Below are 120,429 nucleotides of genomic sequence, written 5' to 3'. Positions count from 1 at the left end.
TTTGGATCATCAAATGAAGATTCTTGCAAAGAGTTTGGTGAATTGATGTCGAAGGAGTTCGAGATATCAATGATTGGAGAGATTACATTCTTTCTTGGTTTTCAAATCAAACAAATGAGAGAAATGGATTTTTATCTCTCAAGAGAAATATACAAATGATCTTCTGAAGAGATTCAAGATGGATGAATGTAAGCCAATCAAGACACCAATACCAACTAATGGACATCTTGATCTAGATGAGGGAGGTAACACGGTTGATCAAACTCTCTATCGCTCTATGATTGGTAGCTTGCTATATTTAACCGCATCTAGGCCCGACATCATGTTTAGTGTGTGTATGTGTGCTAGATTTTAAGCTAATCCTAAGAAAACTCATTTAATTGCCGTAAAAAGAATCCTTAGGTATCTTAAACACACACCAAGCATTGGCCTTTGGTATCCCAAAGGAGTTATATTTGAGTTAGTTGGCTATTCCAACTCGGATTATGCCGGTTGTAAAGTTGATAGAAAAAGCACATCCGGAGGGTGCCATTTGCTTGGTAGATCACTTGTGTCTTGGTCCTCTAAGAAGCAAAATAGTGTGGCTTTGTCCACCGCCGAAGCAGAATACATTGCCGCGGGTGCTTGTTGTGCACAAATACTTTACATAAAATAAACTTTGCTAGACTATTGTGTAGTTCTAGATAAAGTACCTCTTTTGTGCGACAATAAAAGTGCGGTAAAACTTGCAAATAATCCAGTTCAATACTCTCGCACCAAGCACATAGATATCTGCCATCACTTTCTTAGAGATCATGTTGCTAAAAATGATATATCATTAGAAGGTGTAAGGATCGAGGATCAATTGACGGATATCTTTACTAAACTGCTAGATGATGCAACATTTTGTAGATTGCGGAATGAGCTCAATGTTCTTGATTTTAGCAACTTTACTAAAAGATGAGCTTGTGTTGTCCCTTACATTGCATTGTAATATACAACATGTTTTATTAATGCATATAGGGCTTGTTTAACATGGTTAAGATAACCGCCATAAAGCGTGTGAAGAAGCTTAACCTTGGATCAAACTTGACAAGCAACTAGATTTATCTTCTAAGAATTGCATTGCATATGCATGAATGTTGTTTTATCGTTCATCTTCAATTGCCCTCTTATTGCCTATTTTCATAAAAAGAATAATAGCCTAAGGCAAAATATTTTTGAAAAAACATGAGGGTTTGAGAGAGGTCACTCACATCAGTCCTAATTGGTGTTTATTTAGATCTTATTGGAGTTGGGACTTAATTGGGAACAGGCAACACGAAGGACTTTGAAGATTCGCTGGAAAAGGAGTGACCGGACGCTGCACCGGACTCTGAATGTCCAGCGTCCGGTCAGTTCATAGGTGGTGAACTGCTACTACGAAGGAGTGACCGGATGCTGAAATAGTGTTCTCCCAGCGTCCGATCAGATGGTGGCTCCACGTTCGGTCGATCAAAGATGATGAAGACAGCTTGCACCGGACTCTGGCTGCATCCGGTCGGTGTCCACCGGACGCGTCCGGTCATGATTCTAGGGGTTTTGGACCTTACTGGAATCGACCGAACACTGGGTGGCAGTGTCCAGTCGCTGCCACCAGAGCGTTCGGTCAATAGAAAACGTGCGCGTTCTAGATTCTTTTCCTGTTTCCTTTTCTGACATGGGGGGACCCCCATATAACGCCGTGTGCATCGTTCCTTGATCTAACCCTCATCCTGCATCGCGCCGACATCGCTGAGCTCGCCTCCGCCGCCGCTCGCGCTCACCGCCGACACCGCCGCGCTGTGTCTCTACATGCCGCCGCTCATGCTCGCCATGAGCCATCGCCACTCCGCGTCTCCGTGCCTGCGCGTCGCCGCCCGCACTCGGTCGCGCCCAGGCCACCGCTGCCGCCGCCGCCATCATGCGCCGTTGTCGCCGTGCCCTGCTCCCCATGCCAGCACCATTGTCTTGTAGCCGTGCCCTACTCCCCATGCCAGCGCCGCTGTCTCACCACCGTGCCCTGCTCCCACGCCACTGTCGCCCACGTGCCCGCATCCGAGCAAGCCTATTCATCGTAGTGCATCACCGATCCATGCCACTGCAAACCCTAGCCAACCTGGTGGTTCCCCATGTGTCACTTCTTTTCTCTTTGGATCGCCGGTTCGTCAGGTAGCAAGCCCTTGGTTTCTATTTCGTACCTAATTGCTTGCTTTCTTAGGGTTTCGTATCTCTAGATGAATAATTAAGATTATCTATATATCCTCTATTCTATTGTGCAATGAGTCAGTGCCGTTGAGGTCCTATTTGCAGTTGTTAGTCAACTTGGGGCCAAGCTCACGAGTACGGATCGAGACCAAGCCTCAGAAGTGATAGTTGGCAGTTGTTTCTTGTCAGCGACAGTTGTTCTTTTCAGATCCAACCAATGGTTCACGTTAAGAATGTTGGAGGTGGTCTCAAAGATGAGGATCTGAGGCGTTTGCCTCACTTGCCTATAGATCCAAAAGGCAAGGCGACAAAGAAACTGACAACAAAGAAGCATAAGTATCCAGATGCAGATATAGCTAGAGCAGCCACAGTTGCAAAGGCCACAAAGCGTGCCGAGAGAGGAGGTGCTCACAGTGGAGTTCGAATCATAGATCAGCTCTCACTAGAAGTGAGGGCTACACTTGAGCAGGTTGAGCGCCTTCATGGTGGTCCACCTAGGCTCTCATGATTGGAGGACGACGTGTTGCTATTGATGAGGGTCAGCCTCAGGGGGAGTCACAGCAGGAGCCACAGGCAGCAGAGCAGACTCAGGAGGGACAATAGGCCTAGGAGATAGAGCAGGCACCTCAACCACAGCTTCGCCGCTCTGGTCGTACCCGTGCTTTAGTCACACCGAGCGCAAATACACAGCGGAGGGGTTCTCGTCCACCGCCCAGACCACAGGGTCTGCCTCTAGTGACTCATCTAGATCTGAGGGCCGCCACGGCCAAGCAGGTGCAGCAGCTCAGATTTATGGAGTTTGAGCAGTGGTTTCCATCGAGGTATGATGAGCGTGCATCAAAGGGCTTCTACACACCACTGTAGGAGGATTTCTACAATACATATCTTAACAGTGAAGCTGTTTTCTGATCTCAGAGGGTGTGCAACATAGAGTCTATTGTTGCAGCAGCTGAAGAGCACATTCACCCCTACCTTTCTTACCTGCCAAGGTTGATAGACTTACTTGGACAGACATGATTGTATGTTCCATCTTGGGTCCATCAGTTCTATGCTTCTCTCTGGATTGACCCACAGCACAGATTCATACACTTTGCATTCAGTGGCAGAGATTATAGGCTGATAAGCACTAGGGTCAGAGAGATACACATGCTTTAGGAGCAGCCAGTCTAGCTACATGAGGTTTGTTATGGACATATAGTGCGCCCTAGATGTCCTCATGGTGGGATGGTGCCCCCTACTGATCTAGTCCACCACTGCTTCACAGAGCCATTCAGCGAGGGGTCTAGCAGGACACCTAGTGATCTTACTCCCATTGCTAGAGTGCTTGATGCCATTATGAGGAGGACACTGCTTCCGAGGATGGGGTATCATGAGGGCTTGACTCACATATAGTTATGGCTACTGAACTGTCTGATGCAGCAGATAGTATTTGATATTTGGGATCTCCTTCAATTAGAGATGGAGGACACTATTGCTGAGGGGTTCAGATGTCACCGACAGTTGCCCTATGCCCACTAGATCACATTTCTTATTCATAGGGCAGTTACAGTGAGGCCGCCTAAGATGCTAGCTGAGTACAGTGATGCTACGACAGAGTTCCCTGCATATAACCTGACTTAGATGATCCGTCATAGTACACTGACTGCACCTAGCCAGTCGCGCCATCGTCTAGAGGTGCTAGAGACTGCAACCCAGTAGGATGATACTATTAGGGGCTTAGCAGCTATAGAGGAGGAGCAGTTGGATGCTCAGTAGGAGGGGATGGTCGTGAGTGACCCTAGTGACAGCTCAGATGAGGACTACCGCAAGATACCTTAGATGCCTCCTCGACGACATGACCATGAGGCCGGTAGCTCCAGTTTAGCTCCACCTGCACCACAGACAGACCCCGCTCTACTTGCCATACTTGAGCGGATGAGGCAGGATCAGGTTTGCTAGGCTTAGGAGACCGCCGCCATGTTTGCACAGTTCCAGACTCAACAGGATGAGTTTCAGCGGCAGCAGCAGGCCATACAGCAGCATCAGCAGGCCATGCATCAGTAGCAGCTCCTCATGCAGTAGTAGCTCCTTGGATTTATGTAGCATGTAGTGACAGCTATTGCGGTTCCACCACCACAGCCTTCACCCCAGCTTGGTCAGCCTGCCATCACTTCTATGACTCCAGCGTTACAGCCTAGTGGGCTTTAGAGTTAGGGACATCCACCAGCACAGTTTGCTTCATCTACAGAGTAGGTGTCCTAGTGGTTTGCTTCGCCCGTGTTAGCCCTATAGTTCACACCTCTCCAGACAGGCTTTACATCGGCTCAGACTTTCTCGCTGCTAGTGCTAGAGACTATAGTGTCTAGGAGCCTTGGTGCCTCTTTCAGTGAGTTGACATGGCAGCCTACTCTGCCATATCTGCATGTCCTAGGTCCTTCTATAGTTGCACCTATTATCGGGACTACAGAGACGCTCCCTTCCTCAGTGACATCATTAGAGCCGGCTGCTCCAGTCATACCTACATAGTCTACCGCAGCTCCAATTGTTGATCTGACCCAGACTGCTTCAGCGTCGCTTCTAGCTACAGAGGGTCAGACAGCTCAGAGCTCTGGTTCAGATGATGATGGCACTCAGTTCTAGCTTGCTCCTCGTATCTTAGCGCCCGACTCGTCTGCTGTAGCCCCGTCGACCGACCCTTAGGTTTTGGTGTTTGACGCCAAAGGGGGAGAGGGATCGAGTATGCTAGACTTAGGGGGCACGACTTAGGGGGGGCTTAGTTTACTTAGACTATCTATTATATTTGGTTTTCATGTGTGATACACTATTATGCATTCGTCGTGTGTTTACTTTTATGCATTAAACTATTTATGTGATAGTGATATCTACGTGATCGTGATATATGACATGTGTGCTCTCTACTTTGAATTATTTATATGTCATATCACTTGTGCTATGCTCATTTGCTTTTACTTCCGCATTTTACTCCGATGCAAATGAGCTTTATTACTTGTACTCATGCTTATTTCATATCTTTTGAGTACATCATGATGGCTTGGGTCATATAAGCTTGCCTAACACTTTTGTTCTTATTGCCAAAAGCTTATATGAACCAAGCATATTAAAAACCTCAACTCTTTCACATACTCGAGGTAGTATTGTCATCAATCACCAAAAAAGGGGAGATTAAAAGCATCTAGGCCCCTAGTTGGGTTTCGGTGATTAATGACACTACGTGATTACTATGACTAACGTATGTTTTATAGAGGCAATTAAGTTAGGTCACAGTAGTGGAGATCGATTGGGCAATCATGGTGGTCATGCCCCTACGATGGAAATCGTTTCGGTTTTCAAAGGATGTACGATAAGGTTAAGGATGGACTAGTTCTAAGTGTCGATTAGAGTTGAAGAGACACTTAGAGTAGTTTAGGACTTTGTTTTTCCTTTGGTCGTACTATCAAGGGGGGTATGGACGGGTAGCTTGACCTAGGTGAGTCTAGTGAGTTAGGTGTGGTGCACACTTGCTAAATCTAGCTCTAGGTAGCTCCAAAATAGCCCTTAGATCCAATGGAGCAAACTTCATTCACATATGTTCGAGAGTTGAAAGTGAATGGAGGGTCAAATACTGACCGAATGCTAGCTCCGGTGTGACCAGACGCTGGCTCAGGGTTCGGTCAGTTCATTTGACAGAGGTGTTTTCATCTGGTGCGACCGGATGCTGAGAGGTCAAGTGACCGGACACTGAGGGTCAGCGTCCGGTCGACTCCAGTAAGGTTCCAGAGAGGGAAAATCTCGACCGAACGCGTCCGGTCAGTGCTGACCGGACGCTGGCTAGTGTTCGGTCACATTGTAAACACTGGAGTTTGGGGTGAACTGACCGGCGTGTTCGGTCAACATGACCGGAGCGTTCGGTCAACATGACCGCCTGTAGAGGCACATAACGGTTCGTTTTTCAGCCCATGTTATAAATACTTCCTCCATTTATGTGTGGAGGTATTTTTGCTTGTTCCAACAGCTGAGAAACACCTTTGAGAGTGCCAAGAAGAGCAAGGTCCTAGTGAGGTGATTGAGATTTAAGAATCCCAAAGAGAGCCCTCATTAGTGAGATTAAGAGTAGCAAAATGTGTATCCACCCTTCTCATTAGGCTTGTCGTGGTCAAGTGAGAGTTTGTGCTTGTTACCCTTGGTGATCGCCATCACCTAGATAGCTTGGTGGTGATTGAGAGATTGGTGATCATCCAGCGGTGCTTGTGGATGACCCAACTCAAGTTGTGAGCGGATGTGGGTGATTCACAGCGACGGAGTGTCGAAGAATCAACCCGTAGAGAGCACTTGATCCTTGCGTGGATCAAGGAGGAGCTACACCCTTGCGCGGGTGCTCCAATAAAGACTAGTGGGGAGTGGCGACTCTGCGATACCTCGGCAAAACATCGCTGCGTTACTCCTTCTCTCTTTACTTTAAGCATTTACTTTGATAAATTCAATTCTTGTCATTTACATTACTAGAATTGTCATGCTAGAGTAGGATTGGAACTTAGGGTACTAAACTTTTGTGTGTTAGATCAATAGAAACACTTTATAGGTACAAGGGCTTAATTAGGCTAACCATAAAGTTTAATTATTGCAAAAAAATTTAAAAGTAGCCCAATTCACCCCCTCTCTTGGGCATCTTGATCCTTTCAGAAACGATGATCTAGAAATAGTATGCAATTTAAATGGTATTGCGCTTTGGATCCGGCTAGTGCATCCATCGTGCACACTTCAATACGAATTAGATCTAGGTGAGGAACTTGGACGGATTCTTGGAGCTAATCTGGAGTAGATCTTTAAGCTCGGGCGATGGTGGTGGCAGTCGTGAGGCCGGCGACGGAGACAAGGAAGAAGTCGGGGGGGGGGGGGGCGAGCTCGGCGGCGGTAGGGGCGGGGGGGGGGGCGAGCTCAGTGATGGTGGCGGCGATGGGGGGCGAGCTCGGTGGCGGCGGTGGTGGGAGGACGACGGCGGCGGTGCTTCCTCTTCGTCGCCCTCGCTCGGGTCGGGGAAGAGCCGCCCGGACCCCTGGGTGCGGGACGAGCCGCCCCGTGGAAAGTACGGGGCTCAGGTCGCCCTCTTCCGGGTGATGGGCTTCCAAATGCAAGGGAGCTTCTCCCCGTGGCCGAAATCCGCGCGGGGGGGGGGGGGGGGGGGGGGGGGGGGGGGCTGACCCAGGGAAAAGGCGGGGAAACCCGTGGATTGGGTCTCCCAAAGGAGGCCTAAGAGAGAAATTTGACCGGTGGAGCCGTGCAAAATATTTTATAGTAACCACAATGACTAGAGCCCACAATAGCGCACAAATGTTAGGCACTTAGTTTTGATGGTCTAGTAGAGGAAGTAGTTGCCTATTCAGAACGTTGTCCAGGCCTCTAACTAAACACATGACAAGTTTCTAAAAAAAACACATGACAAACAAAATTGGTTCTGTCCATATAAAATTTTAGGCTGCAACCAAACACGTCCTAATTACGTTGTTGCTTTGAAAACAGAGGGGCTATTGTGTGGGCTTGGTGGACCTTTGCTTGTGTTTCTGTGCGTCATTTGGTCAACGGTGGATCCATGGAAGCCATTCAAATAAAATAATATGGATGATTGTACAGTCAAGTGACCTAGAACTACGCACAATGTTGCATCCCTAGCCATACATGAGCCTGTGACAACACAACTGGTAAACAACAGACACAGATGAATGATGAATGGTTTTTCTCCTTCGCCAAACAATCAAACATGGAAGTTGGGCGGTAGTCATGGTGAGGATAGAGAACACTGCTGAAGGAGGAAGAATAAAAAGAAGAAGGCTATCGGCCTATTCGCTTGTTGGTTTCAGCCAGCCCAAACCAGTCAGCTAATAGTGTTTTTCTCTCACAATAAACCAGCACCAGCCAGCTCAAACCAGCCCAGAAACCAACCAGCGAACAGGCCGTATGTGAGCTTGGTTCAATGGTTCTAACTTCCTACCGCTACATTTTGGTACAATGGTTTTCTTTAAGATGAAGGGACCATTTAAAACACGAAGGGGTTATCAATTTTAGGCTTGTTTGTATGCACGTATATCAACCTCAATCCATATGGTTAGGCTTCGTTTGCGTGCCCTTAAACTCGGTTTGATCCGCTTCTTTTTTCATCCGGAACAGTGTTTTTCTCTCACAAATTACTCGAGAATTCCTCTAAACCATCTAAATTCCTCCAGAACCATACCATCCAAACAGGGCCTAAGAAATTTAGTTTAATTTCACTCCAATCCACTTCAACACATGTAGACTGAGACGAATACATACGCATCCATTTTTCAAATAGATAGAAATGGATGTTCCTAAAACAACAACAAAAAAGAGAGAGAGAAATGGAGATTCATTTTCAATATTTTATTTATGATGACGACGCGATTTAAAACGTCTGAAGCGCATACGGGGGTACTTCCCATGCGCCACGTTTGTAGCGCGGCGCCCCCTTCTTCCTTCTTCCCCGAGCTGCGTCAAAGGAACCAAACCTGCGAGAGCTCCCCTCTCCCCTCCCTCCCACCCTTCCCCCTCCTCTCTCTCCTCGCCGATTCCTCGCACCATCTCCTACGCCGTATCCCCCGCCGCCGCCACCGACGACGAATCGGCGGGGCGCCGCCCCGAATCTGCGCCGTCCGCGCTCAGATCTCCCCCCTCCGCGCTTCCGGATGTCATGAGCCGCCCCCATTTGCCCAAGGACCCGGCCTTCCCGCGCACCAATGGGTCCTTGGACGGTGGGGCCCGCGGCCTCGGCGGCGAGATCGAGGAGGTGGGCGCTGCGGCCACCGTAGCCGTCGAGCAGTCGTCGTCCTCACAGTCCTCGTCCCCGTCGGCGTCGTCGCCGGCGGCGGCGATGTCGTCGTGCGGGCAGTACATTCTACACCGGGTGCGCAAGCTGGACACCCTAGCGGGCGTCGCCATCAAGTACGGCGTCGAGGTAAAATGCGATGGGAGTGATGTGCTGCTGTGTATTATTTAGGGCCTCTGGTTTTAATATTATATTGGAGTATCAGATGGGATATTAAACAGCAGCATTCTTTCTTTAACTTGGTAGCTGTTCTGGGTGGAACCGTGGAACTCCTTTCTATTTTGTATCTTTGGTGAACTGATTTTGGAATCTCGTATTGTGCAGGTAGCCGACATTAAGAGGCTGAACGGCCTCTCAACTGACCTCCAGATGTTTGCACACAAGACACTGCGGATTCCACTCCCAGGGAGGCACCCTCCGTCGCCTTACCAGCAGAATGGTTCATATGAGAGTGACGACAGGTAGCTAGACTGAAATTGTACCGAGCATCAGCATGGCATGCTACATAAACCATGTTACCAGTGTGTCTCATGTTGTGTGTTTCTGATCAAGCATTTGATTTTTTTTTGTATTATAAGTGATAATCAGTTAATCACTAGTTATTTAAAGAGTCGATACAGGTTCACTCAGGAGATGCATGTCAAGATCAAGGTCAGACTAGGGCACTAGTGCAATGTGGTTGAATACATGCCTTCAACTATTGCCACGTGAAACCATTGTGTGTGATACAACTTGAAATAGGAACTGAAAAGGAAGCTTAGCCTTGTAGTCTCATGCAAGATGTTTCTTATCATTTCAAGTTTCAACTGCATGGTTGTTGCCAAAAAAAAAACCTTTCTACAACCAGGGGAAACGTTTTCCCATCACATCAATTATTGAGGTTACTTTGAGATCTGTTATTGGAGAGAGAAGCTAAACTGAAAATAAATTATGAAGTCCTCTCACACCTGCTCTGCTAGTCCCAGAGAGGTTTTGAGTTACGGATGTGGTAGTAATACGTTACCCTAGATGTATAAAATGTTAAAAATGACTTGCCACGTTTGCTGCAATCTAAACATGCAGCTAGAGTTATTAAGCTTTTTGTCGTGTCCTGTTTCCGCGTTCAATGCAAGCAGTGGTTTTCCTTTAGCTATTCCCTTTTATACATTTAATATTTAGTTATTTGAGTTGTTTTGGTCTGCTGTACTATCCAGATGATTTGGCCTGTTAGGTACCTGCCACCCCACGCACTGGAGTTCGATTCGGTTTGTTTTGGAAATTTTGATTTGAACTAAATATGCATGCACAATAACCTTGTGTTGGAGCTGTCAGCAATTTGTACACCCTTTAATTAACCAAAGGAGTCTTGAGTCCTTGAATCTTTCTGTAGCCATTTTTTTCTTTAGTGACATGCAGCTAATCAATTGAGTGGGCATATAACTTGATATTTTGGGTCTGACTGTATGAACATTCATGTGGCATATCTAAGACAGTTTAGCATATTTATGTTGGCAATTTTAAGCTGTCTTCATGTGACTGCAGTGTTAGCTATGGACATAAAGTAGTCGACATGTGAAGAGCACTATAGGAGCTTATGGTTCATGTGAACCACTATGCAAATACATCTTAGTTGTCTTCTGCTTATGTGGCTGTGGTAATCTCCTTCAAGCATTGAAGCATTTATGATCTGTACATGTCTAAAATAATGTCACAAAGTAGATGCACTTCAGACATTTGACATTTGTGAGACGTTTTGGGTGAATACAGTGGCAGTGTTTTCAGAGTTATGCACCCAAATTCTTAGCCTTTCTCTCTAGTTGCTATTGCAGCAAATGCTTCTTGTTTCTCGCTTGTCGAGTCTAAGGCTTTCCACAATAATTATAGTTAATTACATCGTATAAAATCTTCTCCAGGCCATTTTTGCTATTTCTATGATACGCCTTACATGACATAATAATATTGTCGTTTCAGGGAATGCACTCCACGCCGCATTCACGAAGATATCTTGGATTCAATATTGAAAACACCAAAGCCCAAAGTTTCGCCAGCTATGAGTCTTCTGCAGGGATACTATGGCCTTGCACCACCTCCAAAGAGAGATCAAACAAGTGAAGGCACTGAGATGGCAGTTTACAGTAAAGGCAAATCTGCTTTTTTGGATGTTGAGCCGTGGCTGGAGCCACCAAATTCCGACCCATTCCCTCTTCAGAATAGGAAAACCAGAAGCTTGATGATAGGTTCTTCTCTTGATGGTGATACCGATGAGAATGGTGATAGTGAAAGGTTTATAAGGCGGCGTCAGAAAGCTGATGGTGAGCTGTTACCGAGGGAGGAAAATGGTGGTGACTTTCTGGCAAGCGCTGGAAAAGGCTTGGCACTGAGGCCAAAGTCTAGCAATCGACCAGACATGAACAAGAGTCAGCAGAATCTTTTTGTAATGGCAGAGCCTTTGTTTGGCAATGGTGTGCAAACTGTAAGGAAATCATCCAGCACTCCAGAGTTCCAGGAGCCAGAAACCAACACAAGTTCATCCATATGGTCAGCGAGCAAGTGGAGCATAAATACAGATGCTTTTGCTCTTCCTCTCCCCATCCCTCGTTTTGACAACATTCCAAAGCCCATTGCTGCTTGGAGAAACAAGGCGGCTCGCGACTAATAAACTGCTATATCTTGGCTATGTGCATGATTTTTCCTGAACTCCAGGGGGGCCAGAAAGTGTCCATGAAGGAGCTTACATTAGGTTGGCACCAGTCTTCACAGCTTTGGAAGCATAGCAGGATCGTAATTGGCTCCTGCTAGTTAGAACATTCTGAAGACCAGACGCATGTCGTCTATGTTTCCAGACGGTATCTAGATTAGGTTTACATGATTCTCATGTTATATTGGGCATATGTTGCGCCAAGAGTAGCAACGTTAATATTTGGTCATATAAATTATAGATGCTAGATGACATAGAGGAGACTTGATATTTGAGGATATTCTTTTGTACACAATGAGATAATGTAGAGCATCAAAAGGCGGTTATATGCGTGTTGTATGTGTGATCCCATACCCTAATATAATATAGAGGTGGTTGGCTTCGTTTAACTCCAGACTAGTTCTTTTAACCCTTGTGCGTGTCTTTAATCTCTCAATTCCGTTGCAGTCGTTTACCTGTGTTGCTTGTCAGTCCATGTGATCAGTTTTGCTGCTTTGCTTTAGGAACTGTCTGGATCACGTGGACAATAGTTTCGTGGGCCTCTTTTATACGAGAACCAGAAAGCCAAACATGGTCATCATCGGTCCAGGCCAGCTCATCCCCTCCCTAACCCAGTACTCCACGTCTCACCCAGCTACCGGCCTACCACCCGCATCGCAGGCTCGCAGCAGCGACGACCGGCGGGCGACAGCTGAGAGCGCGTCCAGCCGTCAGCTCGTCCACCACCCGCTGGAGGTGAACAGCAAGGACCTAAACCAGACAGTGACCACAACTCCAGTAGCCAAACCTCCGGGCAGCCACGCGTTTCCCTACTCTCCAGACGAACCTTCCCGATGGCGACGCCGACCCTCCCTCCAGCTGCCCCCGCATCCACCGCCACCTCCTCCGTCTCGCGCCTCCGGCCACTGCGCCCTTCCCTTCCCCGTCTCCGCTTCTGGCCAGCACCAGTGGCGGCCGCCGCCGCTGCGCCTTCCCCGATTGCTCTGGGCGCAGCCTGTCGTACCTTGCCCGGAATACGCTGTCGAGCCGCCGCCGGGCCCTCGCCGCCCTCCTCAGAGCCCCCTACTCCGTCTCCGCACGGTTAGCTCGCGGCTTCGTACTCTCTTTGCCTTCCGTTTCTGCAACTTCTGTTCTCCAGTTAGCCATGTTTAGCCTTGCGCGTAATTAGTTGGCTGTGAATCAAGCGTTTAAACTCGGTGCTGGGGGTGGGGATTGCTGTTTGATGTGTATATTTCTGGTCCGTGGGACAGTAACAAATTGCACTGCCCGCTACATGTGTTCGATGTTGAGGGTTAGGGATCGAAATGACAAAGTTGGAGAGTTTCAATATGTCAGATTTGGTTTTTGTTCTTACCTTTAGATAGGCAAACTAAAATAAATTAGGCACATGAATCATGTTAAGTGACAAAGTAGTAGTAGGAGCACTTGATATGTAAAACAAATAAACTGGGCTGCTATGCACTATTAAACTAGGTGGAAGCCTGGAATAGTTATGGTGTCAGGCTCAATCTACAATGTGGTGAAGTTCATGGGGTGAGGGAGGTTACCAGTGACTCAGATAAAGAGAGAAGGGTTACAAGGAATCCATTAAGTAGTCTCATTGCTTGCAAGGAAGATCTAAACAGACGTATTGAACCCTCCTTATTATACAAAAAGGGTCTTTTTTTATGGAAAAAAGGGTCATTTAATCATGCAAGCTTCAGCTGGTTCATCAATTTCTCCTAACATGATGCCACTGTGACCTTGTTTAAGCGGGTGATCTTCCTAGATTTGTTCATCCAGAGTCCAGACACTATATCAAGTTCTTGATCAATAGTATTATCTCTATCTATCAATTATTATTGTCTGAAGTATACGTGTACAAAATTCTACTCCCTCCGTCCCTGAAAAAGTGGTGTTCTGTGATTTAAAATTTGTCCCAGAAAAAATGATGTTATGAGTTTTAGATATGGTGTTGGCCCACAAAAGAATATGTCGACTCATGTATGCCCAACAGATCCTGCGCCAAATTACCAATTGACATGCGCTACTGTTTGTTGCCTCCCGCGGATCTCTGCATGCTTGCATGCCTCGCGTCTTAATTAGGAAGTAAACCATGTGACATCGCTTCTTTTAAGGAAATCATGTGTAACAAACCAAGGGTATTAGAGACATTTCTCTTCTCCACTAATCCATCTGAAAAATCCCAGAACATCACTCTTTTTGGGATGGAGGGAGTAGTATCAAATGGCCAATCAAAGGGATGAATTTGATGTATATCATGAATCAAGACCTGACTGCCTAAATGTAGCTCTTTATCTGAGTTTTTTTCTTCAGAATTTTATCTCTAATTTCAATATCCAATCATGCCCCAAATCTGATCCTGGAAAACAAATTCAGTTTGTCTGCACACATTTAAAAGAATACTTCTAGATTTAGAGTCGCGCTGGTTCTCTAAGGCACAGTCCAAAGTTAGATGCATAACTGAAGGGTGCACTTCCTTTTTGAAATTTTACAAAACAATTGTGGTTTCTCTGAGCGATGGCACATTATCTGGAATGAGCAACCAGAAGAGTTGTACTACCTTTGGGAATGGGGGATCCCTTTTTGTATCGATTTCTCTAGAGGTACCAGATCATTATCATTACAATTTCATTGCCAAAAGAAGCTAAGTTGTAGCCAGATGTATAATGTCTCTTGCCCAGCATATCTTAATCCTACAATTATACTTTATGTCCCACTCCAGACAGTCATCTTGATTGATAGTTCGATACTCTGGTATCATCTGTCGATACAGAGTACTTCTCATTTTTTTTTGTCTTCATAAGATGTGATACGATGATACGATCTATATATCGTTCCATGTGTAGATCAAGTTAAGATAACACTGTAAGTCGTCATAAATGGAGGAACATCGAATGAGGAATTTTGGCCTCAAATTTAGTTTGGAGCAATTTCTTGGCTCTGCGTGTTCCAGATCCAGAGTTCAATCATTTGAATACTTAATGCCACTCGCTACCTACTTTTTTTGATAGGTTCAATCCAGATCCAACTGACACAAATATTATTTTAGATACAAAATTGCTTCATCTGTGCATGGGTGATCTTATTTGGATGGTAGTGCGGCTGCTGTCTGATCTTCTGATGATTGTATGATGATTATAGTCTTGCTGGTGCTTGGTGGAAAATGCTTTCCTGATGCTTGTGTGATTTGTTGGAAAATTATGATATACTGAACTGCATCCTGTGAAGTTTCCATGTGGTCATGTGTGATAAATGATTCATATAACCATGTCAATGAGTAAATTGAACTATGGAGAGGTGAAGCGAGTGCAACCTGTATATACCAGTACCAAGTTCTTGAATCAATTCTGAGAATACAAGCTGTTAGAAACTTGGAATGTCTATAAACTGGAATTCCGTTTCTTAATTATGTGACTTTAAAGTATCAGGTGATGACATTAATTTGTTGGATGTGAAAACCTCAAGTAGCTGTCAGATAAATCTGGAAAGATATGGTTAATTCTTTCACTAAGTGAAGTGGAACAACTGAAGGTTATCATTAGATGGCAAGGTAACTAGATAGCCGGCAATAGAATAGATCTTGTCCTGACAATGTCAATAGTACAACTGAAGATACTGACAATGTCAATAGTACGACTGGAGATACATGGTCAGGTTAAACATTCTGTGATCCATCTTACTTTCAGTTTACTCAAGTAAACTAGAATGCTTAGTCATACAATAACCGAGTATAGGTTGTATGCAGCTGTAGACAAGTATTTTTTTTAAATATAAACAAAGGCTCTATATCCTATAGGCTTAAACTGATATATATGTAGCAGAATGACAAGATCTTGCAGCGCCAAACTGGAAGGTGCCAGTTGACTTTTACTGGCAACGATAGATGGTGTATAGATAGCAGTTACCCAGCATGATAGTAGGAGAATAAAGAAAGGATCGCTATACTTGGCTAGGAGTGTAAAGCGTATCATAGACCATGAGGAGTGTCTGAGAATTTCAGAATGTGATGTTTGAGGAAAAAAACAAAGGAGAGAGAATGTGAACTAGTGAGCTGGTGGATCATGGATGGCAACTTGCCAATCCATCAAATTGAGTGTTAGCCTAGCCATCTAAACTGAAGCATGTTGATCTTATATAGGAAGAGAATGAGGTGTTGAAGTTAGGAAGTGCTTATCACAATCTTCATGGTAGTGCCCATTAGCTGGTTAGTCCTGGACTCCTGGTAGGTAAAATAAATTTTGAAGAATGCGAATCACTACTACCAGTCTACCATATTCATGTAAAACTCTTAACTGCACTTGGAAAGATAGTGTATATCTGCCATCATCGTACTCCCTCTGCTGCAAATGTAGGTCGTTTTAGTTTTATTCTAAGTCAAACTTCTTTAACTTTGACCAAGCTTATAGAAAAATGCACCAACATCTAAAACATCAAATTATTTCATTAGATCCACCATGAAATATGTCTTGATAGCGCATTTGTTTGGTATTGTACATGTTAATATATTTTTGTATAAATTTGATCAAAGTTAGAGAAGTTTGACTAAGGACGAAACTAACATTTTGGAACAGAGGGAGTAATCAGCATACGGAAACTAGATTAGAAATTGTTGTCCCAGAAAACCTGCTGCTATATGTTTTGCATATTTCCCACATACAACATCATAAATTTGGTTGCAGACTCGCAGGAAGCAACTATTGTCGTTCATCCTCAAGGGTCTGTGAATTCTCTCTCACCACTGTAAATGATGAGACTCCCTAGAAACTAGCTCCTCACCCCACCTAGTTGCTCCCTATCTTGCAGTCAATTTTGAACCTTTTTTATGTACAAAGAATGAATTTTAGCTAATTTCTTGTGGTTATGAAAAGGAGTAGGGCCTTATGAGAGAATTACGTCATTTGATCAAAAGTTTGGTAGGCATGGCAAGTCGTGCCAAATGGAAATGTGACATCTGTTAAAAGAGAATATTATATTTCCTGATAGAAAAAGCAGGCCTTGCTGGATTTATTTTCCTTGGTTTTGCTTCTTTATAGGATCAAATGTTCAGCATCAAGAAACACTGCATTTCCCAAAATACTGGCTTGCTTGATGTTATTCATTTATAAAACTAGGTCATGAGCTGCGGCCTCAGTCATGCCTTCCTAGTTTTACGTACTGTTTCTAAAACTTGTGATTGAAACAGAAATTTTGGTAGAAATTGGTTGCTTCAGTTTGTTTGTGATGTTTGTCAGCATATTATTTGTTAGAAGTATTTCTGCATTGTGTCCACGATCAGTTTCTTGTACGTTTTGTCATATGGTTTCCTATACTGGACCCATTATGACACTCAATGAGTGCATGCATACTATTCCATGTGTAAGGGGCCGTGGCGTCTAAGAGGGGGTTGAATTAGACAACTTAAAACTCTAACTCAGAACTATGGTCTATTTTTCTACCTAGTCAAAACCTGTGCAAAATATTAATCTAAATGTGCAACTGCGGTTTTGCTAGTGTGTTGCTATCTCTACCGCAAAAAGGAGTTATGCAATCTAGGTTCCAAACCTATCAACTAGCCTATTACTAAGCTAGGAAAGTAAAGCATAAACCAAGATTGCAATGTAAATGTGCAAGCTAAAGAGTAATGTAGAGATATGCAAACTTTTGTCGACGACTCCACTATATTTATCGAGGTATCGAGAAGCGCGTAAGCTTTCCCCTATTTCTCGTTGGAGCCCCTCGCAAGGGTCAAGCTCCCGATCGGGTAACTCCGTGGACAGCCTCGGGCCTTTCTCACGCGCAAGTGGGTCTCCGGTATGCCTTCTGGCAAGCCTCTCCCGAATCGCTTCCCGTCGTCTTACTATCAAGCTTTCGGTCGAACCGTCACGGGCCTTGTTCCATTCGGTACACGACGACGGTGCATACCACAAACGCGGTTGGTGTGATCTCACAAGACTACAAGCCCTTCGATGTACAACAATGGTGCGCGCAAGCACCGAGTGGTAAGAGATGTGCAAACCTCACTAAAAACCTAGAGCAAGCGCATAAACGGTGTTCTAACTAACCTAAGCACTTCGTAAAGCACGTACGCTAATTATCGAATGTATCACTAAGCACTATGCAAGTAAACTTTTATAGGCATTTTGTGAACTAGCTAACTTTTTTTTTAATTTTTTATTTTTTTTACAAGTTGCTCAGCATTGATTGTGCATGTATTTGTTGTTGCACTAGCCTTAAGTTGCTCAATTTTAGTAGATAGTTCAATATTGAGATTAGTAAATGTCGTATATTATTCAAGCAAGGTTTTATATGTTTCTTGTGAACTATTTAGCTTTTCTTGTAATATTTTTAGCTTCTTTTGTTGGCTAGTGCAAGTCTTAGCGTATTTAAGATTTTCTTGCACAAGTTCATTAAGAGAAGGCATTTCATCATCACTCTCACTCTGACTAGAGGATGAGCTTTCGTTACCTCGTGCCATAAGGCACACACGAGAAGAGCTTGATGATGAGTGCTCGTGGCCTCGTATCTTGTGATGGTCTTCTTCTTCACTTGAAGTATCATCACATGACCTTATTGATGTGAGGGCTTTGTCCTCGCACGTTTTCTTCTTTGTCTTGGGTGTGGGCTTGTTTGGACAAACTTTCACAAAGTGTCCCAACTCGTCGTATCCATAGCATCCTTTCTTTTTTTTGCTTATTTCTTTGATTGGTAAAGATAAAATCTTAGAATTTAGATGGGCACATCCTTAACATTGAGTCTTTGGATCATCTTCTCCATCTTGTTAATAAGTTTGATTGATTCTTCATCAAGGTCGGAGGTGGAGAAGGAAGATTGATCATCATCATCAGCATCATCATCCTCATCTTCTTCATCTTCACTTGAGGAGCTTGAGCTTGAGCTTGTCTCAACTTGCTTGCCTTCATCTTCCTTTTCTCACTACATGCGAGAGCTTTGCCTTTGCTTGATGACGAGGCTTCTTCTTGACCCATCTTCCGTGACATTTCAAATACCACCATCTTGCCAATGACTATGACCGGGGTTATGGTGCTCAAGTCCTTCATGTTGCTCAAGTCCTCCATGTTGTGAAGGATGGTGATGATACTTGCATATTTCTTTTATGGTAGCATAGATATGATCTTCCTCACGATGTCTGTATCATCTAGCTTTGTTAATCATATTGAATGGAGTTCATTGATAATTAGATTCAAACGAAAATACATATCACGAACAAGCTCATCATCATTCACTTTAAAGGAATCATAATTTTGTTTAGCTAGACAATGTTTTTGCTCACGGACATTAGTTGTGTCGTCATAGAGCTCTTAGAGTTTTAATCAAATTTTATGTGCCGTATTTAAAGTGAACACTTGGTTAAACACATCCATGCTAAAATATTCAAATAAGCAATTTTGAGCTCTAACATTGAAATGAATTTCTTTTTCTTCACTCTTTTTGTGGGTTTATTGGGATTCTTAATGGGTTTCATCTCGTCACGAGTGACTCTCCAAACATCCAAATCTACCGTCTCAAGGTGACAAGCCATTCTAGCTTTATAGTAGGGAAAGTTAGTGCTGTCAAAGTGTGGAGGCCCACAGGTATCCATCACAACCACTCTAAATAGTGTCGGCTCAACGGCGGTGAAGCCAAAGGTTTAAATTGAGCAAACCGGCTCCGATACCACTTGTAAGGGACCGTGACGCCTAAGAGGAGAGGGTGAATTAGGCAACTTAAAACTCGAACTTAAACTATGGCCTCTTTTTCTACCTAATCAAAACCTATGCACTATGCAAGTGGTGTATCAACACCCTTGGTATGTTTTTCAGCTCTCCCAATTTCAAATGGTCGGTTGGGGGGTCTATTTATAGCCCCACAAGTGAGAACTAGCCGTTGGACCCAAGACCCAACTTTATGCTAGTGACTGGACGCTGATCACATCCCGATCGGACGCGTCCGGTCCTACCGACCGTTGGAGCGCGCGCGTTGATTCGGACTCTGGGCCGAGTTTGGTCTCACTCGATCGGACGTGTCTGGTCGCGTTGGCGTCGCTCTGGAACCTTTCTGGTCCATAGCTGTTGCGTCCAGTCCTCACTGAGTTGTTGCCGCGACGATGAACAGTGAAGTCCGTGCGTCCGGTCACTGCCTTGCTCAGAGTCCGGTCGCTGCTGCTGACGCCTGCGGTTGCCGAGCAACTGATCGGACGCGTCCGGTCATCTCTGCCGAGCTTGTTTCTTTGCGATCTTACGTCTGGCTTGGTTTCCATCTTCGTGCTTGGGCTTTGCTTGATATCTTGGGTCTTCTTTTGTACTTATAGGGTCTTGCTTATGGTATTGATCGTGGATCATCATGTCGCATTTGTCTAAGTCACGTCTTGCACCCTATTGAACTATAAAATAATTACTTGTAAATTTATTAGTCTAATTTAGTTGCGTTGGTCATCAAACATCAAAATCCAAACTAAATAGGTGTAGGGTCCATTTCCTTACACCGAGTAATTAATTTTGTTTTTCTTTTGACAGGTTGGCAAGAGAGGCTGTCAAGTTTGCAGGATAGAGTACGGGTGTTCTTTGCCGTTCTGTTTTGGATGTCATTGTTTTTCTGGGGAAGTGCTTGGGATGGAAGTAACAACTCTGGAGGCAAGAAGCGCCAACGATTTCGAAAGAAATCAAAGTAAAGATGCTCTAGGATTGACATTTTTTTATAGGCATATATAGCTTTTTATGTTCAAGGACTTGTGAACATACAATGGTGCATAGTGAAGGTGTAGGCATAGAAAGTTGTCGTGTTACATAGTTGTATTTCAGCAGTCGGTACCCTAAAGTAAATTGCCTGGTCCTGCTGTATATATTGCCAATCGTGTATACAGAGACATGGGTGACATCATAATGGACTAAAGGAGACATGTATGTCTGTTCCTTGGTATTAGTAGTATTATTCTGGAAACAGAATTGCATGTCCTACAAATCTTGAAAGCTTGTGGTAACTTTTGGTAGACAAGCGGGCAAGTCAGATTTCCAGCTCCCAATTCTATTTCGAACATGTATACAGTCCTGACCAATTCTGGACTCAGAAGGGCTCGTTTTGCAGAGTTTAAGTGGGGGCTCTGGCTTCACCTACACTAAGCACCGTAGCTTGGAGCTTGAAACGACCCCAATTTCCGTGAAGGGAAATCCACAGCGTCGAAGTGTATTAAGATCGTTGTAGATCATAATACTCAAATTCTAGTCGAATATCACATCCATACAACGATAATATCAGAGTACAAATAGTGCAGAATTACATAATTTATTTCATCGCCGCATTGGCGGAATCAAAAGTAGCATTCATTCAAAACAGCTTGAAGATAAGATCGCCAAACTCGAGCGTAGGCACGAACCCCTCATCCGTCAAACTCCTCGGAGCTATACTCCTCAGCAGAACCTGTGTGCCAAAATTTATCAGTGCGATTTGTACTGGCCACTCCCAACCCTATGAGCATTGCTTTGTGGAAATTTGGATGCAAGTTGGGTATAAGCAAGGTGAACCTATAAGGCTGGGGTTTCCTATGCATTAGCAAATCAGTAGACAATAATATTTTGTCAAGTTTTAACACCATTCCCACACACATTCCACTCCACTCCCTTTTTCGAGCCAGGTTTCAATCCTGGGATCGACATACCACCATCTCCATACCATCACCAAACCACACCATCGCTCAGTCGACAGGCCAACTCCCTTTCGGCACTATCTCAAGGCCCGTAGCCTCTGGCTACGACCGACACTCTCTCACGGGGAAAGAAGAGAAGGACTCATCTCACTATCTAGTTTAAGCGAAACCTAGGAAAGGTCCATAGCCAATAGGTCGGCACATGTATCGATCGATCAACCATACACTCTGCAGAGGTTTTACATAACCACAAGATCCGCCTTCCTCGCTGACCGTCGTCAACTAGGCTGATTTCGGCCGCTTGCTAGCTTAGGATAATGCCACTCTACCATTCAGCCCTGGTTCACCCCAAGTCTAGTCTGGGGTGGCTGAAACTGTGAGTCATGAGCTGGGGCCACAAGGTCTCCATGAAGTCTCGGAAGGGTGTGGGGGGGAATCCTCCGCACCCCGTACCTCCTTACACTGTCCGCTATCAACCTAGCAGTAGTGGCAATATCCTACCAAGTAGTCCAGCCGTCTCACACCATATAGGGCGAGTGGTACGTAAGGCTTCCCGGTGAATCTGAGTACTAGTAAGTCCTTAGGGATGACCAAGCCAGAATATCTCTATCAGGGTTTCCATTTTACCGTGCCACCACAGCACATCCATCTCAGGCTCCACCCGTCACAGGTTCACACCCAGGTCCACCTCATATACCATTTACCCACCACAGGTATCCATTTCCAAGGGTGCCCAGGTAGCATCCCATAGCAAGACTTGCCCCAGGCTCATCGTATACTCCAACTTGGTCGACACAACCCTCACCCTCCACACACCCAAGTCACACACGCAGCACTCTCCCCCTGGTCCAAATAACACCAGTATCCACCACGCACGTAGTATAAGCGTAGTAGAAGTATAAGTAATGAAATGTATAGCAGTAAGCGTGTGTCTAGTCTAATAGCAGGGTATGCAGGGGTAAGGTTGCGCTAAGGTAAAGGCTTTCAAGCAAGCATACTACCATGCAAGTCCTATCATAATATGACTGTAGCAGTAAAGTAAAGCGATAGCAGTTCTATGTTAGCCATGCGTAATAGGTGCTATGAGATTGGGTGGGATGTGGCACCTTCAGTGTAGTCATTTCCGTTCTCCTTATGGTACTCACGGTCCTCGTCTGTCAGGTTCTCCTCCGAGTCTGCAACGTTTGCATTATAGTCGCGTTAGTGACGTCTATAGAGTAGCACAAAGAAGCAATAAAAATTCAAAAGAGTCAAATGCACTCAAATATGAGTTCATTGCATAGAGCTTGATTTTAGATGAATTTTGGTCCTGGTCTCGTATTTTTCCGAGGTCGTATGAATTAGTTATGAGTTCCTGAAGTTTAAATCCTTTCTGAAATTGAATAAAGGCTGAATTAATCCTGGGCTGACACGTGTCATGCTGAGGTTGGTCCATGTGGCATGATGACATCATCATGACGTCATCGCCTCGGTTCCGAGCTGACAGGTGGGGTCCAGCGGACGTCAGCATGACGTCAGCAACATCGTTAGTTCTGACAGGTGGGTCTAGAGTGTCTGTGCTACTGACATGTGGGCCCAGGTCAATGGTCTACATTGACCGGTCAACGATCAATACGTGCCGGGTCTCAAACGGGCCTTGGTGGGCTCGGGTTGGGTCGGTGTGGGCCGGGCTGGGCCGAACACGTGGCGTGCTGTGGCGCAGCCACGTCACGGCCGTGGGCTTTTATTGGGCTTCGTCCACAGCACGGCTCACATCGTGTGGCTCACGGTGGACCAACGCTCCTGGTCCAAGGTCCTAAGGCAGGGTCCATGGTGGACCGAGCCCATCGTCATTTCTCCTCGGCTCAGCTCATGTGCACCGGGTGCAGGGCTGCGCTGCTCACCTTGCCCCTTTCTCCTCTGTTTCTTCCACGGCGCGCTCCCACCGGCGACGTGCTCACCGACGAGCTCCCGCAATGGCTCAGGCATCCAATTGAGGTGGGGAAAAGCCTCCCCGTGCCATGGCGACTGCAATGGTGGAGTCAGGGCGATAGATGGTGCATCCTAAGTCACTGGTCACGGCGAACGGTGGCTCGAGCACAACCGGCGTGTGGGAATGGCGCGGGTGCAGCGCGTGGGTGTCACAGTACTCCAGTGGGCATGTTGGGTAGGTCGAGGGGTCCTCCAGGGCCTCCGGTGGCTTTGGCCACGGTGGACGGCCTTCCGATCATGTCGGCAGCGTCGGTGTGGGGGCTATGGCCTCGGAGGGTGTCACAGTGGGGCGTGTAGGCTCCTACGGATCCATGTGGACGTGGCGAGGGCGTCCAGAGCTCAGGGCAGGACTTCTAGTTTCTAGGTGGCCGGTAGGGTCTTCCCGGCGGCCACGGTGACATGGTGACGACGGCGAGGCACGCGGGTCACTACGGGCTACTGCGGGGTGGTCATGGCGTGCGCGTGAGTTACCCGTGGCTTCAGCGAATGGAACGGGCAAGTCAAGGAGGCGCTAGGCGCTCCCATCGGTACTGGCCACGGCGGTCGGTGCTCGGACCGGTGGTCAGGTGCTCGGACCTGTGGTCTGGTGCTCAGACTGGTGATCGGGTGCTCAGACCAGTGGTCTAGTGCTCGGACCAGTGGTCGGGTGCTCAGACCAGTGGTCTGGTGCTCGGACCGGTGGTCGAGTGCTCGGAGGTGGTGGCTGCGTCATGGCGGCGGCGTTGCGAGCGTAGCATGCGTGCTCGGCTATGGTGTCCGGGGAACCTAGAGAGGCCTACAGCGTCCTAGGGCTCAGGGATGGTCATGGTCAACGTGAGTGTGCTGTGCTGGTGTGCCTAGAGGTCGGGGATGGCCTTGGCCTACACGCTCACGGTATGGAGCGCCATGGCTGGAGTAGCAAGGTCTAGTGGCGAGCAGGGAATGAATCGGGGCTCACCGTAGGTGTTGTGGAAGAGGGGATAGTGGTGCAGTGATGAGTTGCGGCCTGTGTAGCTCCGGAAGCAGTGCTGTGCAGTGCCGACCCACGACCGTGATGACAGACGACGGCGTTGCCTTCGGCTCCGGCGACTTCGGCAGCGTGCGGGGCTCCGATCCTCCTCTCATGATCTCCTTCTCGGCCCTCTACTCTCGGTGTGGTGCGGCTGCTGGGCCACCAAGCGGCGGCGGAGGCTGAGGGAGAAGCTAGGGCGCCGGGCGTGAGCGGCGTGCGGGCTGGCTTTATAGCCGAGCGCCATGCCTCCCAGGGCGGATGGCATCGTGCGGTGGAGGCGTGATGCATCGCATCAGACGGTGGTGCGGGGTTGCGTGGGCGCAGGCGCAAGGGGACAGGGTCATGCCCCGGGCGTGACCCCCTGGCCCGCCCCTACCACAAGCTATCGGGCGCCGGTCGCGTAGGCGGTTGAGGCATGGGTGAGGAAGATGACACTGTAGACGGGGGGGGTGCGGCTGACATGCGGGGTCCAGCGGGCAGTGGCTGCGAGCGAGGCAGACTGGGTGCGCGAGCATGGGCGACGCGCTGGGCCGGCTCAGTGGGCTGCGTACGTGCGCGTCGGTGCAAGGTGGGCGCGGTTGGGCTGGCTGGGCCAGCGAAGCCGAGCAGCCTGGGCTGCGAGGCCTTCTTCCTCGTTTCCTTTTTCTGTTTTTCATTTCATCTCTTTTGTTTGAATTCGAATTTGGTTCTAGAATTTGAATTCCAAATTGGTGCACCTAATTTATTGGAGTTGTTAAGCATATCATAACTCAAATGGAAATCCAAATCACATTTTGAATAATCAATGTATGCATCACTTTATTAGTTAGATTTTAAATAATCACAATTAACTAATGACATGCCATGCTTATGTGTTAACTAGGGTTGGGGTTAGACCTAATGCATCTCTTAGGTTGGGTTACTATACATGACACTCATCATCACATGGTTGTTCTAAGAAAAATTTTGTAGTTGGTATTTTCAGTGTGTGGATTTTTTGGGTTGTTACAGTCCTACCCCCCTTAACAGAATCTCGTCCCTGAGATTAATGCGTAACGTACTCTTCGAAGAGGTAAGGATATCGTATCCGGAGGTCAGACTCTTTCTTCCATGTTGCTTCTCTCTCTCTGTGATTGCTCCATTGGATCTTGCACATAGGGATAGTCTTGCTTCGGGTCTCTTTGGTATCTCTGCCCAGAATTCTAATAGGATGTTCTTTATACTCGAGTGTGTCTTGAATGTCAAGTGTATCAGTTGGAACTACTTCATCGGGCACTCTCAAACACTTGCGTAGCTGTGAGACATGGAATACAGAGTGTACACCCATCAATTCTTTAGGTAGCTCAAGTTTATAGGCGAGCTTTCCAATCCTCTTGCAAATCTTGTATGGGCCAACAAATCTTGGGGCAAGCTTTCCTTTCACATGGAATCTGACAGTTCTACGTAGCGGGGATACCTTGAGATAGACGAAGTCTCCCACATTAAACTCAAGTTCTCTTCTCCTTTTGTCGGCATAGCTCTTGTATCGACTTTGAGCGATTTTCAAATTCTCCTTCACTTGTGCAACTCCTTCTTCTGCATCTTGAATCTTAACGGAGTCAAAGAATGATCTTTCTCCCGGTTGGGACCACATCAAAGGTGTCTTACAAGGTCTGCCATACAGAGCTTCAAATGGCGACATCTTGATACTAGCTTGGTAGCTGTTGTTGTAAGAGAACTCTGCATAAGGTAGGCATTTCTCCCAATCAGAGCCATAATTCAGTACACTAGCACAAAGCATGTCTTCTAAGATCTGATTTACTCGTTCTGTCTGTCCATCTATCTGTGGGTGATAAGCAGTACTGAAATCAAGTTTAGTTCCAATAGACTTGTGTAGAGCTTCCCAGAATCAGGACACAAACTGAGGACCACGATCAGATACAATGCTAGAGGGAGCTCCATGTAGTCTCAGAATGTGCTCTATGTACAGATCTGCTAATTTTTCAGCATTGGTCTTGGTCTTAACCGGTATAAAGTGAGCAATCTTGGTCAAACGATCAACAATCACCCAGATGGAATCATGGCCTTTCTGTGAGCGGGGCAATCCAACTATGAAATCCATGGATATGTTCTCCCATTTCCACTCGGGAACGTCTAGAGGCTTTAGCAATCCTGCAGGCCTTTGATGTTCAGCCTTGACTCTGTTGCAGGTGTCACAACATGCCACATGTCCTGCAATGTCTGTCTTCATGCCTTTCCACCAAAAGTGTTTCTTCAGGTCTTGATACATCTTTGAACCTCTAGGGTGCATACAGTACTTGGAATCATGAGCTTCTGATAGAATTTCCTCTCATAGTGCTGGGTCAGATGGAACATAGATTCTGTTCTTGAACCAGATAGTTCCTTGTTCATCTTCCTGGTGGTTGGTCTTGTAGCCTAGTTTCATTAGACCATGGAGATACTCAATCTCTTCACAACTTTCTGAGCTTGACGGATGCAATCTGTGAGATCATACTGTATGCGGAGCTCATTCAACAAGTCATGCGGTAGTATCTCAAGTTGGAATCATCAATCTCTTCTTTGAGCTCAGGTGGTACGGATTCAGTGATTAAGGCGTGATAGTAACTCTTGCGACTAAGAGCATCCGCGACTACGTTAGCTTTTCCCGGATGGTAGTGAATTTCTAGGTCATAGTCCTTGATCAACTCTAGCCATCGGTGTTGCCTCATATTTAGATCTTCCTAAGTGAAAAAGTACTTCAAGCTCTTGTGTTCTGTATAGACATCACACTTGTTGCCTATCAAGTAGTGTCTCCAGATCTTTAAGGCATGCATAACTGTTGCTAACTCCAGATCATGGGGTTGGGTAATGGTTCTCGTGTTCTTTCAACTGTCGAGACGCATATGCTATCACTTTTCCTTCTTGCATCAGTATACAACCAAGTCCTTGACATGATGCATCACAATAGACCATGAATTTTTTGCTGATATCAGGCAATGATAGCACAGGAGTTGTGGTAAGCTTTAGTTTCAGTTCCTGGAAACTTTGCTCGCATGCGGGCATCCATTCAAACTCCTTAGTCTTCTTTAGAAGGTTGGTCATTGGACGAGCTATCTTGGAGAAGTTCTCAATGAATTGGCAATAATATCCAGCCAATCCCAAGAAACTTTTGATTTCTATCACATTATGGGGTTGATCCCACTCCTTCACGGCTTCAATCTTAGCTGGGTCAACTGCGACACCTTCAGTTGATAGTACATGGCCTAAGAAGGCAACTTCCTGTAGCCAAAACTCACATTTGCTGAACTTTGCGTATAGCTGGTGTTGGGCTAGTTTCTCAAGCGCCGTTCTCAGATGATGTTCATGTTCTTCAGCGGTGGATGAATAGACAAGGATGTCATCAATGAATACCACCACGAACTTATCTAGTTTTTCCATGAAAACCTTATTCATCATGTTCATGAAGTATGCGGGAGCATTCGTGAGTCCAAAGGACACCACGGTGAACTCAAACTGACCATACCTAGTCACAAAAGCTGTCTTCGGGATGTCACTCTCTCGAATCTTCATCTGATGGTAGCCAGATCTGAGGTCAATCTTGGAGAAATACTTAGCACCTCGAAGCTGATCAAGCAGATCATCAATCCTTGGTAGGGGATACTTGTTCTTGATGGTGACTGCGTTCAAGTTCTGGTAGTCAATGCACATTCTCATTGAGCCATCCTTCTTCTTAACAAACAGAACAGGGGATCCCCAGGGTGAAGCACTGGGTCTGATATATCCTTTTGAGATGAGCTCATCAAGCTATTTCTTGAGCTCAGCCAGTTCATCAACTGACATGCGATAGGGTCTCTTGGCAATGTGTCCCGTTCCCGGTAATAGATCAATGATGAACTCTACATCACGGTCTGGTGGCATACCCGGTAATTCTTTAGGGAATACATCGGGATAGTCTCTGACTACTGGCACATCATGAACTGTCTTCTCCTCTTTCTATGATTCTGAACTTGCTTTAAGGGCACATAGGATAGAGGTGGACTTTCCGGACTGGGGTTCACATCTAATGACTTGGCCTGATGGGTGGGTCGCTTGGACATATCTAGGTGAACATGATATGATACCTTGGTGAATGGTTAACCAATCCATACCTAAGATGACATCTAGGTTAATGGAAGGTAGCAGGGTTAGGTCGGCTCTAAAGATAAGACCCTCAATAGTAAGACTCACTCCCTTACAGATGTGGGTGCACTTTAGGTCTCCTAAGGGTGAGCTGGTGATGATAGGCTTTTCATGTGGGGTTACAGGCAAGTCATGTTCTCATGCAAACTTGGATGATATGTATGAACAAGTTGCTCTAGAGTTAAATAGAACTGATGCAGTATTGCCATTAACTAAAAGCATACCGTACACAACGTCAGGGGCAGCTTGTACTTCCTCGGCGTCCAGATGGTTGAGACGTCCACGAGTAGCTGATCCCTTGAACTGAGGCTTCTGAGTAGTGGAGTTCTGAGGGCACTCAGCGGCTTTGTGACCTGGTTGGCCACAAGCAAAACAGGTGAAAGGCGTATCGCCTATAGGGGTTGACACGGGTGCCTTCCAGTTTCCAGTGCTTGGTGCAGAGTGGTTCTGTGCTAGGCGTTCATTCACTGTGTGGGGACGGTTGAAACGGTCCTAACTATTGCGGTCCTAAGCATAACGGTCCCGGGTGTAACGATCCTGAGCAGGGCGGGAGTATTTGGCGGTGTAGCCTCCACTTCCCCTACTCGATCTAGGGTTGTCCTCCCTGTTGTGGCGAGAGCATTCCCTGGATGGTGCATCTCTACGGAACCTCTTGCGATCATGACCACGGAGAGACTCCTCAGGCTTACACTTCCTCTCCCTATACTCTTCTCCAGCTTCAGCACGGTCCTTCTCAATCTAGATGCAGTGATCCACCAGAGCACGCAATGTGTTGCTCTCAATATCACCAAACTTCAACTTGATGTGCGGGTTTAGTCCCTTATGATAATAGTATAGCTTCTCTTTCTCAGAGTTCACAACATAGGAAGGGGCATAGCGAAGAAGGTTGGTGAAATGAGTAGTGTACTCAGTCACCCTGTCCTTTCCCATCTTGATGTTATAGAACTCCTCGGCTTTGGCCTCCATGATACCCTTGGGAATGTGATACTCAGTGAATGCTTCGGCGAACTCATCCCACGAGATGTTGGCAGGGTCTTCATGGGAATCACTGAAACTATCCCACCAGGCGCGTGCTGCACTTGTGAGCTGGTGTGCGGCTGCTCCAACACACTCATCGTCGGTGAAAGTAGTGAGGTCAAGCTTCTTCTCCATCTCCTTGAGCCAGTCATCGGCTACAAGTGGGTCAGGGTCGGTGCCATCATAGGTAGGTGGCCTTAGCTTTAGGAATCCTTCTAGCTTCCTTTAGAAGTCATACTACTAACCTCCCTAGCGACGGTTTGCTCCTTCAACAAGAGCCGCAAGAAGCTAGGTCTGTTGTGCCATCACTTCTGCTAGGTTCGGTGGTGGTGGTGGTGGAATGTTCTCCTCAGGCGGCGGAGTATTCTCCAGGTGGAAGGGTATCCCTCCATGTCCATGGCCATGGCCACGACCACGGTTGTTGCCACCACGTCCCCCATTGGGTTTAACTGGTTCAGGGGTGGGCGCACATCCTCGATTCATTAGGCGATTAGAATGGCGGTTCGGCATCTGCAACACGGATCATAGAGAGTTTAGTGCTTATGCCATAAGTGCTTATAATTCAATATGATTACATGATTTTTGATGATTTTAAAGAGAAACATTTATGCTATCCAACACTCATTACAAAGAAGCAATAAGATTCACAAAGATGCAATAAGATCCAAAACATTCATTACATGGGTTTTATTACATAGCATCATCTCCAGTAGCTGCACTTAAAGACGTGCGAGAATCGTACTACGCATAATGTCTCATAATACATCTCATAAGGGGAACAACTTATGGAAGCTACTGACATGACTCATGACCACGCAGGGTCATTCTACTCTAACTCGTATACCGCGGCTGGGATACAACTGTTCTCGATCTCGATCTCCTTGTTATACTTGTGAAGTCGGGACACATACTTCAAGGCCTTGGTGAGCTCCTCAGTCGGCTTGGCTCTAGGTAGGGTAGGGTAGGCGTCTAGGTTGAGGCGAGTCGGGGCTAACTCAAACTCCTCTATCCTAGGCTTCGTCTTGCTGCAAACCTCCTTGGGTAGCTGATCCCACATACCCTTCATCTCCCTGAGGCGCTTCCTGTCGGACTTCTGCCAAGCCTGCCATGTCCTCTCACACTTGTCCTATAGGTACTCGGTCTACTTGAGTGCCTCGATCAGGTGACCTTGGTTGCGAACGGCCTTCTTCCTGAACTCCTCTAGCTCCTGAGTCAGGGTCTTGTTCTGAGATTGGATCTTTAGCATATCAATCCCCTTGGATCTCTCTCTATCTCCCCTACGGTTGAACTCGGCCTTCTTGTCATCCAACTCACTCTGTATCTCCAAGACCTTGCTGTCAAGGTAGCAGTTCCTGTTGCCTAGGTCAGCTGCTTTGTCCTATAAGTCAGCGACCTTGGCTCTGTGGACTTCCACACGACGGTTGAGCTCATCCTATAGCTTGGCAACTGTCTCCAGTAGACTAGCTCGCTCCTGTGCCCCCTGCGAGTCTCGCTCCTGGTACTCCCACCGAAGGGCCTGGTCCTGACGTCTCCTCTGCTCTAACTGGGTCACGTACCTATCCTGCTCCAGTAGGTGAATAGCTAAGATACGAAGGCATCTATCATCCTCGGCAAGGATAACTCTGCCTGCTACGAAACTCTGCTCACTGGGGGTAAGGCTGAGGTCAAGGGCCTGGGGAAGTAGACGGAACTCTGTCGTCTTTAGGTGCTCGTAGTGGTCCCTCATCACTCTGCGAAGTGCCTTGTGTGAGATAGCTCACAGTCTCTCCTCGACTGTGTCCTCTATGGTCAACTCGGTGGAAGCTGGGATAGAAGGTAAGGTAGTGCTAGCTGGGAACTCGGCTGAGGTGACGACTGGTCCTTCGATTCCTCCTTCCTGAGCTAGCTTCCCGGTGCAGGTGACCTTGACAAGCTCGTCGGGGACACCTAACGTGACGAGAACTTGGCAGAGGGTCTATGCAAAACCCCTGAGCTCACGTAGGTCGAAGGTAAGTTTAGCGTGGTCTAGAGGTAGTGGTCCTAGAGGCGGCCAGTCAACGTTCGTTGCCATCTGCATGTTTAAAGGAACAGGTGTTAGCAGGTCCATAATAGATAAGCCTTGCATAAAGGTAAATACAGGGTCGGTATATAACCGAAAGAAGGGTTGTTCATGTCCTATTCTATCGTCCATTCTAAGGGTTTCGTCCTAAGGTCAAGTATGGCTCTGATACCAACTGAAACGACCCCAATTTCCGCGAAGGGAAATCCACAGCGTTGAAGTGTATTAAGATCATTGTAGATCATAATACCCAAATTTCAGTCGAATATCACATCCATACAACGATAATATCAGAGTACAAATAGTTTAGAATTACATAATTTATTTCATCGCTGCATTGGCGGAATCAAAAGTAGCATTCATTCAGAACAGCTTGAAGATAAGATCGCCAAACTCGAGCGTAGGCACGAACCCCTCATCCGTCAAACTCCTTGGAGCTATACTCCTCAGCAGAACCTGTGTGCCAAAATTTATCAGTACGATTTGTACTGGCCACTCCCAACCCTATGAGCATTGCTTTGTGGAAATTTGGATGCAAGTTGGGTATAAGCAAGGTGAACCTATAAGGCTGGGGTTTCCTATGCATTAGCAAATCAGTAGACAATAATATTTTGTCAAGTTTTAACACCATTCCCACACACATTCCACTCCATTCCCTTTTCTGAGCCAGGTTTCAATCCTGGGATCGACATACCACCATCTCCATACCATCACCAAACCACACCATCGCTCAGTCAACAGGCCAACTCCCTCTCGGCACTGTCTCAAGGCCCGTAGCCCCTAGCTACGACCGACACTCTCTCACGGGGAAAGAAGAGAAGGACTCATCTCACTATCTAGTTTAAGCGAAACCCAGGAAAGGTCCATAGCCGACAGGTCGGCACATGTATCGATCGATCAACCATACACTCTGCAGAGGTTTTACATAACCACAAGATCCGCCTTCCTCGCTGACCGTCGTCAACTAGGCTGATTCCGGTCGCTTGCTAGCCTAGGATAATGCCACTCTACCATTCAGTCCTGGTTCACCCCAAGTCTAGTCTAGGGTGGCTGAAACTGTGAGTCATGAGCCGGGGCCACAAGGTCTCCATGAAGTCTCAGAAGGGTGTGGGGGGAAATCCTCCGCACCCCGTACCTCCTTACACTATCCGCTATCAACCTAGCAGTAGTGGCAATATCCTACCAAGTAGTTCAGCCGTCCCGCACCATATAGGGCGAGTGGTACGTAAGGCTTCCCGGTGAATCTGAGTATTAGTAAGTCCTTAGGGATGACCAAGCCAGAATGTCTCCATCAGGGTTTCCATTTTACCGTGCCACCACAGCACCTCCATCCCGGGCTCCACCCGTCATAGGTTCACACCTAGGTCCACCTCATATACCATTTACCCACCACAAGTATCCATTTCCAGGGGTGCCCAGGTAGCATCCCATAGCAAGACTTGCCCTAGGCTCGTCGTATACTCCAACTTGGTCGACACAACCCTCACCCTCCACACACCCAAGTCACACACGCAGCACTCTCCCCCTGGTCCAAATAACACCAGTATCCACCACGCACGTAGTATAAGCGTAGTAGAAGTATAAGTAATGAAATGCATAGCAGTAAGCATGTGTCTAGTCTAATAGCAGGGTATGCAGGGGTAAGGTTGCGCCAAGGTAAAGGCTTTCAAGCAAGCATACTACCATGCAAGTCCTATCATAATATGACTGTAGCAGTAAAGTAAAGCGATAGCAGTTCTATGTTAGCCATGCGTAATAGGTGCTACGAGATTGGGTGGGATGTGGCACCTTCAGTGTAGTCGTCTCCGTTCTACTCACGGTACTCACGGTCCTCGTCTGTTAGGTTCTCCTCCGAGTCTGCAACGTTTGCATTATAGTCGCGTTAGCGATGTCTATAGAGTAGCACAAAGAAGCAATGAAAATTCAAAAGATTCAAATGCACTCAAACATGAGTTCATTATGTAGAGCTTGATTTTAGATGAATTTTGGTCCTGGTCTCGTATTTTTCCGAGGTCGTATGAATTAGTTATGAGTTCCTGAAGTTTAAATCCTTTCTGAAATTGAATAAAGGCTAAATTAATCCTGGGCTGACACGTGTCATGCTGAGGTTGGTCCATGTGGCATGATGACGTCATCGCCTTGGTTCTGAGCTGACAGGTGGGGTCCAGCAGACGTCAGCAAGACGTCGGCATGACGTCAGCAACATCGTCAGTTCTGTCAGGTGGGTCTAGAGTGTCTGTGCTACTGACATGTGGGGCCAGGTCAATGGTCTACATTGACCGGTCAACGGTCAATACGTGCCGGGTCTCAAACGGGCCTTGGTGGGATTGGGTTGGGCCGGTGTGGGCCGGGCCAGGCCGAACATGTGGCGTGCTGTGGCGCAGCCACGTCATGGCCGTGGGCTCTTATTGGGCTTCGTCCATAGCACGGCTCACACCGTGTGGCTCACGGTGGACCAGTGCTCCTGGTCCATGGTCCTAAGGCAGGGTCCATGGTGGACCGAGCCCATCGTCATTTCTCCTTGGCTCGGCTCATGTGCACCGGGTGCAGGGCTGCGCTGCTCACCTTGCCCCTTTCTCCTCTGTTTCTTCCACGGCGCGCTCTCGCCAGCGACGTGCTCATTGGCGAGCTCCCGCAATGGCTCAGGCATCCAATTGAGGTGGGGAAAAGCCTCCTCGTGCCATGGCGACTGCAATGGTGGAGTCAGGGCGATGGATGGTGCATCCTAAGTCACTGGTCACGGCAAACGGTGGCTCGAGCACAACCGGCGTGCGGGAATGGCGCAGGTGCAGCGCGTGGGTGTCACAGTACTCCAGCGGGCATGTTGGGTAGGTCGAGGGGTCCTCCAGGGCCTCTGGTGGCTTTGGCCACGGCGGACGGCCTTCCGATCATGTCAGCGGTGTCGGTGTGGGGGCTATGGCCTCGGAGGGCGTCACAGTGGGGCGTGTAGGCTCCTACGGATCTGTGTGGACGCGGCGAGGGCATCCAAAGCTCAGGGCAGGACTTCCAGTTTCTAGGTGGCCGGTAGGGTCTTCCCGGCGGCCACGGCGACATGGTGACGACGGCGAGGCGCGCGGGTCACTACGGGCTCCTGCGAGGTGGTCATGGCATGCGCGTGAGTTACCCGTGGCTTCAGCGAACGGAACAGGCGAGTCAAGGAGGCGCCAGGCGCTCCCATCGGTACTGGCCACGGCGGTCGGTGCTCGGATCGGTGGTCAGGTGCTCGGACCTATGGTCTAGTGCTCGGACTGGTGGTCGGGTGCTCGAACCAGTGGTCTAGTGCTCGGACTAGTGGTCAGGTGCTCGGACCAGTGGTCTGGTGCTCGGACCGGTGGTCGAGTGCTCAGAGGTGGTGGCTGCGTCATGGCGGCGGCGTTGCGAGCGCGGCATGCGTGCTCGGCTACGGCGTTCGGGGAACCTAGAGAGGCCTACATCATCCTAGGGCTCGGGGATGGTCACGGTCAACGTGAGTGTGCTGTGCTGGTGTGCCTAGAGGCTGGGGATGGCCTTGGCCTACGCACTCACGGTATGGAGCGCCATGGCTAGAGTAGCAAGGTCCAGTGGCGAGCAGGGAATGAACCGGGGCTCACCGTAGGTGTTGTGGAAGAGGAGATAGTGGTGCAGTGATGAGTTGCGGCCGTGTAGCTCCGGAAGCAGTGTCGTGCAGTGCCGACCCATGACCGTGATGACAACGACGGCGTTGCCTGCGGCTCCGGCGACTTCGGCAGCGTGCGGGGCTCCGATCCTCCTCTCACGATCTCCTTCTCGGCCCTCTACTCTCGGTGTGGTGCGGCTGCTGGGCCACCAAGCGGCGGCGGAGGCTGAGGGAGAAGCTAGGGCGTCGGGCGTGAGCGGCGTGCGGGCTGGCTTTATAGCCGAGCGCCATGCCTCCCAGGGCGGATGGCATCGTGCGGTGGAGACGTGTGCATCGCATCAGACGGTGGTGCGGGGTTGAGTGGGCGCGGCGCAAGGGGACAGGGTCATGTCCCGGGCGTGACCCCCTGGCCCGCCCCTACCACAGCTGTTGGGCGCCGGTCGCGTAGGCGGTTGAGGCGTGGGTGAGGAAGATGACACTGTAGACGGGGGGGGGGGTGCGGCTGACATGCGGGGTCCAGCGGCCAGTGGCTACGAGCGAGGCAGACGGGTGCGCGAGCATGGGCGACGCGCTGGGCCGGCTCGTGGGCTGCGTACGTGCGCGCCGGTGCAAGGTGGGCGCGGTTGGGCTGGCTGGGCCGCGAAGCCGAGCAGCCTGGGCTGCGAGGCCTTCTTCCTCGTTTCCTTTTTCTGTTTTTCATTTCATCTCTTTTGTTTGAATTCGAATTTGGTTCTAGAATTTGAATTCCAAATTGGTGCACCTAATGTATTGGAGTTGTTAAGCATATCATAACTCAAATGGAAATCCAAATCACATTTTGAATAATCAATGTATGCATCACTTTATTAGTTAGATTTTAAATAATCACAATTAACTAATGACATGCCATGCTTATGTGTTAACTAGGGTTAGGGTTAGACCTAATGCATCTCTTAGGTTGGGTTACTATACATGACACTCATCATCACATGGTTGTTCTAAGAAAAATTTTGTAGTTGGTATTTTCAGTGTGTGGATTTTTGGGTCGTTACAGAGCTCTTGTCCCTTATCTTCTCCTGGCAATGGCAATTGCCAAAGGCTACTTTTCTTAGTTCACCCAGAGAAGCAGGGAGACCACATTGGTAAGAGCCCTTCCACATAGAGCTTGATTGAACCTATCTGAAAGTTCCCTGCAAAAGTGTTGATTCAGAAGCTTCAGATCTTACAATAGGTATACGCTAGAACCGTCACACGCCATTGGAAGGTGATCACACAAAACGATACTTAACTTATCTTGACCTATTTGATTAAGTGGATTAACGTGGTATTTGGCTTGTGGAAGCACCTTATTTTAGGTGAGATGATGCATCATGATGTTATTCTATGTTTTTTTTTTTTGTAAAATAATCCTATTACTCATATATTTCTATTAATTAGTAGCTTGTGAGGGATAAGATAAAGATGGATTAATCTATCTCATTTCACAAACCAAACAAACACCCACTAAATTGACAAATGTGATGGCAACACTACAACAATGACCTTTTTTTTTACCGGTCACAACATTTATTGTGACATTTTTTCATATCCAGGGCTTTATTTACACAACAGATGTTTCTTGGACAGCTTTTTCAGGAAAGCATACTAACGTTTCCCACTTCTTTGCTCTAATTGAGCTGAACCCTGAGTTGTTATGGGTCAATGTTAAAGCTATCCTTAATTAAATGGTCCCTAGCAATCATTTCTACTTCCGATACAAAAATGCCAAACGAAATCTTGATTACCACTACAAAACTGTACCTTGAACATTGGATGCACAAAGCCTCTTTGGTTTGCTCCTGTTGGAGTTGCCAGACACAGGCAGCGTCCTGGGCTCAGATTCTGGAGCCAGAGCTGCCTTGCAGGCTCTCAACCAAATATTTGTTTAATTTTTATATTTTAAAATTTAGAATTTAGAATTTGTAAATAACTTTGAACGTTAACTTGATCTATACCAAAGTTGTTCCAAAATTTTAAATTTTGAATTTTGATAAAATAAAACAAGTATTTAGGACTCTAAATGACTCCACATAAAAATCTATCAACCACAAAGTTATAGATCACATTGATAACTGTAGTTTTGTATAGACCATCTGTGGTCGTTCAAAAATTCTAAATTTTGAATTTTAAAATCTAAAAATGTAAAAATAATTTTTGGTACTATAAATAATTTTAAATAGTAAACTTGTCATCTACAAAGTTGTAGGTTTCATTAAGCTCTACAATTTTAATATAAAAAATTTCTTCTTCCTCTGACTTTCATACACAAAAGTTAAGATTTTTTATAACTATTAAGGGTTAGGTAGAATGACCAGGGGCATAATAGCTAATTTTAACTCTTCTCTCCCCTCCACTCCTAAAAACTATTATTTTATATAGTCATAGTGTCTAAGAGCTAATTGTCACAATTAAAATGTATCTTCTAGCAAAAATAATATTAAGTAATGTTTCTCAACAAATACTAACATTGAATGATGAATATCAATAGGGACGGATCCAGAAAAATGTCTAAGTGGGGGCTTCTTCAACCTCTAGACTGCTCCAGCCTCTGCTCAAGGTGTATCCATGGCAAAAATTCCTAGGGGGGCTAAGGAGGGGCTCCATGGGTCTGGCGGCCGTAGGGGGGCTAGAGCCCCACCCGTGGCCGTAGGGGGGCTAGAGCCCCACCCGTCCTACCGCTGGATCCGTCCCTAATTATCAACATTGAACGATGTCCTATAACAAATTTACCCTGAACAATTTGTATCCCTCCCAATGACCCCTGAGTACAGCCTGTTCATATTTAATTATTTGTACATATACTTTTATACAGGTTTACATAGTGCTCAAAGCAGGTACAATGTCGTTTTAGCTAGTACGTAAAATTTTGGTCATATGAGACAATAAAGATTTGCATGAGCTGACGTGCACAGAAAAAAATAAAACATTATCATTTGCATACCTATAGTAAAAACATGAGACCTTGGCTCTGTTTGTCTGAACTTATCAGCTAGAATCTACAGTATTGTTCTCTCATAACAAAACAGCTTCAGCCGGCTTTAATACCAGCCGAATAGGAACATGAATATGATTATATGCAAAAAAAAATGTAAACAACCAAATATAATTTTATATTTGCTTGTACAGAACAACCAAACATAACACTATGTACGTTTATCTTGACTTAGATTTAGATACTTATAAGATCTAATGCAAGCTAAAGCTAATCGAAGCAACCAATCGGATTTCAAGTGAATGGATGCAGAGCAGCCCGTTATTAACAAAAGCATCGGTTCTGTTAAGGAAAACTAAAACACGAGAATGGAGGAGAGGATCATCGCGATGGTAGGCTGACTAGCTGAGGCGAAACCATTTGCCAACAAAGACATTTCGCGTTCATTTCGCAGGCACGTGCCATCTGACATTATGGGTCCACGTGCCAGCCGTCCCATCAGCGGGAAGCCGGGAACCCGTCCGTACCTGGCACCTCCGGGGTCCGCCTCCGCAACGGCAACGGTAGCGGCCGCCTGCTCCCCAGAACCAGAACGCAAAACGCCCCGCCGCCGCCCGGGGCCCCGCCAACGAACGAACACAGGCCACGGCGCCACCCACACCCACCGCCTCACGCACTCTCCCCCCCCCCCCTTCCGCCATGTCTCTCGCTGCCGATTTATATACCCCCACCGCGCCATGCGCTCCCCACCGCCACAGCCACTCCACCCGCACCGAACCAATGGCGGCCGCCGCCACGTCCGAGGACGCCGCCCCCACCTCCTCCGGCGCAGCTCCCGCCTCCTCGCCGCCCGCACAAGCAGCTTCAGCCGCGGGGGTACTGATCGGCGCAACAAGCATTCTTTTAAGTTTACCAATGGCTTACTTTTCCTAGTTTTCTTCAGCTGCGTAAAGGAAAATTATTCCAAGAATTGTTCTTCAATGGTATATTTGGTAGATTATTTCATGGTTCCCGAACGATTGGACTGCAAAGGGAATTTATTTTCAGAAAAGGTCATGAAATACAATGGGGCTCAGACAACATGTACTTACTTTTGCCTTTGAGGAACTCTTCACATATACAGCATGATCTAAACATATACTGGGAAGCCGTTGAGTCATGCTCTGGTGCAGTGGAGCAGTTGAGAAATTTGTATCTAGAAGATGGAAATCTTAACTATGAAAACTTATGTTCGCATAAAAGAAGCAACAAGGGAGAAGACATCATTCATCTGGCCAATAAATCTCTTCATTTTTCCACAGTCAAAGATTCAGTTGTGCTGTCTCTTCATACTGGGAGGATCTATTCTGTCCTTGACTTGATTTTAGATATAACTGCAGACGACTCATTCGATGAGATGTATAATGGGAAAGCTTCACCATTTGCTTCATTCGTGGACTACTACCATCAAAAGTAGGTGCTCATTTTTTATTTTCTCAATTCAAGAATTGATCCACTCTGTTATGCTTGCTCACTAATTTCTCTGTTCTCACCTATACGCAGGTATGGTATTGTTATTCAATATACATGGCAACCTTTGTTGCTGTTAAAGCAAAGTCACAATGCACACAATTTACTTTTTTCAAAAATGAAATACCAAGGTACTTTAACCTCGATGTAGTAGCATTCTTTGCCTTCTCTGTTGTATAATTTGAGATAGTAATTGTGTTACTTTGGCTCTGCTTTTACATGACATTCCATCCAATTTATGGCAGATGGTTCAACTGGCAATCCTCTGCTCGTGGAAAAAGAGCAAATTCATGCCCGAGTCCCACCTGAACTACTCATCCACATTGATGTCACAATTGATATTCTCAAATCATTTTACTTGCTCCCTTCTGTAATGCATCGGGTTCAGTCTTTAATGTTAGCCAGCCAGCTTCGCAGAGACATTAGTTACACTCAACGCATACCAAGTTCTCTGGTTTGTTCTCTCTCATGATATTACGTATTGTTTTATTTGTTAAGGATAGTAATGCATATATCAGAAATCTGACTTCTCTTCATGCTAGATTTTGGAAGCTATAACAACTTTAAGGTGCTGCGAGACCTTTTCTCTGGAGCGGTTGGAGTTATTAGGAGACTCAGTACTGAAATATGTAATAGGATGTGACCTGTTCCTAAGATATCCAATGAAACATGAAGGCCATCTCTCTGATATGAGATCCAAGGCGGTATGCAATGCGACACTGCATAAACATGGAATATGCCGATCCCTGCAGGTAGATGGTTTCAAGCCTAAGTCTATTTGTGTGATGTCATTTTGCTGAAGTTCATAATTGGATCTGTCAATATTCTTTACATCATAATTCAACCAGTTTTGTGTGAGTGACACCAATAATTCCTTGTCATCATTTGACAAAAGTTGACATTTTCCAGAAGATTTAGTCCAGAAGGAATAAGATGCATTCCATTCATGCTAGAATGGATAGACGAATCCAGTTACACTTTTTCCTGTTCTGTGCTACCCATCCGTAGTTTCATATCATAGGCCTAATCACTGGTGTCATCTTTTCTTTGAAGTCTTTCCTTTTTATTAGGTTTGTTTTTTATTTAATGTATATCTATTAGTGCTTTCAGGGTTATATACGTGATACTGCGTTCGACCCTTTGGGTTGCTCCTGGACAGATATCATTGCGCCCTTTTCCTTGTAACTGTGGAATCGAAACTGCATTTGTTCCTTTTAGTGGAGAATATATCAGTGATGATCCATCTTTTGTTGTGGGAAAACCATGTGACAGAGGCCACAGATGGATGTGCTCAAAAAACAGTATCTGATTGTGTTGAAGCACTAGTTGGAGCATATTATGTTGGCAGTGGCATCGCTGCTGCAATTTGGGTTATGAGGTGGTTTGGTATTGATGTCAGGTGTGATATGGAACTAGTGCAGAAAGCAAAATCTAATTCTAATGCATCTCGATTGTGCTATTTATCAAAATTAAAAGATATTGAGGAACTGGAAGCAAAACTGAAGTACAACTTCTTGGTCAAAGGCCTTCTACTTGAAGCCATATCACATCCATCTCTACAGGAATTAGGAGTTAACTATTGTTACCAGGTCAGTGAAACAGAGTTTTAGTACATTAGATTATTGCATTTAAGGCACGTTGATATACATGTCTTAATTTCTGATTTGTAACAGCGGCTGGAATTTCTTGGTGATTCTGTGCTGGATCTATTAATCACACAACATCTCTATGCTACCCACACTGATGTTGATCCTGGAGAATTAACAGACTTGCGTTCAGCTTTGGTTAGTAATGAGAATTTTGCACAAGCAGTTGTAAGAAACAATATTCATAATCATCTACAGCATGGATCTGGAATACTTTTGGAGCAAGTAACAGAATATGTCAGGTCCAATTTGGAGTACCATGGTAAAGAGAATGAATTCCTTCAACAAGCTACATGCAAAGCACCTAAGGTTAGAAAACTTAGTTCTACTTCTGTTTGTGGCTTAACAGCTTATTTTACTTTATTGTCTTTTTATATCTTTGAGGGAATAACATGGAGCTCTCCTTCATATTCCCGATTAAAATTTATGCTTTCATTGTTTGTGCAATGTTTATCTCTTTTACTCAGCAACGTAGAACTTTCCAAGTCCAACAGTATAGAAAGCTAATTTTAATTTCCTTGTACAGGTTCTTGGAGACATTATGGAAAGTATTACTAGTGCAATATTTATGGATGTAAATTTTAATGTTGATCTGGTTTGGAAGATTGTTGAACCGTTACTTTCTCCAATGATTACCCCTGATAAGCTTGCATTGCCACCTTATCGGGAGTTGCTGGAGTTATGTAGTCACCTTGGTTGCTTCATGAATTCAAAATGTACTAGTAAAGGAGAAGAATTAATTATAGAGATGACGGTGCAGTTGCGAGATGAACTGCTGATAGCACAAGGACATGACAGAAATAGGAAAAGTGCAAAGGCAAAGGCAGCAGCCCGAATTTTGGTCGACCTGAAGGTATATCTTTTCAAACAGAAACAAAAATATCAAGAAATTGTCTAGTTCAAGGGGTTGGGCAGGTCCATTGTGATGCTAATGGGTAGCCCAACTACACACCTTGGGTGTAACTTTCTATTCTATTGTAATGGCTGCTTTGGCAATAGATGCTACTCCTTCCTGTCAGAAATCCATGACGGTTCCAACCGGTGGCTTGAACTGCAGGCAAAATCCGCCTCTCGAGCGTCATGTATTTTCGGAAGGAGGGAGTATGTTTTGTTGACTATTCTAGAACTGGTTTTAATTTTTTTTTTTCTGAATGCAGAAACGGGGTCTTTCTCTTAAACAATGTTTCTCTAAGGCTAAGCAATTGGATATTGTCTCTTCAGAACTGCAATCAGAATCGAGAAGTGTAAGCTTATAGAGAGTTTTCCACAAAATGGCACATCAAATTATTGAACTTAATTCTGGTTCTCTGAGTAATGAATATTATCGCATCTCTGTAGTTGGAATCACGGCATGATTGTCCTGACGTGAATGGCAGTCTTAGCCTAGAAGGTCTTTCCTCAGTGAGAGCAGCAGGTAATGCCCTGTTTTGGTTATTACTCCCACTGCTCCAAATTATAGTTCACTTTAGTTTTATATCCTAAGTTAAACTTTTCTAACTTTGACCAAGTTTATAGAAAAATGTATCAACATTTACAACATGAAATTAGTTTCATTAAATTCTCCATGAAATATATTTTCATAGTGCATTTACTTGAACTTGAGGTGTTGATATATTTTTATTAAAACTTCTTCAAAGTTAGGGAAGTTTGAATTAGGACAAAGCTAGAGTGAACTATGATTTGGAATGAATGGAGTATATGTTACTCACTGCCAGGCTATCAAATAGGAAATATTAGTAATTTGATTTGTTCTGTACCTAGTTCTAGCAGCCACAAAATACTTAGCAGTACTCAGATGCCATGGCCTTTCATATGCTTTCAGTTGTTCTTCCTCTCAAAATGGATAAAGGTGGACCTCGGACTGCACTTTTTAGGCTATGCAAGAGTTTGCAGTGGCCAATTCCAGAATTTGAATTTGTGGAACAAAGGTTTAGGTATGTCAAATAATCCCCAAACATTACTTTCTTGTAAAAGAATGTGAAACTTCATTCACAAGAGCTTTGGTGATTCTTATTCATTTGGTCTTCAGGAACTTTTTGTCTTTCTTTGTCTTTTACCTTTTAAGAATCATGGTTCAAACAAGACTACCTTCAGAAAATTAGCTGGTTTAGTGTTCATATGTACGATGCTAGTTTTTTTTTATTCATGAAGCCTAAACAATCATCTGCATAATCATATATCTGAGCAGTGAATTTTTTCTGGATGAATATTTTCTGATAGATGATTTAAGCAAAATTTGGTTTATTTTTCACGGTGTTTGTTTTATTTTATTTTTGCTACAACAGGACTCCTATTGTTCTGGATGGGGTTACAACCACAAACTTCAATAGCTTCGTTTCAACTATCACCTTGCACATACCTGATGTGACTGTCATTACACTTCAAGGTGAGCGCCGGACTGACAAGAAGAGTTCTCAGGATTCAGCGTCTCTGGTAATGCTTCGAAAACTTGAAGAACTCAAGGTCTGCATATGCAAGACACAGCCAAGCAACATAGCCTGTTCGGGAGGCCGTATCGTATCGTGGATTATTTACTGTTGGCTGGTTTGGTGTGAGAGAAAAACACTGTTCCCGGCTGGAAATTTACGATCGTTTATGAGCAAGTGAACAGGCTTACAATGCTAGTTAATGGACTAACACTGATTAATGTGGGAGGGGGTATTATCTCCTCAGCTCCCAATGTGATTTGTGTTGAAGATGTTTCTGAGACTCGACATGCTAAGTGACTGTAGGTTGCGTTAAAGTACTTGCTGGTATAGTGGTATAGTACATCTCCTTTCATTGCCGTAGCAGTAATATCTGAACACTTGGGTTCAAGCTAGAGCTCTACAGATATTGGGAGCGGCATAAGAACTTTCCTGTCTTCTCATTTCTCAAAGCTTATACAAACTACGGTTCATTTAATAGGCCAAGCAAAACATTTTGCATTGCTACTATATATTTGGACCCACGTGTCACGTATGACGTATGGTGAAAAATCCCACCCCAAAACCAATTAGGCCGTGCCCAGAAATCACAAAATATCGTCCTCACAATCCCATGCCAGTTGCCAGCCAGCCACTGGGCCGATTGAGCAACATCCAATCGTGTACACAGCTCTTCATGTCAAATTGCCAATTTCACCATATAGGAAAACATAAAAGCAAAATACTGCTACCAACCTATCATCAGTTCATCACCAGCACACCAAGTTGTCTCCCCAAAACCGTTCAAGCCCTAACTAAATGGCATCATTTACAGCGTCCTCTTGCATTGTGATCACCTACCAAAGCGCGACGATGGTGTCTTGCCGGCCCTGTCGAGCAAACCTGCCATGACCACCTTCTTCTTGCACTCCTCCTGCGTGGCCACCCCCACCGGGTCACCGAAGCGCCGGCTACTGCTACTAACGCCATCGACGCCGCCGCTACTCAGCTGGTCCTTGGCGCTGGCACTGGCGCCGCCGGCAGCCCAGGCCCGGACGAAGCGCGCGCCGTACAGGCACGAGCATAGGAAGACAACGGCGGCGACGCGGCCGAGGAGCACGATCACGCCCAGCGTCGTTGCCGCCGTCCACAGGCCGCCGCTGCTGGAGCAGTCGCCGGGCTGACGAAGCGAGTATCGCCTCGACGGCGCTCGCCAGGTGCGGCCGGCGCCAGCGGGCCCGTCGCTTGGTCCAGGGCTCGGTGCCTGGCTCGTCGTCTCCGGAGGCCGAGAACGGGCATGCGGCGCTGTGGTCCATCCGGTGCTGCTCGCAGTCGCAGCAGTGCTCGAGGCTTGCGGTTGTCGGCTGCCGCTTGCCGCGTCGTCGTCTACCGTTGGCCGTCGTGGCCTGCGGTTGCTTTGCTTCTTGGCGTCGCCGTAACTGCTCACCTGCGGAGTGCGCCATGGCATGATGGCAATGAGCGTTTAAGCGATGGCATGGACCGTTAGAGAATATTGATGCATGCACTGAATCGTGTGATGACATGTCAAGCACTAGTTGTGTGGTTGCCTTGGTGCCTAATGGTGTAATGTGATGGCGTCAGCGAGTGTCAAACCCCTTCATAGTTCATACAGCCACAACCTGCTAGTGGATTAGACAACATTATTCTGTTTGCAAAATCTCGAAGCCAAATCGATATAGAAAGTACTAATATGGAATTTTCCGACAATGACACGTTAACTAGCTACAAGAGATCAACAGATTTTATTAGCTTAATACTATATGACAAAGAGAGTAAAAGCTATAATAATAGTTATAGTTAGACGAGAGGTTATCAACTAACATGCTATATACTAGTATACTACTACTAGTACTAGTGATATATATGGACCTTATAGATAGCTAGCGAACTTGAAGAAGTGAAGCACTGCAGATTAAACTAGTTGACTTTTCCTGTCAAACATTGGTATTCAAAAGGGCCAGGCCCCAGGCAAGAGCAAGATGCTTTACAACTTGGTCCGGTAGTTTGGCCGCGCGACATGAAAATGACATGCATGATTAATTCTAACCAGAACAATTTTTGTATTGCGTTGCTTGCTTGCTGCTGTCGCCCAAGAAAAGCTTGAATTGAAAAACCTGGTCTGGCCGCGTATATACATAATTAATTCTGTGGCTGCTTAGCGGCAAATTAAGAGTACGGACGGACGTAGGTTAAATCCAATAGAGTAGTATTGATTTCTAACCGTGGATTAAGGTCTCTATCTATTGGACACCCAATGAATAAGAACTTAACTTTACGATGCGTTGGATCCCCGTGCGCCCCATCCATCTTCTTCCACTCAGCAGTTGCCACCGCCGGGCTCTCAGATCATAAGCCAGCTGACGATATATAGGTGAACCCGCGAGGAGGACTAGTCTAGTCACGAGCTTTTAGTAAACCCACACCACAGGCACACCTGCGAAAATGAGGAGCCGTAGTCGCACGCCCATGTATGGCCTTGGCCACGACGCCGCCGGTCGATCCCGTTAAACCACCCACTTATCTACTCGCCACTAATGGCACAGGTTACGCGCCAAGGATGCATGATATATCCAGTCGACGTCAAAGTTCATTAAGCACTAATAACTTATTAACAGTAAAGTAGTTAATAAGCTCACAATCGATAACATCCATCGAGCGAGCAGTGGTGAGGACGGAGCACCGATCACGCCCATGACGCGATCAATCGATCGGATCAGACGTACGTACCTTGGGCGGCACTGGCACTGGCAGCAGGGCGCTGCTGTCCCCGGAGACGACGGACGCGAGCGCCTTCTTGGGCTGCAGCGAGGTCGTGAGCAGCAGCAGCAGCCGCCTCCCGCCCCTCCTCCGCCTCTTCCCCTGCTTCTCGCTGCTGTCGTCGCCGCCGCCCGCGCCCCCCTTGCCGCTCCTCCGAAACCACGGCCACGCCAGCCACGGCAGCCTGAGCCTGCGGCGCCGCCTCCTCTTCGCCTGCGCGGCGCCGGACTTCTTGGGACGACCCCCGGACCCGGAGGCGCCCCAGAGGCAGCAGAACGGCAGGCACGAGCACCGTTGCCTGTCGGAATCGTCGGCGGCGGCGCCATCCTCGTTGAGCACAGGCATGGTCCCCGCCGCTGTGTGACCAGCTAGAGCATGGCGTGCTTTGACCAGCCGGCGGGGACGACGACGGCGACGGCGGCCGGAGCCGTGGAGACTGGAGACATGTCACCGCCGCAAGTAATCAGAGGTTTTTTGGAAGCTTCTTGTGTTCTTGTAATCTTACTTGGCGGCTTGAGTGCTTGACCGGATAAATAATTTTAGTTACGCTAGCCGCTGATCGATCGGATTTGGAAGAGGAGGATTCAGAGATCGATCAGTTTTCTTTTCTATATAGGAGGGAGGCGAGCACGCGGTGTTGCTTCGGGGATCATGTTTGCAACTCATGGAACGAAAACGAATAGCCTTGGCACGTAGCAGAGGTAAGTAGCGCAGCTCGATCGCGAAAAGCTAAAGCTAAGGCGACCGAGGAGGATTTTTTTTTTTAAAAAAAAGTCACGGTCGCCTATTAGGAAAACGCGGAGGAGACCGCTTTGTAGCGACCGCGCAAGGGGGCAAACACTGGCGCCAGCGAGGAGGAGCTACCCGGGCAAACTATTTCGTTCTACATACGCTGCAAGCAAGCTTGCAACGAAAAATGTATAAAAACGAACCGGGCCGGGTGAACAATTGTTTTGGAAGGATTGGCGACTCAGGAACGAGGTGGAATTGTATCTTCCGACAAGGGCATGTTCTTTAGTAAAGAAAGTGGATGTATTTTTTTTTTCACTAGCGACGTGGCCCGCAGATATTGTACGGCTAGCGTGCGGAGATCACTCGTGTCAACTTGTTTATATATGGAACTAGGCGTTCTAATATCAGCGATTACATGCTATGACTTTGCTTTAATGGGCCTGTTTGGAACGGATTATAATCGGATTCCTGGACGCCCCACGGCGAGAATCGAAAAACATTCCGCTAAACGTCTGATGGTGGCCGTGCTTCTCTCGCGACTGCCCATAAGGAGAAAAATCGGAAAATGAACTATACCGCAGATTACTAGTATCGCAGCCACGAAGCCGCGGATGGGATATCGCACCGTGCAGTCGCAGATCCAAGTTCCAAACAGGGCCATAGTTGGCTCTGTTAACTTGTGACTGGTGGTCATGATTCTCCGTGAATTCAGTTGCCATGAGTTGGTTTCCACCCGATCCAGTTTGAATCCTCGTCCTCGGTAGGCCACCCAAGCGGCTCGCAGCTTCCCCCCACTGCCGTGCCAGTCTTCCCATCGTCATGCCCCCATCCGCCGTCGCTGCCCTTCCATCTACAGCCCTATTCCGCCGCCAGCACCCCTATAGCACACAGTGACGTGGGTGCTAATGGAGAGTAGCTTCAGCGCCATCGCCGAGGTGTGACACTGCACCACAGACACTGCCACTGCTGAGGTGTTGTAGGAGGAGGATGCCAACACTGCCGCTTATGCCAGTATGGTCGGGCTTGCGGCCCTGCGCCCCGCACGGCGCCAGGCCTACAGCCGCTGCCCATACTGATGCCCTAACACAACTGCGCCCTCCCCTATGACACAACAACAGAGAACGAAGAAGATGGTGAGATAGAGTCGGGTAGGGAGAGAGAAGAGAGGTTGCGGACGGAGAGCATAAATCTTCTTTATTGAACTAGATCTAAACTTTATCCCAGTATACAAACAGCTTCCTTGTCTAAGGGGTGTTTGATTTCAGGGATTAAAGTTTAGTCCGTGTCACATCGAACGTTCGGATGTTAATTAGAAGGACTAAATATGAGCTAATTAAAAAACTAATTACACAGGAATAAACTAATTTACGAGATGAATCTATTAAGCCTAATTAAGCCATCATTAGCACATATTTACTGTAGCACAACATTATCAAATCATGGCCTAAATAGGCTTAAAAAATTCGTCTCGCAAATTAGTCGCAATCTGTGTAATTAGTTATTTTTTAATCTATATTTAATACTCCATGCATGTGTCAAACATTCGATGGGACATGATCTAAAATCTAGACTAAGGAACCAAACACCCCTTAAAGTTTAGTGGCTAAAGTTTAGCCCTTAACTTTAGCTAGACTGTCTCCAACAAGAAATCTATATGGGCACCCAAACCTAAAATGGGTAGCAAGATACCCAAAATCAGTCTCCAACAGAGTATCTATACGGGAAACCTATTTTGGGTTGCCTGAGAGGCACGACCCAAATATGGGCATCCTCTCTCCTGAAAACTCATTTGCAGAAAGAATTCGCTTTTAGGTCTTGTTGTTGGAGAAAATAACGAATAGGTATTGAACATTTTGCCTGTAGCGCTACTCAAAGGACGAATGGATCTTGTATTTTGGGTGTTGTTGTTGAAGATAGCCTAACTAACTTTAAATCATGTGATCCAAATAGGTAAGTTACTATGTTCGATCTGAAATATAATAGATTATTTTAAACTATTATAAATCAAAATATTATAAATTTAACTAAATTTAAAGAAATGAGATGCAATATTTATTCTATTGAATGAGCATCATTAGACACAATATAAAATATATTTGTATAATTTATCTCTCTGATGTATAAATAGTAATATTATTTTCTATAAACTTAACTTAAAATCCATTACATTTTAGGGTGAAGATGATAATAGTAGAATAATATATTTGAACAGTAATTATTACTACCTGCTTGATCTTTATCCAAACATCAAGAGAACTCAGGATAGAACCAAATATTTTCTAGAGCCGGTGACCGGTATATATATATAGTATAGTAAACTGCAGGTTATTAACAGCAAAATAGTTACTTCGTACTACATATATAGGAGTACATATTTATTGGCTTATTACCATGTTTCTAATATGTGAGAGAGGAACAGGGGGTTTGGTCAACTCATCATTTTGCTGTGATTGATTCATTCGAAACTCCTGCTCCCTCTTCGCATCAAAGAAAACTTCTTTACTCGCTGCCCAAGCAATGCAAACGCCAGTGTGGTTGATTATCACCACTTTTGGATGATCTCATGTATTGCTCTTTTTCTATCAGAATGAAATCAAGTGGCTATTCCTTAAGACGAGAGAGAGAGAGAGAGAGGGAGAGATTTGGTACTAACACCTTGTTCGTTTGATCGTATCAGTCATGCTTATCAGTCATAATACAATGTTTTTCTCTCACAACAAAACAACATCAGCCGATTTATAAGTCATAGAAACGTTCGAACAGGATGTAAGCCGCCCATGTGTGCGTCGATCATCAACTCATGGTTGTGTTTAACTGTTTACCGATGTGATTGGTCCAACAATGTGGGGCCTGTTTAGTTCCCTCCCAAAATGCCAAATTTTTTAAGATTCTCGTCACATCGAATCTTTGGACGCATGCATGAAATATTAAATATAAATAAAAAATAAAATTAATTACACAGTTTAGACGAAATCCACGAGACGAATCTTTTAAGCCTAATTAGATTATGATTGGACACTAATTGCCAAATAACAACGAAAACTGCTACAAAACTGCTACAGTGCCATTTTACCAAAAATTTCGGATCTAAACCGGCCCCAATAGCGACACCCATGAAAATTCTGTGGACGTACACGGCACACTGCGCGCTGACGTACTCAAAATAGATCGAAACAACGGTTATCTAGAATATGTGTACATGTGAAAGAAGTATGCGCATGATTCATCCTCATCTAGAGTCTTAAGTCACGTGAATAAGATAAGCAGATTTGTGGCTGTCGAGTAACCCAACAAATCACAAACGGCGGCTCGAGTGCTTAGCCACATTTTCATACACTAACAGTTGATCCGTACATGGATACTATATATAACTTGCAAAATCATTGTGATTTAAGATTTACAGATGGCTGATGTAAGGTAAATAATGGCTCTGTTCGCTTGTCTTATAATCTGTATTTTTCGGTTTGTTTTTTTAGCCGGAACAATGTTTTTTTCTTAGAACAAATCCGTCGGAATAATATTTTAGCTTATTTTTTCAGCGAAGCGAACGAGGGACTATACATTTCAAAAAAAAATTGACTACGTTTGCTTAGGATTTACTCTATTGAATCAGAGTCTCAAAGTCATGGCGTAACTTTTTTTTTTTGTTTGGTTTGACTCTGCCACATGCATGAATGGAACAGGGAAACATAAATTAATCTTTAGGTGAAATACATATATGGAATGATAAGACAGTGCTTGTTATAACAAAAATGTATAAAAATAACACATTACTTGTAAGTTGTAGCAAGGCTCATTACCGATAGGCAACATTTATTTGGTGGCTTATATTTTAGGGCCGGGAGAGCTGAAGTATATATGCCCGTGCTTTGGGTTATTAGGAAAAAACTAATAAAACAGAAATGATGGCTAAATTATCAAGATCAAGATCCTTGGCTTCTTTTTATTCTCTATAGAGGTCTTTGCCCACATGGAAGCTGGGCAGAGATGGATAAGATCAAACACATGAATAAGAAGTATTTCAAATGTATTTTTGGTCATTTTAGTTGATAGAGGGGGGTGGATAAAGCGGGCAAAATAGACTGACATTTTTCAATTAATAAAATAAAAAGATGGGGTTTTCCATCATAAAATGTTTCATGTACTATATATAAAATAGTAGTTGAATCAACTTGTACCGACTAAAAAGTTAGTTCACTTCCTCTTCTACATAAAAATTGACAATTTTGAGATATGAAAAGTATCTCGCAATGAAAAATGGAAGCATGATTGGGAAGGTATTTTCCCCTGTTGTAACATGGAATACTTATCTGTAAAGAACGAAGTATCCTTGCATAAGATAATTGTGACTTTATTGATTTGTGTCCTAACATGTTTAATGGGACTAATGGTATTTGCTAGTATACAAGATATTAGTGTTATCTCTTATGGATGCAAAGTGATGTACTTGGGTAATGCAACTCAAAGGAACATCAAGCATAAGTTGAAGACCCTATAAGACATCATATACAAAATAGTCATTTCATAAATGGGATAGCACCACCAGATAAATAGGCGAGTGATCTAGTGACAGACGGGTCAAGACCCGATGAACATTGGTTCATCATATGATCTGGTGCTTCGACGGATGCACCAAAGCATTATCACCAGAGATTTGTCCAAGGGAAGAGGAAGGAGGCACAAAGAACCACGACATGCTCTGGTGAAGAAAATAAAGTATTCGCCAGACAATTTGACAAATACAGAGATGAGTAGGATGGAGCGCAGGAGGCACAAATGTTCTGAAGCGCACTAGGCTATCCGGTGACATGGCTGGCGGACTAACGGCTAGTTCATGGCATAATGACCCAGTGATGAGTATTTCAGCCACCGGATCATCCGATAATTGTAGAAAATGTTGCTGATGGTTGCAATGGCTACTTCTTCAACTTCTTTGGTATGTTTATATCCCTCCAACCGATTAGAGCCACTCAGAGTCACCCTAGTCAGATGATGTGGGACGGAGTGACGAGCTCAACAGCTCTAATAGCTAGACAAAATTAAATTTGTGATACGGTCATGAGAAATAGAAGATGTAATTTTCACTCGATGCAACTGTGCAAAATTCATATATGTTCCGAGCAGAGGCTCCTCCAACACCCACCCATTTAGTTTTGGGCCCTATTGAGGGGGGGGGAGGCAATCTCAGAATAAACAATCGTATTCTTAATGCTTTACCAGAAATAACCATACTTTTTTTTTGAAAAAAAAACTTGATTTACCATGTTAAGTGTTATACTACTTCAGTTCTTGTGTTACACAGCGCACAGTTTATGCCGCCACGGCCTTCGTCCGATCCCGCTCGAGCAGCCCCCGGAGCACGACCGGTTCCTCGTGATCTGTCGAGTCCACGTCAACCGCCACCTCGCCGGCCGCCGTCATCGTCGCCTCCCTCCGCTGAAGCCTGGACCTGGACAGGGCGGCTAGTCAGGCGCACACGCAGGACACGGCCCAGAGCCGCACGCCGAGCAGCCCCGCCATGGACACCACGACCACCACGGACAGCCCCACCACAAGGCCGAATGCGCCCACGCCGGCCCCGGTTTTGCTCGGCTTGGTGGTGGGCGTTTGCGTCGTCTCGGCCGGAGGAGCACTCCAGGGTTGCTCGGCTCCGCGGGAGCGGCTACCGTTGCTGTTGCTGCCACCGGTGGCTTGGATCTGCAACGCCTCGGACGGCGAGTTCTTATCGCTTTGTGACCGCCGCGGCGGCAGATGCTCCGTGCGCTCTGGGTGCCGTTGTTTGTTGCGGCCATCGCTGCTGTCCATTGTTGGAACCGATCTCCGGCGAGGAGAATCGGCGACGGCGCGGCACTGGCAGGTGGTGACCGCGGCAACTAGAACCCTAACCGCGAACGTGAGAGAGAGACGAAGCGAGAGCACAGGAGAGAGATCGGGATATTCACTGCAACTGGCGCAGCTTGTGTTCGATGCATTGTTGAGTCTTTAACCGGCCCCAATCCGCTTCCCCCGCCACGACGCGTAGCTACACGGTGCGCCGTTATTTTCGAACACCCGTGTGACATGCACGGCGCACGCACCATGGCGGGAGCTGGGCCTAAGATGCGGTCACGGCCCAAGGTGGGCAGTCTCCACCTCAGCCGCAATTCTACGCTTTACAAAACATGTTTACAACTGAATGAAAACATCTACCAATGCAACTACATGCCGATACAATACTTGACAAGATTACAAGATGAAAAACTACAACAAATCACCCCCTTAATCTTGTCAAACCCTGACGACTCCCAGCTGCCTCCTCATCTCTGCAAACCTGATCCTTCCAAGTGGTTTTGTCAGTATGTCGGCCAGCTGTTCGTCAGTACTGACATGCTCTACTTCCACTGCACCTTCAGAGACACATTCTCTGATATAGTGGTACCGAGTGTCAATATGCTTGGTTCTTTCATGGTACACCGGGTTTTTGCTTAGCTCTTGAGCAGACTTGCTATCAATGAACAACTTGAACTTCTTCACTTCTGAATGAATTAGATCAGCTAATAATCTGCTCAACCACACTCCCTAACATGCTCCTGTTGCAGCAGCAATGTATTCGGATTCACAGGATGATAGTGACACCACCCTTTGCTTTTGTGAACTCCAAGTGACAAGATTTCCATCAAGGAAGAACACCACACCAGTAGTGCTCTTTCTTTTCTCTAAATCTCCTGCATGATCACTGTCAGTGAAGCCAACTAGCCCTGTACATGCCCCTTTGACAAACTTGCAACCAAGCTCAGTGGTGCCTGCAACATATCTGATAATTCGTTTGATGGCTCCCCAATGTTCTACATTTGGTGTCTCCATAAACCTACTAACCATCCCAACAGAGAATGCAAGGTCAGGTCTTGAATTCACCAAGTATCTGAGACTGCCAACAATGCTTCTATATTTGGTTGCATTTGGCACTAGCTCAGGCTTGCCAGGCAACAACTTGATATGCTATTCCATAGGTGTGTCAACTGGGTTACAACCCTTCATACCAGCCATTTCAACAATTTTCTCAACATATGCACTCTGACATATTGTAATTTCACCTGGTTTTTTGTTGCACTTCCATAACAAGGTAATAACTTAGCAGGCCTAAATCACTCATGTTGAAGCTTTTCTTCATCTGCTGCTTGAATGTAGCAATTGCATTGCTATTTGGCCCACAGATGATCAAATCATCTACATAAACACCCACAAGCAAAAGTGACCTACCTGAACCCCTCCTATAGACAACATTTTCTTCAACACTTCTCTTGAAGCCCAACTTATATAGTTCTTGATCAAGTCTAGCATTCTAGGCCCTTGGAGCCTGCTTAAGGCCATACAAAGCTTTTCTTAGTCTAAGAACTTTGCCCTGTGATTTTGGATCAGAGAACCCAGGTGGTTGTTGCACATAAACTTCCTCATGAAGATCTCCATTCAAGAAGGTAGATTTTACATCCATGTGATGTACTTGTCACTCCCCTTGAGCTGCTAGAGCTAGTAATAGTCTCATTGTCTCCAGTCTTGCCACAGGAGCAAACACTTCATCATAATCCACCCCCTGAATTTGGGCATAGCCCTTTGCCACCAACCTTGCCTTGTGTTTCACAATGTTGCCAGCAGGATCTCTCTTGACCTTAAACACCCATTTTAGACCTATAGCTTTGTGATCTTTTGGTAGTTCTGTCATCACCCATGTTTTGTTCTGGATGATGGACTGCATTTCAGCCTCCATTGCTTCTTTCCAGCAGCTTTCTTCTAGAGCTTGCTCAATATTAGTTGGTTCATCTGCTGCTAACATACACACACCACTATACTCAAAATCATGGATTATATCAGTTGAATCAAGCAGGTCTGCCATTGTTCTGAACCTAACCGGCCCATCTTCTGAACTTTCAGAGTTTTGATTTGGCGGTGTTGCCCACCCATGACCTTGAACTTGAGCTGGTTCTAGTGTGTTGGGAGAGTTTGGTGCCGCTTCAAGAGGATCCACAACACCATCTTGATCAGCTAGGTCATGCCCTGCTCCATCTACAGTCGGAATCTGAAGATCCCCGGCCATTCCAGCTGTTGTTGGATTTTCGTCAGAAGTCTCATAGTGAACAACAAAGCTATCTGACTGTCGATCTGTGCTGCCACCTGCATTGGTCCAATCCCATGGCTGATTCTCAACAAACACAACATCCCTGCTCACTATCAATCTGTTAGTAGTAGGATCATAGAATCTGTAGCCTTTGGTTCCTGACTCATAGCCGATAAAGATCATTTTCTTTGATCTGTCAGACAACTTGTTTAGATGTGGACCAACCAGTTTCACATTAGCAGTACAACCAAAAGTTTTCAAATGACTCACACTGGGTTTTCTCCCATGCCAAGCCTCAAATAGAGTCTTGCTGTCTAAACTCTTTGTAGGAGCTCTGTTCAGCAAATAAACAGCAGTGTTCACTGCCTCACCCCAAAATTCAGATGGAACTTGCATTGCCTTTAACAAGCACCTGGCCATTTCAACTACTGTTTGGTTCCTTCTTTCAACCACCCCATTCTGTTGGGGAGAATAAGGAGTAGTAGTATAATGTTTGATCCCACCCTCATTACAGAAAATTGAGAACAAGTTTGACATAAATTCATCTCCTTTGTCTGTTCTCAGTGCCTTTAACTTGCCATTACACTCCATCTCAGCTCTGAGTTTGATTTTCTTAAAACACTCAAGAGCTTGATCCTTTGTCTTAAGCATCTCCACCCACATATACCTACTGTAATCATCAACCACAAGCAGGAAATAGGATGCACCCCCTAGTGTTTTAGGAGTTATATGCCCACAAAGATCTGCATGTACAAGTTCTAGCCCCTTCTCTGCCCTGTAACTTGACATTTGTGGAAATGGTTTTCTATGCTGTTTACCAAGGACACATCCATCACAGATTTTCTCTATCCTTTTCACAACTGGCATTCCCTCTACTAAATTCTTTGCACTGAGATCATTTAAGGCTTTAAAGTTCAAATGCCAAAATCTAGCATGCCAGCGCCATGATAAATCTTCTGAATGTGCAAGAAGGCAAACTGGCGGTGCCGATCCAAATTTTGCAAGGTACAATCTATTTGCAGTTCTAGGTGCAGAGATTAACAGTGTGCCCACTTGATCAAACACACATAACTTTCCACCCCCCAGAGTCACTTTAAAACCCTTTTCTTCTAACTGACCAAGGCTTACTATGTTGCTTCTTAATTTTGGAATATAGTAAACATCAGTCAATACCTTGTGACCATTCATACGGTCTTTCATCACCATGGAGCCAATGCCCTCGATCTCGACGCATGAGCCATCTCCAAACCACACCGTTCCGCGTACCCCTTCGTCGAGCTGTGATAGTGCCGGTCATGTGATTACTGGCACCAGTGTCCAACACCCACACGCCCTCTGGAACATCGACTGGGATCACCTTCTCGGTCATGTGCACGGTCTGGGTCGACCTATGCACTGCGTCAACGTTGCACTCCGCCAGCAGGAGCGCGCCGTGTTCCGCGTCGCCGATGGCCACATTGGCCTTCGGCTGCTTGGGCTCCTTTTTCTCCTTCTTTGGGCGCTTGCAGTCTTGTGCCCAATGGCCATATATCCCGTAGTTACGGCAGCGCCCCTTCCGCCTGGGCGTGCCCTCGGAGTTCAATTTGACCGGAGCCGAGGCGCCGCCATCTGAGCGCGCCGCCGCCTTGCCCTTGGACTGGCCGCCACTGGGCCCGCCGCCTTCTTTCGACCCCGCATGGAACTGATGTTTGTGTTTCTCCATCCACTCCTCCTCGGCCAACAGGAGTCGCCCCATCTTGTCGATGATGTGCTCGACCTTGACGTCGAGCCGGTCCTCCGCCGCACGCAGACGCCCCATGAGCTCCTCCACCTTCATGGTTTTCATGTCGCAGAACATTTCGATCGACACGACCACCGGCGTGAAACGTGAAGGCACCATGCGCAAGAACTTCTTGACGATGCGGGTGTCCTCCACCGTTTCACCTAGCGTGCGGAGGTTGGCAACAAGGTTGGTGATGCGCATGCCGAATTGGTCGACGGTCTCGCCATCTCTGAATGCGATGTTCTCGAACTCCTAGAGCAACTTTTGGGCGTTCACCTCCTTCACCCGATCTGCGCCAAGGCGCATGGTTTGCACCACCTCCCACGCCTCCTTCACCGTCTTGTGGTTGCCGAGCGTCTGCCACATCTCCTTCGGCACCGAGCGCAGGAGCGCACTCATGGCTTGGCGATCTTGCGACCTCTTGACATTGGTTTCCGGATCAATTACATGCCAGATCTCCAACGCCTCCAGATTGCACTGGACGAGCATCGCCCACTCCGCATAGTTCGCCTGGTCCAGCATCGGCCAGACCAGCGAGCTCTTGCGCACGCCATGGTTGCCACTTCCCGACGCGCCGTTGTCGCCCATCTTCTTCTCCGTCGTTGTACGCCGAGGAATCACCCGCTTCTTCTTCGCCGGTTCACGCGATGGGCTCACCGAGCCACCGTAGAACATCAACCGGGCTCTGATACCAGAATGTTGGAACCGATCTCCGGCGAGGAGAATCGGCGACGGCGCGGCACCGGCAGGTGGTGACCGCGGCGACTAGAACCCTAACCGCGAACGCGAGAGAGACGAAGCGAGAGCACACGAGAGAGATCGGGATATTCACTGCAACTGACGCAGCTTGTGTTCGATGCATTGTTGAGTCTTTAACCGGCCCCGATCCGCTTCCCCCGCCACGACGCGCAGCTACACGGTGCACCGTTATTTTCGGACACCCGTGTGACATGCACGGCGCACGCACCATGGCGGGAGCTAGGCCTAAGACGCGGTCACGGCCCAAGGTGGGCAGTCTCCACCTCAGCCGCAATTCTACGCTTTACAAAACATGTTTACAACTGAATGAAAACATCTACCAATGCAACTACATGCCCATACAATACTTAACAAGATTACAAGATGAAAAACTGCAACATCCATGGCGCTCTGCTGTGATGGGTAGGGAAGCAGAATATCACCTTACCATTTGACGACAACAAAGTTTTCGTGAATTTTAGCAAAAAGAAACTCTCTGAGTGAAATTTTCAAATGACCACTCGCATATGTACGATTTGAACAGCAATTTTTTTTTTCAAGAAATTAGTAAATGGCGTCCAGGCGCCATTTGCTTCTCACCTCGCGTCCAGGCGCGCGCGCCGGCGCCAAGAAGCAGCATCCCGGGAGGCGAAGCCCCTTCCGCTTCCGGGACTCCTCCTCGTCGGTGCCGGTGCCGCGCCTCATCACCTCCGAATCAGCCGCCGTCCCCACCAGGTCCCCGTCCACCACCGGGACGGTGCGCTTCTTCCTCCGGCGCCGCGACCTCTCCCACGGTGTCGTCCCCTCCGCCGGCGACGCCTCCTGGCAGCGCTCGCGACGGCCGCCGCCGAAGCAGAACTGCAGGGTGACCCAGCTGAGGTTCCGTCGTCGTCGCCCGCCGCTCGCAACGTCCTCGTGTGCCGGAGCCATGCACCGAATGCACGCGCCCGCGCGCAAGAACTGGTGGCAATCCCGGACTCCACCTATATTAGCAAGGCAGCCTTCGAACAAAGAATGATTAGTTAATGGTGGCCTTCAGCCATCAGACACGCATGGTTTATGCGTTAATAACCATCGGATTAGCTGAGGGAATCTGGGTGATTTGCGCCGAAGCAACGAGCCGAATTATACGGTCAAGTACGGCAGTGCCGACGAAAGTCGCCCGTCACAACTTATGGCTCTGTTCGTGAGAACTTATGGTTGCTGCGACTGATTCGTAAGGCTAATTTATTATGAGACAAAAATACTGTTTCATATCTCAAACGATCAGAGCCTATGACTTGTGTAGTACGTATAGGAGCAATTGGACGAATCTGGCATCTAGATGAGAGTGAGACTCCCATGCCATGACAAAAAAAAAAAAGAGACAGTGCATTAAAAAAAAAACTCCCTCCATCTAGATTTTTGGAATGACTTATAGTTTGGGATGACGGGAATACTAAAGAGAAAGGAGTAGTTTTAGTGGTTTTTTTTTCTGTGCACTTCGACGGAATTTCCTAAGAATAAAAGTCAACGTACAAATGTTACATTCGGTCTGTTTTATTTGTTGGTTATTACCACAATTTGCCAAACTTTGCCATGCTTTAGTTCGTGTCACATTTTTTTTGCATGAACCTCCTTTGTCTCAAAATAATACAATTTATAACAGTGCTAAGCAAAATGATTTGAAGTTTGATCAAATTTATATTAAAAGATATTAATAATTACTATATTAAATAAGTGTCATTAGATTTATTATTTTTTTGAAACAAGTCATTAGATTTATTATGAAATATATTTTTATGGGATACCTATTTGGAGTCATACATATTGATTTTTTTTAATAAATTTAGTTAAGTTTAAGATTGTTTGACTTTAATCAGATCTAGAATTGTATTTGTTTTTATGAGATGGAGCTAGTACGTAGAAGTATAAAAAAAATGGAACGTAGCCATCACATATGTGTTTGAGAATAATTTATTAAAGACGCCTGGGCACTAGTAAATTGTGTTCGTGGTGCATTTCGCACAAGATATGCACCGTGGTATAGCGAGGATCCTGTGTTTGGTTTGGGGACCGACTGGGTTGGGTTAGGTCTAACCTAGTTTTTTTTATGGGATGAACCGTTTCGTGTTTGGTTAAGAAGTCAGGTAGAACTTTTTTTTTTGTTTGGTTGCAAGGTTGGAGAGGGATGAAATGGATGCCATTTTAATACCGTTAACAACACCGTTAGTGGGACCCACCTATCATCCACTTTATTTTCTTTTTTCCCCTCATCTTCTTCCTCTGCTCAGTCGAGCCCCAGCCCGAGCTCGTTCACAGCGCCATGGCCGCCACCTCCTAGCCCTGCCCCGGCGGCCACTGCCTCCCCGCCCCGCGCGGCCATGGCGGACACCACCTCCTCGTCCCGGGCAGTCCCCGGCGGCCACCACCTCCTCGCCCCGCCCCGGCCCGTCCTGCCCCGGCGGCCACCGCCTCCTCGAGCAAGCCCTGCCAGCACCTCCCCGCCCCCGCCCCCGCCCGCGCCCCTAGCTCGCGCGAGCTCGCCCGCGCCCACGACACGACGCCACCTCCTAGAGCCTGAGGTCGCTGGAGGAGCTCCTCCCTTGCCGCTGCCCGCCCGTCCGCTGATCGCCCAAATCTGGAGAAGTGGATCCGCGAGCACCGGCGCCGGGGACGGTGGAAGTCGCGACGAAAGGGAGTAAGGAGACGGCAACCGCGACGCCGTTCTTTTGGGTCCAACTAATCTGCCCGATTTGGAGGGACCTCGAGAACCCGCATCTGAAGACATATTCCCTCTTGGGTCCGACTCAAACCCACGTAGACCAAACAACAGACCATCTGGGTCGGATCCGAGATATCCAGTTCAACCCGCAAACCAAACACACGGGATAAGAACCAAACATGATCTTGTCTCGATGTCTTTTACACTGATTTTATTTTTATTGTTTTGCTATTTTCTATTATGGGTCACTGCTATTGTGACAAAAATACATTGTTCAATTGAATTGAATTATAACCGCCGGAGAGAGGACAATTAGCTACATCTAGCATTTGAACTGAATCAGCTAAGCCATCTTTTTTTTTGAGAAGAATTTTATAAGCCATCTAGCATAGCATCCTTCACACGTCCAAGGAGTTCCATCTCCGGCCCATATAATTCCACTTCTTTTTGTTTACGGTCCACGGCCCGGTTGACTAGCAGTGTAGCACGAGCCCAAGTATGCGCCCACTGCTAGGATGAAAATGGATCGAATATGAACGGATATCACCGATATTATATTTGTTTTCATATTTCTGTCCGAATTCGGATTTGAATACGGATAGTGTCAACTATGTCGGATAGGATACGATTAGATATCGACATCATAAATATATGATTTGAGTATTTGGATACGAATACAATATCAGATATTGGATATCCGAATTCGGATATGAACAAATCTTAAACGAATTCGGTTTCAAATACGGTCGCAAAATATCATACCGTTTTCGTCCCTACCCACTGCCCAGATAGCTTTGCCTCGCGCGAGACTCCGGCCCCCAACCTCCGAAAAAACTTGAGGGCCTGAACGCAGAATTTGACAGGGGAAAAATCCCGCATTCCAAACAGGCCCTTCAGAGGTTCAAATGGCGGCGGCGGAGAAGCCAGCGGCGGTGCGGCGAGCGGAGGAGTTGGTGGAGAGGGAGATGGGCGGGCGCGACGCCTCCCACGACGCCGCGCACGCGCTCCGCGTGCGGGACCTCGCGCTCTCGCTTGCAGCCGAAGAGGGCCTCTCCGCCCCCGACCGCCTCCTCACCGTAACTAACCACTGGCTCGCCTCTCCTTCGTTTCTCCTCATCGTGCAGTCCCGGCGCGGAGAGTTTCCCGGTTTGCTGATGCACATGCCGTTTGGTTGCTCCAGGTGGAACTGACCGCTCTCCTGCACGACGTTGGTAACTCCTTACACCCCAAATTACCCTTTAGGGTTTGTTCGGATGCGCATGTATTCGTCTCAGTCCACATGTGTTGAAGTTGATTGGAGTGGAATTAAACTAAGTTCAATTCCAATCCACTCCAACACATGTGGATTGAAGTGGATACACATGCATCCAAACAAGGCTTTATCGATTTCATTTGCTTAACCTCTGCAATCCATTTGAGTATGACTAGTTTCTTTTTTTTTTTGTGTAGGAGATTACAAGTATACCAAGTAAGGGCGTAAGGGAGCTTGTAGTGTTTTGTTAAGTTCATTCTTTTGTTTTCCGAAGAGTGGAAGGAAGTTGAATTAGAGTTAGCAGAACCCTTTGTGCTGTAGAGACCGTGCATTAGTGATAGACTGTTGGCTGTGTTGAGGAGCGAGTTTGATCTTTCGTATGTGATGAATTGATTACATAATTGGATATTGGGTAGGAACAATGTGGAGGATATGAGCGTCGTTGAGACGTTTCTTCAAGAGGTAGGATTGGATGAAGCCCAGAAGGATGAAATAGTGGCGACTATTAAGGGGATGGGTGAGATATTCACTTATTCAGTTATTTGTGGATATGCATATGTACGAAATTTTTGTTCGACGACAGATCTCATTGGGGGCACAGTCTAGTTCAAACAGTTCATTTCTGTTGCTTATTCCTCTTTGACATGCATGTGTCCATTTTATTATGATCTCAGATTATTTATCTTCATCCACTTGTTCCTTCACTTATATTGCTGCAGAAAATTTTAATTCATTATGCCCTTTGCTAAGATACCTGTCTGCTGTTACATCATCTGAATACCCCCAAGTACCTCACATGAAAAAGGAACATCCATAAATACACTTAATGTATCATTGTTAGTTCCTAGTGAATCATTCTTGCAATTATGCTTGCAAAATGTCTTTCTAACCCTTTAATAAACTGCAGGGTTCAAAAACGAAGTTTCAAATAAATCTATTGTTGAGCCCACTTTAGAGTTTGCAATTGTACAAGACGCAGATCGCCTGGATGCAATTGGGGCAATTGGTAAGTACTTAAGTGGAGTTTTAAATTCTGTATGATCCGAATTTCTTTTAACAGTTATAATTATGCAAACTCTGTTTGTACCCAACCTTTTCCAGGTCCGTTTCTTCCTATGTTTGTCTGAATTCTGCTGGAACAAATCCGTTGAATGTTTCTTTCACTATTAGGTTTTACCAAATAGACTGTTGTGGGAAAATAGCAGTATGCGTATCTCTACAAGCATTGCAAACCAATAGTATAGCTTCCTGACTCCTACTTAGGCACTCCATCAACTTCTCTTAGGGCTGTCATGCATATTTCATTTGTCTCAGCACTTGTCTTCTAACAGCATTTACTTCCTGTAGCTCTTCACCTATCTGATATTCTGTGATATGCTAATCGCAATAGTGTACCACCAGCCTGACGAATCTTGAACCTGGTAGCATGTAGATGCGAATGTATGTTAACTTATGCAACTCTTAAACTTGAAGATGGCTAGATGAGCTAAAGCAGGGAAAATATAAGATGAAATCTCTGCTATTGTTCTCTACTAGTTTTCTTGTTGTCTTGACCCAATAAGTGCTTATAAATTTTCTACTTATATGCATTATATGGGGAAAGAAAACCAAAGATGCACATATTTTTGGCTACCTTTGTAGTTCAAATAAGAACTCTGTGTTTAGCCTTCTCATGTGATACATGTAGGTATTGCAAGATGTTTTACATATGGTGGGAGCAAGAACAGCACATTACATGATCCTAGAATTCTGCCACGTGATAACTTGTCAAAGGAAAAGTACATGTCCAAGGAAGAGAAGCAGACATCAATCAATCATTTTCACGAGAAGCTTTTTAAACTGAAGGACATGATGAAGACAGAGGTAATTATTCATCTTTTTAATAGAAGTCTTGTGACTGCTGCACGTTCATCTTGTATAAATTCAGGAAGAAAGCATTGTCCCTACACCTAATGAACCTATTAAGAGTTGTAGAGTGATTTTTGGTCTAGTTCGCTTCATTTTTCTGTTTGGGGGAAATTAGTTTGCTACTTTGCTTCATTTATTATGCACATAATTTGTGGGAATTAGATTTGCTTAGTCCTACTCCTGTTAGCGTGTATTGATGTCATGATTAACAGTCGCCTGTTATTTGTTCCCTATTCGATTTTTTATGATTGTATCATAGTATCAGGCTATTTTTATGCGTGTATCATAGTACCAGGCTAGGTTTACCCAGAAATACACTCATTCCCCTTATCTGCTCGATATGTACTGAGACCTAGCTCACTGTGTGCATAGGCCGGGAGAAGGAGAGCTGAGAAAAGGCATAAGTTCATGGAGGACTTTGTGGCTGAATTCTACGAAGAGTGGAGTGGCAGGGGTTGAGGTTGAACAACCAGGTTTTGGGCTTGTGTGAGAGTGTGCAGTTGGCCAACCATTTCTCAACAACCCATGATGATGTTCGTCTACCTGACCTATTTTCTGCTGTGAAGTCAGGCAAATGAACAATGCAAAGCCTATTAGATTGGCTGAACAATCATACGGTCCTGTGATAAGCAGTCAACCCCCTAGCAATTTCGTGTATGCCACTGGAGCTGGAGTACTTTGCCAAGTCCAAGTAGGTCCTAGATGGCACTGAGTGCAGTTGATGTACTGCAAATTTATTCAAACAGATGCCATGGCATCTTGCTGCTGTTGTACTGAAATAATACTGCTACAATATACCGGTTACATCACCTGAAGGTTAAGTATCTTGCCATCTCACATATACATATAAATTTATACATAATGCAGAAGTTCTATACTACATGTAAACGAAACAAATGAAGTACATAATAACAGTATATATAGACCACAAAGAAAGAGACAATGAAAACACAGAAATCTTGTTCCACATCAGCACCAGCTTCCACTCACACAAAGTGGCACAGCGAAGAGTCCTGCTTCTTCCATGTCTTTCTTCAGTCTCTGAGCCTCATTATTGGCAGCAGGCTCGGCAGTCGGCACCACAGCTCAGAGCTTGGTCTTGTCTCTCTTGGTCAGCGTCACCTTGAGCCCGTGCTTCATGTACATGGTGAGCGCCAGCTTGGGCGCGACGGGGTGGCCCTCGACGACGTGGACGCGGTAGCGGTGGAGGATGGAGGCGGCGGCGAACTTCATCTGGTAGTAGGCGAAGTCCTTGCCGAGGCACAGGCGCGGCCCGCCGTTGAAGGCGGTGAACTTGTAGGCGGACTCGCTCAAGAAGCGGCCGTCCCGGAGCCACCGCTCCGGCTTGTACTCCCGGCAGTCGTCGCCCCAGATGCTCTCCATCCGCCCCATGGAGTACATGGCGTAGATCACCTTGGTGCCCTTCTTCAGCACCGTCCCGTCCGGGAACACCTCGTCCTCCACGACCTGTCAGCGTATTGCATCAGTACTGGAATTAGCAATTGTTATTTTGAGGGAAATTAGTAATTGTCATCAATATTTCAATACAGACATATGGTCTCAAATTGAAGTCCTATTTGCACAATACAAAATTAAGCTTACTTGATTTAGTTATCGGTGATCTGGTGCACCAATTAGCAGCCTACTACTTACAAGGTAGTAGGAGTAGCTACTCTTAGATTTATTTGTTGCAAATAAGTAAATCACCTTTACGAGTCTAAGTTATCTCCCCCCAAATGTATTCATTTTCAATAAAGGGGTAGTTATAAACGAGTAAGATGGGTGCAGCTACTGAACTGTAGCTGAAAATTGGCCCAACAACAGGCGTCTTTATCAGGTCTTCAAGTCTTCACCGACAATATACACCCCAAAGAACATGTAGGCAACGTCTAGATGACCAACTTGCAACCTAAACTCCTGCCCACGTCCCTTTTTTTTTCTCCTCTCTCACGGCACATCAACTTCAAGATGTGTTGAACCCATCACCCAATCAGAATCAGCCTATCATTAGTTCCGTGCATGATGCAGCTGGCCAGCTTCCAACTGTAGAGGATCTAGTGCATGCAGAGGAGTATCAGTGTAACACAGTGACAGGACTCTATCAACTCATTTTTGGTACTACTAACACCCAACCATAATATATCAAGAAATCAACCTCAGATTTCCTCCTCATGACATTGTTTTATTGTGCACTTCTCCTATATGTCAAATGCATGATCTTTTGTTGTTGTTCAGATAACATGCATGTAATTTTATCATTGTTTAAAATTAAAATTATGTTTTGTCAATTGTCCTTTTAATTGCACTAGTTTCTTGTGTAAGATTGTTGACTGAAAATTCAGGCACCTGAAATATATCAAGTCTCACTATTGTGTTGGTGTAGGATGCATATCTCTTTGTACCATTGGTGTCACTATTTTCACTTTACCGTGGGATTCCAATCAAATTTCCTAGCACGACAACCAGTCTATTTCATTTTCTTGTTTTCTAGTGCCCAGGGGAATTGGTGTGGGCAGCTTCTACTTTTGCATTTCATGCAGATTGCATCTTCCAAGCCGTACCCGTACCTAGCTCACATGCAGACAGAGCCATCTACTCGCACACTTGGGACTCGGCACTACAAGGACGAGTTAGTTTCACCGAACGACGACCACGGCAATCCAAAATGTAGAACGCGTGCTCCTTTTATTTGCCACACTCGCTCTTGTTTTTCTAATCTAAACAAAATGTTTGTTCAGCTACGTTCTAAAAAAGAACATACGCTTGTTTAGAATACAGGAATTTCAAACATGGCCTTAAGATCTTATTATGTTGTTGTATAATCTAGTGTAGTCTATCAAGCACATGCATATGATGAATAATACAGTTTGTACGGGCATGCATGGTTTCAGTATGGGCGTGCTTGCGTACCTCCTTGTGGTCGACGGGGACGGACGGGTAGAGGCGGAGCGCCTCGGAGAGCGCGGCGTGGAGGTACTCCATCCGCTTCACCTCCTCGGGCCTGAACACCAGCTCCTCCTCCTCGACCTCCCTGCCTGCCTCCTTCCGCGCCGCCATCATCCCCTCGATCTCCTCCACGATCTTGGCCTCCACGCCGGGGTTCCTGCCGAGCAGCCAGAAGAACCACGCGAGCGCCACCGACGAGGTGTCGCGCCCGGCCAGGATGAAGTTGACGCAGATGTCGCGGAGGAACTTGTCCGTGTACGGGCGCCCGTCCTCGTCGCGCATCTTGGTGAACACGGTGAGCAGGTCCGACCTGCTGCGCCCGGCCGCCTCGGCGGCGAGCTCCTCCTTGCGCCTGCGGATCACGTCGTACGCGAACTCGTCGACGCCGGCCAGGCAGCGCTGGAGCACGCGCTCGTGCCCGACGCCGAGCGCGCGCATCGCGCGCCACACCGCGGTGGGCGTGATGAAGCGGATGGTGGTGGCCTCGGTGGCGTCCTCGAACGCCCGGGCGAACGGGATCTCGGGGAGGCCCGGGCGGAGGCAGCCCGGGTCGACGCCGAAGGCGATCATGCAGACGTTGTCGAACGTGAGGCGGAGGAGCACGTCCTGGAGGTCGACGGCGCCGGCGGTGGCCTCGGCGTCGGCCAGCACGGGGAGCAGCCGGCGGTGCACGAGCTCGACGAGCGAGCTGGCCGTGAGCGCGCGGAACTCGGCGGAGTGGAACTCGAGGCTGGCCGCCTTGCGCTGCCGCCTCCACACCTCGTCGTCGGCGCCGAAGATGCCGTCGCCGAGGAGGTCCCGCACGGTGTCGCGGAAGTAGGGGCCCTTGGGGAAGCTCCCGAACCTGGTCTTGAGGAGGTGCTCCAGGTTGCGCGGGTCGGCGGTGACCACGCACTGGAGGTTGGTGAACCACGGCCCGCGGAACGTGAACGTGCCGCCGCGCGCCTTGAGCACGCCCGTGATCCACTCGTACATGTCGCTGCGGAGGCCCAGGAGCAGGGACGGGAGCATGCCCACGAGCGGCCACGTTGGCAACCCCTGCGTGCGCCGCTGCCGCAGCGAGTGGATGGCCACGAAGATGGACGCGGCCACCAGCAGCTCCACCGTCTGCACCTCCGGGAGCAGGCCCGCCAGTCCGCCGCTGCCGGCACCGGCCGCCGCCGCAGCAGCAACCGTGGCGTTTTGCGAGACGGCGGTGTCCATGGCGCTCATGGATGGTGTTGGCGTAGGCTGCTGGGCAAAGAAAGGTGGTGGTGGCGGACTGGCGGCTTGGCCTTGGCTTGTGTGTGCGCTAGCTGTGTGAGTTTCTGGAGAGGGTTCCTGAGGGTGCTGCGATATATAGGCGTGTGCGTGTCTGATGCCGGCCGGTGTGGTTGCTAGCTTGATGGCAACAACATACCTACGGGCCGTTTTGATTTGGTGAGCGGAAAGTCTTGAGAACGAAACTAGCTACTGTAACGTCCACGTCCGTAAACTCATTTTGTCACACACGCGTCCACGCTAAGCTCGGGGGTGAAAACAGCTTAATCTCTACAACTAAAACGACCCAAATGTCCCGTCAAAAAAAAAATTCATATACAATTTGGTAAATTTATTTTAGCAATTCAGTAACAATTGTAAATTTTACAACGTGATTTGGTATACATGCACTAAGTAACATGATAATGCTTAAATTCAAGGATTAAGTTGAAACCATCTACTAAATATAATATAAATAGTTCAAAAGACATACTGATAGTTTAAATATAGGTATAAAATAGTACCAGAGGCTTACAATGTTATTTTTCAGACTGTTTTATTCGACGATTTCCAAGGAATATGAATGTCTTACTATATCTTCATCAACCAGATCAACCACCGGTCTTCCACCACTGGTTCAACCTGATCGGGTGGAGGATTAGAAGGTTCAACTGGCTATGAATGTTACCAAATAGCTATTGAATGTAGAAAATATTTTTCTAAAAAATATGAAGAGCAATCAAAATTTACCCAACCAAAATAGCGAATCAAGACGATAAGTCCTGACTGGCGCAAACGTATATTCTACAGACTGAACGTGGGAATTAGATGGCGATCCTCCGATCCAGCATTCAGAGCATGGCGGAGGGCGGCAGGGCACCAAGGGCCGCGACCGGCCAGGGCGTCACAGACTCACATGTTAGGCGGCGAAGCATGTGTTCCTCCGTGGCTCCCCGTCTGATCGAGATTAGATTGAGAAATTTGAAGGGTCGTATAAGGAGCGCACGTACCGGACGTTTGGACACATGGGCCACATCAGTACATCATATGGACCTCCCGTCATCACGTGATGATGTCCACATATGTTTTTTTAACAAATACAGCGTATATACAATATAATAATATATATACTACTGCTGGCCAGGTTTGCATACGTGGCCCCGCTAATCTCCGCTTAGCCGCGCTAACTGCCCCCGCTAAATACCGCCGCCCGCGCGCTTCGCCCCGCCACGGTCTCTCTGCCACGGAGCTGCCGTCCGCGCACGACGCCATCCACCGCTTCGTCTCCCCACGACGCCGGCTGCCCCCACCACGCCTCCATTCCGGCACGAGCAGGGCGGATTCAACGGGGAAGGGGCCCTTCGATTCAGCCGCGATGGCCCTGCCCGGACATGGTGCGGCGCCGGCAGCGGTATCCGGCGAAGCCGTCCTATGCCCTGCGCCGATCCAAATTACGGCCGAGAAGATCCTCGGGAGGCCAGGGAGCGCCGGAAACCCAAGATCCACCCGCCCAAGCAGAAGAGACTCGTCGCCGCCGCCGCCGCTACCGCCTGCGCAGCCGGAGAGCGGTTCCATCTCCATGGTCGCCTCCTCTTCCTCCTCCACGGTAGAGATTTTTGCACAAGCATTGAATGTTTAGATAATATCTGATGAGTATATCAATTGAGTATGCTTGACATATGTGATTTATGCGGTTAATTCATGTTCTACAAAGGAGCCCGAGGCTCGACTAGGGACGAAGGAGGCGGCAGTGGTGTGGGAAGCCGGACAAGCAAAGCGACTCTAAGTCATGGGCACGGCTCGCGCCCATGGGGACAGCCGGACAGCCAGAAGGAGGCGGCGGCGATTCAGCCACCTCGTGCACGCAGCGTGCCTTCCTCGTCGGCAGCAACGACTTCGTGAACAACTGCTACCTGGTGCCCTTCTCCGTGGCCATTGTTTCTGACATTTTGTATGTTTTTGTTTTTCCCACCATTTATATAGCTTCAGCTATAATGTGTGTTTCTCCCAATTGCCATTTGTCAGAAAACTAACAATATCATACAAAATCTGACAATTTAAGGAAACTGACTGCGTATTCTCATTTTGTACAGATTTCTGCTTCGAATAAAGGCAAAGATGTGTATAAAAGTTTGGGTGACGAGAGCCAATATCACATTCAACCTACATTAATGTTTGCAAAAAAAAGGTTTTAATCTGAGGTTCAGCATGTACTATTTGATTAAGAGGTTTGGGGACCCTGCAAATTATTTTGGGAGGGCTCCAACAAATTTCAGTTTCATCTGTTAATTAATTATATATAGAGGGATTCAGACTAATGAACTAGATGTGCCGCGCTCAACCAGGAGGGCCTCCTGGGCGTGCAGAGTGGGAGGGGCCTACTGCTGCGATGGATACGGCGACATGAGGTTAGCCTTTTTCTAGGTAGAACCGAGCCTATTATCTATGCTTGGAAATCTGGAAGGGAACATACGATAAAGGACTTGTTGCCAGCTTTAAAAGGGAGATGTGAACTCAGAATTGCAGGCTATACCCCCAATCTCATGAAGGTATTTTTCTTTTCATTCCTCCAGTAGCTTATATACTGTCAATGATATTTTTTTATGAAACTGGCGACAAAATTGCATATTTAGGACACTGTAGTTTCTTGAAGTAAATCTGTCTTGAATACCCGGAATCCTTGCTAAGACAAGATTATCAAGCCAAAACATAACCCACTTCTTGGAAAAATGACTAGCAAGCACCCCTACATGAACTTTTTTTATTGCCAGAAGCTGGCAGCATGGACAAATACATGAACCAGATGAGCATGGCCATCAGCAATCTTCTTCATTATGCATTGTAATTGGTATTAGTTAGTTATTAGGTCAGTAAGTCATATAATTAGTTTCTGGCCCTTTTTCATCTTTGCAAAAGTGCTCCGTTTAATCCATCCCTGGTTCTTAATCTTAGTTCTTTTCTGCAGGTAATGAAGATCAAAGAGTAGAGCAGAAAGGGCTGGCTCTTACATGTGTCATGGAATCTATGTGCATTGCAATGCACAACATTGGATTGAGTAGCGAGATGCAGAGGTGAGAAACCTTCTCAGGAAAGCTTGTAATTCATCTTAATCATGCGAGCATTGCAATAAAGTGTGGATGACTCTGTTAAATTGTCTGCAAACCATGTAACATGTAACCGATTCAGATTCAGTTAAAAACTGAGTTTAGTGTCTGCTGTTTTACATTATCTGCCTCTTTGTAGGTAATCTGCCTAGGCCTGGTATTTTATTCTGGAACACTGTATGACATTAGAACTGCTGTTATTGTTGCTTAAGATGAGACGCGTGCCACCGCTGTTCAGCACTGTAATCCAAAGGTGTTTGGTTTGAAGCGCCCACCTATGTTCAGTCATGCTGGCAGTAGAGGGGGCGACTGGGGAGGTGCGTCAAGAGTGCCGGTGGTGTCGTGTGATCGTGGAGTACAGGGAGGTGTTCGCCATCAAGAATCAGTCAACAGCAGAAGGCGCCTGCACTAAGGAGCTCCTCAATGGAATATTTAACTTTTTACCATTATTACCGATATCATCTCCTGAGATAGCATCTTCAGGTTTGACGATACGTTTTTAGCATCGGAGAGAGAAAAACGATACACATTTGCCGCTTTTGCTCGCGTGGCACGTCAGGTCCGCTGTCCAGCTCATATCCGAGTCGGCAGGCTGATGTAAAATGACCGCCCTTGTAACACCTTCGGTGTTACACTGTACAGTCTTTTGCTAAAACACTGCATGAGCATCATACTTATGTGTAAATATGTGTAATATAGGGTGTAAAACAATATACATAACTTGAAACGTTCATCGGAAACGCGAAACGAATGTTATGTTTCATGTCGTGTTATATCACTTTGGGTTTTAAATGAATTTTTATTGAAAGAAAATGCTATAGAATGCATAGACGAAACTTTGATAAAGTTTGTAGTACAAACTTCGTAGGTAGCGGTGAAATACTTGTGGTCGAGAATGGGATTCGCTAGCTAGCATACTTAGCATGGAAATCGAATTCGACGCGAAACCGATACGAACTTAGTTGAATTTCTTAAGTTAGAAAACGCTTCGACGAAGCTAAGTTCGGGAATTTTTGCAGGCGAATTGGATTAAGAAGTAGTGTAATTTCATGGTCGGTTTTAGTAGCTTGATATACCATCTCAAATGTAAAATAGGTAGTTTAGCAACTCAAAGCGTATTTTTGTGAGGTGGCTGGCCAGCCGGCAACCAGCCAGCCAGCCAGCCGAACACAGCCCTTGTCCGTTGCGTTTACGTGGCGAGCATCGCTCTGCGCCTCTGGTCACCTCTGCCTTTAATGGCGTCGCGTCGGAGCCACCGAGCCACGCCAAGTCCAGCTCGCAGCGCCGGTCAAATCCATGCAATTGCGTGCGCCAAAGGGTTGAGTAGGAACCTAGCTACGCGCCGAATCCCTCCCACTGCTGATGCCACCCGGTGTCTGTAACACCTCTGGTGTTACGAGCTTGTTTAGCACCATGATTTAGGCATAAGTAAATTTTCATAAATGAGTTCATCGAAGTTAAAATTTTAAAAACCAGCTTTTCACGTCGGTAAAAATCAGAAATTATATTTTAAAGCGTTGTTTATGGCGATTTGTTTTGCGCAAAAGAATTACATAATGCTTTAATATTTTGTTCCATGTAAGGGTGGCAATGGGTAAATCCCCATCGGGTATGGCCACCCCAGACCCATCCCCGCCATAAAAATTTGGTACCGTCAGAATACCCATACCCGTCATGGGTGGGGAATTTTCCCCAGACCCATACCCGGCCAGGTAAATCATCTCCGTCGGGTCACCCGTACCCACCAACAATTTATTCACGCACATGAAAATCAATAATTCAACAACAACCACCACTAACCAGAGCACATAAAATTAGACAAATAATAGCATATAATAATATCTTCAGCAAATTAAGATTCCTTTCCATTTAGTTTTTCCTCTACATTAGTCATGATTAATGTAGAAGTTACTGATTATAGACATGGTTTCGGGAACTTCCAAGTGAAGTATTGGACTCGTTGACTCCAGAACAAGTGATGCACTGCAACACTGAAGAAGAGTGTAGCCATCTTGCAAGTACCCTACCTCCTGTTGAAGCAGCATTGCTTGAATGGGCCATCAATCTCATGGCAGATGTGGTGGAAAATAAAAGCTACAACAAGATGAATGCTCGCAACATTGCTATGATTTTTGCACCAAATATGACCAAGGTTACTGGTAAGCATATTTGTTTCTCTCTACCTGCATTACTTTTCAGAATCTATAGTCTAACCATGGAGCATTGGTCTCTTTCAGATGGCCGGATATTTTTCACCAATGGGTAAACGGTTACGGGGACTGCTAGAACATACCCATACCCACGTACCCGATGGGTGAAGGGTTTGGTCCATTTATGTACCCGTGGGTAGTGTGTTTAGTCCATATTTAGACCATAATGGAGTAAATACCCATCGGGTATCGGGTCGTGGGTCCCCATTGCCATCTTTAGTTCCATGGCTTGGTACGAGTATGAGCTATCGTGTCCGATATTTTTTTATGTGAGTGGCAGTCGCACCGAATGTTCAAGCAACAACAGGTCCTTTTTCTTTTCCCCGTTCTATCTCGCACGCCTGCTTTTTAATGCCTCTTGTCTTGTCTCTTTGCCTACCTTGCGCGGTCTCATCCTTGCCTGCCTCCGTTGTCCCATCGAACTAGTGACCTTGGCGTGTCGCCCTCGCTGGCACTGCCCTACGCACGCCTTGGCTGGCTACCCTCATGCGCTTTAAGCTAAGGCCAAGCCACTGTCTGCCTCTGCCCATCCTTGCTGCCTACCGCTGCTGTCTGTCTCTACGCCGAGGTCAAGCTGCTGCTGCTGTCGTGTACTCTTCCTTTCTTTTTCTGTAGCCAAGGAGCCTAGCTCAGCTCACCCTCCCCGCTCACTCCCTTGGTCTCTCTGCTTGTCTCTGCGTCGAGGTCAAGCTGCTGCTACTCTCTCTGCTTCCGTCACCGGCCACTACCCGTGAAGGCGTGCCTGTGCCAGCAGCGCGCGTCCGCCATCTGCGCTAGGAGCCACCGCTGCCCCACAGCATCGAGCCCATCACCACCGCGCGTGCCCCTCAGTGAACCAAGCTGCTCTGGGCGACCTCTGCTGGAACCTGCGCTGCTCCCATTACTGGCCACAACACGCGTAAGTGCAGCGAGCCCCACTGCTGCCCAAGCACACACCGCCCCTCCCTTCCTCGCTCCTCATGCCACAGCGCTGCCGTGGCCACGCTCTTGTCGCTGGCCACCGCTTATGCAAGAGCGCGAACCTCCTCGGCTTCGCCTCGCCTTGCCACGTCCCACAGCGCCACCCTCCCTCTTCTCCAAATTCGTCGTGCACGAAGAGCCTCCCTCCAATTCCTTGCACTCACTGGTGTCCAAGGTCCATAGCTTGCCAGTGCAGTCGATCGCGGGGTAAGTCATCCACCGGCGAGCTCGCTCGAAGCCTCGCCATCGCCGCGCACCAAGCTCGGCCTTGAACCCTCCTATCCCTTCTCTTTTCTTTGATCTTCTCAGTGTTATTGCTCCGTGTTAATGCCTCGAACTCGTCTGCGACATAGGTTCATTGGAGCTCCAGTGGTTCGTCGGAATGACGATGACGCTACCGTCGCGCCAGCTCGGATCTGCCCCGCACGTGGCAACCATCTCACCAAGCTCCACGGCCTCGTCCAGCCCTTCCTTCTAGCTTATGGTGAGCCCCTTGTACTCTTAAGGCATCCGGTTTAACTAGTTGCGCCCTAGGAACGCCCGAACGCCTTGCTGCCGACGATGAACTGGGCCGTCATGGTCGCTAACCATGGTCGACACTATCCCAACTTCCTCCAGCCCAACCGATCATCATGACCTACCCTAGCTAGCTTCTACTTCGTTCCCTGCCCCTCCGTTCAATCGGTGTTGCCGCACCCATACTGGAGCGCATGCGCCGCCGCTGGTGAATCACGCCGACACAGGCAGTCGTGCCCTGCCCACCGTTGGGTGACCTGGCCCCTAGGTCGCTCTCCACAGCCATGTTGTCTCTGCGTGGGGGCCTGCACGCCTCGTCTTTCGCCCCGCGTCGTCGGTGAGTCCCTTGGCCAGAATTGGTGCCGGCCGGCCACGATTTGCTACGCTGCTCTACTTTGGAGTCACTCGAGGACAGCGATTTGTAAATATGAACAAGAGTAAGGGGTTATTGTGATAAGACTGAGAGAGTAATGAATAGTGCAAATAGGAATAGGCAATTAGAAAAACGGATAAGGAGTTTTCTGCAAAAACGCGCCCGCGCCCTAGGTTTTTCCTCCTAGGCTGGCCTGCTGCCGTTGTGTCTACGTCGTGGGCCGGCTTGACTGGGCCGCTCGTGCCCCGCCGCGCGTTGGGCCGCGCTCATCCGCGCATGGGCCGGCCTGCTCGCGCTGGGCGGTAGTCCGTTTGCCGCCTAGGTCGCGTGCGCGCCTTAGGTCCAGGCTGGTTTGCCGGTCATGGGCCCCGATTGAGGCCGCGCGTCCGCTAGGCCGTTTGGGTGGCCGTGGGCCTTTCAGTTTTCTAAAACAATTAGCTAATTTAGTTTCAGCAATAAATTTGTAAAATCAATATAAATTTGTGTAGGAATCCAAAAATTATGAAACCAATTTTGTTAGTCTCCTAAAATCATGATCTACCGATTAGTATATTTTGTACACATAGTTTGTTAATATTCTTGGAAGCTATATAATTAATTTAAGGTACTTAATATTGTAAAAATATAAACTTGTAGGAATTATTGTGATAAATTGGTAGTAGTGTTGAATCTAAAATTTTTACAGTAGTCTTCTAGCAATATTAGGTACTCACAGTAATTTTTGTAGCTCCGGAATAATTAGTTTGCTAGATGGATAATGATGGCCTACTTCGAATAATAAGTAAATCGATAGAACGAAATAAAGAAACACCTTGGAATTGTATAACTAAAACAATTGTTGGGAAGTAACGTCTTATTCAACAACATGGATACGTTGACCAGCGTTAGAGCTATATCGTTAGCTTGTGAGACGTGATCGTATTTCTAAGCGTTTTGGTTGTTGTTGGTTATTTACATCTATGCATTTGCATCAATGCATATCATATAGGTACGATGATGGATCAACGGATCAATTGAAGGATGATTGGGATCCGAAGATGGTGTAATGGTATTCTCTCCAGGAGATTATGCAATGGACTTTCTATTCATATGATGTGGATGATCTGAAGATGCAAATACTAACTTTTGGTTATATTTACCCAGGCAAGCCCCGGTGCATAACCCCTACTTTTCTGCAGTTTAAATTATATTTGTGCATTAAGTTTTAAGGAGTTGAATAAAACCCACTTGCATATATATATATATATATATCTTTATCCTATTAGTCTTAGTAGTATGATAGGATCGTGTAGATTGCTATGCTACGGGACTCCGGTAGAAGTTGAGTGATTGCTATCACTTGTGAGATATAGGAAATATATTACTATATTATTATTACTTGAAAAATATAAATGGTGGAAAGGAAAAATGGTGACTGGGCAGGGATATGGTTTGGATATTGGTGGGTGTAAGAGGTTGTGTCACCGTGGACGCGGAGCATGGCTTGGTTACACTGCTTTCCCTGTCTGTGTTGGTTAAGAATCGGCCATTGCATAAGACGCTAGGCAAGTCACAGATTTATTATCCCAAGCACAGACTTGTGTATGGGCGCTTGGAAGACTTGTTGCTCTCTTGTCGTGGATCCAGCTCTTTCCGGACCGATTGTCTTGGTGGTTTTTGGGTTAGAAGGTCCTTGCACCGCACTGAGTCTGGGACTTAGGGGTAGGGGCTTAGAGTCCTAGTTTGGACGGGGACCTGGACACCTAGGACAGGGGGGTGATGGGTTGGTCCTGCTTGTGCCTGGGGTACAAGCGGGGCGTGTGTTTTCAGGGTACCCAGTTGGGGACATTGATTCATGAATTGCCGCCGAGTCGGTACGACTTGTCTTACCTCTAGCATCGTAGTAAGAACTGAAAGATGAAAGATGGAAGATGAAAAAAAGGAAATCTGATTGCTTACCACCTGGTTGAAAGTAGCACAGGTGCTTACATAGAATGGTTAGTTAATGAACTAATGCGACTATTAATAAAAATCAAATATAAGGACGCACGCTTAGTAATGCTTCATACAAATGTAATAAACCCTCAAGCCAGATAGCCTTGCATATCCTTGGAGTCTTTTCTTTCCTCCTGTCGGGTAAGTCTTGCTGAGTATAATTGAGTACTCAGGGTTTTATTCCCCCTGTTGTAGATGACAGGCGGATGCTAGAGCTGACCCTTGTGTGCGGATTTCTCCTGGTGGGCTCAGCGATGATTTCCTTTACACTGCGATCATAGTTTTTATTTATAACTCTTACCAAATGTTTTTATAAATGAAAGTGTATAATGTGTTGTCATCGTTTATATATCAATACTTCATCATGTCATAAATAAATATTTATTTCCCCTGTAATTCTGATCACATGTTTATATTTAGCTGTTCAATTAAATTGTTCATAACTCTGATCATAAGATTACATTCCGCTGTTATAATAATAAATATTATACTCTGATGTTATATTCAAAGTGACATAAGAAATGGTTAAGAATGATGTAAGCTTTATTCTCTCATTTGTGATCCCGATGAAAAAATGTGGATTTTTGGGTTCTCCCCTGGGGTGTGCCCGACGGAACCGAGTAATTTGTTGTTCTCCTTTGGGTGCTTAGTGTCTAATGAAAGACGAGCACTCCTGAGAGGCACTAGATTAGGCAGTTCTGCCACAGGTGGTATCAGAGCATAAATGAGAAAATAAAGCTTCGAAAACCTCTTTCAAAATAAAATTTGACAACAAATTCTTTTCAAAAGAATAGGGCATTTGTATGTGAAGTTATATAAGTAGCCCTACTACTATGGTTATGTATCCAAGATAGATGGCATTCTACTAACTTAGGTAGGTTTAATCAAATTTTCTGCAGGTACACTGACCCGAGCATAGTCCGATAGTATCGATTAGCTACAGGGAGAGAACGATGTGCCAAAAAAAATCTAAGAACAGTTGCCCTATATGTTGGCAATAGTGAAAGGACATATAGGACGTGCATTCATGCATATTCTATTTGTGCATTGTAGTGTTGTATTGCTTGCAGATACGCCATCCATAGGTATCACGCATGTCGTATTGTGCATGACTGGCTCGTTCCTATTCTAGAGTTAGGTCTGCACTGTGTCTTCATGCTCCGCGTTCGCCCTTGGTTCACGCCTATCGTGACCCACGTCTCCCCGTACCCCTTTTCTGCGCTCTTGTCAAACCCTTACCCTACAGTCATACTAGTCAGTAATGGCATCACGCGTCGCTCGCCTCGAATGCACTGAATTTGGTCGATTCGTCGTAGTGATCCCATGCGGGAGCCCTGGTGGACCTCGCTAGGACCACTGAACGCTCCATCTTTATAAGTAGAGCCTGGCTTAGCCATTGGTACCACCACTCGGTGCACTTTAGCTTGCTTAGCTTTTCCTTTGAGCCAGCTTTTCGCTCAGCCTTTCTCACAACCATCGCCAGACATGGCAGGAGCCTGGGTTAGTAGTTACTGCCTAAACATTGAGGGTTTTCCCAGAATCCTGCATGCCACCCTGCAAAAGTTTAGAGTCAGAGATCATCCCGAGTATGAGGGCCATGTGTATGAGGAGTGTGGCACCGAGCGGTGTGAGGTTACCGTCTACATCGAGAAGAGTGAGGAGTTCCCTAACCTCACTAAAGCCTAGAGTGTGACCGCAATCAGGTTTAGCTTCATCGACACATACTAGGTTGTGGCCCACAAAGCCTTGCGGCACCTTTGCTAGATCTATAAGGAGCCCATTGCCCATACCCCCATGAGGTTTTTTCCACCTTTGGACAAGAATTGGCAGGCATGGAGGGCTTGCATGGAGGCTTTGCAAGGGCAGGATGCGTAAGAGGACATTCCAACCTTGGTGCACTTGACCATGTACCTACTTGCTCTGGATGAGCAATATGACTGGCAAGCCTTGGAACTGAGGATTTGTCTCGGTCGAGCCGAGGAAGCCAAGATCTTCACCCGGATGATCTAGGTGTAGCTCGCCGAAACACATGCCAGTGCTACAGCTGCTGAGAGCCAGGAGACTGCCATGTCGGAACCTCTGAAGGAGGCTGAAGATTGACATGTTCATCAGCTGTGTGAAGCCTATCTTGTCACCAGGGCCAAGCGGAGGACGTTGGCTGCTGAAAGGTAGGATGCCCCGATCTTGGAGGGGATCCCTATCCAACCGCCAGAAAGAAGGAGAACCAGTGTTGCAGTGCTGCCAGCACCTCCACCCTCGAAAGTGTCAGAAGTTGAGCCCTTGGTTCCTCTCACTCAGCCATTGCCACGAGAAGATGTAGATCCATAGCCAGGGCAGTAGAAGAAATCCACCGAGCCAGGACTGAAGATGCGTGGTCTCGAATAGATTAGCTGGCTTGGGATGCTGTACCCGTAGTGGTAGCGCTTTTCGTTGTTGTCCTCCAGTATTGTACTCTTGCCATTGTTGTCATCAGTAGTTGTTGGGATCGTCCGATGTAGGGAAGGTGAATGTTGTGTCATGGATGGGAGCTTGAACGCCTGTACGATGCACCCGTATAAGACCGTTGGAATGTACATTTTGTTATTTCGCTATGTTTATTGCATCCATCTACTTTAAGTTTCGTTAAATGTGCTTAAAGTTTTCATGGGCGATATTAAGTGGGTTACAAGAGAAGTTCCATTCAAATGCCAGCAGACCAGCCATGATTAGACAACATAGGACATTGTATCGAGTAATTGTGGATGTCCCAATAGAACACTTTAATCTTTTTAAAACAAATCTACCATTGGATTTGAATTCCTTGTGCTTTGTTGTGAAGGGAACCTTTGTTGTTTGAATTTTTCCCTTGCAATACTCCACTTACTCTGTGGTCTATGACCCCACCACCTTTAGAGCTTGTAAGTTGGTAACAGTTGCCTAGTTAATAGCTTATGGTGCCACGACAAAACCGAGGGCTCCCTATGGAACAACTACCACATGTGACGCTGCTCGGCACGCGCTGGTATCGAGGTTGTTAACCAAGTACCTTTTATCAAGTTGCACCGCCATACCACTTTTGCTACAAATAATTTCCTTAGAAATGTTTAGGTGTTCAAACGAGAAATCCATAACAGGTTGATAAAATAGTGTTCTCTCGAAGTAAATAAGAGGAGGTGGTTTTGGAGGAAGAAAGTATGACATGGTCTTCGTCTTCTTCTTCATCCCATTCCCTCGCATTCGGGGCAGAGCCATTGTAAAGCTTGGGTCGTCAGTCTAAGGTGATGGTGTAATCTAAGAAGAAGAAAGGGTCTGGTTTCTGAAGAAGTTCAAGTTCCCTTGGTTAGTTTGGTCTTAGGGTTCGCAATGTTTGAGTTCTGGGAGTCATGTTTCTAGATCTGTTGGTGCTACGCCATATTTTAGATAATCATTATTTTGTTGTTTCTCCATTGTCCTCATCTATCTCGACTTCTGGATTAAGTCTCGGTTGTACTAGGTTGCTCTTGACCATGTATCCCTAGATCCCCGTGTGGTTTAGTATTCAAAGTCATGTAATCTTTGTGTGATCCCTGATCTACGTAATGTAATCGTGTGTTCCCTCTTCTGGTTCTTGTTTCGAATCTCAGGACGAGATTCTTTTTAAGGGGGTTGGTTGTAACACCTCTGGTGTTATGAGCTTTCTTAGCACCGTGATTTAGACCTAAGTAAATTTTTTTGTAAATGAGTTCATCGAAGTTAAAATTTTAAAAACTAGCTTTTTGCGTCAATGGTAAAAATCAGAAATTATATTTTAAAGCATTGTTTGTGGCGATTTGTTTTGTGCAAAAGAATTACATAACGCTTTAATATTTTGTTCCATGGCTTGGTACGAGTATGAGCTATTGCATATGATTTTTTTATGTGAGCGGCAGTCACACCAAATGTTCAAGCAGTAGCAGGCCCTTTTTCTTTTCCCCGTTCTATCTCACACGCCTGCTTTTTAATGCCTCTTGTCTTGTCTCTTTTCTTGCCTTGTGCGGTCTCATCCTTGCCTGCCTCCATTGTCTCGTCAAACTAGTGACCTTGGCATGCCACCCTCGCTGGCACTGCCCTATGCATGCCTTGGCTGGCTGCCCTTGTGCGCCTTAAGCTGAGGCCGAGCTGCTGTATGCCTCTGCTTGTCCTTGCTGCCTGTCGCTGCTGTCTGTCTCTGTGCCGAGGTCCAGCTGCTGCTGCTGTTGTGTACTCTTCCTTTCTTTTTCTACAGCTGAGGAGCCCAGCTCAGCTCACCCTCCCCGCTCACTCCCTCGGTCTCTCTGCTTGTCTCTACGCTGGGCCATTTCCATCATCGGCCACTACCCACGAAGGCGCGCCCGTGCCCATAGCACGTGTCCACTATCCACGCTAGGAGCCGTCGCTACCCTGTAGTATCAAGCCCATCACCACCACACGCGCCCCTCGGTGAACTGAGCTGCTCCGGGTGACCTTCGCTGGCACCTACGCTGCTCTCATTGCTGGCCATAGCACGCGCAAGCATAGCGAGCCCCACTACTGCCCGAGCATGCACCGCCCCTCCCTTCCCCGCTCCTCACACCACAGCGCCACCATGGCCGTGCTCCTGTCGCCGGCCACAGCTTACACAAGAGCGCGAACCTCCTCGGCTTCGCCTCGCCTTGCCACGTCCCACAGCGCCACCCTCCCTCTTCTCCAAATTCATCATGCATGAAGAGCCTCCTTCCAATTCCTTGCACTCACTGGTGTCCAAGGTCCATAGCTTGCCAGTGCAGTCAATCGTGGGGTAAGTCGTCCACTAGCAAACTCGCCCGAAGCCTCGCCGTTGCCGCTGGCCACCATGGGTGCCGCACCAAGCTCGGCCTTGAACCCTCCTATCCCTTCTCTTTTTCTTCGATCTTCTCAGTGTTATTGCTTCACGTTAATGCCTCAGACTCATCTGCGACATAGGCTCGCTAGAGCTCTAGTGGTTCACCAGAATGACGATGACACCGCCATCGTGCTAGCTTGGATCCACCCCGCATGTGGCCAACCATCTCATCAAGCTTCGAGGCCTTGTCCAGCCCTTCCTTCTAGCTTATGGTGATCCCCTTGTACTCTTAAGGCATCCGGTTTAACTAGTTGCACCCAAGGAACGCACAAACGCCTTGCTACTGGCAATGAACTGGGCCATCATGGTCGCTAACCATGGCCAACACTATCCCAACTTCCTTTGGCCCAACCGATCATCACGATTGACCCTAGCTAGCTTCTGCTTTGTTCCCTGCCCCTCTGTTCAATCAGTGTTGCCGCACCCATGCCAGAGCGCATGCGCCGCCGCTGGTGAATTACACTGACATGGGCAGTCATGCCCTACCCACCGTCGGGTGACCTGGCCCCTGGGTCGGTCTCCATGGCCATGTTGTCTCCGCGCGGGGGCCTGCATGCCTCATCGCTTGCCCCATGTCACCGGTGAGTCCCTCGACTGGAACGGGTGCCGACCGACCATGATTTTCTGCACTGCTCTGCTTTGGAGTAACTCGAGGACCGCAATTTGTAAATATGAACAAGAGTAAGGGGTTATTGTGATAAGATTGAGAGAGTAATGAATAGTGCAAATAGGAATTGGCAATTAGAAAAATGGATAAGGAGTTTTCTGCAAAAACACGCCCACGCCCTGGGTTTCCCTCCTGGGTCGGCCTGCTGTCGTTGTGCCTACACGGTGGGCCGCTCGCTCCCCGCTGTGCGTTGGGCTGAGCTCGTCCGCGCATGAGCTGGCTTGCTCACGCTGGGCGACGGTCCGTTTGCCGCCTGGGTCGCAGGCACGCCTTGGGGCCAGGCCGATTGGCCGGTCATGGGCCCCGGTTGAGGCCCTGCGTCCGCTGGGCCGTTTGGGTGGCCGCGGGCCTTTCAGTTTTCTAAAACAATGAGCTAATTTAGTTTCAGGAATAAATTTGCAAAATCAATATAAATTTGTGTAGGAATCCAAAAATTATGAAACCAATTTTGTTAGTCTCCTAAAATCATGATCTACCAGTTAGTATATTTTGTTCACATAGTTTGATAATATTCTTGAAAGCTATATAATTAATTTAAGGTACTTAATATTGTAAAAATATAAACTTGTAGGAATTGTTGTGATAAATTGGTTGTAGTGTTGAATCTGAAATTTTTACAGTAGGCTCCTAGCAATATTAGGTACTCACTATAATTTTTGTAGCTCCAGAATAATTAGTTTGCTAGATGGATTATGATGCCCTACTTCGAATAATGAGTAAATCGATAGAACGAAATAAAGAAACACCTTGGAATTGTATAACTAAAACAATTGTTGGGAAGTAACGCCTTATTCGACAACATGGATACGTAGACCAGCGTTAGAGCTATCTCGTTAGCTTATGAGGCGTGATCATATTTCCAAGTGTTTTGGCTGTCATTGGTTATTTACATCTATGCATTTGCATCAATGCATATCATATAGGTACGATGATGGATCAATGGATCAATTGAAGGATGATTGGGATCCAAAGATGGTGTAATGGTATTCTCTCTAGGAGATGATTCGATGGGCTTTCTATTCAGATGATGTGGATGATCTGAAGATGCAAATACTAACTTTTGGTTATATTTTACCCAGGCAAGCCCTAGTGCATAACCCCTACTTTTCTGCAGTTTAAATTATATTTGTGCATTAAGTTTTAAGGAGTTGAATGAAACCCACTTGCATATATATATATCTTTATCCTATTAGTCTTACTAGTATGATAGGATCGTGTAGATTGCTATGCTATAGGACTCTGGTAGAAGTCGAGTGATTGCTGTCACTCGCGAGATATAGGAAATATATTACTATATTATTATCACTTGGAAAATATAAATGGTGGAAAGAAAAAATGGTGATCGGACAGGGATATGGTTTGGGTATTGGTAGGTGTAAGAGGTTGTGTCGCCGTGGACACGGGGCATGGCTTGGTTACACTGCTTTCCCTATCTATGTCGATCAAGGACTGACCGTTGCATAAGACGCTAGGCAAGTCACAGATTTATTATCCCGAGCACATACTTGTGTATGGGCGCTTCGAAGACTTGTTGCTCTCTTGTAATGGATCCGACTCTTTTTGGACCGACTGTCTTGGTGGTTTTTGGGTTAGGAGGTCCTTGCACCGCACTGTGTCCGGGACTCAGGGGTGGGGGCTTGGAGTCCTAGTTTGGACCAGGACCTAGACACCTAGGATAGGAGGGTGATGGGTTGGTATTGCTTGTGCCTAGGGTACAAGCGGGGCATGTGTTTTTAGGGTACCTAGCTAGGGACATTGATTTCGTGAATCGCCACTAAGTCGGTATGACTTGTCTTACCTCTAGCATCGTAGTAAAAACTGAAAGATAAAAGATGGAAGATGGAAAAAGGAAATCTGATTGCTTATCACCTGCTTGAAAGTAGCATAGGTGCTTACATAGAATGGTTAGTTAATGAACCAATGCGGCTATTAATAAAAATCGAATATAAGGACGCACGCTTAGTAATGCTTCCTGCAAATGCAATAAACCCACAAGCTAGATAGCCTTGCATATCCTTGGAGTCTTTTCTTTCCTCCTGTCGGGTAAGTCTTGCTGAGTACAATTGAGTACTCAGGGTTTTATTCCCCCTATTGCAGGTGATAGGCGGATGCTAGAGCTGACCCTTGTGTGTGAATTCCTCTTGGTGGGCTCAATGAGGATTTCCTTTACACTGCGATCATAGTTTTTATTTATAACTCTTACCAAATGTTTTTATAAATGAAAGTGTATAATCTGTTGTCATAGTTTACATATCAATACTTCATCATGTCATGAATAGATATTTATTTCTGCTGTAATTCTAATCACATGTTTATATTCTGCTGTTCAATTAAATTATTCATAACTCTGATCATATGATTACATTCCGCTGTTATAATAATAAATATTATACTCTGATGTTGTATTCAAAGTGATGTAAGAAATGGTTAAGAATGATGTAAGCTTTATTCTCTCATTTGTGATTCGGATGGAAAAATGTGGATTTTCGGGTTCTCCCCTAGGGTGTGCTCGATGGAACTGAGTAATTTGGTGTTCTCCTTTGGGTGCTTAGTGTCTAATGGAAGGCGAGCATTCCTAGGAGGCACTAGATTAGGCGGTTGTGCCATAGTGTTGAGCCCCAATTTGATGATTCCTTCACCGTCGGCCATCTTAATACCCCGCGGTAGTGCCCATCTAATTCACCTTACCCCGTCCACCTCCATCCAATTAGTTGGCACTGTGTCTTTGCCCTATTCCCTCTATCCTGTGCGCACCCCAATTTGCCTGGCTATTGCCGACCAGCGTTGCTGACGCAATCGTGCCACTACGGCCGTCGCCGTGTTTGCCGTGCATGTGTGCCAGACTCACTCGGTCCATCTCCGGTCAGTCCACCACATCTAGTTGGTTTGGGGTGAGTCTCTGATTCCCATTCTTAGCTCGTTCATGTTGTCTATGCCTTGGCTCATGGGAACGTGGCCGCCGTCATAGGAAGGAGTCCACCGCCGTGGAGGGAGCTTGGGACAACGTCTCTGTTTGTCGCTTCACCATGTGCTTAGTGCGAGAGTGTTGAACCGGATTATTAGCAAGCTTTATCGCACTCTCATTGTCACACAAAAGTGGTACCTTTTCTAGAACTACACCATAGTCTAGCAAAGTTTGCTTCATGTAAAGTATTTGTGCACAACAAGCACCCGCGACAATGTATTTTGCTTCGGCGGTGGACAAAGCCACACTATTTTGCTTCTTGGAGGACCAAGACACAAGCGATCTATCAAGCAAATGGTAACCTCTGGATGTGTTTTTTCTATCAACTTTGCAACTGGCATAATCCAAATCGGAATAGCCAACTAATTCAAATCTAGCTCCTTTGGGATACCAAAGGCCAATGCTTGGTGTGTGCTTAAAATACCTAAGGATTCTTTTAACGGCAATCAAATGAGCTTCCTTAGGATTAGCTTGAAATCTAGCATACATACACACACTAAACATGATGTCGGGCCTAGATGCGGTTAAATACAATAAGCTACCAATCATAGAGCGGTAGAGAGTTTGATCAACCGTTTTACCTCCCTCATCTAGGTCGAGATGTCCATTAGATGGCATTGGTGTCTTGATTGGCTTACATTCATCCATATTGAACCTCTTGAGAAGATCCTTGGTATACTTTTCTTGAGAGATGAAAATCTCTTCTCTCATTTGCTTGACTTGAAAACCAGGAAAGAATGTAAGCTCTCCAATCATTGACATCTCGAACTCCTTCGATATCAATTCACCAAACTCTTTGCAAGAATCTTCATTTGATCATCCAAAGATGATATCATCAACATATACTTGAGAAATGAAGATCTCTCCATCAACCTTCTTGGTGAATAGTGTGGTGTCAACCTTCCTAATGGTGAAGCCCTTCTCAATGAGAAAATCCCAAAGGCGTTCATACCATGCTCTTGGGGCTTGCTTAAGCCCATATAGCGCCTTGGACAACCTATAAACATGATTAGGATATCTAGGATCTTCAAACCCAGGAGGTTGATCAACATAGACTAGTTCATTAATAAAGCCATTTAAAAATGCACTTTTAACATCCATTTAATATAATTTCATTTTATGATGCGATGCATATGCAACAAGGATACGAATGTCTTGAAGTCTTGCAACCAGTGCAAAGGTCTCTCCAAAATTCAACCCTTCAACTTGAGAGAACCCCTTTGCAACTAGTCTTGCCTTGTTCCTCACAACAACGCCTTGATCATCTTGCTTGTTGTGGAACACCCACTTTGTTCCAATGACTCTTGCACCTTGTGGTCACTCTTCAAGAGTCCAAACTTTATTATGGGCGAAGTTGTTCAACTCTTCATGCATGGCATTTATCCAATCAGAATCTTGAAGAGCTTCTTCTACATTCTTAGGTTCAACACAAGAGACAAAAGAGTGATGTTCAATAAAAGAAGCAAGCTTTTGAGATCGAGTCGTTACACCCTTTGATGGACTCCCTATGATGAGATCTTATGGATGAGCTTGTAGTAGAGGTGAATTTCTTCTATCAACCACTTGAAGGGGAGGTTGTGGAGTATCAACATCTTGTGCTTGTGCCACCATTTGATCATGAGAGACATGAGTATCTTCATTTTCTACTCTCCCATCTTTATCACCATCTTGTGGCACATTTGATGAAGAAGGTGGATTAATCACTTGTACACCATCTTCATCATCTTGTGGCTTGATGTCTCCAACCAGAATATTCTTCATAGCCTCCCTCAATGGTTCATCACCTACATCATCAAGATTCTCATGTGCTTCTTGGGAGCCGTTAGATTCATCAAATTCCACATCATACGTTTCTTCAACCAAGCCGGTGGCATAATTAAATACTCTATATGCTTTAGACTTTAATGAGTGTCCGATTCTTTCTCTCTACTACACCATTTTGTTGAGGAGTGTATGTTGCGGAGACCTCATGCTTGATTCCAACTTCATCACAATAGGTTTCAATGTTTGTGTTGTCAAACTCTTTTTCATTATCACTTCTAATCTTCTTGAGCTTCACCTCAAACTCATTTTGTGCTCTCTTGGCAAACTTCTTGAAGTATGATGCAACTTCGGATTTGTCATGAAGGAAGAACACCCATGTATATCTTGAGTAGTCATCAACAATCACAAGACAATAAAGGTTTTCTCCCAAACTCTTATAAATTATTGGTCCAAATAGGTCCATGTGAAGGAGCTCTAGCACTCTTGTGGTTGACATGAAAGCTTTTGTAGGATGAGTATTGGCAACTTGTTTGCCGGCTTGACATGCACTACAAAACTTGTCCTTCTCAAATTTCATATCCTTCAACCCTCTCACCAATTCATTCTTCATAAGCTTCTTGATTGAACTCATTCCAACATGAGCAAGTCTTCTATGCCATAGCCACCCAAGTGATGTTTTGGTGAATATGCATGTCTTCAAGTTAGCATCTTTGGAGGTAAAATCCACTAGATATAGGTTGTTGTATCTAAATCCCTTGAATATCACTTGATCATCATCCTTCTTAGATACAACAACTTCCTTATCAGTAAACAAGGATTGGAAGCCAAGATCACACAATTATCCAATGGATAGCAAGTTGAAACTCAAGGAAGCAACATATAATGCATTTGAAATAGAGTGATCATTTGATATTGCCACTTTAGCCAATCCTTTGACTTTGCCCTTTGAATTATCTCCAAATGTAATTCTTTCTTGGCCATCTACTTCTTCATCTAGTGAGGTGAACATAAGAGGATCACCGGTCATATGTTGTGTGCAACCACTATCAATTACCCAATGACTTCCACCATTCTTGTAGTTCACCTACACACAAGAGATCAAGCTTATTTAGGGACCCAAACTTGTTGAGGGCCCTTGACTTTCTCAACAAGTGACTTTGCAACCCAAATTTTCTTAGGACTATTCTTGTTGGGAGGTCCTAAGAACATAACTTTCATTTTTCCATTAGAGTCCTTTCTAAGCATGTAATGAGCATTGAAAGCAAGGGATCTAGCATGCTTGGGCAAGGGTTGTGGTGGCGGAGTTTGACACTCATGGGCAAAGTGGCCTTCTTGTCCACACTCAAAACACCTCTTTGGCTTTGGCTTTGACTTGTGTTGTTGTTGTTGAGCTTGAGCCTTCTTCTCTTGATTTACCAAATATCCAATTCCACTTCTATCCATCTTCATGATGGTGTTCATTAGTAGCTCACTTTGAAGATGCTTGCCTCTTGTGAACTTGCTCAAACCAATCTTGAGATGTTCTTTCTCCAACTTGAGCTTCTTGTTCTCTTCTTTTAGCTCATCATGATTTTTCTCTTGCTTGAGCCTCTTGTTCTCTTCTTTGAGTTTCTCATTCTCTTCCTTGAGCTCTACATTATAATCATGATCAAGGTTCTCTAACACAATGGCGTTGGTGGTTGATAGCTTCTCAAGATCTTTCTTTAGCTTCTCATTCTCATTCTTGATCTTGACATACTCATCATAATCATCGGACTCAACCACTTGCTTGCCTTTTCTACTAGAACCTTGCTCAATGCTCTCAACAATTAAATCATCACATGATGTAGCTATATCAATCTTAACAACATCGTTAGTAGCATCATGTGGCTCATTGGATAAAAACTTATGAGAGATAACAAGATTATCATGATTAACCTTAAGGTTTGTATATTCTTCTTTTAGCATGTTGTAGCTAGTGATGAGCTCTTTATGCATCCCCTCAAGTTTATCATGTTTATCTTTAAGCACTTTCTTAGAAGATTTGAGCTCCTTGAATTTGGATGACATAGCATCATTTGCTTCTCTAAGCTCAACACTAGCCTTTTCCGCTGTCATATTTAGCTAAAAGAGAGCCATTCTTAATTTCAAGCTTTTCATTCTTAGCTCTTGACTTTCTAATAATCTTAGTATATTGATTTAGCAATTTAACAAGATCATCATATGAAGGTGATTCAAACTCATCATCATCACTATCACTATCACTATCACTATCATCATTGTTAGCATGATCATCACCACTACTATCATCATCATTTGATACCCTTTGTTCACCCTTGGCCATAAGGCATAGGTGTGTAGAGGATGATGGCGGTGGTGTCGGTGAAGATGATGAAGAGTCAATCACAATAGCGGCCACCTTCTCATTCTCACTATCATCATCGGATGAGCAACTTGAAGAATCAATGTTCGTGAGCCAATCACCGACGATGTATGCCTTCTCATTTTTCTTCTTGTGGAAGTCCTTCTTCTTGCCATCTTTCTTCTTGTATGGCTTGTTTTCTTCTTCTCATCATTATCTTCATCACTTGAGTTATCTTTCTTGCCCTTGTACTTTTTCTTGTACTTGTCTTTCTTGGGCTTGGTGCATTGTGAGCTAGATGACCAAGTTCTCTACAATTGTAGCAATCCATCTCAGAGATTGGCTTCCTTCTAGTGCTAGTGAAGAACTTCTTTTTCTTGCCATTAAACTTGACACCATTCTTGTTGAGCTTCTTTAGCATCTTGGTGGTTCTTCTCACCATGAGAGCAAGACTTGCATCATCAACTTCATCATCACTTGAGCTCTCATACTCAATTCTTGCTTTGCCCTTCTCTTGGATAGCCTTGAATGCTAAGTCTTTGTCTTTCTTCTTGGTAGAGGATGAGCCATCTTGTGGTGTGATGTGTATGTACATCTCATGAGCATTGATCTTTCCCAAGATTTGAGTTGGTGTAGTGGTGGAAAGATCACCTTGATGAAACACGGTCACAATATGCCCATATTTGTCAATGGGGAGGACACTCAAGATTTTCCTTACAACATCGGATGGTTGCATTTGAGTGAGTCCGAGCCCATTGACTTCCTCTACAAGAACATTCAAGCGTGAGTACATTTCATTAGCACTCTCTTTAGGTAGCATCTCAAAAGAATTAAGCTTTTTCATTACAAGATGATAGAGTTCCTCTCGCTCGCTCATAGTTCCCTCATGGAGCGCACAAATGTCTGACCATAGTGTATGGGCGTCCTTGTGGTTCCTCACCTGGTTAAACACATCTTTGCAAAGGCCTCTAAAGATGGTGTTTCTAGCCTTTGCATTCTATTTTTTGTAGTTCACTTCATCGCCTTAAAGGTGTGTGGGATCCCAAGGTTTTGGGAATCCTTGTGAGGCAACTCTAAGTATTTCAGCATCTAGAGCTTCTAAATATGCCTCCATATGGATGTTTCCATAAGGAAAATTATCTCCCTCAAAGATAGGAGGAGGTCCATCCCCGTGAGACATCTTTCTATAGGCGGTTAAGCCTAAATACGTGAGCATGAGGCTCTGATACCAATTGAAAGGATCAAGATACCCAAGAGGGGGGGGGGGTGAATTGGGCTAATTCTAAAATTCTTTGTAATAATTAAACCCTATGGTTAGCCCACTTCACCCCTTGTGCCTAGAAAGTGTTCCTATTATTCTACTGCACAAAAGTTTTACAACCTATGTTCCAATCCTACTCTAGCATGGCAATTCTACGAATGTAAAGACAAGAATTGAATTGCTCAAAGTAAATGCTTAAAGTAAAGAGAGAAGGAGGAACACGGCGATGTTTTACTGAGGTATCAGAGAGTCATCACTCCCCACTAGTCCTCGTTGGAGCACCCGCGCAAGGGTGTAGCTCCTCCTTGATCCACGCAAGGATCAAGTGCTCTCTATGTGTTAATTCTTCGACACTCCGTCATGGTGAATCAACCACAACCGCTCACAACTTGAATTGGGTCATCCACAAGCTCCGCCGGATGATCACCAAACTTCCAATCACCACCAAGCTATTTAGGTGATGGCGATCACCAAGAGTAACAAGCCTAATGAGAAGGGTGGATGCACACTTACTACTCTCTTTTCACTAATGAGACCTCTCTCTTGGATTCTCAAATCTCAATCACCTCACTAGGACCTTGCTCTCCTTGGCACTCTCAAGGGTGTTTCACAGCTGTTAAAATGAGCAAAAGTAATCCCTTGACTGAACAGAGGAAGTATTTATAACCCCTCATTCAAAATGAACCGTTATGTGCCTCTGTGGGGTGACCGGACGCTCCAGTCAAGGTGACCGAACGCTCCAGTCAGTTCTCCCCACCACCAAGTAGTTAAGTTGTGACCGGACACGGACCAACATCCGGTCAGCACTGACCGAACGCGTCCGGTCACAAAAACTGCTCTCTAGAACCTTACTGATGTTGACCGGACTCTGGCACCCAGCATCTAGTCACTTTGCTGCTCAGCGTCCGGTCAGTAGCCGGAACCTGACCAGCGTCCGGTCAGCACTGACCGGACACGTCCGATCAGGATTCTCCCTCTCTAGAACCTTACTGGAGTTGACCGGACTCTGGCACCCAGCATCCGGTCACATTTCACTCAGCGTCCGGTCGCAACCAGATGACTTCTCCTTGATCAAATGAACTGACCGGACTCTGCGCCAGCGTCCAGTCACACCGGAACCAGCGTTCGGTCAACATTTGACCCTCCATTCACTTCCAACTCGCAATCATATGTGAATAAAGTTTGCTCCAATTGACCTAAGGGCTATTTAGGAGCTACCTAGTGTTAGATTCGACAAGTGTGCACCACACCTAACCCACTAGACTCACCTAGGTCAAGCTACCTGTCCATACCCCCCTTAATAGTACGATCAAAGGAAAAACAAAGTCCTAAACTTCTTTAAGTGTCTCTTCAACACCAAATGATACTTAGAAGTAGTCCGTCCTTAACCTTGTCGTTCATCATTTGAAAACCGAAACGATTTCTATCGTAGGGGCATGACAACAATGATTGCCCAATCAATTTCTATTATCATGACCTAACTTAATTGCCTCTGCAAAACACACGTTAGTCATAGTAATCACGTATTGTCATTAATCACCGAAACCCAACTAGGGGACTAGATGCTTTCACCCGTGGAACGTGTTGAAATGGAGTGTTTAAATCATAATTAACTGATATATACCACCTTTGCCACTACATCTAAAACAGTTATACATTGTCTATATTGTTAGTCTCGCGCGGGGTTACCCGTTAGTTATCTTGAAAGTTGTGCTAAAAATGTTTGCTAGAAAGTGAGAAATGTTGTAATTGTGTGTTTTTTCCCTTGTGTTTCACCTTCTCTGTTGACACAGAACCGGTAGTTTTTCTGCTGGTTTAATTAGCTTTTCTTAAGAAAATTCACTAAAATAAAACTGTCCCTATATATAAACAACAAAATATCTAGGATGCCGATTGAGTGGGCACGCGCGCCTATCGTAACTCCCGCTCAAAACACCAACATTTTTGTACTACTAGAATCAGATGGGTTGACATAAATTTCTCGTGAAATTGTTTTGCACTTCCAAGAAGAAGATTTTTTTGGTCAAAAACATAAAAGATATGCGTATCTTTGCATTAAAGGAAAAACAAGTTTTATACGACGTCAACGTGTAAAGCCTAAGGCAAGTGCAGAACTGCAGCAAATAAGAGGTTGTGTATTACTTAATGTGGACAACCTCTTGTATGCTTAATGTGGACAAGCCAATTGTATAGCTAATACTGATTACTGACGAACAAGCTACCCAACTTTTGCAAGTACCCCTACCTCAATTCATATAGTTCTCCTTCATCCAGTAGCTGCTCGCAGTTGGCCAGCGGCCGGTGATAGGTAAATAAATTTATCTTGGCTGCATGATTCATATGGCTGGTTTTTGGCATGGGATCGACGCATGTTTGAAGTTTGAACAAATGTGATGGAATTCCTGGTTTGGCATGGGATCGGCGCATGTTTGAACAAATGAGAAGCAAGGGTTATTAAACGAAATGTTTTGTTGTACTATGTATATTAGACACATACTTTTTTTACTCTATAAATTGCATCTTCCAACTTCCTTTTATGTTAGTTTAGATTCAGTTTAAAGTTGGATCTCCAACAGCACAAAAAACTAAAGCAGCGCCGTCGCCGCCTTGCACCCCCGCTGGCCCCCCTCCCTTATCCTCTGGCATCTCGCCGGAGGCCGGAGGGAGTGGACATCCATTGTTTTCATAAGTTTTTCTAGTAGATCGAGTCCTTAGGGTTAGGGTCTCTTCATGCCAAATTTGTTGGTATTGAGGATTTATCTCCACCTCTTCCTCTCCGGCGATGGTGAAGATGAAGGGTGGAATTGTTTTCTCCATGGTGGCTTTGCTGGAGCTAAGGGCGACAACTACGGCGTCATCAACTTCACCGGCTTGATGACATGGAGACCTTTCTTTTCGGACCGCGACATCAAGGTGGAGATGATGTCGCCGCCATGGAATAGTTTTCTCCGGTCTCTTCTCTATTTTGTCGTGGTTAGATCTGGCCACGACAAAGGACTAGGGAGAATAATTTTCAGATCAATCTTCCTCATTCTTCGGTGGCATAAAGAAGAAGAAGGAAGACACCATAAAGAAGAAGTTTCCCAACTCCGCCGACATGAATGTTGGTCATCGTTCGTTGGGCATATGTTCTCAGGGCTTTTGCCGAGTGTTTGCCTGTGCGGTCATCCATACTGCAAAGTGTCGTATAGGTTTGATTTTGAGATCTAAAGATATTCACAACGTGTGTACAATTTAGATGAAAATCAGTTTCTAGATATTTCTGTAATCCAGAGTACTTGTAACGTGTTGATGTACCTAACTATTATCTAATATATAATTCTTCTTTCATCGCAAAAAAAAACTTCCTTTTATGTTCTGCCCTTCTCTCTTTTTCAAGAAAAGACAGAGTTAGACTTTGTATATGGATTTGTTATCAGCGGGTTTTATCTTTTTTTTGTAGAAGCACTTGGAGGAAGGGTAAATTTATTGGTCAAATATATGTTTTTGTAATCAATTTTTCTAACACAATATGTGTTTTTAAATAAATTGTTTGTACTTTGTATTTATAGTATTTTTAAATCATATTTCAATTAATAAAAGAAAACAAATACCCATATATGCTTACAAACATCAAAACATACTCCAAACAAAATTTAGTGGCATATCAGACCTTTCCTAGTAAAACCTTCTATTCCTAGAGCCATAGTCAGGCTACATGCCAAATGGGTCGATCTGCTCCAGCAACTCAAGAGCTGAGCTGCTCCATCAATTCAAGAGTGGAGCTCCTTTATGGTGGGAGCAGAGTAAAAAACAACTTGAGCGGAGCTGCTCCATGGTGAAGCAGAGCTAAAAAAACAACTTAAGCGGAGCAGTCCCAGACATGCCCTTATTTTCATGGCCCTAAAAAATATGCTTCCTTCCTTAGCCTTTTTATTTTTCAAGATACCTATTTGGCTCAAAAGCTATCTTCAATTCCTTATATGGCCCTTCCGTTATTTTTGGACTTAACGGTGTTAAGTCAAGGGCAAGATGACGATTTTACCTCTAGGCGGAAAGCTGAAAAATGAATCACTACGGAGTTCAGTTTGTCTGTGTTTAATTTTGAGCAATATTTCGCATTGTTCACAAATAATATTGTCAGCACAAAAATGTGTCAACACACAGCAAGTCAGAAGGGTCTGCTCGATAGAGCTGGAGATCCGCTTGGCTTCAACGCAGGGATAATCGATCCTGCGTATTCCTCCCGAGACGTGCCAGTCAATTTGACCCTGCAATTGACAAGGAGTGAAAGTTTATCAGTAATTTAAGGTGGAATGTGCCGGTCTGTGCCCAGACAGTTCCAAGTGTGCCGCTTCGGGAGCAGCCATACGGGAAGAACGATTAAATAGTCGATACGCATAGAAATTGGCTGTTGCAGACTGTAAAGCTCGTGGGTAGTGATTGATTTTATGTTGACAGCTACAGTACACATATATATAAATGAGATCATCAGCTAGGTGGATATTATCAGTATGAATCATTGAGCCGATGAATCTAACGATAAAGGATATAACACGCAAACAAATCGACTATCTAATACAAACGGATGTACAGACGCTCTGAATCTAATCTATTACCACTAACAGTAAGGTTCGACCGGATCAATGACAGTTATGATGATAGTAACAAACTAAAACCAAAGAATTCGTAAAATCATCTACACTTCAACAGGCTTTCCGAAAGACATACTATACGTGAAGGCACGAATGAATCGGCTGAAATAGCCGATTCAGGTGAAAAAGGGACTACAACGTGTGCACAATTGACTATTTTACATGGACAAACCTATAGACTCATCAGACCTAACTTGTTATCTCTAATAGTAGGGTACGACCGGATTGATGCAGCCGTGAAAAAGACAACAAATCAAACCTTTAAAGTAAACAAATCTATTCACATTTAACAAAATCATGTAAACATGCTATAGGCGTTAACGCACAAGTGATCGGCTATTTAGCCGATGCAGGTGTAGCAAACAGTTAAAGTCACACCTAATCAAGAATAGATCTACTAACTAGCATCCTCCAATCTACAGTGCTATTATTGGGGATCGACCAGATCGTTATAGCCATAATAGTGAACCGTAAATCAGATTTAACTAACCAGCAAACCTCTCCAAGATCATACGTGTCTTAATCGTATACTATGCACAACCAAGATCAAAGTAGAACAACTGATAAGACATAACCCGTTGTTCATTGTAAGAAGTATCGTGTTGTGATAAAGCAAACGATGGACCCAAAGGATATAAGGCCGATCTAAATCGATCTCGACCGGGCAGGTTGATGTTGCTGCAAACTAATGACGATAAGAACATCAGCAAGATCGGTAACTTAATGAATCTACCAAAGATTGCCACTCTTAGGTAGAGCTGATAACTTGACCTTAATCTAGTTCGAGCAATGGAGGTCGACCGGATCGATGCAGCCGTACTTGAACTAGATAAGAGTCGATAACTAGCTTATACTAAGGTTCGCAGTGGAGGTCGATTGGATCAATGTAGCCATACAAACCAAAGTATAAACCATGATGGTACTTACAGACCAACTGGAGGTCGGCCGGACTGATGCAGCCCTACTTGCTGAAGAACTCGTCGAGATCTACTCTACTCCTACTCCTAAGGGGTGGCCGGAGCCTAAAGATGAATCCTATTCAAGTACGATTCAATACAATCTTTGGTATATAAGAAAATATTCCTAACTTAAGATAACTTGGACTCTAATATTTCCCTTTTTATAGAGTCCGATATGTATTTCTCGATGCCAACCGTAGCCCATTATCGTTATCTATTGATGTCATTCAAAGAGAGCCGATTCTAGTGCCTCCTCTGAATTAGCTGATATCGATCTTCATGCAATCGAGTCCTTGATCGACACAATTTTGGAAGCTTCGAGTTTCCGCATTCTTCTTCCCAAATTTTGGTGTAAACACATGCCCCCCAATTTTGGAATAAAAATGATTTTATTTCAAAATTCCTCTTTATTAGTTTACCACGCTGCAACCGTTTTATTCTGAGATACACGTGTGACTCCTAACTTTTTGGCCCGAGTCTTATATAATATCCCAATAGCATCTTTTTTAACTTACTCGGCCTATTTGCTTTCCCCTTCTTTCTAGAGCAAATCTTAACAGCCGCCGCCGCCTTCATGCCTCAAACCTAATAAATCTTTTGCCCTATCAAGCCTTTATTCAAGCGGTCTTCCTTAGATTCAAATCTGACTTGGCTGCAATGGCGACCAGCGACCATGTCCCTAAGCTATGCTTTCAAGTTCCTGTTCTCAAAGTATCGGTCGCTACCCTATATTCCCTTTGTTCTCAAATTTAGTTCATCCGATTTCTAAGAAATGAGGAACGAAATCTTGATTCCATCAGCTGTTGCTTCTAATGTTTATTTTCTTGGGCCTATGGGTGACCCGGATCCATCTGATTTTATCTGTCAAGAAACCAACCAAATCTCCTTCAAACAGTCTGCAGTGGATTCATCTTCCTAGAACACTAAAACTCCCTTCAGAAACTGGTCCAAAATGCCTAAGGGGTGGAGAAATTGGTTCCATAGAGTGTCTGAGAAAAAGGGTGGAGATTGGGAGCTTTATTATCTGAATCAATGCTGGACACTCTCGTTGTCTGGAATAGAGAGGAATGATCCACTTCTGATTTTTGCATCTTATTTCTAGTCCAATACCCTAAATGCCTTTGTTTTTTGTCATGGCCCAATAACTATCACTTTGGCCGATGTTTATATGCTAAATAACCTCAGAATAACAGGATCGATGCAACCTTATGACTTCTTAAGTGCTGGACCCAAGAAATTAGCCAAGATATCAGACTGCACGGATGGGCTAGTTACATTCTGAACCATATTGGAGACGAATCAACTATTAGTGAAAGAGAACATGTGGACTTTCTGAACATGTGGTTGGAGAGATTCATCTTCTGTGGGTCATCTTGTGGTCTGACTTACAATCATAAACTTATGGTAGAGCATCTGGCAGTAGACAAGGATATTCCTCTTGGAAAGTATCTATTAGGAGCTGCTTACTATCTGATGCATCAGGTAGCTTCCTAGTAACTAAAGAACGAACTAGTGCATACTATCAGTGGCCCTTAGTGGTTGATACAGTTATGGCTGAACTTGTATACGCACAAGATGGTAAGGCATGATCTTAGAAGCCTGAGCTTTCCTTCTTCCAACTTTGATGAGGAATATAGAGGCGAAGATGGAAGAACCCATCAGTGCATGAGTTATGGTGAAGTTGCATCGGCCATAACAATTGCTATCAATGTTGGCCACCTCTTTAAAAAGTTTTACAAAGGGTTTGATGCAGATATCCTGACTTGGTTACCCTATGATGAGGATGAGAATAATGAGTTGATCTTCCCATTCAAATTTCAATTTGAATTAGGCTATTTGGATGAGACGATGGCTGTAATCTTTAATTCCTTTATCAAGCCCTGTGTCCTTCTAGCCAAATTTCATCATGGTCATGGCAAAATGGCTACAGGCTCCTTCCTCCTAGGCAACCTTCCAACCAATGAATTTTACAACCCCTCTTTTGTAGCTCGTCAGTTTGGTCTTGGTCAATTGCCTCCTCAACTTTTCTTCAAGGATATACTGAGGCCAAGAGAAGGTATCAGTGAAGTACTAGAAGCCTCCAAAGTTTTCCAACTAGGATCAGATCTTCCTTCCCTCTGCTTACATGACTAGATCAGAGTTAGCTTCTCTTCCACTCTCTTTGATTTCTGGTGGCAAGAATGGCACTCCCAGCTTTTCTATGGGTTGGTCCACCCTTTGTGTATAGCTCTGGATGGGGAATTTGCTTCTGATGGAGAGGTAACTTGTCATTTCTTTTTAACAAAGTTGTTCGATGAATTCTTTTGCCAACTGTTCTAAACAACCCATTCAGGACACTGAATTTGATCCTTCGAGCTTGGATAGGAAGGGGCATCCTATAGATTATCAGTCACTATGCCCAGTTTCAAGAATAGGATCGGCCGCACCTTCACTGAAGAAATTGATGAAAACTCATGTTGCCCCCACGATCATAATATATCAATCTTCAAAGTGTAAGGTGGTCCAAGGGGCAACCTAGAAAGTCGTTACTGGGAAAAGACTCCGCATAACAAGACCATCAGCTGCTCAGGTAAACAATCCATCTTCTTATCAAACTGATATTCAACTTCTAATCCCGTTTTTCATAGTTATCAACCATTGCGTCCCAATTTACCCTAGGTGCAGGGCTGTTGTCCTAGGCGTTTGATTCAGCACCAGTTGAACCTTCATCGGCTGATCCTCAAAAGGAGCCAATTTTAGTGGAAATAACCGATGCTTCCAAGACGGCAGGAGATGCAAGTCTTTCCATTCTATCCTTGATGCTTGTCGGAGTATTTTCTAAAAAATTCTTGATTCTATTCAACTTTTATCCTTCATCTGACTTCTTATCATGCCAGATACTTCCTGAGGAAACACCTATGCAAGAGCAGGAGTCTGACAGTCTCTTTATTGAAAATGATCCTGCTATTGCTGACATTCAATCTGTTGATTCCCCAGTCCAACACACAACTGATGGTAAGAAAGTCATATGCTTAGTTTGTTTCTCCACAACAAACATGAATTAAAAATCTTCCCTGTTGTTTGCAGATGTCAATGTTGAGAGTTTAAAGTCGATTCAACCAGATATCATTGGTGCATCATCAATTGTTCCTCTTATTCAGACAGAGGCTATCATAGAAAAGGTACCATATCCACTTTCACTGTTCATTTAATTATAAACTGATCCAAATCTCGTAATTAAGATTTTCTTATATATAGGCACTCAATCTTTCAGCCCTGAGCTACTCTTTCAATCTTGAGGAGTATCTAGATGAAGACGAGATAAACTCATCAGCCACCTCCTGTAAGGAAGCTTTGTTAGAAGAGACCAGAAATTAGCTAAGGGATGTACTGCCAATGTTTGAAAAGAATATAGTTGATTTGGTTCAAGATACTGATTTAATGCAAAGAGTCTTTTTGGCAATTAAGGATAATCCATCCCCAATTCTTTCTAGAGTCTTGTCACCTTTATCCATTATTGAAGATCAAGCCTCAAAGGTGAAAAAGGCCTAGAGGAACCTGTCCAACCGTTAAACCTTATTGGCCAAGGGGAACTTCAACAAGCAAGAGGCTAAAGAGTTGACATAGCTGATTGATGATTTGAAGAACTCCTCACTTAGGATCGACCCAGAGTTGTCTCAACTAGAAACCAAGCATGTAGAACTTGAGAAGGAGCTAGAAAACATGAAGGCTGCCATCGATCATTGTAAGTCCACCCTGGCTGAAATACCCGATGCCATCAAACAAAAGAAATAGGAACTGCTGGCCAAAGTCAGAGAAGGCAGAGCCATCCAAAGTAGCCTTAAGAACATTCCTGGATCAGCCAAAGAAGACAAGCAACAGATCGCAGAAGTTGATGCTATCTGGCTAGAAGTGTTGTAAGCAATCCAAGATGTTCTAGACTTGTAATTCATATGTCAACATATATCTTGTGTAGAATCAATGGTAACCATACTCTCTGTCGCTTAATTGTACTTCTTGTTTCGGCTAAAGAGCCGATTTGAAAAATAGCCGATTCCAGACTTCCAACCTTAATCCAATTAAGTCTAAAAACATGGCCTTTACCAAGGGAGCCCCTCGATCTTCTATCCTTAGTCACCCAACGCCATATTCTCTTTGGCATTAGTGAGGTGGCGTTTCATCTTCTATTAATTGTAGTTGCCTTTTGCACGTCTCGAGGCATCCACCTCCTCACTCTGTGGCTTCAAATATCAGCCGAGGGCTTTAGCCTCGAACACATCTACACTCGCAACTACTCCTATTCCTTTGCACATCTCCACCCTCATAACCTTTGTAGCAGCCTCCTTCATCTCTTGTAGATCCAATCAACTTCATGGCCGGTGAGGACAACCGTGGCAAGCGTGCGGTGGAGGAGATTCTAGAGGAGAATATGCTGGTGAACTAGTGCCTTTGACGCATGAGGTGAGATTGACATCTTCTGTTCATGATGATGAACTATTCTAATTTGTCTATAGGTTCATTCTAAATGATAGTCTTTGTCCTCTCCCCAGGGCTGGTGAGCCCTCTGATGCTGCATCTTCTACGCCAGCCTCATTGTTGGATTCTTCTGACTCCTACAACGGCGATGATGCCCGATGTTTCCTTCGAGAGTGGAGGGCAGCCCAAGACCGCTATTCCAAGGTGACTCGGGAAAACAACCAGCTTGAGATCCATCTCGAGGTCTCCTAGACTGCCCTTCATGCCGTCGAAGAAAAGGCCAGTGCCGTTCGGGCATAGCTGGCCGAGTCTGATGCCATGATGGCTGGTAAGATCAATTCTAGGAACGCCTTTATTTTGATTTCCATTGCCTTTATGTTGATAGCTCTCCTATGTCTGTGATCGCCAGCCCTGACGGTGCAATTGGAGTCCCTTCAACTGGCGGCGAACATGGCCATGGATGCCATCAGTGCTTGGGGCCCCCTCATCAATGCTCGCCTCCACGATGTTTGGCCTATGTCTAGGAGATCGCTCTTCACGGCATTCATCATGGTGCGTCGATGGCACTGGCTGCGGCGCAAGTCCAGACCGAGTATGAGTTCCACGCCATGGAGACTGGCTTCCCGATGGGCGATAACCCCGAGGAGCATGAGGACCTGATTGAAGAATTTGTCATCGCGGCGGAGGCCATTGTGGACATCACATCCGCTTAGGATATGGTGAACAAGGTCTTCGATTAGTTTGTATCTAGGGCAAACTAATGAATAGAATCTTCTGCTCTTCTATAACCGTGTCTCAGTGCAATACCCTCGTATATGTCACGATTGTCTTTGTTTTTGCTTTTGCTCTATAGGCGATACATATCGTATCGGCTCTTACATCTTTGGATTTATTTTGAACTAAAGGTGATACCTTTCTGGTACTGGCTATTGGAGCCGATGACTAAACGAATCGGCTGTCAAGTGTTGATCAAATGCTAGGACAATATCCCTTCAAACATCTTTCATCGATCGTTGTTGATAGGTTGCACCAGAACTTTTCAGACTAAAGATTAAACAGTCGATCGATCTAAGCCAAGCAGAACAACCTCTAATAAATTTATCAACTTTGGCTTGTACTCAGGATCCAATTTAGCGCTTACATATGTCGGTCTAGGCTTATCTTCATGACCAATGTTTATTTCCCTTAATTCACCGACCGACGCAAAGCCATGATTATCCATTAAAACAAACTCTCAGAACTAATTGCTTGGATTGGCTGTTGGCTTTCATTACTGATCTTAATGAAGTCTCCTTCCCACAACTTGCCAAAAAAACATTCAAAGTCTTCTAGCTCCCAAAATACTAGATCGGCTGTTGTGATACTCACAGACTCATCAGCGTGAACCAGCTCAACATCATCTCCATGCCTTTGAATCAAACATTGATGCATGGTTGATGGCACACAACAGTTTGCATGAATCTAGTCATGACTAAGGAGTAAACTGTATGACCCTTTTTCATCAATGACGAAGAACATGGTGAGCAGAGTCTTACTCCCGATTATCAGTTCGATGTTCATTGCCCCCTGGGTCTTAGACACATTATCTCTAAAACCCTTAAGCATCATGTCAGTCCCAATCAAGTCTCCTAGTCCCTTGCCAAGTTTATGAAAAGTGGTGTAAGGCATAAGATTGACAGAAGCACCTCCATCCACCAACATCTTGTTCATCGGCTTCCCATCAGCAAAACCTCTTACATATAAAGCCTTTAAGTGCCGATGCTTGACTGGCTTATCGAATATAGCCTGTTGTATAACTACCAACTTAGCAACTATTTCTTCATACTTTGATTCATCGAAATCTGAATAAACTTCTTGATCCGCTAGAGCTCTAAATTCTGACGATAATAGAAAAGCCATTTGAATATTAGCCGATGGTTGCCTTCTATCGGCTGTATGATTAGCATGCCACACTTGAGGTCTACCAGATGCTTGAGCCTATTCTAGCTCTCTATTCCTAAGGCATTGCACACTTCTTTTCTGGCTTCTTGTCAAACCTCCTAGACACCATTGGCCTCCTGCCAAACATATTCTTCTTCATTACTTTCTTCTTCATAATTAGTCTAGTTTTGATCAACAACTCATTTTCTAAGCCGATCCTGAACACTTCTATTTTAAGCGCCAATCCATGTTATTATGATGATACGCATCTTGAGCATGGATAGACCAACGGTTGGCTTGAGATTGCCTAAACTCCCAATATTGTTCACTGCATTCCAGACAGTTATTTCTGGTAGGCAATTTCAAACCTTCGTTCCAACAATGTCTGAAGAAAGGACAATTCCAATGTGATTCGGTTTGTTTTCTTTTATACATCCCTTTCTCCTGTTGACGCTGGTATTCTTGCTCTTCTAACCAACGCTGATAATCCTTTTCCTTCTGCTGCTGCCATTTGTTCAACAAAATCCAAGATGTGATACATGGCCTTGTCGCCCCATCCTTTGATGTTTCTCCCTGCTCATATCGGCTCTTTTGCTCGTCATGACGCCTTCTAATCTTTCTATATTCATCAGCCAATATTTGCTTCTTAGGATCGACTGTTCTAGTTTCTATTGATCTAACTGATGTTAGGACTTTAGTCTTCCCCTTGAGCAGCCTAGCATCGACCATGTTTTGATCTCCTGGGGAAAGGATTATCGTCAACTTTCATCTTCTGAGGCGTATCAAATTTGAGCCTTCCTTGCTGAATAGCCCTCTATATATGCTACCGGAAAACTCTGCATTCATTAGTAGAATGAGATGTAGCATTATGAAACTTGCAGAACTTCTTATTCTTCTACTGATCAGGGGGCAACATAACATTATTATCGGGTAACTTGATATGTCCCTTCTTAAGCAAGAAATCAAAGAGCTTGTCTGATTTTGTGACGTCGAAGTCATAGCTCTCTTTGACTCCTCTTCCCCAAGGATTTGGCACCATTACTGTCTTCTTATCCCAATTCCATTCAGCCACGGCAACTTCTTCTTCCTCATCATCCTCATAGCAATCATCAACTAAATACGGATTATAGGCTTCAGCCATTGTGGTACTTTTCTAGAATCAAGTATCTCTGCACATATTCTGGAATTGGCTATTGAGCGCTGCCACTCGTTGAGCCAATTGACCCTAGTTGTCAAATTCTTGTCCCAACAGCTTCTCTCTCCATGTTGGCAACATTCCTTGAAGGGCCAAAGTAGTATGCTAATCATCAGTTAAGTTCAGTGAGAAGCACAAATTTCTGGTCTCTCAGAATCTCTAAAGAAACTCGGTGCCTGATTCATTAGTTTTTGCCTTATAGTTGTCAAATCGGTAATCTTCTTTTCTCTTGTCCCTGTGTAAAAATATATATGAAACTTCTTCTCTAGGTCAATCTAATTGGTGATGGAATTAACTGGCAGTGATGAAAACCAAGTGAAGGCTGGCCCTGATAGAGACAAGGAGAAGAAACAAACTCGATGGGCCTCTTCAATGGATGCTTCGTCCAATTGTGTAAGATACCGACTGACATGTTCTATTGTGCTTGTGCTATCTTGGCCTGTGAACTTAGCAAACTCTCGGAGCCTATAATTTGTAGGAAGAGCGACCAAATTGTACCATTCTAGATGTGGGCGCTTGTACGAGAAGGTCTGCACTTTTGGCTTCAAACCGAACTAATTCTTCATCATCTCGGTCACTCTCAGTAATAACTCATCAACATTTGAATTTAGATTTCTCTGCACCTGCAGACCTATTTGTGGATTAAAATTTTGGGTACCTTGGTACCCTAGATTCAGAATTATGTGAAGAGTATTGTAATCTGTGCCATAATGATATCCTTGTGAAATCTCTATCTATTGGGTCCTCTACTGGTTTACTGCTTGAAGTCTCTAGTTAAAGACGATAGGATCTATATCTCTACGAATCCTTTGAATTGATGATGCTATTTTTTGAGCCAACAATAGTATGTGGCCTGATGTGCCAAAATTAACCATCTAGATCTGACCTTGCCCTGCTGGCTGTTGCACGTGCTGCACTGACGATCTAGGATTATACTGTATTTGATTAGCATTAGCACCCTAAACTTGCTTAGATGAACTCTAAACTACCTGGACATCATCCTTACCAGCTGGTGTCACTTCTTGATGGCTAGTACCAGCTTGATTAGTCCCCTGAGTCGATGGATGTGGAATGTTGTAATAAGCTGACCCAACCTGATCAACAGAAAACACATGAAACACCTCTTTCATGGTGTTGTGGAACGTGTTCAAGAAAACTTCATTATGGTTCAATATGGCATCATGAATAGATTTGTTTACAACTTCTACAAAGAAACGCCCGCCTTTAGCTTCATCTACATCTGTCTACCCATGCAACAGAACTTTTGATAGTGGATATTTCTGAACAATTGTATTGTCACATGTCTTGGTTTAGGACAACAAACACTTGTTCTAAAATTCTTCTATAGCTTTGCTGATGACATCTTTATCTCCATTAGGTAGGTATTCATAAGGTATCATAAGGATGTCATTGTTGTTGTAAGCTGCCATGATGATTGTGGTGTCCCACCGGGCGTGCCAGAACATGTGTCGGCACAAAAATGTGTCAACACATAGCATGCCAGAAGGGTCTGGTCGATGGAGCTGGAGATCCATCTGGCTTTAACATAGGGATAATCAATCCTGTGTATTTCTCTCGAGACATGCCAGTCAATTTAACCTTGCAATTGACAAGGAAAGAAAGTTTATCACTAATTTAAGGTGTGTCGGGGACCTAATACCAGGGTACCTAATGAGGTAGGACTAATAACCATCGAACGTTGATGCTTCCAGTCAGACGAGAGCACTGCTACTCTTCTTGCCCGAGCGACGAAAGGTTGGTTCTGCCTCGCTCGATGGCTAAGGGCTGGCTCCGCCTCACCTGACGTCTGAGGGAGGGCTCCACCTCGCCTGACCCCCGGGGATGGGCTCCACCTTGCCTGACCCCCAAGGGTTGGCCTCTGCCTCGCCTGACGGCTAAGGGCTGGCTCCACCTTGCCCGATGTCCGAGGGAGGGCTCTGCCTCGCCTGACCCTTGGGGACGGGCTCTGCCTCGCTCGACCCCTAAGGGCTGGCCTCCGCATTGCCCAATGGCTAGGGGCTGGATCCACCTCACCTGATGTCTGAGGGCAGGCTCCGCCATGCCCGACCCCCGAGGGCTAGCTCTGCCTCGCCCGATGTCCTAGGATGGGCTCTGCCTCGCCCGATGATCACACCCTGCTCCTTCCTAATGATAAGCACAGGGTATGACAGGACATTCGAGTCAAGCGTAGTACCAAGGACCATGCCCTACACGCCTATAGGAAGGTATCATCAGTTTACGATGGCACAGACGCTTTAGGCCCTTTCCAACATAACAGTGCCTAAATAGTGTTTTAGGCGCCGACTTTTGTCCCACAGTGTAGTAGGTGCCGTCTTTAGTCCTTGGGCGTGGATACTAACACAGGCATATGACAGCCACTATGGTCCAACATAGGAATCACCTCATCTATAGTGCGGGCATATTGTCACTTCCCCTGTTACTCCTCGAGGGGTCATAGCTCGGATCTCTGGCACGCCACACCATCCGCCGATGTAGGATGAGATGCGCCCACTTGCTAAAAAAGGCCAGGGCATGGCCTATGAAGATCAATGAACACGCCACCTATGACACGGTCTGCTGTGTTAAGCAGGGCAGGCACAATGAAAAAGGAAGACCTGGCTCCCTCGAAGGACCTTCAATACCTTTGATATTTTCCTCGTTCTCCGATCTATAACCCCTGCTCCCCCCTTGGTCTATAAAAGGGAGGGCAGGGCCCCCCACCAAAGGGACTAACTCTGGAGAGATAAGTTCAACACACACACAATACTTCACACACGGCTGAGCAGCGACCAAGCTCTCGGTGACCTTATCGATCATTCCATCAGAGACTTGGGACTCGTCCCTCACACGACCATTTGTACCCCCTACTATGAACCATTTTCGGTATTAATAACACAAGCAGCAGCAATAGACTGGATGTAGAGACATTTAGTCCGAACCAGTATAAACCTCGTGTCCTTTAGTGCACCATCCAGGCCTAACGCGCAACAATCATAAATTTACTAGCCGGTGTTTGTTCAAAACACCGATAGTTGGCACGCTAGGTAGGGGCCTTTGCGTGTTCCAAACTAGGTCGTGGATGGCTAACCATGCAATCAGCTAGGTTCCAGGCACACACGTGTGTTTCGGTGACCTAGACTTCATTGTCACACTGGGAGGAGAGTTGGCGCTGGCCCACGCGGCCGTCCAGTCTCTTCCCTCTGTCAACTTCAACGATGGGAGGCTTGAGTGCCAGCCTGGCTTCTTCCTTGGACCATGGCCATCCAAGAAGGACCTGCACCACCTCACCCTCTCTTTGAAACACTCTGCACGGAGTGCCTCGACCATGTTTCTATTCTATCTCCGCAACACCATGGCGACCGTTAGCCACCTTGTGGCACAACGCACGATCCTATCCCCCTCGAACAACAAGTTCGTAGGGATGATCAAAAGCATTACAGAATCCCTCCATGGCCTCCTCGCGGAGGGGCTAGGGTCGAACTCTAGCTCTGACTCTGATAGGGGGAGCCATCATCCCTCCTAGGAATGTTTCATGGAGGAAACCTCTGAGGGACACGTTGAAAGCATCTCCGTGGAGGAGACTACCCCAGGAGGCAACCATGGCGGCGCAACCGAGAGGGGGATAGCCGCCGCACCTCACGTTGGGGTGGAGCAGCTGAGAGCCCAAAAGTAGGAAATAGACGAAGCCAGACAATAGCTTGTTCGGGAGTACAAGAAGATCGACGAGGAGATCAGGCGCCGTGGAGATGGAGGGCACGCACGCACTGTGGCCCATGACTTAAACCGAAGGATCATCGCCGATGATGAAACCCTTCCCCACTTTGCTCAGGCAAGCCAAAACATTGCCACCGCAGCGGCCTTGCTCCATGGCCTTCTAGAGAATGCAACGCCCAAGGATTGCCAGGCCCACCACAAAATCCGCACGCTACTTGAGCATGCAGCAGCACAGCAGGTGGAGAGCTCGTTGTCTCGGCGATGTGAGCCCGACACCAGCTAGCGTATGCCCTTGGTACGCCCTGCCAAGGACGCATCTATGAGGACTAGAGCTTGAGCCCCGGCCTCATAGGGCCTCAGGCCTTCGGCCGTCACATCCTCAATGATGCATTCCCGCCAAGGTATTGACCACCTACTAATATCCCTATGTACTCCGAGGAGACAAACCCCGGGCTTTGGCTTGAAGACTATCGGCTTGCCTGTCAAGCCAGTGGCGTGGATAATGATGACTTCATTATCTGCAACCTTCCACTGTTCTTGGCTGATTTGGCTCAGGCATGGTTGGAACACCTACCGTCCAATGCAATCTAGAGTTGGGCGGATCTGAAGGAGATTTTCGTGGGAAACTTCCAGGGCACGTATAAACACCCTAGAAACCCATAGGACCTCAAAAACTATCGCTAGAAGGCTGGTGAGACCCTTTGCGGCTACATCCGACGCTTCTCCCAATAGTGCAACGAGCTTCCCAACGTCGCTGACACCGACGTGATAGGAGCATTCCTATCCGGAATGACCTGCGAGTCCTTGGTTCATAAGCTAGGACGTAAGGGCCCGTGGACTACCAAGGAACTCCTGGACATCGCCACCAGCCATGCCTCAGGAGAAGAGGCAGTCAGAGTGATCTTTGATCGCCTCGAGGGCAAGGCAAGGCGGGACGAGGGTGCCAGCGAAGGCACCTCCAATTGTTCCACCAAAAGGAAAAACAAGAAGCAATAGCGCAAGGACCGACTCGTGGCTACTGCTGACCGTAAGGGTGGTCGGAAGCCCACAGAGGGTGCTCCGAACCACTTTGAGAAAATGCTCGAGGGGCCATACCCGAACCACGCCTTCCCCATAAAGCATCTGCTCAAGGACTATAGCCTCATGCGGAAGTTCATGTCCGGAGGCTCCAACAAAGGGGAACAGGGGAAGGAACCCGCCCTCGCTATGGACAACATCGAGGAGAAGGATGACGACTTTCCAACGCCAGATGGCTGCCTCATGATCTTCAGAGGATGAACGGCCTACGACTCCAAACATCGTTAGAAGGTCGCATGCCACCAAGTCTACACGGCTCAGCCGGCCACACCTCTTTTTCTCTGGTGGTCAGAGTCTGCCATAACCTTTGATCAGACCAACCATCCGGATGCCATCCCGCACCTAGGAAGGTACCCACTTGTCGTGGACCCGATCATTGGCCCAAAGCGCCTCACCAAAGTTCTAATGGATGGAGGCAGTGGCCTCAACATCATGTACACAAAGACACTCGACGTAATGGGCATCGACCGAACGCACCTCTGCCCGGTCTAAGTGCCTTTCCACAGCATCGTCCTCAGGAAGCAGGCCATGCCACTCAGACAGATTGATCTACCCATTACCTTTGGGGATCAGTTCAATTACAGGATTGATACCCTCACCTTCGAGGTAGTAGGGTTCCCCAGAACCTTCCACGTCATCCTAGGACGTCCATGCTACGCAAAGTTCATGGCCATCCCCAACTACACGTACCTTAAGCTAAAGATGCCAGGCCCCCGTGGGGTCATCATCATCGGCACCTCCTTCCAGCACGCCTACAAGTGCGAGGTCAAGTGCTATGGCCACACCATGATAATTATCGCCTTCGAGGAGCTCGCCGCCCTCAAGGAGGAGGTCGCTGAAGGAGCACCCGACGCAAAGAGGTCGACCAGGTCATTTGAATCGGCTGAGGGCTCCAAGGGGGTCCTCATAGATCCCAGCAGCTTTGAGGGTAAAATGGTACGCATTGGTACCATGCTCTCCTCCAAATAGGAAAGCGCGCTCGTCGACTTCCTCCACAGCAACAAAGACATCTTTGTGTGGAAACCCTCAGATATGCCAGGCATTCCGAGGGAGGTCACCGAGCATACCTTGAAAATCCATCCAGGCTCCAAGCTAGTGAAGCAACACCTGTGCCGCTTCGACAAGGAAAAGCGCAGGGCCATCAGTGAGGAGATAGCAAAAATGTTGGCCACCGGATTCATCAAGGAAGTACACCACCCTGAGTGGTTAGCCAATCCTGTCCTTGTATGAAAGAAGAATGGGAAATGGAGGATGTGTGTTGACTATACGGGCCTCAACAAGGCATGCCCGATGGACCCGTTTCCTTTGCCACGCATAGACCAAATAGTCAACTCTACCTCAGGGTGCGAAACCCTCTGCTTCCTTGATGCGTACTCCAGCTACCACCAAATCATGATGAGAGAGTCCGACCAGCTCGCGACGTCCTTTATCACCCCCTTCGGATCATTCTGCTACATCTCAATGATGTTCGGTCTAAAAAATGCTGGGGCCACTTACCAATGTTGTATGCTCAACTGCTTCGGAGACCTCATCGGGCGGACCGTTGAGCCCTATGTCGATGACATCGTAGTTAATTCCAAATGGGCTGACCACCTTGTCACCGATCTTGAGCAAACCTTTGCAAAACTCTAGGCAAATTGCATCAAGCTCAATCCCGAGAAATGTGTTTTTGGGGTCCCAAGGGGCATGTTGCTCGACTTCATTGTCTCCGAGCATGGCATCGAGGCCAACCCAGAGAAAATCTCAGCCATCACAAGGATGGGCCCAATCTAGAACATAAAGGGGGTTCAGCGGGTCGCAAGGTGCCTCACTGCCCTCAGCCGATTCATCTCGCGCCTCGGCGAACGAGGACTCCCCCTTTATCAACTCTTGAAGAAAGCTGACCACTTCAAGTGGACAGTCGAGGCCCAGGAGGCGCTTGACATGGTCAAACTACTTCTGACAAAACCCCCGATCCTAGTTCCTCCAAGCGACGGAGAATCCCTCCTGCTATACATAGCGGCCACCACACAAGTGGTCAGTGCTGCCCTGGTAGTAGAGCGGGAAGAAGAGGGGCACACCCTCAAGGTGCAGCGTCCTATGTACTTCATCAGCGAGGTACTGTTCGACTCCAAAACCCGCTACTCCCAAATCCAGAAGCTCCTATACGCCATCCTCATCACCAAGAGGAAGCTACGCCATTACTTTGAGTCACACCCTATGACAGTAGTGACGTCATTCCCCCTCAGTGAGGTCATCCATAGCCAAAACACCACAGGAAGAACCGCAAAGTGGGCACTCGAGCTAATGGATCAAGGCATCACGTATGCTCCCCGAACGACGATCAAGTCCTAGGTTTTGGCTGACTTCATCGCGGAGTGGACCGAGGTCTAGACACCACCGACCGTCATCGATCAAGAGTACTAGATGATGTACTTCGATGGATCACTGATGAAGAGGGGCGCTGGCATAGGCCTGGTCTTCGTATCACCCCTCAGGGTCCGCATAAGGTACATGGTTCGGCTCCATTTCCCCTCATCAAATAATGTGGTCAAATACGAAGCACTCATCAATGGCCTGTGCATCGCCATCGAGATGGGCATCCGATGCCTCGACATTCGAGGCAACTCTCAGCTGATCATTAACCAAGTCATGAAGGAGTCAAGCTACCATGATGCCAAGATGGCTACGTACTGCCAAGAAGTCAGATGGCTGGAGGACAAGTTCGACGACCTCGAACTCAATCACATCCCAAGGCGCCTCAACGAGGCGACCGACCCACTCACGAAGGCGGCATCCGGTCAAGAGCCGGTGCCAATAGGCATCTTCGCCAATGACTAGCTTAAACCCTCGATGCACTACAAGGGGTCAGAATGGACCGATGATGGCCCATCTGATCCAGCCCCGAGGGCTAACCAACCGATCGCTCCACCCGACCCCGGTGTCATGGAGCTCGAAGAGGATCCAGCGATAGAGCCTGACCCTCTAGATGACTGGAGAACGCTCTACCTCGACTACCTCCTCCATGACACACTACCGATAGACAAGACGAAGGCTCGATGGCTCGCACGTCATGCCAAATCCTTCGTTCTTGTAGAGGGAGAACTCAACAAACGGAGCCACATTGGGATCCTACAGCTCTGTATCCCCGTCGAACAGGGAAAACTTTTGCTAAGCGACATCCATGGTGGGGTCTATGGTCACCATGCCGCACCTAGACCCTTAGTTGGGAACGCATTCTGATAGGGCTTCTACTAGCCCACTACACTAGCTGACACCGAGCAAATTGTACGCACCTGCGAAGGGTGCTAGTACTACGCTCGGCAAACTCACCTCCTGGCCCAGGCACTCTAGATGATCCCCATCATGTGGCCCTTCATAGTCTAGGGACTTGATCTGGTTGGGCCTCTCAAAAAGGCGCCTAGGGGCTACACCCACTTGCTTGTCACTATAGACAAGTTCACAAAATGGATTGAAGCTCGGCCCATCTCCATGATCAAGTCTGAGCAAGCGGTGCTATTCTTCCTCGACATCATCCATTGCTTCGGAGTACCAAACTCTATCATCACAGATAACGGCACATAGTTCACCGAAAAGAAATTCATTCGATTCTGCGATGAACAACACATCCAAGTCAATTGGGCTGCCGTCGCGCACCCTCGACATCAGCCGTAACCCTAACAACGGCGTCTAGGCGAGGGGCATCTCCCACTGAGGAAAGGCCGCAACAAACGATGGCAAGGCCAACAATGCTTGGTACCCTCTAGTGCTCCTCCTCCTTCGGTAGCAGTGGCCCCTTCTCGACAAAGGTGGCCTGCACCATCTCATCTACGTTGGATGACCCCTAGCTTGACATCACGCTCTGGATTCATCAGTAGATCTATGAGCTTTTCTCTCCTTGGCATTACCCTCTCTCACTTAGGACCCACCACGACACATGAACTCATTCGGTGGAAAGGGAGGAGAAGAGGTAGCGGCTCTGAAGCAGGCGAAGGAGTGGGGCGAGAACTCCCCTCCCTCTCCCTATTTAAGGGAGAGGCATAGCAACTGGGGAAAGGCGAAAGGTTGGGATGAAAAACTCTCTTCCTTCCCCTATTCATTACAAGTGGGAGATCAATCCTGATGGGAATCTATGGGGATACGCCTAGACCGACAGGACGCGCTCTGACCGACAAGATGTTGCCTAGGAGTGGCCCACCACTAATGCATGCCATGCACGGGAACCAGGGCACACTCACATGCAGATGACTCTCTGCTTCCCCAGGTAGGACCATGGAATGGCCTGACGGGGGAGGTCCCGTCGGGCCTCCTGGGTCAATCGAATGGCCCAGGCGAAACGACGAACGAATGGCCATAGAAAGATAAGCACCTCTGTTTCCTTGCTTTGCGCATTAACTTCATTACCGAGTTTCTGACCCCAACGACGACAGGGGCACGGACATCGCTTGGGGGCTGCCGAGAGTGTCTACCTATTTAGACATCCTCCTCACCCGACCCCTCCTTATGTTTAAAACCAGAAGCACGGCGTGTGGGTATAAAACTTTGAATACAACTGGATGAACCGCCAGACCCTATGCCCCGACGGCTATGGTGTTTTTGTTCACCAGCATAATCGAATTCACAGTTCCCCATACCACAAGCTTCGGCTCCTACCTTCTTGAGAAGGGTTTGGGGGAGCCCACCTGCAGACTCGGATCACCACCAAGAGACAGAAACAAAAAATGGCAGTGTTTATGCAGGTTACACTAACCTCGTCACAGACATCAGACCCGAACCCCGCACGGACAAAATTGGTAAAAGCTTCCTGTCGCTCACACCACCAGGGTAATGTTATCAACCCCCCGCTTTCGTTTCAATTAAATTATATGCTAAATCCATACATCCAAACGTTGCATATGCAAATCCCTACATCCCAACACTTCGTGTCGCGTCACGAAGTGACAGCCACCTCATTCAATATGAGCGGTGACCGACCGAGGTTCCAAGGCTGGTCAACGAAGGGCTCGAGGCTGCCTCGCGTCAAACAGAGCCAGGGGAGAAAAACAGAGATGAGCCCTAGCAGCCTTGCCCAACCCCGCTCAGAAGCAGACAGGGACATCTCGACCTTTCTCATTCGATTCTAACCCCGAGCCAAACCCATAGAATCTCCATCGAGGAGAGGCCAACAGGCCACCTGAGCCTATCAAGCGGCTTGGGCATCTACTAGGAGGTGGGTTAAGAAGTAGTGAAATGCCACATGAGGGCTCTACTGACCCTGTCAGCAAATGATGGACCTGGATTTCACACGAACATACCCGTTAGCAAGCTCATTGAGCGCGACACTTGAGCCATCGAGGCAAGTATCATCAACTCAGCCCCTCCGGTTGCGGAAACCAAGGACGGGATAACACGTGAAACACGACCAACCCCTATTAGACCCTAAGGGGCTCGGGGGCTTGAGCCGCTCGATCCAAGATCAAGAGACCAGGGTTCAAAGGCTGACCCGCGAAGGGTCTAGGGCTGCCTCGCGTCGAACGAGAGCGAGGGGAGAAAAATGCAAATGAGCCTCAGTGGCCTTTGCCCAGCCCACATTGAGGCAAGTAGGGTCATCTCAACCTTCTAGTTCAATCCAGCCTCTCGTCGAGCCCATAGAATCCCCATTGAGGGGGAATCCATTGGAAGGCGGGCCAAGGAGCAACGGAACGCCACCCGAGGGCTTTTGCCGACCCTATCGCAAAGCAAACAGGATTGGATTTCATCTGAACATCCCCATTAGTGAGCTCATAGAGCATGTCACTTGAGCCATCGAGGCAAGTGACATCGCCTTAACCCCTCTAGTTGCGAAAAACCACCGATGGGGCGACGGTCGTGAAACGAGCCGACCCTTAACCAAATCCCCACCGTGCGTGGGGGCTCGAGGAAGGCTAGACCAATGATAAGGCCAAACGCACGGTCATGCAATGATCGCCAAAGTCCTAAGTAAGGGGTACACGCGAATACAAATGTAAGTTCACTACCCTCACTCTGGTCTCCAGTAACATCCAACCCCAGCGACCGTAGGGGGTCGGATCTCACTCAAGGGCTGATAAAGATACGAGTACCTCCTTTCTTTTTTCAAAACAAACTCATTACATCAGACCTTCTCCTCGCATCGAGACTGGCAATAAGGTTCAGGAGAACAAATAGGTAAGACTGCAAAAAACCCACGCCCAGACGGCTATGGTAATTTTGCTCACCAGCACAATCAAAGTTTCCCATAAACACCTTGGGTCCTACAATCTTAACAAATGGAGGGGTCGGATCGCGTAATTCTTTCCTCATTGCAAAAAAGGAAGAAGGTAAGATCAAACAAATGAAACAAAATTGCGAAACAAAGTCACGAATCCATTTTCAGAAGTATTGACACTTGTTCACATATTATGGATAAATGTTTATCAAACTTATTCAACTAACTACTTCCGCAGAGGGAGAACCATTTCTTTCAGCCTGTTCGCTAGGTTCCATGCAAGGGGAGTCACTGCCCTCTCAATCTCGTCTAGCTCAGGGTCTTCATAGACAGGCGCGAAGCCTTGGCTCATTACCTCCAAATTGATCCCCCGATCATAATGAGAACGGGCAACAGCGAAGGCTTGGGTGATCCCAGCATGAAAGGTGTCCTCTTCAAGCTGGCCCTCCCACGCCGTGATACCAACGATACGAATCGGGAGGGAGTCGATCCCCTCTCCTTGCGCCACCTACAGGTCGTCATAGACCACCATGACAGCAACACGTAGAAGATCATGCTCATCACTTTTGGCCCGAAGGATCCCCCGCACCTCAGCAAGTTCCGTGGCTAGCCTAGTAGAAACTTCCTTGGCCTCCAGCCTTTAGACCACCACGTCTCCAAGATCCGCCTAGAGGGCCACGGCCTCCCGACGTGCCTCTCCGCGCTCTCGGATGGCCCGGTCACGCTCCTTGTGAGTCATGCTGTGCTCCGAGCAAAGTCTTTCTTTGGTCCGGTGCAGCTCATCCCGCTCCCCGCACAGCTAGGAGATCACCTTGGCATCCTAGTTCGCCCTCTGTTGTAGGGCCACGGACCTTTCCTTGGCCTGCCGCTAGAGATCCCGCTCAGTCTCCAGCTCAGCCAGGACCTCCATGGCCCGCTGACTGGCCTCGGCATCCTTCTCAAGCAGCTCATCCTACTTCTTTTGGATCCTGGTGGCCGCCTCCTCGTCCAGCTTCACCCTCGCTGATAGGTCTTCAAACATCCCATGGATCTCCTCTGTGTCCCGACGTGCCTCGGCCTCCCGCTACTGGGCGGTAGCGAGCTACGCGCCCACATCTCCTCGCAGGCGGGCCTCCTTGGTAAGGCGATCCCTTTCCACTTTTTACTCACGGAGAAACCGGGATTTGTTCTGGCTACAAGCATTGATACACTAAAAAGAGGACCAGTATAAAAAATACGAAGACACAAGAATACACGAAGAAAAGAGAAAATGAGGGAGAAGATTCAGTGGATTCCCGGCTAGTAGGAACAAGGATTTCACATAGGACGCCACTGGCCTGGCTCAAGGCATCCATCATAGCTGAGAACCCAATGTCGAGATTCTCCCGCTCCATGCTCTCGGTAGCATCGTCAAGCAAGAAAAGAGCCAACGTTGGGTCCTCAGCGGCCATCCACTAGAGCGGCGGCTCGCCCCACGTGGGGGAGCGGCTGCCCCCTGACAACAGGGCCGAGGGCGACCTCCTACTGATCCTCTCCACCACTGCCACGATGCCCGGAGACCCTCCGGCTATGTCCTCCTCCATCCGGCCCACCTCGGGCACCGTAGCCTAGGCCACAGGAGGCGTGGATTGCGCCGCCCCCTCGGATGTCGCCATGGCAACATCCAGCCCCGCCGGGTTTGTCACGATCGCGGTCACCTCCGCCTAGGCCTCCAGTGGCACAGACTGCGCTGCTCCCTCGGACGCCACAATGGTTGCGTCCAACTGCGCCTGGCTCATCAGGGTTGGGGGTGATCCGGCCGCATCCTCCTCCGTCCAGCCCCCGTTGGGGGCCGTCGCTTGGGCAATCAGAGGCATGGATTGTGTCATCCCCTCAGACACCACCGTGGTGGCATTTGGCTACCCCTATCTTGGAGCGGTCATGGCCACCACCACCGGTGACATCGAACCCTCGACTGGCGGTGTCGCGACCGCCACGAAAGACGCCGCCTGCTCGGCGACCACCGAGGGCGCGGGCGCCATCGCGGGCGCCACCGGATCGACCAACAAGGCCGCAGCATCAGCACCGCTCCTACCCGGAATAGAAGTGATGTCGGGCAGCGCCATTCACCCCACCTGAAGGGCAAGGCTCTTTTTGGGCGCCAGCCCCAAAGAGCGGCCCTGCCACAAGAATCTACAAGAGGGAAAAAAGCATAAGGACAAAAGAGAAGAATAAAAAGGGGGGGGGGAATAGGGGAATCAGTGGCCTACTCCGATGCCTTGGGGCGGCGGGAACGTTTCGGAGATGAACCCCTAGACCCCTACCCCGACTCGTCTGGGCAGGACCACTTTGAGCCTGCTCCTTGCTCCTGGGCAGGGGGGCTCGCCTCCCTTATCTCCGAGGGCGCGGCGATAGAGCCGCCCCTCTCTATCGATGCCTCGAGGGCAGCTGCCAATCCGCCTCCCATCCACCGATCCTCCGACGGCACCTCAGGTGGGGCGGTAGATTCTTTGGCTCCCACTGGCCCTGTGGATGGGCCAATGGTTTGGCCCACCTCCACCAATCTCACGGACTCGCTTCCCTCCACATGGAATAGGAAGGGTCCCTGCATGGGTCGGTGGGCATATGTCAGCATATCCTCATCTGCCAGGATGTCCCAATCCACGCCGATGGCTACCTCATCATCGTCGTCGTCATCATTGTCACTGCCTGTCTCTTCTCCTCGATCACGCGCTTGTCACTTCTGTAATAGCTTCTTCTTCCTAAGCTCCCTCGACTTTTTGTCCCACTCGGCCATGATATGGTTCGCATTCGCCAGGGTCTGATCCTTCTGTAATGGAGCCAGGCTATCCTTGAAGAATAGACCCCCCGGCTGGTCCTGCCATCCCTAGGGTCAGCTTCAAGGGGTCAGAAATTCAAGTAAAAAAGGAGTATGGAGAAGGAAAACTTACGAAGTCAATAAACCCCGGTTCTGGCTGCATTGGGGGATGCCCAGCACCGGGAACATGAAATCGAGGATGACGCCAGCGGAGTCCTTCAAAGGCTCCATCACCTCCTTGATGCGTTGCGCCACCTCGGACAGAGGCAGCGCCTCGTCGACAAGCATTATCCCTTCGGACGGTGCTCTAGGCACCATCTGGTGCAGGGGAAGCACGTGCGCCATCAGCGGCGCCACCCTCCTTGCATGGTAGGCGTCGATGATCCTCGAACCCTTCACACCCCTATCCTTCAAAGTTTAGAGGGCAGCAAGAAGTTTATCGATGTTCTTCTTCTCCTTGGTTGGGATGCCCCACCTCCACGACCCTGGGGCCTCCTTGATGATGCACCCAGAGAAGACTGGCAAAGGGGTGGCGGCATCATCCTTGACATAGAACCATTGCGAATGCCACCCCTTGTTGGAGGTGGATAGATGCATTAACAGGTATGCATCTGATCGGTTGTTGCAGAGGTGAATGCCAGTGCATCCTACCGGCGCAGGCAGCTCCTGCTTCCCGACCCGCCTCTTTAGAAGGTTGACGACGAAGATATGCCGTCACAGGTCGAAGTGGGGATCGATCCCCAAGAACCCCTCACATAGGGCGACGAATGCCGCAATGTGCTGGATCCCATTGGGGGTAAGGTGCTGTAACTCCACTAGGTAGTAATCCAACAACCCCCGAAGGAACAGGTGAGCAGGTATGGTGAATCCCCGCTCATGGAAGTGGGCAAAGGACATGACATACCCTTTGGGCGGTGATAGCTCATCCTCATCACCAGGCAACCACCACTCCTCGGTGGCACTCAGCGGGCGAAGGAGGCCATGGTGAACGAGGCCCTCCAGGCGTTGAGGGGTGATGCTGGATCTACCCCATGGCTCCATTGAAATGATTGGGAGGGGGTGGATGCGAGTTCAATGGCGGCTGCGATGCGGGTGCGAGCTTGGCGGCGGCCGCGATGCGAGTAAGGGAGGCGCTGGCGATTAGCGGCAGAGGTTGATGATGCAAAGGCGAAAAGGCGAAGTATGGAACCCTAGGGGCGAATCCCATGGTTTTATAGGGGCGACGGATGCGAGAAGGGCAACCATCCGTCTTGATCTCCGAGCCTACCATGACATACCATCGCGTCATGCCACGGGATACGCGCCAGCGATCCCTATCCCTTCCCACCAAAATCACGCCGGATGGTTCATCTTCCTGAGCGGATCAGACTCTTTTTCCATAGAGGGGACACGGGTTAGAAGATTTCCCCTCCGACCTATATAGGCCCAGAAAGCCAAAACATTGGCCCAACAGTCTCGATGGCCAACCCAACAAGGGATAGGACCGCGAGCGAGTAAGACGTAGGTACGTAAACATCGGTAGGGCCTCGTTCCACGATCAAGCCCTAGCCAAGCGGATCCTAGACAAAATCCCCGTGAACGGGATACCAGGGTTCCCATAAAACTTTTCAATTGACAAAAACCAAATCACATAGCCTTACCCACGAAGGATCCGAAATTATCCCCTGAGTGGTTCAATCCGAATCACCCGGGGGCTCAGGGGCAACACCCGACGGGTGCGCTCGCGCGCACCCTCTGACGAATCGACATACCCTCTGGGCGATTCTATCCGAATCACCCGAGGGCTCGGGGGCTACTATCGAGGACCTAATACCAGGGTACCCAATGAGGTAGGACTAATAACCATCGAACGTTGATGCTTCTAGTCAGACGAGAGCACTGCTACTCTTCTTGCCCGGGCGACGGAAGGTTGGTTCCGCCTCGCCCGATGGTAAGGGCTGGCTCCGCCTCACCCGACGTCCGAGGGAGGGCTCCACCTCGCCCGACCCCTAGGGACGGGCTCCGCCTCGCCCGACCCTTGAGGGCTGGCCTCCGCCTTGCCCGACGACTAAGGGCTGGCTCCGCCTCGCCCGACGTCTGAGGGAGGGCTCCGCCTCGCCCAACCCCCTGGGATGGGCTCCGCCTCACTTGACCCCTGAGGGCTGGCCTCCGCCTCGCCCGACGTCCAAGGGCAGGCTCCGCCATGCCTGACACCCGATGGCTAGGGGCTGGCTCCGCCTCGCCCGACGTCCAAGGGCAGGCTCCGCCACGCCCGACCCCCGAGGGCTGGCTCCGTCTCGCCCGACGATCGCACCCTGCTCCTTCCTAATGATAAGCACAGGGTATGATAGGACATTCGAGTCAAGCACAGTACCAGGGACCATGCCCCGCACGCCTGCAGGAAGGTACCGTCAGTTTACGATGGGACGGACGCTTTAGGCCCTTTCCAACATAACAATGCCTGAATAGTGTTGTAGGCGTCGACTTTTGTCCCACAGTGTAGTAGGCGCCGCCTTCAGTCCTCGGGCATGGATACTAACACAGGCATACGACAGCCACTATGGTCCAAGATAGGAATCACCTCATCTACAGTGGAGAGCGTATTGTCACTTCCCCTGTTACTCCCTGAGGGGTCACAGCTCGGCTCTCCAGCACGCCGCACCATCCGCCGGCGTAGGATGAGATGTGCCCACTTGCTAAAAAAGGCCAGGGCATGGCCTACGAAGATCAGCGAACATGCCACCTCTGACATGGTCTGCCGTGTTAAGCAGGGCAGGCACAGGGAAAAAGAAAGACCCGGCTCCCTCGAAGGACCTTCAATACCTTTGATATTTTC

The 120,429-nt window shown here is 46.7% G+C and overlaps 5 protein-coding genes and 2 pseudogenes across 5 annotated transcripts; 4 read left to right on the top strand and 3 right to left on the bottom strand.

The window, feature by feature from the left end:
* Positions 1-8,667: 8,667 nt before the first annotated feature.
* Positions 8,668-12,084, top strand: LOC136538921 (uncharacterized). Its single transcript, XM_066530846.1, has 3 exons — positions 8,668-9,148; positions 9,344-9,480; positions 10,970-12,084. Exons 1-3 carry the CDS (start codon positions 8,885-8,887, stop codon positions 11,652-11,654), a joined length of 1,086 nt encoding a protein of 361 aa, XP_066386943.1. The 5' UTR covers positions 8,668-8,884; the 3' UTR covers positions 11,655-12,084.
* Positions 12,085-12,343: 259 nt separating this feature from the next.
* Positions 12,344-20,620, top strand: LOC136524781 (uncharacterized). Its single transcript, XM_066518030.1, has 2 exons — positions 12,344-12,776; positions 20,192-20,620. Exons 1-2 carry the CDS (start codon positions 12,530-12,532, stop codon positions 20,344-20,346), a joined length of 402 nt encoding a protein of 133 aa, XP_066374127.1. The 5' UTR covers positions 12,344-12,529; the 3' UTR covers positions 20,347-20,620.
* Positions 20,621-38,797: 18,177 nt separating this feature from the next.
* On the top strand, positions 38,798-43,845 carry LOC136536609 (endoribonuclease Dicer homolog 3b-like; annotated as a pseudogene).
* Positions 43,846-44,220: 375 nt separating this feature from the next.
* On the bottom strand, positions 44,221-47,003 carry LOC136538920 (uncharacterized). The gene is made up of 2 exons (XM_066530845.1): positions 46,326-47,003; positions 44,221-45,024 (listed from the first exon to the last, which is right to left on the bottom strand). The coding sequence occupies exons 1-2, from the start codon at positions 46,698-46,700 to the stop codon at positions 44,431-44,433; spliced, it is 969 nt and encodes a 322-aa protein (XP_066386942.1). The 5' UTR covers positions 46,701-47,003; the 3' UTR covers positions 44,221-44,430.
* Positions 47,004-52,397: 5,394 nt separating this feature from the next.
* LOC136536608 (uncharacterized) lies at positions 52,398-58,609 on the bottom strand (annotated as a pseudogene).
* Positions 58,610-61,165: 2,556 nt separating this feature from the next.
* Positions 61,166-64,377, top strand: LOC136524773 (uncharacterized). Its single transcript, XM_066518026.1, has 8 exons — positions 61,166-61,220; positions 61,278-61,459; positions 61,564-61,594; positions 61,833-61,851; positions 62,052-62,152; positions 62,543-62,641; positions 63,323-63,498; positions 63,916-64,377. Exons 2-8 carry the CDS (start codon positions 61,289-61,291, stop codon positions 64,000-64,002), a joined length of 684 nt encoding a protein of 227 aa, XP_066374123.1. The 5' UTR covers positions 61,166-61,220; positions 61,278-61,288; the 3' UTR covers positions 64,003-64,377.
* Positions 64,378-64,494: 117 nt separating this feature from the next.
* LOC136524765 (cytochrome P450 86B1-like) lies at positions 64,495-67,774 on the bottom strand. Its single transcript, XM_066518021.1, has 2 exons — positions 66,454-67,774; positions 64,495-65,010 (listed from the first exon to the last, which is right to left on the bottom strand). Exons 1-2 carry the CDS (start codon positions 67,699-67,701, stop codon positions 64,630-64,632), a joined length of 1,629 nt encoding a protein of 542 aa, XP_066374118.1. The 5' UTR covers positions 67,702-67,774; the 3' UTR covers positions 64,495-64,629.
* Positions 67,775-120,429: the final 52,655 nt, after the last annotated feature.

Source organism: Miscanthus floridulus, chromosome 2, assembly GCF_019320115.1.
Source record: "Miscanthus floridulus cultivar M001 chromosome 2, ASM1932011v1, whole genome shotgun sequence".
Taxonomy (NCBI): Eukaryota; Viridiplantae; Streptophyta; class Magnoliopsida; order Poales; family Poaceae; genus Miscanthus; species Miscanthus floridulus.
The sequence above is the reverse complement of the archived record's forward strand: the minus strand, read 5'-3'. Positions and strand labels throughout refer to the sequence as shown.

What these genes read in the sequence shown, in the direction of transcription:
- LOC136538921 (XM_066530846.1), top strand. Translation starts at nt 8,885, where the DNA reads ATGAGCCGCCCCCATTTGCCCAAGGACCCGGCCTTCCCGCGCACCAAT. An exon ending in CCATCAAGTACGGCGTCGAG is followed by an intron (nt 9,149 to 9,343) that starts GTAAAATGCGAT and finishes CGTATTGTGCAG; the next exon opens with GTAGCCGACATTAAGAGGCT. An exon ending in TCATATGAGAGTGACGACAG is followed by an intron (nt 9,481 to 10,969) that starts GTAGCTAGACTG and finishes TTGTCGTTTCAG; the next exon opens with GGAATGCACTCCACGCCGCA.
- LOC136524773 (XM_066518026.1), top strand. Translation starts at nt 61,289, where the DNA reads ATGGCGGCGGCGGAGAAGCCAGCGGCGGTGCGGCGAGCGGAGGAGTTG. An exon ending in GGCGACTATTAAGGGGATGG is followed by an intron (nt 62,153 to 62,542) that starts GTGAGATATTCA and finishes AATAAACTGCAG; the next exon opens with GGTTCAAAAACGAAGTTTCA. An exon ending in AGGACATGATGAAGACAGAG is followed by an intron (nt 63,499 to 63,915) that starts GTAATTATTCAT and finishes CTGTGTGCATAG; the next exon opens with GCCGGGAGAAGGAGAGCTGA.
- LOC136538920 (XM_066530845.1), bottom strand. Translation starts at nt 46,700, where the DNA reads ATGCCTGTGCTCAACGAGGATGGCGCCGCCGCCGACGATTCCGACAGG. An exon ending in CAGTGCCAGTGCCGCCCAAG is followed by an intron (nt 45,025 to 46,325) that starts GTACGTACGTCT and finishes CGCACTCCGCAG; the next exon opens with GTGAGCAGTTACGGCGACGC.
- LOC136524765 (XM_066518021.1), bottom strand. Translation starts at nt 67,701, where the DNA reads ATGAGCGCCATGGACACCGCCGTCTCGCAAAACGCCACGGTTGCTGCT. An exon ending in TCCCCGTCGACCACAAGGAG is followed by an intron (nt 65,011 to 66,453) that starts GTACGCAAGCAC and finishes ATACGCTGACAG; the next exon opens with GTCGTGGAGGACGAGGTGTT.
- LOC136524781 (XM_066518030.1), top strand. Translation starts at nt 12,530, where the DNA reads ATGGCGACGCCGACCCTCCCTCCAGCTGCCCCCGCATCCACCGCCACC. An exon ending in CCCTACTCCGTCTCCGCACG is followed by an intron (nt 12,777 to 20,191) that starts GTTAGCTCGCGG and finishes TTCTTTTGACAG; the next exon opens with GTTGGCAAGAGAGGCTGTCA.